The sequence below is a fragment of the Panicum virgatum genome, chromosome 3K (genome assembly GCF_016808335.1).
Source record: "Panicum virgatum strain AP13 chromosome 3K, P.virgatum_v5, whole genome shotgun sequence".
Taxonomy (NCBI): Eukaryota; Viridiplantae; Streptophyta; class Magnoliopsida; order Poales; family Poaceae; genus Panicum; species Panicum virgatum.
In genome coordinates, this window is record NC_053138.1 from 27599866 (window position 1) to 27721761 (window position 121896).

The following is a 121896-nucleotide window of genomic DNA, read 5'->3' on the forward strand; positions in this document are numbered from 1 at the left end:
CCTCACCAGAACGTGGCCGCCGCAGGGCGCCACCACCGCCGGCCACCGCCCACCGCGGCGAGCCCGCCTCCGGCCGCCCCGACCCCAATCCCGACCACCCACAGGTGCGCCTCGAGACCATCTCCCTTTTCCCCAACCTATCCGCCGCCGCCAGAGATGGACCTCGCCAGATTCCGGCCAAAACTGCCGCCCCTGCTCTGCATTCCGGCCAAGGGCATGGATGAAATGAAATAAAAGATTTCAGGGGTTAGATTGTAAAATGTACATGAACTCAAAAGAGTGAACTTTTAAAATGTATAACAAATCGTAAAAAAATCATAAAAATGCAAACTCAAATATTTTGGAATCCTTGCAGCAAAATCTACAAGTTTCATTACATGCACATATTCAGTTTCTGTCTACATTTTACTCTAGTACAAAGATTAGAATAAATAGGTTGAAATTGTTCTAGGAGTTCTACTCAGTAACTAAGGGCGATTTTGTCTGAGAGTTACTTGGTACCATGTGTAGCCTATAGTAAAAATTTGAGCACCAGAACACCAATTTAACTAGATGAAACATGGACTCTTGTTGGAATATAAGGTTAAGCTTTCCATTTTAGTTATGGATGTTATACTCAGGGACATTGAATGAAACTTTTTCTGTGTACTTAAGATACTAAAATAACAATATGGTAAAAGTTTGAAAGTCATCACAACTCTCTAGCTATGGTTTTGATTTAACCCATGTTTAATAGTGCTATTTTATGATAAATAGTTCTATAGCTTGGAAATTATGAAACTTTTACCAGTAACTGTATTTGAGTAGATAAACCTGCTGGTAAAATTTGATCACCAAATCCTTTGTAGAACAAAAGATACATAAATGCTTTTGTGATCCTAGATCTAAAATATGAATTTTATTCATACTGTTCTACATGGTTTCTTGAGATGAAATTTTCTCCGATTAATAATAACACTTCATAATTGCTACACAAAAAGTTTTACTTAATAAGAAATATCTCAAATAATTATGCATATGCTAAGTTAAGAAAATGCAATACTAAATATTCTTTAGGAGAAAAATGCTAATATTTTTACTGAAGCATGATAATACTTGGAATAGGTTCTAGTAAAAATTTGAGATGCAGAAACACCCTAGAACTCTCTATATAACTAAATCTTTATAAATGTAGATTTACATTGGATAAATTGTTGCTTCTGGAACTTGCATGGTAAAAATATGAAAAATTCACAGTATGTTTGTTATGCTTTCTGGAACATTCAGTAAATTGTTTAGCACCACCACTTGTACATTTTGTTCTATATAAATAGATCTTTATCCTAGCTGAAGCTGTTTAGTTTAATTTTTATGTTTAATCTGCTTAATGAAAATGGCTGAAAATTTTACAGTAAGCTTGTTGTTCAGTTTTGTTCTCTGCATAAAAATTTCAAATTTCAGCACCAGAAACCCTTCCTAGTAATGATAGTAAATAAACTAAGTTTTTATGTGAAAAAAGACAAATGAAAAATATCACAAACCCAATTTTCTTAATGAGTTTAAATCGAGTTAATTATTACTCTTTAAATGATTGCCCAATAAAATTAATTAAGAAACTTCATAATAAAACTTGTGCTTGTTGGATTACAATTCTATAATGAAGGAAAGAAATGTAATTTGTATCATACAGTGACATGAACATTTTGCATTCATATAGACGCTGTGACTCTCATTGACGGAACGAACGAGTTGGTGCCGAAGTTCGGGAACGAACTACATGAAGCTCAAGCTAATCTAACTATAAGTTGCCGAAGACACGGACCAATGTTCGGAAGAGCCCAAGGCTAATTTTTGCCTAGGAAGGCAAGCCCCGGTGCATCTAATTACTATTATTATCAATCTATACATGATTTTATTGTGCATTTAAGTTTCAGGTGTTGTTTGTAACCTTAGATGCATGATTCTAGGTTCCTATATAATGTTTATCCTTAGATAAGCTCGACTAGATGCTCTACTAACTAGGATAGGTAAAAGTCAAGTAGTTTCCTGCTACTCGCGAGATTATAGGTTCTGATTGTTTTATCACATACTACAATCATAAGGATTACGGACGGGATCATGGGACCCCGTCGGTTTAGTAAAAAGGTACTAAGGCTGCAGTGTGTGGTAGCTTTGTTAAGCGTTTGAACATACTAATCATATGCCGAGAAATATGGTAATTGGTAAGCTTAAGTAACTGATTGGACCGGGGCGTGGGACATACCACCCCACCGTCAGCGGGTGCAGAGTCGTCGTACTTGTAGTCGAGGGCGGTGGGCCTGCCCCGCGAAACGAGAAGAAAGGGAAAATGTTATGTGGGTGACTTCGCTCCCCATTCGTGTGTGTTAGATTTGCCTTGCAAGGTTAATAAACTCTATTTGAATCGTTCCGCCGCTCATGGACAATGAGACTGCTTAACACTTTTGCCACATAGAGTAACAAGTGGAACATGATGACGATGAATACTGATGGATGATTAATGTTTTTCCACCATGATTGTTTAGAGATAGTTGCTCATCTAGAATGGTTAATTAAACTAGAATTATGAAAGCTAAAATCCAAAAATAAGGATATACTATTAGTTGCTTTTTCGGCAAAACAAACCCCTCTAGTCAAAAAGCCTTGCATGTCTAGTTAAGTGGACTAAATTATATCCATTGACGGGCAAGGCTTGCTGAGTTACTTGTGGCTTTTGTTTTCATGTGTTATCTTGAGGATATGGTTGATGTCATGTCCGGGCTTCATCATGACATCTTGTTGCGACGATAGACCATTGTTTTATTTCCGCTGCAATAAAAGAACTCTAATGATCTCTTTTATGATCCAAAAGCATTTTCTGAATTTAAACTCTATTTGTAATAAATTTATGATATACTTTGTGATGTAATAAATTTTGGAATGTTGTAATCTCTGGACTCACCTTCGTGTGAATGTTTTGTGAGCTTTGGGTTTGATCGAAGCATAAGTGGATTTTTGAGAATTTTACTTGACGACGCTATCGGATTACTCCGTTTGAAGTGCGTGTTAACCTGTACTGTCTTTATGGTGATGATTAGCGCACTTGAGCCGGATTAATTTGGGAGGTTCTGCACCATCGGGGGCTCGGGGCACACCCCGGACCCCCGGGGTGCCACATGTCCCATCCCAGGGTGCCTCATGACACATCCCAGGCATGTCGTGGTGGGCCCGACAAGGCTGTTTACTCGACTGACAGCGGATAGGATAAACTGGAGGACGGCGCCCACGATCCGAAGGGAGCGTTCACACAGTTAGAAGAAGGCAAAGAGGAGATTTTTAGTCTATAAATAGAAAGATTCCAGGACACGTAAAGGGATCGGATCTCCAAGCACTGATAAGCTAACCAATCGCAAAAATACAGGACGTAGGGTGTTACGCCTCAGGGTGGCCTGAACCTGTCTAAAAATCACTGTTTCATTCTTTTCTCGGGGAAGCTCTTGTTGTGTGTTACACCTCTGGTCGAATCTCAAAACGGAAAAGTTCCCACAAATCCCATCCCAGCTAGCTGTACTCACCCACCGTCAATCCATCAGGGTCGGAGCCGGAGACACATTCTCCCCCGTTGAGCATATCAGGGTCGGGGTAGGGATCGAGATTCGGAGATCAGGGCGGGAACGGGAGCTGTGTCCCCGACTAGCCCCACCCCGTTGCCACCATAAGGGACGATCTTTTCACAACACCACACACTCGCACATCCAGAGTGCTCGAGCCTAAGGCAAAGGGAACCGGGAACAGAGAGCGAGAAAACACACGAACACTTCACACCAGAGACTTGGCACTCCTGTCCGTCTCTTGACCGTTTGTACTCCTACTGCAAATAAGTGCAAGATATACGAGCAGCCGCAAACTGGATGTAGAGACATTCCGCCCGAACTAGTATAATCCCTTGTGTATTCTTTGCATATCATCCGGGCCGAACGCCCAAAGCATGAGAATTACTTGCCGGTGCTAAAAAACACAGACAACATTATTTAAGGACTGTCAACACCTAGTGCGCCAACTATCGGATTGTTATTCTGGCAAGTCCATAAGGGGCATGCCCGACGATGGATTTTAGGTGATGGGAGATCTATGAACCAAGAACTTAATGGTAACACAAGACAACAATTTAGACAGGATCAGACCACGATGCGTGTAATACCCTGCATCTTGTTGAGGGTGGATTACCTTATGTGCGGGGTACGAGAGTATCGCTTATTAATGCAGGCATAGGACATGAGTTAATCTTGTGTTGCTGGATTAGCATGCTTTTTTGTTCAAAGTAACTAGGATGTCTTACATTTAGATACAACTTTTTGAACCCTCCAATATCTTACATTTCAAGACAGAGGAAGTATGTGTATTGTTGTATACTTGTATTTGCGAGGAAGCAGCTAGTGTTCTTTCATTTTTTTGCTTTATTTGTGTATCTTCCGAATATAGGAGTTACAGCTCGGTGTCATTTTTTGCTGTTTGCTCTGAAGATAGACTTGTTGCAGTTGTCTGTGGATGGAATATGGATGGCAACGAACACATTACGCACAGGTATGGAGTGTAGAGACCCGCACAAGCAAGACAATTTTCACACCCGTACCTGCACCCGCCCACGTGACCCGCGACAGGTGAAAAACTATGCCCACACCCTCATCCGTTGGTACACCCGCATACCCGCCATGATCGTGCAAACAACACTAGGGGAGCTGTTTGGTTCGTGGCGACAGTCCGCCACGCCTCACCTTTGGCGCCGCCACAAAACAAAAGCTGTTGTTTGGTTCCTGACACAGATGTGGCGTGGCACAGTTTTTTCTCAAGAAATTAGTTCATTTTTTCGCCACAGGTGTGGCGCCACAGCCATGGTGTGGCAATCTATGGCCACGAACCAAACAGCCTCTAATATTAGCAATTAAAATGGAGCAAAAAGATATATCACCCTAGAAGTGCTTATATACTTTGTATACGGAGTCTACATGTTAGTTGTTGCGGGTTTACAGGTAGAGCAGGCACGCCGCACCCGCACCCATACCCGTGAGCACAAATACATATCTAGATCCTCGCCCTAGTTGGTTTTTACCCGCAGACACGCAGTTAATTTGTACTAGTTGTCATCCATAGGATGGAAACAGAGATAACAATGTTCAGCTAGATCATGATGGACTCCATATTTCCTTAATCAACCAAACAATATTTGGAACTTAACAACAACAACAATATAGCTTTTTTTCCCAAGCAAGTTGGGGTAGGCTAGAAATGAAATCTGAAAGAAAAATATTTGGAACTCAATTCTAATAAAAAAACTTTCTACATATATCCGAACAAGAGAATTCAATAGAATCAAACTCTAGGAATTTTATTTCCTATGGAACTTAATTGCTGTAATACAGTGGTTGAAAATATCAGCTGATTCAGCTCGAGGTTGAAAAACCAAGACCGTGTTTGGTTGCCACCCTAAATTTTTTTTTCACAAAAAGACGAATGCATGCATGAAATACTAAACGAAATTTATTTGCGAAACATTTTCACATATAGGTGCAACTTTGCAAGCTGAATCTAATGAGCCTAATTAATTCATGATTTGCAACAGTAATACTACAGTAATCTTCCTCTAATCATTCTCTAATCGTACGGTAAAAGGCTTCATTAGATACAGCAACTGCTACAGTAGCATAATTGTGGAGGTGATTTTGTAATTAAACTTTATTTAATACCTCTAATTAGTGGTCAAAGGGGTAAAAAAAATCGCAAATTTTTTTTTCACTGGCAACCAACACTGCCCAAACCAAATGACGGCAAGCGGCACGTGCGATTCACTATGTCCTGCCCCCGTCCGTTTGTTCATGTCATCCTGGGCGCAGCAGGCTGTCTTTCCATGCCAAACCACATGGCTGGTGCGCTCATGTCGGGACCAGGTGTTGCTTTTTTGCTTGGGTGAAATGCAAAAAAGAAAATGCAAAACAAAAGAGGCTCCAAACTAATTTCTCAATCATATTTCATAGAGTGGGATGTTTAGTGTTGTCCGGAACAAGTACCAACAGGAATTCCTGTTGGTTTCGTAGTAACCAGATGTAGTGATATGGTATCATGGTCTCTCTCCTCATAGGCAAGTAAACTTATCTGATGTGATGTGCAGTTATCTTTTTGTATTTAGGAGCAACTAGTTGGTCAACACAGTTTGATAATGTCACCAACTATGCATGTGGCTAGTGGTTACATGGTTATTATTCCAAATCTATTGATCAATTCTGCAGACGCCAGACTAGTCTCATGGCCTACCAACATGCTATTGCTATGGGAACAAGTCCCAACCCAAATACATACTTGGTTCAAATTCAAAAGTGTGAATTTCAATAGGTGAATATTATTTGTAATTGAGAACCATCAAGAGTGAGTCGAGCCATGTTTCAAATCAACAAATCAATATTAAATAAATTGAACAGTCCCGGGGGGGGGGGGTCTAAAACTAGCACTCCCCTGGCTCCATTTCCTTCTAAATCCTGAAATTTGAATGAAAACCAGATAACAAACTTGTGGGTGTCGATTGTGAGTTGTGACTGCACAGAGCATAAATATTTCCCAGTATCATCTGTGCTTAATATTTGCCAGCATCAGCTGTGCTTACTCGTAGTTACAACAGACCAATACTGATAAGAAACGGTTTAGCAACAATATCTTAATCATGAATCAACCCCTATTGTTGATAACTTGTGAAGGTTATCAACAAATGAAATTTTAATGCCGAGACAAGAACAAATCATATTCCTCAGCTTTCAATTACATCACTGACCCACTGAATTATTTCCAATAGAATGTTCAGAAAGTTTTGCTTCTGTCGAAGGTTGACCTATATGAGCTGATAGTATTGATCAAGCCATACCTCATGTTTCTTCACAGTTGGCCAACCATATACTTTGCTTCTTGTGCCAAAGGACAACATCTTTGTAGGGCAAATCTCCTCCAAATATATCTAGAGCACTCCCAACAGTAACATCCACTCGACTTCTGCCTGCTTTCTTTATTCTCTCTAGGTCATGCATTGTTGACACACCTCCAGCGTAAGTTACTGGGATCTACAGAATAAAAGATACAAATGTGATCTCAGTATCTCCCAAATAAACAGTAAAAGAAACTCTAAAAACATGATGATACCTGCATCGTAACAACAACAACAACAACAACAACAACATAGCCTTTTTTCCCAAGCAAGTTGGGGTAGGCTAGAGATGAAACCCGAAAGAAATAAGTTCAAGGTTCAGGCACATTGATAGCTAGTCTCCAAGCGCTCCTATCCAAAGCTATCTCTTTAGATATGTTCCAATCCTTAAGGTCTCTCTTAACCGACTCATCCCACGTCAGTTTAGGTCTACCTCTACCCCTCTTTACATTATCGACTAGCTCAAGGATCCCATTACGCACCGGCGCCTCAGGAGGCCTTCGTTGGACATGTCCAAACCATCTCAGCCGATGCTGAGTAAGTTTCTCCTCAATTGGTGCCACTCCGACCCTATCCCGAATAACTTCGTTCCGGACTCTATCCCTCCTTGTGTGCCCGCAAAACCACCGCAACATCCGCATCTCTGCTACACTCAGTTGCTGCACATGTCGTCTTTTTATAGGCCAACATTCAGCACCGTATAATATCGTCGGACGAATTGCTGTCCTATAGAATTTGCCTTTTAGCTTTTGTGGCACCCTCTTGTCACAAAGGATGCCAGAAGCTTGCCGCCATTTCAACCAGCCAGCTGAAATTCTATGCCTAACATCTTCATCAATGTCGCCATCCTTTTGTAACACCGATCCTAAATACCGAAACGTATCCTTCTGGACCACCACTTGCCCATCTAGACTAACATCTCCCCCCTCATGCCTAGTCGCGCTGAAATCGCACATCATGTACTCGGTCTTGGTCCTACTAAGTCTGAACCCTTTCGACTCTAACGTGCGTCTCCACAGCTCTAACTTCCTATTAACCCCTGCACTACTCTCGTCAACTAGCACCACATCATCAGCAAAGAGCATACACCAAGGGATCTAACCCCTTGTGATCTCATCCATCACTAAAGCAAATAAATAAGGGCTCAATGCTGACCCCTGGTGTAGGCCTATGTTAATAGGAAAGTCAGTGGTGTTGCCATCACATGTCCGGACAAACGTCGTCGCATCTTTGTACATATCCTTAATGAGGGTAATGTACTTGGTTGGGACTTTGTGCTTTTCCAAAGCCCACCACATGACATCTCTCGGTACTTTGTCATATGCCTTCTCAAGGTCAATGAAGACCATGTGCAAGTCCTTCTTCTGCTCCCTATATCTCTCCATCAATTGTCGTATTAAGAAAATCGCCTCCATGGTTGACCTTCCAGGCATGAACCCAAATTGGTTTTGGGTCACACTTGTCCCTCTTCTTAGGCGATGCTCGATGACCCTCTCCCAAAGCTTCATCGTATGGCTCATCAGCTTAATCCCACGGTAGTTAGTACAACTTTGAACACCGCCCTTGTTTTTGAAGATAGGTACTAATATACTTCTCCTCCATTCTTCCGGCATCTTGTTTGACCGAAAAATAAGATTAAAAAGCTTAGTTAACCAAACTATTGCTCTATCTCCTAGGCATCTCCACACCTCAATGGGAATACCATCAGGACCCAACGCTTTACCTCTCTTCATCCTCTTCAAAGCCTCCCCGATCTCTACCTCCTGAATTCTCCTCACAAAACGTCTGTTGGTATCGTCAAAAGAGTCATCTAACTCAAGGGTAGGGCTCTCACTCTCCCCATTAAACAACTTGTCGAAGTACTCTCTCCATCTATCCATGATCTCATCATCCTTCACTAGCAGTCGATCTGTCACATCCTTAATGCATTTGATTTGGTTGATGTCCCTTGTCTTCCGCTCGCGGATCCTAGCCATCCTATAAATGTCCTTTTCCCCTTCTTTCGTGCCTAGCCGCTGATACAGGTCATCATACGCCTTATCTTTTGCTACACTCACAGCTCGCTTTGCAACCCTCTTCGCTAATTTATAGCCCTCGATGTTGGCTGCAGTCTTGTCAAGATGGAGATGCTTGAAACACTCCTTCTCCTTAATAGCCCTTTGCACCTCGTCGTTCCACCACCAGGTGTCTTTCCCCTCCTGTTTGCCTCCCTTACTCACGCCAAACACCTCTGAGGCCACCTTCCGAACACATGTTGCCATCTTTAGCCACATGTCATCTGCGTCTTCTCCTTCTTCCCAAGGCCCCTCACCTAGCATCCTTTCCTTAAACGCTTGTGCCGCTTCCCCTCTAAGCTTCCACCACTTTGTTCTCGCAATCTTGGTACATTTGTCCCGGTGGACACGTACCCGAAGACGAAAGTCCGCCACCACAAGCTTGTGTTGAGGGACAACACACTCCCCAGGTATCACCTTACAATCTAAGCAATCACGTCTATCCTCCCTCCTAGTAAGGATAAAGTCAATCTGGGAGTGTTGTCCACTACGAAACGTCACAAGATGGGATTCCCTCTTCTTAAACACGGTATTCGCTATCAACAAGTCGTAGGCTAACGCGAAGTTCAACACATCCTCCCCCTCTTGATACCTGCATCGTAAGTACGTTAAAATTTCATTTGTTGATAGTCTTCACGAGTTATCACTTATGATAACTTGAGGTCAAGATAAATAAGCATGGAAAGATTGCTAATCAGCTAATTCTTGATTTGACTTGAATGACACCTCTAAAATAATTCAAGAGAGTTTTAAATTATGACCATACGCAACTACCAAGTTAGTGCATTGCTCTTGAAATAACAATCACCATCAGAAAATATTTGTTACAAAAGACAAAGGGGTATGCTTTGTTTTATCCTATTTTGGTATTTAATTTGCTGGCAGCATATTACAAACAGTAAAATGAGATGAAAATTATAATATGCAGTACAAGAGAAAAGCATATAAAGAATGAAAAGAAGATCAAGAAAGAAACTGGAAGTCCAAAGTTAATGTCTGTACATACTGGTGAATGGCGCCCTAATAGGTCCACAAGGTCCTCATCAATTCCCAACCTGTAATTTACATCCTAGCTTAACTTAAATAAGAAAAGGGTAACTGTGTGATAGCAAATTTTACACTGCTAGAGCAGGATTATCAACAAGATTTCAGAAGATAAAAACTATATAATGCAAAGTGATAATATACCCAAGCGGAGAATTAGATCAAACTTTTGCCAATTTGCCTACATTAGACCTAAAACAAAGAGCTACTCCCTCCATTCCAAATTATAGGTCACTTTGGCATTTCTAGGTAGTTTTTGCTATACACCTAGATATACACTACGGCTAGATACATAGCAAAATTATGTATCTAGAAAAGCCAAAATGATCTATAATTTGGAATGGATGGAATAGATTTTAGATCACTAGTAATAATTACTTAAGGCCTTTATATAGTTAATGCAGACTTTTCCTTTTTGTTGGTGGTTCACGTTGGGTTTCATCTAGCCTACACCCTCTTGCCTGGTACTAAAAGGTTTATGATGTTGTTATTAACACACAAAAAAAGAGACAATGTAGTAGGACTTTCTCTTGGGAGCAGCAGATTAATTTCAAATTTTCAATGGTAGAACAAAATTAGACCTTTATCAAAAATCTCACAGAAGAAAAGATCTCTAAAGATTAAATCAGCATATGAAGACTAGTCCATCATATAAATGATAGACAAATAGGATGCGACAACTTAAAAAACAATTATATCCCATAAGCACTGTTTCAAAATGCAGTCCTATGAAATGCCTAGGCACTGGGCAGAGCAGCAGCACCATAGCAATACTAATTTATACAAAAGTGGACTAGATAACAAGGAAAATAGTTGCACCTTTTGCCCTCCACGTCAACACCATGAACCAAAAACTCATCTGCATAAGCAGCAAGATATTCTAATGTCGGTTCATCCACAAAGACATCACTGAACTTCTGCCACCTGTCAGTTACAATGGTATATCTGCCATCCTAACCAAGAACACTATGGTCAGAAGATTAACAAAGAATGGAATAGTAAATGAGATGACAAAGTGTCCATACAAGGAATATGCTTGTTTTCTTTCTCAGGATTACAGTTCATGGAATGAAGAGTAGCATTTCGTTCAAAACTACATAAACATTTGTCAGCACTCTAAGATAGGCCTTGTATGCAGCCCTCTTGCTTATGTATGTTCCCACCAAAGAGTGCACCATAAAAATGCATCCAGCCTCAGTTCAAAGGAAATAGTTAGGTAATTTCTTGGTTAGTTGCATTTGGTCGCTCTAATGTTCATGTGGTGCGTATGGAGCAAGTAAAAGATGTAAGGGTGTGTGTTGTACTTCAAATTTCTCTTCCTAATGCATAATACATAACTCTCCTATGTATTCGAGGGGAAAAATAGCATAATTCAGCAAATAACAGCCCCACATTGCTCACTTGTTTAATGATAATTCCAGTATCACAGATAAAAAGAACCAAAAGATGAACATAACATCCACAAAATGAGTTTTAATATAGTTGCCCTATGTAATTGGTACCTTTTTTCGACAACTAAGGTCCAACACAAGCCTCTGTTTCCCAACCAGCTCAACAAGTTTCCTTAGCCTTTCAATGTTCATCTTGCCATCACTAAACACATACTACACAAAAAGACTTAGATTCATGAGTTAAAGATATCCAAATAATAGAGAAGCACGCTGCAGTAAAAAAAACTACAGGTATTTTCTTGTGCAGAGTAACGTTTACAACAAGGATGACCACCTAAGAGTATTGACCAAGCCATGACAAGACTATTGACAAGCACAATCAGGAAGAGGCATAACAAGAAGCATATCACAGGGTTGTCCAAGAATGGTGGTAAAGTATTCCTTGACGGCAGCAATGTGACTACAAATTAGCATATGTTCATCCAGATGAAATTTACTAATCGAGAGAGCAAAGACGCAAAACACATTGGCAATGAAGGAATTGCCAAAATGTGGTGACAGAAACTTGGCCAAGAGAAGTAATGAGGATGATTGGTGAAAGTACAACTAACAAACACATCTATACAAGATGTCACGAAACGAAGCAAAAGGAGAATAATATAGTTAATACAAATTTAGAGCATGAGCACGTACAGAGGTTACTATCACGTGACTTGCCCCTTCATTAAGGTACGATATTGCATTCTCCAAATTTATTCCACCTCCAACTTGCAAACCACCTAGTATTATGATAACCCATGTTTATTATAGTTTGTCATGATGATATATCATGGCTTACAGCAGAAGAAAACCATACTAACAGAACAACCACCAGATGTACAAAATTCTCCAGACACAAAGGTTGATGACCCCCTAAAGAAATTAACAAGCACAACAGATTGTAGCACTGAGATCATGCTTTATCCTGGGCTCTCACATATATTAGGGATTCAGCAAACATAAGTGTTGATGAAGTACATGGGTATCAGCAACAGACAACCTCCAAACAGCCTTGAATAAAGCTTTCTATGGGGTGTCAGGCTCGTATATTTATGTGTTGTGTTAATCCTCACCAGGCTGACTTTATATCTTTTTTTTCTATATAGTGGAATCCTATCAGAATGGCACTTTAAGACAATGAAATTAAGTGTTGTACAAGAAGTACCGCCTTTCTGTTTAGTAAATTTCATTATACATTACAAAGGTGGTATTGTGATGCGCACATATTTGACAAAACAAGATACCTAGTAAGCTCTGTCTTAAATGGGATACCATACATTGGTATGCATAAGCAGAATCATTAGTCTGAAAATTAGAAGCTAAAGTCATCATAAACATTTATGATATCCGTGATCCACGATTTACCAGACTTCACAATTTATTTTCAAAGACCATAGATTGGGATGATAAAAATGAGACAAACATAATTTTTCCAGCTAGCATCAGCAGCATTTGATTATGTATTATATTATCCTTATCCATGCTACAAACAATTATGAATAAATAAAAGGGACAGTTTGTGCAGCTCATGGTGCTTTACCAAAAAACAAATTTACTTCATTTTTTTCTGAAACAATATTTACTTCCAAATTTCAACAGCATATACTTCCCCAAAATTGTACCTGATATTTTGATCAGCTATTTTTTAAAGAGTAAAATACACTGGCGGTCCTTGAACTTGTCATGTTGTGCCATATAGGTCTATTAACTCTCAAAATGCATTTTTAGCCCCTTGAACTTGTTAGATGGTGCGCCGGAGGTCCATAACGCTCCACGTGGACTCCTAAAGCTGATGTGGCATGCAGACTGGGCTCAACTCAACACATCCTTGTTGGCACATTCCATCGAGCTAGTGGTGGGGGATGTGGTCCAGACAGAAGTAGCGTGATAGCATCCCTCTTGCTCGCCGTTCTGGCTCACGCTGTAGTCGAGACGGATGCCGCAGACTCCTTGCTGTCAGTATTAAGCCAGCACTTGTATCTTACTTTATGCACTTTTTGCTTTATTAGTAGGAGTGTCTTGGCTCTCAAGTTGATCATGAGATGCCTTGGTTCTCAAGTAGTCTAAGCATCTTGCTTAGAGGCCCTGCTCTATATAAGCAGTTGCCAACCTTTTGTAAGCTAACTCAATGTATTTTCTCATTTCAATCCAAGCAGCATAATGCCAAGCTGCCCTCTGTGGGTTCAGCTGTCTAATTGAGATGAGTCCTGGGTATCAATTGGCATCTAGAGCCTAGGTTTAGACACTCTTTTCCCCCACCGCCGCCGCCGCCATGTCCACCTCCAGCAAACGCGCCGCCGCTGCAGCCAAGGGCAAGGACGTCCCCATGAAAGCCCAGGCCTGGGAGGCCCGTCTTGCCGCCGCAGAAGGAGCAGCTACGCAGGCAGCCCAGGCGGCAGCCCAGGCAGCAGAAGCGGCTCAAGCCGCCGTAGGCGCGGCCGCCGCTTTGCGCCAGGAGATCGAGGATGGGAAGCCGGCGGGCGAAGGGTCGGAGCGCTTCCACACTCCAGAGCACCGTCGCCACATCTCTCCGACTCCAGATCGGCGCCACAGGCGACGTGGTCGGTCGCCGATGGTGCAGGTCTACCGCGACATTGGCGGCGGGTGGCCGATGCTCACCCGCGCCAACTACCACGAGTGGAGCCCTCTCATGAACGTGAAGCTCCAGGCGCGCGGCCTCTGGGAGGCCGTCGCCTATGGCGAAATCATCTACGAGGATGATCGCCGGGCCTTGGAGGCCCTTTGCGCTGCGGTGCCGGCAGATCTCGGCGCCGCCCTCGCCAACACCGTACGAGGCGTGGCACGGGAAGGCACCGAAAGTCGGGTACCTGCGCACATTCGAATGTGTGGCCTTCACCAAGGACCTGTTGCAGCTTAAGAAGCTCGACGACCACAGCATCCCCGATATCTTCATCGGCTACGCGGACGGCGCCAAGGCGTATCGCGTCTTCGACCCGGCGACTCAGCGTGTGCGCGTCTCACGCGACGTCGTCTTCGACGAGAGCCGCGGGTGGGATTGGATCAAGGAAGGAGGCGGACAGGCTCCAGCGGATGAGGAGTCGCCGTCGAGCATGTCTAGGAGGAAGGAGCAGAGGGAGCGAGTACTGCAACACCTGCATCCCCTGCTTCGAGCCCCTCCTCTGCTCCATCTGCGCCACACTCGCCGTCTCCAGCTCCGGGGAAGCAGGGGAGCCCTGAAACAAAGAATGCGACTCCTCTGTCTCAGGCAGAGTCCACGCCGGCGGTGCCAATTCCGCCCTCTGCACCAGAGGTTGAGCACGCCACGCCTCTGGAGGACGACGAGGACAGGCTCGACGTGTTCTACGACGATGAGCCCCTCCACTACCGCACGATGGCGAACATCCTCGGCGACGACTCTCCTCCAGGCCAGGCGCCGCGACTCTTCGCCCAGCTCCACCTCACTCATGCTGGCGAGCTGACCAGATACGTGGAAGCCAAGGGCGATCTAGCGTGGGAGGCCGCCATGAAGCAAGAGCTCCAAGCCGTGGAGAAGAACAAGACGTGGGAGCTGGTGCACCTGCCCGCTGACTACCGCCCGATCTCCCTCAAGTGGGTGTACAAGCTCAAGAAGGATGAGAAAGGGATGGTGACCAGGCACAAGGCCATGCTGGTGGTGCGCGGTTTCGTGTAGCAGGAAGGCACTGACTTCGAGGATGCCTTCGCGCCGGTGGCGAGGATGGAATCCGTGCGGGTTCTCCTCGCACTAGCGGCGCAGGAAGAATGGAAGGTGCACCATATGGATGTGAAGTCCGCCTTCCTCAACGGCGACCTCAAGGAGGAGGTGTACGTACGGCAGCCGCCCGGCTTCGTCGTCGCCGGAGAAGAAGGAAAGGTGTACCGGCTGCGCAAGGCCCTCTACGAGCTGAGGCAAGCACCGCGCGCCTAGAACGCGAAGCTGGACACCACACTGAAGCAGATGGGGTTCACGCAGAGCGCGCACGAGGCGGCGGTGTACAGGCGGGGCAGTGGGCGCATTGTCCTGCTTGTCGGCGTCTACATCAACGACCTCATCATCACCGGCACCGATCAGGGGTAGGTGGAGAAATTCAAGGCCGCGATGATGGAGCACTTCGACATGAGTGACCTCGGCCTCCTCTGCTTCTACCTCGGCGTCAAGGTGCGCCAAGATGCCGAGGGCATCGTCCTTCGTCAGGCTCACTACGCCGAGCGCATCCTCGAGTTGGGAGGAATGGCGGGGTGTAATCCAGCCGCCACACCAATGGAGAAGCTGCGGCTCAACCGGGAGAGCAAGGCGGAGGAAGTGGATCCTACGCACTACCGGCGGCTTGTCGGCAGCCTGCGGTACCTCATCCACACTCGACCGGACCTCGCGTTCGCTGTCGGGTACCTCAGCCGGTTCATGCATCGGCCTACGGCGGAGCACCTGCAGGCGGTCAAGCGTGTGCTGCGCTACGTGGCCGAGACCCTGGACTTCGGTCTGCACTGCAAGAGGGCTCCGAACACCGCGCGCTTCGTCGTCTACTGCGACAGCGATCTTGCCGGCGACGTGGACACGAGCAAGAGCACCAGCGAGACGATGTTCTTCCTGGGTGATTGCTTGGTCAGCTGGCAGTCAGTGAAGCAAAGGGTGGTGGCTCTGTCCAGCTGCGAGGCAGAGTACATTGCAACCACCGCCGCCGCAACTCAAGCGTTGTGGTTGTCAAGTAATCTAAGCATCTTACTTTATGCAAGGAATATGCTGAGTAGAGGCCCTGCTCTATATAAGCAGTTGCCAACCTTTTGTAAGCTAACTCAATGTATTTTCTCATTTCAATCCAAGCGGCATAATGCCAAGCTGCCCTCTGTGGGGGTTCAGCTGTCTAATTGAGATGAGTCCTGCGTATCAATTGGCATCTAGAGCCTAGGTTTAGACACTCTTTTCCCCCACCGCCGCCGCCGCCGCCATGTCCACCTCCAGCAAACGCGCCGCCGCTGCAGCCAAGGGCAAGGACGTCCCCATGAAAGCCCAGGCCCGGGAGGCCCGTCTTGCCGCCGCAGAAGGAGCAGCACAGGCGGCAGAAGCGGCTCCAGCCGCCGTAGGCGCGGCCGCCACTTTGCACCAGGAGATCGAGGATGGGAAGCCGACGGGGGAAGGGTCAGAACGCTTCCACACTCCAGAGCACCGTCGCCACATCTCTCCGACTCTAGATCGGCGCCACAGGCGACGTGGTTGGTCGCCGATGGTGCAGGTCTACCGCGACATCGGCGGCGGGTGGCCGTTGCTCACCCGCGCCAACTACCACGAGTGGAGCCCTCTCATGAAGGTGAAGCTGCAGGCGCGCGGCCTCTGGGAGGCCGTCGCCTATGGCGACGTCATCTATGAGGATGATCGCCGGGCCTTGGAGGCCCTTTGCGCTGCGGTGCCGGCAGATCTCGGCGCCGCCCTCGCCAACAAGCCGGCGACCAAGCTCGCCTGGGAGGCGATCGCCACCAGGCGTCTCGGCGGTGAGCGCGTTCATCGCGCCACGCTGCAGTGGCTCCGTGGTGAGTGGGAAGGCCTCGCCTTTCAGCCCGGTGAGCAAATTGAGGACTTTGCTCTGCGCTTGACCAATCTGATGGAGCAGATGGCCCTCAACGGCGACACCGACCTCGACGAAGAGCGCTCCGTGGAAGTTTCTCCGGTGTGGGCCCAAGAAGTACGAGCAGTTGGTCCTCTCCATCGAGACGCTGCTCGACTTCAGGCAGCTCACAATCGAAGACGTGACCGGGCGGCTCAAGGCGGCTCAGGACCGCGAGCGCGCGCCAGAGTCGGAGGCCGCCGCCGGCAAACTCCTCTACACCGCCGAGCAGTGGCGGGCCTTCGAGAATAAGGAGGAGGGAGCCGGATCGTCCAAGGAGCGCCGTCGACGTGATGAACGAGCTCCAATAGAATCATGGGAATGCAAATGGCTAAATGGAGAAATTGATTTTTCGAAAGGACTGAATACGGACGCGTATATGTGATCGAAGAGATTGAGCAATGATTTTTTAGGAACAGGATGAATCAAGAAGTGAAAAAGGAACTTTTTGCCTTACATCGATTTCGCACCCTTCTGCCGTTTTCTCCTGGTACCTCATGGCTGGCCTTGCCCACAATCTAACGCCCAAGATCAATGCCATGGTCGATGCAGGCCTGCAGCGCGAGCGAGGATGGAGAACAAGAGAGGTCCCGCGAGCGAGACCTGCCCTGACCTGCTCGATGAAATGCGCCAATAGGGAAATGCTGAGTTGAGCCCAATAAGCATGCCACATCAGCATTTGGATCCTACATGGACGGTTATGGACCTCCGGTGCATCACTTAACAAGTTTAATGTCAAAAATGCATTTTGAAAGTTTGTGGACCTGAATGACACATCGTAACAAGTTTAAAGACCGGTAGTATATTTTACTCTTTTTAAAAATAGACACTGCCTTTCATGCATGTAATCATATACATCCAGATTACACAATAGGAGCAAAGAGCAAACGACATGTGCTACAAGAAAAAAATACTAATAAGGGCAAACAAACAAAAAGTACCAACAGTTGTATGCAAGAGATTAATTCAATGAACAACCGTAGTTCTCGCAGCAACTAGACAACACATTCTCACCAGGATATGCATGCAACGCCTCCAGTGATGAAGCTTGGCTTGCAGGATCTGCGCCTAGCATTATAACATGTCCACCAACAAGTTCATATTCTTTATAGAGTTTTACGAATTCTGCAGCAGATTTGTCTGATTCAAAGTTTGTCACAAGTGCTGTGCCATCATTTGATGAATCCCGAAGAGTAGAACCAACAATCTGTTTAACTTTCCCCTGAAAATTCAATAAAGACATCTCATAAGATAAACTACTATTGAGTGCTAGCTGAGCTGAGGGAATACATGGATAATGACAACAGTTCAGTAATTTTAGCACCATTAGTCCACAGCCTTATCACACAGGAAGCATACAAATCGCACAAACTGGTTGTTGCATGACACAACCAGGGCACTGATTTGCAACCACGTATAACTTCAGATGACACACTGACCGCAGCACCTTTTGATTTCGCACACATAGGCATCAAGATAACAAACTAAAGGCACCGTTCTTACACACCTTGTGTATGTCAATGCACGGCCTGAAGCTAACAGCGGCGCAAATGACGGAACGTCCTCCTGCCACAACGCACGGCCAATCAATCAATCTCAAGCCATGAACAAAAGGCAATCGAAAGGGAACACACAGTCACATACCCGACGCGCCGCATTTCGAGAGGCGGGCCGAAACCCACGAGCCCGCCCAGCCGTGCCGCGGCGCGCACCGCGGAGAAGGTACCCTCGCCGGGCATCTCGACGCCATCCTCCGGCACTGCGGTACGCAGCGAACAGACAAACACAGCAGGAAAGCAGATGAGGAGCGCGAGCAAGCAAGTACGATCGATCCTCCAGGCCACGGATATGCAGGCAGGGAGGGGGTAGAAGGATGAGAGCCGGCGCCTACCAGTACCGGTGCCGCGGCAGCCGGCGGCAAACGGGCCCGGCGGGATGGGGCAAGAGCGGCGGCGGCGGCGCTTCCGGGATGGCGCTGCTTGCTTCGAGTGGTGTGATGGACAGGACCAGGGGCGACTCGTAATTGCGGGATGGGGCGTTAATTGAACGGTCCAGATGCACTGGGGTGTGGATCCGACGGCGGAGACGGCGCCGCACGGGTTTATTAGTCTTGCGTCGCGGGGGAAGGGGCAGAGAGAAGGAAGCATTACCACTAGGCAATCAGAGAAGACTCGCCTCGCCGCCACTCGCCTCGCCGCCGGCCGCCGCCGCAGAGGGGAGCGGAGCAGAGATGTTCTTCCACATCGTGCTGGAGCGGAACATGCAGCTGCACCCGCGGCACTTCGGGCCGCACCTCCGGGACAAGCTCGTGTCCAAGCTCATCAAGGACGTCGAGGGCACCTGCAGGTAGGGTTTTCCCCTCCCGATGCCTAAACCTAGCTATCTAGGGCTGCGAGGAGGGATTGGGCGGCGCTGAGACGGCACGCGGTCTTGTCTTGCAGCGGGCGGCACGGGTTCGTGGTGGCGATCACGGGGGTGGAGGACATCGGCAAGGGGCTCATCCGGGAGGGCACCGGCTACGTCACCTTCCCCGTCAAGTACCAGTGCGTCGTCTTCAGGCCCTTCAAGGGGGAAATCCTCGAGGCCGTCGTCACCATGGTCAATAAGGTGGGTTTGTGTACTCGCATCCTTCCCTTCACCGCGCGGGGCTGTGCTTGCTTCGCTCGAATTTGTTGTGAAATTTTGCGCTGAGGCGCTGGGTGGTGATGATATTGGTGTTGGAGGAGGTGATTGCAGGGCTGATTTGGTGGCTAAGCTGTTTGTGTTGTTGGTTCTGCAGATGGGCTTCTTCGCAGAGGCTGGGCCGGTGCAGATTTTTGTGTCGAATCATGTGAGTGATCTGCTTTTCTTGGTTATGCTTTCTAGTTAAAATTACCCAAATATAAACTTCAGAACTTCTCTTCCTGATAGATTACCTCACCAGTAATGAATTTCGTAGGAAGTTAATGATACTTCCTTAAAACAACGACTATGACTACTATATCTGTTCGATAAAAATGGCTGCTTTTTACAGCCACAGGATATTAGCATAGGCATCTTGTTTAATTTTACTGTCAGTCAATATTGTGTTGCTGAGTAATGCTCTGTTCCTGCTATTTAATCACAATGCAGTTGATTCCTGATGATATGGAGTTCCAATCTGGTGATGTGCCAAACTACACAACTTCCGATGGATCGGTATGCTTCCATCCTATAAGTAGTAGTTACAAGTCTTCTCAATCATATGTAACTACTGCTAGCTAGTTATAATTTTTAAGTTCAGCAAGATCACAGTAAACGTAGACAGTTGTTCTGATGGATATTCGTTGGATTATTGTTCTCTTGTATGGTTTGGCACTTGTTTACTCTCAAGTATCAATTGTTCTTAGTCATACTCTTGAAATAAAATTTCAGACGTGTGCATTGGATATCATGTTGTAAGAGGACTTTTCAGTTCAAAGCTGGTTTTTAGTCATTTTCCTGTGCTCGTTTTCAGTTGCTTGTTTGTCTTCTTAGGTAAAAATTCAGAAGGAGAGTGAGGTGCGGTTGAAGATTATTGGTACTCGTGTTGATGCAACAGAAATTGTAAGTTTATTACCATCTTATAAATTGTTTTACCGTGAAAGTTCGAACTTCCATGTGCTTTTTCATTGTTTAGAATTTCAAGTATAGATCTGTAGATGACAACCACAAGTTATGCAATACCACTGGATGTTTCAGTATTATTTGTTTTGTTTTTGTGCATAGTAAATGATAACCAATAACCATGCTGTTCTTTAGTCACATAAAAACAATGTTATGCCCTGTAGCTATAGTTTGTACTCGATGCATCCCAAATTATAGGCCATTTTGACTTCTGTAGGTATGTACCTTTTGTATGCACTTAGATATAAGCTATGTATCTAAAAAAGTCAAAACAACATATTTGAAACGGAGGGAGTAACGAACTAGGCTTTTGATACTCTAGGTCAGTTTAGCACTGCCCTAGAAGATGGGCTGTGCACAAGTATCTTTCTGTGACAAGATGCTTTGCTTGTATATCCCTTTCTAAAAGCATAGTAGACATCAATTGCTGCCGCTATAGTGCCATTTAATCATTCAATGTTATTCATTTACTATGATCTCACAGTTCAATCCATCAATTGCAGTTTTGCATTGGCACAATAAAAGACGACTTTCTGGGTGTTATCAGCGATCCTGGTGCAGCAGTGTAAATGGTTTAAGAAACAGAGATAGCGCTCAGTGTTCTGTGTGCAATGGATGGAGACTCAAATGAAGTGTAGTGTTAGAACTGCATGGATTGTACGGATAATTCAACCTGTATCGAGATTGAGATGTTAGGGTTTCTCTTAACTGTAGTAAACTATCCTCACCACAGAATTTTTTTTCCATCTGGCTTTGATTAACTGTAATTCACGAGTTGTTTGTCACAACACGTAACTTCACCATTGTATCTTCAAGTATCTTACCATAACTCTGGTCACTGGTCAGGTACAGATAAGAAAAAATTGAAGCAAAGCTATAATTTTGCGTTACAGGTTTCAGGATGGATATTTGACATGTCTCTACAACATAATGGAGAGATCCCATTCAACAACAATCACTCGCATTTCCCGAAGTTAGACTCAAATCAGTTGTCGACGACACTGCCTTTCAAAGGACGCATGTAAACGTTGTGCCTACAAATGACTGACAGCAGATGACAAAATTGTTCAGAAAATGAACATGTTCATCTCATCATATTATAATATATATAGCGCATTTAACTCACCTGCTTGGAACATCGTGTTAGTAGTCCTACCAGTTTCCAAAGGAGGGGATCATATTTACATCTTGAAACCCTTGTTTTTGTTCTCAACAAATCTTGTTCTTTGTTTCCAAACCATTGAATGTGCTGCATGAATGTGCTGCTTCAGGAAGTCCTGCCATTCAAGTCGTTTAACCATGTCTTGCGATACCAAGAAATGAAGTTCTCATGATAATCCCAATGTGTCCCTGAAACAATGAAGAAGTTGCTAATAGATTTATATGTGTACATGACAATATCAAAACGATGGATACTTCATGCATAATTGAAATTCCTTTTTGGTACCATCAAACCAACTGATCAGAATAGGAAGCCAGGCCCATTAGAGCAAACAGGCAAAGCAATGAAAATAGATCCGCAAAGCCAAATGAAGATTCTGTAAGGAAGTAGATCTTGTGATTGCTTGGATCACCACGGAACCCTCGAGATATCATTGCCTAAACAAATAAGATAGGAAGTTAAGAGTCAAAGCAATCAAATGCATCAGGATTATCATCCTATTATCACAAAACCTTACTTCTAAAGCATGTGACCCAGGCCATGGAAATTTGGAATTAAGGAAATTTCTAATAGATAGTAGCTCAACATGATATAATTAACTCACAGATCATGTTACATTCATAGTAACTCAAGTCAAAGAAACCAAAAAAGACAGAAAAAGGCTAACCTTGGATATTTGCTCTGCATGATCAAATATATTTTTGAATATCCGTCGGATATAGTTGAAGAAAACTGCATGTTGCATGTAAAGGAATTTCAGTAAATATTTCCAGTTCAGATACCAAATAAAGCCATAATGGTAGCCACATATATCCTACAGAAACAGAAGAAATTGCCATACTGCTGAAATTAGTTAGGGTACTCAACTACAGTATTTTGCAAATGCATCTTTATAAGAACCGTCATCTTACAATCTCCGAGGAGCTATTTTTAAAGTTGCAAAAGTATGATGCACTACGCCTTCTGTCTTCAAACTAATTAGGGATTCTGAGATGGCCCAAGTTGCCTGTAATTCTTGCAATGCAAGATATCTCATCTCACTCTTCCTTCAATCTTGTCACCAGAACAAATTAGTGGCCAGACATTAATCATTCCATGAATGACTGAAGCCAATTGGGTGATTCGGACTAAATGCCCATTTTGGATAATTTAGGACAATGTCAGGTACATCCATATAATGAACAAAATATTTAATCAATCAGAAATTAGTTTTTTTTTCCTCCTGGCAAGCAGACAGCATGCACTAATTGGTTATGTATTGGATTCTGGCTGTGATTGTTAACAAGTTCTCTTGAAGTCAACGATTACAATTGTAGAAAATACCTTTCTCCAGTAGATGTATAGAGTACTTACTATCTATAGTTTCCATAGCTGACAGCTTCTTCCAATTTATCCTGCGTGCTACAATCGCCAGTGCTGAGTTGCGGACCTAGTTAAATGTTTCAACATATTATAATCAAAAGTTAGATCTCAAGTAGTAGAGCATCTTTCTAGATTTAGTTTGACATTTACAATATACTTGCCTCATCAAATACTAAATTAATGAACCTCAATGACAGTAGTAGTGTAAGTATTATCTCAGGTACTGGTACACCGATGTGCTTCAGTGGAATCATAAACCACCACAAAGCAGAAGCAAGCTGCTCAGGCGTGGTTGTTGTCAAGCAGAGACTTGCGCTTTGGAATATCTGCACACAGACAAAATGTTTGAGAGTACATATTAAAAAGAATGATAAACATTGCGGTCTCCACTCAGGTGGTGACTGGCAGCCATAGAGAATAAGCATAAGAAAGTTTTTGCCAAAATATAGTTGTATGTCAGATGAAGGGCATACCGCAAAGGAGAGGCTTGCCGAAGTGCTTGAAACTGATAGGCCTTTCCTTGTAAATTGTAGTGGCCCCAGTTTCATGATTGTGTAAGAATACCCACTTGCGGAACAAGGAATGTTCGGTATGCCTAGAACAGAAGGGGGAGGAGTTCTCGTCTGAACCAATGAAGGCGCACCATCGGCCCCAAATCCCAGCATTATGAATATGAATCCTGAAAGGAGAGCAACCCTTCCAAGTTGATCCTACAGAGTAAATACGATTTGGTTTACAGGTATAAGCAAGCAAATCTCCACAAGGCTATTTTCAATATACAAAGCATCACATGCTATGAAGCAGAATGGTAAATAACAAACCTTAATCCTAGAAGGAAAAGCAACAACTACATAAGGAAAATATCTAACATTGCGATGTTTCAATGTCATGGAACCAATTTCTCCTACGATAAAAGGTGGACAGCTGAAACTGGTTAAGTTAAAAACAGATGTATCACAAATCGTAAGCTGCAACTATTTACAGAAAACCATTGATGCACCATTGTATCATCATAAAGAAACTCCTAAAAAATCAAAACCACAGTATACTAGTAAGCCCTAATAAAACTCTACAAATGCATTTCAAGCATGTCAGAGCATCAAATCATACCTTCCAAACATGATTTGGCAAAACCCACACTGAAAGAAGAGCCAGGAATACTACCAAACCGAACCGCATATAAATGTTTGACCTGGCTGGTAAGACAACAAGGGCCAAGAGCCACACCTGCGAAAACAATTATTTGAATTGTTTAATTGTAGGAGGCAACAACCACAACACTGTTTAGTGTATCTCCAAACTTGGTTAAACTTATATTAATACAGAAAGGCGGCTAAAACACTGAAAACTGGTTCGGTAACATGATGTGATGATATCAGACATCACCAGGCAAGAAAAATGATGTTTTAACCCACCAGGATATGCAGGAATACCCGAACAAATTCTTCAGATTACTTGCAGAATGTTTAAAATAAGCAGGCAGTCAGGCTACGCCTAGTACCTAGCGATTGTACATTTTGCCTGCAGCTAGAACAGTGCCATGTTGTTAAGTAGAATAAATTCATATCAAAACAAAAAAATTCAATCTTACCATGCATCCATGATCTCCGTGACCACAGATCATCTTTATCCCTCTCAATTTCGTCCCACATTCATATAAATACCAACTCCTAAACCACTCGAGGAGAAAAAACACCTACGTGCTAGGCAAGCTGCCAAGGCGGTGCTACTCGGCCCAGGCTTTGCCCTTTGAAACAGAGTATGAGGTATAATTTATAGAGGTGCCATATGGCGTATACTAGTGGTCTAAGACACTGATTTTACTTATGAAACATAGAGGGCAACAACACCTTGGAGCATTCACACGAGAATTCTCACTATAAAGTAATGAACTTAAAAGTCATAATCAGGAAAAAAATCTGCTATGTTTGAGAGCACTTTATTCTACAGGTGAGACACGAAACACAGTTTGATCAAGCATATATGAGCACTCCTAACTTTAGAAGCATAACAGATGGCTCTATTGATTAGAAAAGAGTCAAGATAACTCTGGTATGCAGTAAAGAAAGCAAGAAAAAGGAAAACGAAAATTTATGAAAGAAGGTAGTACTTGCAATAGCCCTCCATATAGCTTCTCAACTGGATAATTTTAGATATATAGGTTGAGGTTGCTGTAAAATGTGCTGACATAACAAAGTAACTCTCTCGAAACATAGTGACAGAAACTCAAGCAAAGCCATTGTGATTTTCAGTGACGAACTACTGCTGGCTGAGATGTACTATAGATGAATGTCCAAATACTAAAGCATTATCAGTACACAGCCTTTTCAGAGGATATCGTGCCTCTCCTAGTTTTTTTTTATAGGATCTCTTTTGTTAGTCTACTAGTTGCTAAAATCACAGCAGCTACGTACCAGCTTGACGCGCGGGTCGACGGAGTGGAGGAAGGTGCGCGGTTTGTCGACGAACTGGCAAACGGGCGCGGCCGCAGCGCCGGAGATAAGCCTGAGCACCTGCTCCGGGCCCGCCCCCGCACGGCCCGCCGCCACCCGCGGGATCCACTCTGCCCACCTGGCCGCCGCGGCGTTGTCCCTTCCCGAGGACGAGGGAGCCGCGGGCGCGGGTGGCGACGCGGAGCATACGAGCAGGGCGAGGCGGCTGTCCCTCCTCCGTGCCCTGGGTTTCGCCGGGAAGGGAAGACAGCTGGGCGCGGCCTTCGCCGCGGGGGGGCGGGGGGCGAGAGAGTGGAGAGGGCGGAGGTGGACGGCGGCGGCCATCGGAGGGAGCGTGCGCGGCGCGGGCGGTCTGGACCTAGGCGACGAGCCAACGAGGCAATTTACCCTTATGGGCTTTTGGCCTACCCATAATGGTTTTCTGGGAAAGAAGTGCTCCCTCCGTCCCAAAATAAATATAATTCTAAAATCAAGCACGCAAATCAATGTTATATTTAAAATTATCAAAATACCACTTATCTTTTGTGAGAAGTGGATGAGATGTTAGTTGTCTTTTGTGAAAAATTTTCGAAAATTATCTTGTCTTATGTGGTAGGTGAGTCAAAGTTTGCATTTTTCATGGAATAAAATTTAAACTCTAGAATTACATTTATTTTGGGACGGAGGGAGTAAAGAACAGCGGTTTATTTCTCGCGGTAATTCGAATTACTAGTTAGCTGCAGAAGATTCCCAGTGTTGCAGGTTTTCTCGGTCCACGGTGGAATTGCCGGAATTCGTAGATCCAGTGTTTCCAGTTCAAAATTCGGTTCGAAATGACTTGAGAAAAGTTATTTGTATATTTTAGAACATATAAATTTCTTTTGTATTCTATATGCTTTGAGGAGAGAAATTCCTATCTTTTGTGTTTTAGTTTTGGTTTGAATTTTGTGAAGTTGTTTTCCACCATGTAAAATTCAATTCAGTGAAGAGCAAATCTTTAACTGCAAAATACATTTCCATCCGTTACTGGAAAACTTGAAAAATTCCAAGAAAAAAAAACCAATCAAATGCTATTGGTCATTTGATTGTGACCTTATGAGGAAAAAGAGTTCGATCGTTGGCATCGATATCTATGTACAGTGCTCATCAAAACTCGGATCCATTTCGTCTTAATACAATGATGCGCAGCTCTCCTGCTTATTGGAGAAAAAAAACTTGAAACTATTGGCATTGGTAAAAAAATCCGGAATAAATACAAAAGCAATAATTTTGCTCATTATCAACCGTTTCGCCGTATCTACTTTGAGGCAGAAATTATTGCCACCAATAGTTTGTCAAGAAACCGCGCGCCCGAGGTGCTCAACCTGGCACGACGAATGAAAATAGAGTTCCTCTCGTGAAATCTTCATTTTGTGGCTGGGACATCTTGACCATCTCCGCGCTCTCTACGTGCCCGTAAATGCAGTCGGATGAGTGTTATTAGCCCATGCCTAAAAATCCATCGCTGATGAATACATATTTGTTTGGACAGATCCACCGTATTTAAAATTTCCGATGAGCGCAAAGTGCAATTTGAAGAACCGCCATATATTGTTCAGTAATTCACCACGAGACCAATACCAACACCAACACCTTAAAAGCGAAGAACACACACACGAATTTCAAGCACCCACCGGCCACACACATCGATCACTCGCGCTCGCGTAGACCGCCGACCACTGCCCAAGATGACACGTTCGCTCGTATACATGTCCGTCGCCGCCGCCGCCGTCGCCGCCTCAGTCGATCACGCCATCAGACCCTGCCGCCGACGGGGGTCGCGAGGATGGCCGCGTGCGCGCCGGCGTGGAGCGACCCGGCGCAGAGCAGCTGCGTCCCGGCCAGGATGATGGTGAACGCCTCCAAGGTGCGCTGCACACGAGCACATGCCAAAGTCAGAGGAAAAGGACGGGGGGATAGAAGAACTGAAGGGTCTCGCGTGTGTACCAGGCTCGCGGGCCTCCAGCTGACGGTGATCTCCTTGCAGGCCAGCCCCATGGCGAGGAGGGTGAGGGTCCAGGTGACTAGCGCGGCGGCGGCGGCGGACATCATGTTGGCCGGGAGCCCCTGGCCGACGTCGTGCAGCCCGGTGATGGAGGTGGAGATGCCGACGACGCCCGCGAGGAGCGCGAAGACGACGAAGAACCCCGTCGCCAGGTTGCCGATCGGGAAGTAGATCGGGAACAGGCGCACCGGCGGGGACACGCCCTGCACTGCACCGCAAACCCAAAAGGAACAGTTTGATGAGGGAGCTCGCCGGAGCCGGAGGGCCGGCCGAGACGGAGAGGGCTACGCGCTAGCTTACGTGAGTTCCTGCTCTCGTCGATGCTGTAGTTGATGGCCCAGCCGGCGATGGCCGCGACGACGACGTACATGATGAGGTTCAGGAACAGGAGGGCCGACGCCATGGACCGCTGCCCGCCTGACGCCATGGACCGCTGCTTTACCTTTCTCCCTGGCGGATCGGCTGGGTTTGGGGATCGGAGATGGGTTTGGGGCTAGCTTTGGGCTGAGGTCCTTTGTGGTGCGTCAAGGCGTGAGCGCGGCCGGCATATATGCGCGCGCGCCGGGAAGGATGATGCTGAGCTGCGCTCCGGCCGTTTCTTTGGCTGAAAGGTAAGATCGATCGCCGCCAAAGCAAGGCAGAAAATCATTGTCTGAGATGTTCTTGCGTTTTGCTTTGCAAGGAAGCCAGGCGCCATTCCTTGCTCCCGACTGGAGAGTTGGAGGCTGCTGGAGCCCAATGCTTTTGCTGCGGGCAAGGAAGGGATCCCCGCTGCAAACGAGCGACGCAGATTCGTCGGCCGGGCAGCCGAAACCCAATCCGCCGAAAAGGACTATCCACGGACAGCCGGTAAAGAAAAAGTGAGATTCTTCGGAGTAACAGGTTGCCATAAGATTTATAGGTTACTGTATTTTGTTAGAGAACAATCCATTGTAGTCTAGCTGGTTAGGATACTGGTCTCTCACCTGAGAGACCCGGGTTCGAGTCCTGGCAACGGAATATTTTTTAATCTTTTTCCTTCCAAAGCCATGGTTCTGGTCTATTTCCTCTGATGTAGACGTGGAGGAATTTTGTTAAAAAACTTTTTTTTGAGTAAAATTTTGTTAATAAACTTGACAACACAGATGAAAACTAGTCCGTATGGCGTAGAAGAACTCGCCCGGAGGATAATAATGAGCAGAGTGCAATAGTTCTTGTGCAAGCTTTAAGAAGGATATATGTGTGCCAAAATTGTAAAACACTCAAACTCTAAAAAGTTATCTAAAGAATAAGACAAGGGTTTTCACTACCTTGCATTTACTTATGGGTCTAATGGAACCAAAAACACAAAAACATGTTATTTGCAAATGAAAACATGTTGTTCCTGGCAAATGAAAATACCAAAAGATGTGGATAATGACATTGATGCCAAGAAAATGTTGAAGAGAACCATGGCTAGTTATATAAAATAATTTTTTTATGAAATTTAGTAGACTGTATAACTTGAAAATTTAGAGCGTAACTGAATTAAGTAAAAATTGTATAGCCAAAGTAAAGAACATAGGAGCAATAAGTGTGTATTTGTGTAAGAACAGGTACAACAATTGGGTTATAGCCATGGAGGAGAGAAGAGAGGAGAGAGACAAGAGTTTGGCTCTCATACTAGCACAAGTTGGGCACGTAGGCATATGCAAATGGTGGTCCCTACATTAAAGGGAAAAATCTGAATTACACCATCGACTATAACAGAAGTTCGATTTTCAACCTTCAAAAATAAAATCGGATAACATAGACCATCCAACTGTCAAAACCGGGTAAATTCGGTCGCTGGGTTGGTTTCCAAGGTCATTTTGTATTTTTAAAAAATTAAAGAAATTCTAATTGGATCTAAAAAAATAAAACTAATTCAATTTAAATCAGAAAAAATTGAAACTAGTATCAAAATTTTTCTAAAAATGTAACATATCGGTCATTGCTCTATTTGAATCTTGGATATTAAAAATAATAGACATAACTACAAGCAACCAAATATTATGAAAATAAAAAAATGGGATGTGAATCACTGAAAAGTATCATACCAATAAATAGGTTACACTTCTAGAAAACTTTTGATACTCATTTCACATTTTTTTCTAATTTAACATGAATTACTTATGAATCTTTTTAGTTTAAAATTAAATATTTTTTTGTCGGTACCCTACAATTGGGGTACCCACTCCTACTGTGCCAAGACTCGCGTAGTTATCCGTAACTACGCCCTAAGGAGCTGAGCAGCCGGGCCCCTGGGTTCCGTCTCCATCTCACCGGACCAACGTTCCCGGACCCGCTTCTCGTTCGGGGACGGGTCCGGTGTCACCACGTGTCCCAGAGGTGGAAATGCTCAGCACCTGTGGCCGCGGACCCGGACCCCCGTAGGTGGGTCCGGGACCTCCACGTGCCATCCGGACTCCCGCAGGTGGGTCCGGGACCTCCACGTGCCTATCCGGACCCCCCGTGAGCTCTCGGCTCAGCTAGCTCCTCGGGAGGGGTCCGGAGCTGCCACGTGTCACGCAGACGCGGGCGCGGGCGCAAGCCTTCCGCTGGAAGCTCCCTCACCCACCCGCATTAAGTGCGAGTGGTTGAGGCAGGCTCTGCTGCCGCTGGGCACGGGGCAGTTTTTGTCAGTCCACACTGTGGATCGCCAGTTACTGAGGCGGCTCGTCAGTTACAGTGCACTGAGTCAGTAGTTCGGCGCTTCATCATGACCTCGACGCGCGGCTCCAGAGGCTAGACTCTACTCCGACAAGACAGCTCAAGACCATCCCTGGTCAGAAGCTACGCACGGAAGCCAACGACGAAGATCTTCGGATCTGTAGCATTTAAGGCTCCGCTGTGTACAATATCAAATATATCGCCGGGCCCACATGTCGAGGCCCCACTCAGTGTACGTGCTCCCCTTGACATATAAAAGGAAGAGCACGCCCGCTAGAACAGGGGGGCGGAGGGGGAGACGGACACAAGCTCTCACAACTCTCACATTCTCGTGGGAAGGCAATACAACACACAGTGGGCGTAGGGTATTACGCTCCGGCGGCCCGAACCACTCTAAATCCTGCCGTGTTCATCGTGTTCTTGAGTGAGATCTATCTAAGACCAGCTAACCCCCGAGTACACACCCTCAGGGCTAGGGCGGGTGCCATCCGCCACCCGGCTGTGGTTTGCAGCACCACGACATTTGACGCGCCAGGTAGGGGACTTCTAGCTGGTCGCAGTTCGTCTCTTGCCCATCTCCATGGCTCGGGTGGTTGAGCACTCCCACCACCACGACGACGTGGAGATGACGGAGGGTGTGGCGTCATCCGCGTCACACGCCTCTCGCCTTCCTGCGCCAGGGGCAGCCGTGCCCGTGGAGCAGCCACCGTCGGCAGCGGCGCGCGCTGCACGTCGGCAAGAGTCAGGGCGCCCGTCAAGGGCCCCCTCACAAGCTGCGAGCGGCGGAGCGACAAATCCCAACTCGCAGTATACCTCACTCATGAGAGGAAGCCCGCTCCGGCGGAAAGCCGACTCCGGTCGCACCAAGCCCGCTCCGGCGGAAAGCCGACTCCGGTCGCACCAAGCCCGCTCCAGCGAAAAGCCCACTCCGGTCGCACTAAGCCGACTCTGGTGGCTTTCTCCGGCGGAAAGCCGACTCCGGTCGCACCCCCGACTCTACATCTCTGTAAGTCCTACCCTTAGAGGCCCAGCAAGGAATAAAACATTTTCCTTTGTAACTAGGTAGTACTTCCGTGTGGTCCAGTCCGGTGAGCCTCCCCCGTGGAGGGGTCCGGACCTCTGCGAACCAGGTTCAGGGAAGCGTACTCACCCTCCGGGGAGGTCCGGAGCCGTGTAGCCGCTTAGCCTGGTTCCGTACCCTAAGCCTGCATGCTCTACATCCCTAGGGCGAGTACCGTAGTACCTAAGACTGGGGCCCCGGGGGTCCGGACAGCTCCGACCTCATAAACCCGTGTTCTGGCTTACATCGCACATCTCATGTACATCTAGTTATAAAGGAAAAGTTTATTCTCAGTTCGCCTCTAAGGATGTTACATTCCAATTTCAATTTACGCATTCTGTTTGCGCTAACCCCCACGTGGCTTCTTACTCTTGTGCGGTGATTGTGGTCCGAATTGAGTTGGCTAGTTAGTGACTTAGCTCGAGACCCCTCATGGAAGAGAGGGGTTCGGACCCCTGGGAACCTGCAGGTTCAGGGAAGCGCACTCATTCTCCGGGGAGGTCCGGAGCCGTGTAGCCGCTTAGCCTGGTTCCGTACCCTAAGCCTGCACGCACCACCTCCTGTGAATGAGTGCCGTAGTACCTAGGACTGGGAACCTGGAGGTCCGGACTTTCTCTTAACCTAAAGGCCGGCCCCTTGAGCTCCGTTCACTGAACCTAGCTGTCTATCTCAAAGGATTACAGCCAACAGGATTTGGGACCCGTGGGCACGCTACTAAGCATCTACCTTGAGTCATGTGCAGGTCCAAACGTGATGATGCAGCAGGTGACCCAAAGGATGGACGATGCAGGACAAGACCCTTGCGGCGCGCTCCGCTGGGCGCCAGAAGCAGCCAAAGTTGCTCACAGTAGTGGCCCCACCTGCGGGTTCGTTGCCTCTCCCGAGGCGGGCCCGGGGGCCACTGTCGGTACCCTACAACTGGGGTACCCACTCCTACTATGCCAAGACTCGCGTAGTTATCCGTAACTACGCCCTAAGGAGCTGAGCAGCCGGGCCCCTGGGTTCCGTCTCCATCTCACCGGACCAACGGTCCCGGACCCGCTTCCCGTTCGGGGACGGGTCCGGTGTCACCACGTGTCCCAGAGGTGGAAATGCTCAGCACCTGTGGCCGCGGACCCGGACCCCCGCAGGTGGGTCCGGGACCTCCACGTGCCATCCGGACTCCCGCAGGTGGGTCCGGGACCTCCACATGCCTATCCGGACCCCCCGTGAGCTCTCGGCTCAGCTAGCTCCTCGGGAGGGGTCCGGAGCCGCCACGTGTCACGCAGACGCGGGCGCGGGCGCAAGCCTTCCGCTGGAAGCTCCCTCACCCACCCGCATTAAGTGCGAGTGGTTGAGGCAGGCTCTGCTGCCGCTGGGCACGGGGCAGTTTTTGTCAGTCCACACTGTGGATCGCCAGTTACCGAGGCGGCTCGTCAGTTACAGTGGACTGAGTCAGTAGTTCGGCGCTTCATCATGACCTCGACGCGCGGCTCCAGAGTCTAGACTCTACTCCGACAAGACAGCTCAAGACCATCCCTGGTCAGAAGCTACGCACGGAAGCCGACGACGAAGATCTCCGGATCTGTAGCATTTAAGGCTCTGCTGTGTACAATATCAAATATATCGCCGGGCCCACCTGTCGAGGCCCCGCTCAGTGTACGTGCTCCCCTTGACATATAAAAGGGAGAGCACGCCCGCTAGAACAGGGGGGCGGAGGGGGAGACGGACACAAGCTCTCACAACTCTCACATTCTCGTGGGAAGGCAATACAACACACAGTGGACGTAGGGTATTACGCTCCGGCGGCCCGAACCACTCTAAATCCTGCCGTGTTCATCGTGTTCTTGAGTGAGATCAATCTAAGACCAGCTAACCCCCGAGTACACACCCTCAGGGCTAGGGCGGGTGCCATCCGCCACCCGGCTGTGGTTTGCAGCACCACGACATTTTTAATTCTCACAAAATGGAAAACCACATTCAAAACCACCCAAGGGGCTAAATTTGCCCGGTTTCAATAGTTGGATGGTCTTTGTTATCTGGTTTTGTAGTTAAAGGGTGAAAATCTTCGAGGGTATAAACCGGACTTTTTTCTACATTAAATGATGTGAGGAGGAATCACTACTACAAAAAATATTAACCGAGGCGGGTAAAAAGCATTAACCGAGGCGGGTAAAAAGCATTAACCGAGGTGGTTTTTGCAACCGCCTCAGATCATCCGTCACGGTTAATGTGACATTAACCGAGGCGGTTTTCGATAAATGAAATAAAAAATTAAAAAAAGAAAAAGAAAAAGCCCATCTGGCCGCTGCCATCCGGTGCCGCCGCTGCTGCTCGGGGCCCCTGCCGTCCGGTGCCGCTGCTCGGTGCCCCCACCGCGCCGCCGCCGCTGTTGCTCGGGGCCCCCGCCTCGATCGGGGCCGCCGCCGCTCGGGGCCCCCGCTGCGCCGCCGTGCTCGCCCCCCCCCCTCGCTCGAGGCCGCTGCCGCTCGGGGCCCCTGCCAAGCCCCCGTCGCCACCGCGGGCTCCGCCCCGCCGCAGCTGCACGTCGCCGCTGCCGTGGATCCGCCCGCGCCGCCGCGTGATGGAGAAGGGAGGCGGGCTGGGCGTGTGGCCGGCGCCGCAACGAGGGAGCGCCGCCGCCGTGAGGGGAGCCGCCACGAGGGGCCCCGCCGCGAGGAGCGTGGCCCCCGTGAGGGGTGCGTGGAAGATAGGAGAGAGTGAGAGGAGTGGAGAGAAGAGAGAGTTTGTGTGGAGAGAAAAAAAATGAGTGGAGAGAAACCCTAACTCATCAATATATACGCTTAAGATGTCTAGTGGGCTGGTATGGACTTGGGTCTAGGCCTGATTTACCGAAGCGGTCGTATTATAATGTCCGCCTCGGTTAATAGATTTTGCGAGGAGGTTTTTTTGTAACCGCCTCGGTTAATAAAAAAATAACCGCCTCGGTTAATGCTGACCATTAACCGAGGCGGTTTTCTTTTCTGCCCGCCTCCGAGACGATTTTTAAGTGCCTCGCAAAATAGAATTTTGTAGTAGTGAATAGAAAAGAGAAGATGGAATAAAAAAAATTCTTATTGACAAATAAGTGATCATTTTTGTATAACTTGTCTCTTACAACTTGGCTAATAGCCAAGCACTTGGCTCTATTATTGAACTTGCTCTAAGATGAATAAAGAGGAGTGTGCTTGTTTGCATGAAATCCTTAGAGTTTTTAGAAAATTGGTGAATCAACAAAACCAGGTGCGTAAGATGTTTGCTGATCTTGAAAACATGGGATGGATGAGAAGACTCAACAAACCTTGATATTTGCTCGCAAAAAGAAAGTTTGTGAGAGTTCCCAATGTAAGAGTTTCTCCAACAGATTAGGTAAATATTCTAACTAAATGAAGAGTTAACAGGATAGCTAAAAGAATATTTAGCTATTCAAAAGGTGTGGTAACCAACAACCTCTCCAAATCACCTTAAACTCTCCCTCTCATGGTTCCCGTGAAGCTCTCCAATCACCGACGGGAGCTCTCCGGCCGCCGCGTCCTCCACCATTGGGGGAGCTCGATCACGACTCCGCTGCCGGCCGCTGGCGACGTCGAGGAGGCCGCCACGCCCCTGATCCCCGGCGGAGGCCCAGTTCCGCCCGCGCCCCGCTCCCCCCATGTTGTGTGCCGGCGCATGGCGGAGACCGAGCTCCGCGCCGCGCCGCCCGCAAACGGGGGAAGCCGAGCTCTGCCCGCGCCGCCCTTGAACGGCGGAGGCCGAGCTCCAGGCACAGGGCGAGACGGGACGGCGGGGTGGCGGGAAGGCATGGCGGCAGCGGTGGGGCGAGGCGCGGCTCCAAGCAAGGCACGACGGTGGGGGTGAGGTGAGGCGTCGGGCGAGGCTCCAGGCACAGGGCGAGGCAGACGCGGGGGTTGGAAGAGAGATGGAGAACGAGACTCGTTCTATTTTTTTGCCTACCAAGGGGGAGGAAATAGCTACCAAGATAGCTACCCGAGCAATATAGCTAGTCTGTTGGATCCGGATTTTGGTGAGATTTCTCTACTTTTAGCTAACTCATTAGGAATACAGAACTTGTTGAAGTTGCTCTAAAGGTGTGTACTTTACATGTAATTAGTGTATGGACCAAGATGCTAAGGTGGTGGCAATACTCATGATAATGCTGAATCATGGCAGACTTGATGAAAGGGGCTGAAAGTCTCTTCATAGGTGACGTCATGTTGTTGGGATCAGCCACAAACCACCTCTGCATGTACGAACAGAAGAACATGGCAAACAGATCGGCGCGTCCAGCCTTAACTTTAACGTTCACACAAATACATGAAAATTACATGGATACTTTTTTTGCAAAGAGAAACACGCAATGTCGCCGTCGTCGGAGGTGTATGTACCCCGTCTGCAGCCGGTCATCTAATACTGTGCCAAGGACCTGTTTTTTTTGACGCGGAGACATCCTCCGTTTCCCTTACCAAACGGAAATATCACAGTACACAAAGGAGCAGACAGAGAAAAGACGCAGGAACAGAAACAGTTTAAGGCTGACCTTCAGTCCCTACCAAACCTGCTAACAGAACAGATAGGGCCCTAGGGTTCCCAGGGAGAATTCACGTAGCCGAGAGAATAAGTACTAAGCAGAAATAGACATAGATCCACAAAGCCAACATCTGTAGAGCAACCATCAATCCACAGAGCCAACATCGTAGGCCAAGCATCAGGCTTCATCATCCGACAATTCTTCAACAACATCACTGTCTCATGGAAGCTTAGGGGGTAGTAGAAGTGGTGGAGATAAGCGCTGCTGGTTGGTCATCATCCTGCTGGCACATGACAGAAGAAGCTTCACACCATCCAGGATCTTGCCTTGCATTACTGCACCATACAAACCTGCCCATAATGTCATTAAAGCACAAGTATAAGATACGATATCAGCTGGGTTTCTCAGCTGTTTATTATCCAAGCAAGCTTCATTTCTTTTCTTCCATATGGCCCAACAAATGGCTGCCATACAGAAGGTGTAGATCTGCTCCCCTCCCGGTAGCCAATGTACAAACCATTGCGAAAGATTATTTGGAATGTTGGTAGCTCCGATGCAGAGACCAACCATGCCCCAGATGACCTTTGCCACAGGACACATGAAAAAGAGATGGTCAATGGATTCATTGTTTTGACAGAAATAACAGGAAGGGGATCCCACCCAATTTCTCCTCAGCAGATTATCCTTAGTTAGGACTGCATTATTTTCCAATAACCACATAAAGATCTTAATCCTATAAGGAATTTTGGCCTTCCAAATGTGAACAAATGTCTGTCCACACTCATTAGAAGAAAGAGCATCATAGGTGGATTTGGTGGAGAAGTACCCAAGCTTGTTGCATTTCCAGACAACTTTATCTCGTGTATTATTGAAAGAATAACTATAGACCTCATTGACTATGTTCAACCATGAGTCAAAGAGAATAGGAGAGAGCCATCTCAAGAATTGTAGCTGTGCATTTTTGGAGAGAACTAGGTGAACTGAAACAAATTTATCAAGGCAGAAATCATACAAAGCAGGGTGAAGAGTGCAGAGAGGTTTATCCTTAAGCCATGAGTCTTCCCAAAATAAAGTTGATAGACCATTATTTACTGTAATTTTTCTATTAGCTAAGTAGACATGCCTAATTTTCAATAAATCTGACCACACTGGACAGTCATCAAGCCTGTTTTTTGATTGTTTCTATGACTTTTCCTCCACCCATGTATTTTGATCTAACTATTGTTAATCCTTTTCTTTATTTTATATTGAACAGTGTGCATATTCCTTTAGATAATCGTCGCAAAAAATACTCCTTTAGATAAATAAATTCCTCTAGATAACACTATTTCTTATTATTATTAGAGCATGAGCAATGTGTATTTTCCATCTTGATCTTAAGATGGAATAGTGTGTCAGATAACTATAAATGTTGCCCTACCACAATGCTATTAATTAAAAAGTTATCCACATGCTATGGTTGTGAGAAGGAGAGGGTCCAAATTAAGGGATGTGAGAGGGGAGAGAAATAATTTTTTACTCCTTAAGATCATACTTTAATTTAAGCTTAGCTCACCTTAAAGTTTTTTACTCATGGTGTACCCAGGATGGCTACTACTGTAGCATTTATTGTTTAAGGATATCTTTTTGCTACACTATGGTTGTCCTTGCAACATGAAGGTGGCACGTTGTATAACAAATATAATGAACTAAAAATATAAAAATGACATATCCAAACACGTATTATAAGGGTCAGTTTGTAAGGGTTTATTCCGGCTTCGCCTTCACCTGTTTTGAACAAATCAAGAGCGTGAAACCATTTTGTAAACACGAGCTAAAATAAATTAGAAGCCACATGAAGGCAGTATATTTTTGTTTCACTGGCTTTGGCTTCACTAGTTAAGCTGTTTTGGGAGAAACCCTCGATAAGTATGAATCTACTCACAATTTTTATCACAAGGATAGAAGAAGAATATAAGTTGATTGAAATTTAGCAAAACTGTTAATTTTTATCACTAGGATAGGAGAAGAATATAAGGGGTTGTTTGGTTCGAGGGGCTAAATTTTAGACCATATCACATCAAAAAGAATCTTAGTATTTAAAAATATTAAATTAAGTTTAATTACAAAACTAATTACAGAATCCTAGGGCTAAACCGCGAGACAAATCTAATGAGGTATACTCCCTCAATACCCAAAAAACCTGACGTTTAGAGCAGCAACACGGTCTCCAAAACACAACTTTGTCTTCTTATTTCTCTAAAAATATTTATCAAAAAGTGATATATGTATACTTTCATAAAAGTATTTTTTAAGACAAATCTATTTATATAATTTTTACATTTTCAAACTCAACAACTTGAGAGTTATTCATGATTTATATTCTCAAGGTTTGACACAAACCTTGTCCAAAACATCAATTATTTTGAGTATGGAGGGAGTATTAATCTGTAATTAGCGGATGGTTACGGTAGCATTAATGTAGCAAATAATAAATTAATTAGACTTATTAGATTCATCTCACGAATTAGCACTCATCTATCAAAAAAATATTTATAAATAAATTTTATTTGATACACCTAAATAGTAAGATTTATTTTGATGTGATTGGGGCATAGAGCTAAAAAAACGTTTGGAAACAAACGGCACCTAAGGCTTGCTCCAACGGAGCCCTGCAAACCGCCCCCACCCTATGTAGGGGGAGCTTTGGGGGGAAATTCCCTCCAATGGTTCTGTCGAGGGCTTCTGAGTGTACCCACAGCCGGGTGGCGGAACGCACCCGCCTATTCCCCGAGGGGGAGTACTCGGGGAAGTGCCAAGCTATTAGGCTGATCTAGCTCAGGGGCAAGAACGCAAGAGGTTCGGGCCGCCGGAGCGTAATACCCTACATCCACTGTGTGGTGTACTTAGTATGAATGAGTCTATCCTCTGCCCAGCCGGGCCTGAGCCATTCTCTAGCGGGCGTCCCCCTTTTATAGCGCAAGGAGGACGCGTACACAGGTGTTGGACCCCGACAGATGGGCCCAACAAGGATGCATATTTTACTATAAAAAAGACACTAATGGTGCTACAGTGGTTGAGAATCTCTTCCCGGATACGCTTCATTGCACTGTAGACTCTCTGACCAAAGGGAGTCTTCACTTGTCCCATCGGCGAGGCGCCCGTTGAGCCAGTGTAGGTTGCGGCGTAGACTGTTGGGTATACCGCGTAGGCGTTATGATACTCCATCGCCGAGTCGTCGTGTCTATCTGGCGTAGCAGACTGACGCGCGTGGTGTGAGTGGCGCCAGCGGCTGTACTGTGCATCTTGGTAACGCGCGACCAACAGTACAGCCTGGCAAAATTCTCCTCGGGCTCTGTTGTGGTAGAGCACACTAAACACCTCCCGCATTGAATGCGGTAGATGGGCAAGTCTTTCCGAGGAAGCTTGGCAGCCGCGTGCGTACCTGCGCCTGCGGACACGTGGCGTTTCCGGACCCTCCCAGGCGGGGTGTCTGTTCCCTCTCCGCTGAGGGGTCCGTATAGTATTTGGGGGTCCGGGACCCGGCGGGAGTCCGGAACTCCCTGGGAGGTCCGGGGCCCCCAGCTGTTTTGGCTGAGGGCTACCTCCGCCGGGACATGTGGCGTCACGGGACCCTCCCCAAGCGGGGAATGGGTCCGGGACCGTTTGCTGGGAGAGTAGGACTCCGGACCACAGGGGTCCGGCTGCTCGGCCGTTAGGGCGTAGTTAAGGATAACTACAAGACTCTTGCCTAGACACAGCAAGAGGGGGTACCCCAGTCCTGGGGTACCGACAGTGGCCCCCGGGCCCACCTCGGGGGAGGTACGAACCCGTAGGTGGGGCCATTATTCTAACACAATGCTGATTGCCTTGGCGTGCCCATGTCAAGAGCGGGTGCTCCGGACCCCTTCTAGGCCGTAGCACTTGTTGCCAGGTTCAGGTACTAGAGCGCTTTTCATAGGGCGGCGAAGGTGTAGGCTTGGGGTACGACACCAAGCCAAGCGGCTACACGGACCTCGGACCGCTCAGGGAGCGAGAATCACTTCCCCGGACCTGGCGGTGGCGACCGTGGCGGCGGTCTCCGCCGGAGCGGGCCACCGGAGTGGACTTGGGCGACTGTGGCGAGCGGTCTCCGCCGGAGCGGGCCACCGGAGTGGACTTGGGCGACTGTGGCGAGCGGTCTCCGCCGGAGCGGGCCACCGGAGTGGACTTGAGCGACCGTGGCGAGCGGTCTCCGCCGGAGCGGGCCACCGGAGTGGACTTGGGCGACCGTGGCGAGCGGTCTCCGCCGGAGCGGGCCACCGGAGTGGACTTGGGCCACCGTGGCGAGCAGTCTCCGCCGAAGCGGGCCACCGGAGTGGACTTGAGTCGACCGTGGCGAGCGGTCACCGCTGGAGCGGGCCACCGGAGTGGACTTGATGTCGTTGCTGACGATCCCATGAATTATGCCACCGGTCCTTGCAGTAAGGTGTAGGGAACCAGGCCTTATACCAGAAAGGAGCCCGGCACCTCTAGGGACAGCAGTCTCGGATACCAGGGGACTCGTAACAGGGCAGTGAAGTACGTAGGCTTAGGGTACATTATCTGGCTAAGCTACGCAGAGCTTCTCTACCCCAGGATACGGGCACCACTTCTCCTGAGCAGGTCCTTAGGGGTCCGAACTGCCTTCCAGCTAGAAGGGGTGTCTTCACCTGACCACAAGCCAGCAACTCAACTTGGATCGTTAGTAACTAAAGAAAAGACTCCATTTGGGAGAAAGACACAGTTAAACCAAAATGGATAAGTGTAACCAAGGTAAAGTTCAGATAAGACTTGAGAAAGCAATTCTCCTTTATTGTGGTTATCGTGATGTACATCAGAGGTCGGGATTACGAGGCTGGACCTCTACCGCTCTGGACCACTTGCTGGCGTTGCCTGTTTGTGCGATGAAGCCAAAGATCGGGTTTATAAGGGCAGACCTTTACCGCTCTGGACCACACGTAGGCGCAATGTTATTACAAGGATGTACTCTCCTAGTCCTATCTAGGGGTAACCTACAACCGCCTTTTGTAAGGCATGCATATTCCCAACCAGAGCGGAATCTCCACCTTTGAGTTCTCCACAGCCGTCGGAGGCGAAGGCATCCTGGACGTGCCTGAACTGCATCATCCAGCATCACCTCGGGAGCTCGGGGGCCCTTCCCTGCCTAAGAACTGTCATATGCCTAGGTAGCATGGAGACGAATTCTTTGGCTTTGAATGGGAGTGGCCCAGCTGCCGCCGTCTGCCGCCGGAAGCCAGCCCGATGATTGCTCATCACGAGCTGGGTGCTCATTTGGATGATGCACGGAGCGTGGAGAAGGGCGGTCGTTCACCGGCTCGACCTTGGTGCTGGCGTTAGGCCCCCGCGCCTGGTGGCGGAATCCTGTCTGCATCAGCATCAAGAGAGTCTTGGTCCTGGCGAAGGAGGAGACGACGGTAGACTTCCCCCGGGCCACAGCGGTCGGCTCCAGGCTTCTCATTGAGAGAAATCCTTGAGGGATGCCATGCCGCCGCAGGGGAGTCCCTGTGGTTGCTTGAGAGAAAACCTTGAGCCGACGCGGAGGTGTTTGTAGGGTGACGCACAGTGGGCGTCTCCGCTGCGCGCCGCTGCGCCGGCTCTGAGGTGTCGCAGTGGCGACGCACAGCAGGCGCCGCTGCCGTGCGCCGCCGCACCGAGGGCACCGCTGCCTCGGTGCTATGGCATGCGGCGTAGGTGCCGCCATGCCTCTTTTCATCTTCTCGTCGCTGTTGCAGAGGATGAGCTCAGCCTCAGAAGCCTGGAGATCTAGCCAACGCTTGCATCTCCCCACGGACGGCGCCAAATGTCGAGGGCTTTTGAGGGTACCCACAGCCGGGTGGCGGAACGCACCCGCCTATTCCCAGAGGGGGAGTACTCGGGGAAGTGCCAAGCTATTAGGCTGATCTAGCTCAGGGGCAAGAACGCAAGAACACACAGATTTAGAGTGGTTCGGGCCGCCGGAGCGTAATACCCTACATCCACTGTGTGGTGTACTTAGTATGAATGAGTCTATCCTCTGCCCAGCCGGGCCTGAGCCATTCTTTAGCGGGCGTCCCCCTTTTATAGCGCAAGGAGGACGCGTACATAGGTGTTGGACCCCGACAGATGGGCCCAACAAGGATGTATATTTTAGTATCAAAAAGACACTAATGGTGCTACAGTGGTTGAGAATCTCTTCCCGGATACACTTCATTGCACTGTAGACTCTCTGACCGAAGGGAGTCTTCACTTGTCCCATCGGCGAGGCGCCCGTTGAGCCAGTGTAGGTTGCGGCGTAGACTGTTGGGTCTACTGCGTAGGCGTTATGATACTCCGTCGCCGAGTCGTCGTGTCTATCTGGCGTAGCAGACTGACGCGCGTGGTGTGAGTGGCGCCAGCGGCTGTACTGTGCATCTTGGTAACGCGCGACTAACAATACAGCCTGGCAAAAGTCTCCTCGGGCTCTGCTGTGGTAGAGCGCACTAAACACCTGCCGCATTGAATGCGGTAGATGGGCAAGTCTTTCCGAGGAAGTTTGGCAGCCGCGTGCGTACCTGCGCCTGCGGACACGTGGCGTTTCCGGACCCCCCAGGCGGGGTGTCTGTTCCCTCTCCGATGAGGGGTTCGGATAGTATTTGGGGGTCCGAGACCCGACGGGGGTCCAGAACTCCCTGAGAGGTCCGGGCCCCCAGCCGTTTTGGCTGAGGGCTACCTCCTCCGGGACATGTGGCGTCACCGGACCCTCCTCAAGCGGGGAATGGGTCCGGGACCGTTTGCCGGGAGAGTAGGACTCCGGACCACAGAGGTCCCGCTGCTCGGCCGTCAGGGCGTAGTTAAGGATACCTACAAGACTCTTGCCTAGACACAGCAAGAGTGGGTACCCCAATCCTGGGGTACCGACAAGTTCCCACCAAAGCTCACCCTATATATGGGGGGGAGTTGAAACTCAACTTATATATAGGGTGAGTTTCAACTCTCTCTATATTCTAATCACATCGTTTCTTCATGATATTAATCTCGTTTGAGTCCCGTAACGTGATGATAATGCGTATTATGACAGTACAAATAATGTATGATTTTTTTTAAATTCAAAAATAATAAATAAATAGTTAGTTAATGAGTGATAGTATATAGAGGGAATAGATATGGAGGGAATGATTGGAGAGAAGGAGTTATAGGGGGGAATCTTTTGGAGGGAGATAATAAAATATAGTAAATAGTACGTTTGAGGAGAGTTGGATGGGGGAATGATTGGAGAGAAGGAGTTATATAATAAAATAAGTCGAGACGGACGCCAGGCGATCTCGTAGACTCGTACGTCCAGGGCTTTGAGCCTTTGACGACACGGAGCTAACGGACTCCAAGTCATCGAGAACCATCTTGTTTTCGGAGTCGGAAACTCGGAATTGGCAGTCCCCTGGCCTTCCTCTCCGCCCTATAAAGTCAGTAATGCCGGGCAGGTGGCGCCTCCATCGATTCATCGGTTCATCCGGCCAACGTCCTTCGCGGCGTCACAGCCAGCAACCCTCCCATCGATCTCAATCCAACAGCGATCTTGAATCTTGATCGATGCTCTCCGTGAAGGCCAACGTTGCTCCAGCCATGTTCCCGCTCGCGCCTCCGCCGCGTGTACTTCAGCCGCTGCCGCAGCCGGCCGCCCCGTACAACAAGTACAACCACGCCGTGGCGGCACCACCCGTGCTCGGCGTCCAGGTCAGCCCCGTCACGGCGGTGAACTACGAAGCGGAGCTGGACGCCATCGGCTCGCTGCTCGCGAGCTACCCCTTCGTCGCAATCGACACGGAGTACCCGGGCACCGTCCACCGCCCGCCCCCCCGGGAGGAGCGCGGCCCAGCTCGCCCCGCCCGAGCAGTACGCGCTGGTCAAGGCGAACGTCGACGAGCTCACCGTCGTGCAGCTCGGGCTCACGCTCTGCGACGAGTACGGGAACATCCCCATCGCCCTCGACGGCGGCGGCCGCCCGCTCGAGGTCGCGTGGGAGGTGACCTTCTCGGACTTCGACGCCCGCCGCGACCGCCACGCCCTGGAGTCCGTCGAGTTCCTGCGGTCGAGCGGCATCGACTTCGACCGGTCCCGCGCGCGCGGCGTGGCCTCCGCGGCGTTCGCGGCCAAGCTCGCCGCCGTCCTGTCGTCGGCTCGGGAGCAGCGGCGGGGTGGCGAGCTGACGTGGGCGGCGTTCGGCGGCGCGTACGACTTCGCGTACCTGGTGAAGATGCTCGCCGGTGGGCGGCCGCTGCCGGGGACCTGGCACGCGTTCGCAGCGCAGGCGAGGGCCCTCCTCGGCGGGCGACTGTTCGACGCCAAGTACATGGCGGAGCACTGCGAGCGCGCGGACCTGTGCGGGGGCCTCAGGCGCGTGGCCGCCAGCCTCTCCGTGCAGCGGACGAACTCCCCGGAGCCGCCGGCGGCGTGCCTTGCTGGCCAGAAGAGCCACAGCGCCTGCCGCATCTACACGGCGATGAGGAGGCGCATCCTGTACCGTGACGGCGGCGCCAGCCATCAAGGTCTCATGGATGGCCTGCACCATTGATGATACATTAGGGATTGTTTTTTTTTTTTAAAAAAAGAACTCTGCACGAGTAGAGCTTAGTATTTTTGTTGGGTATTTCGAGATTGATGTAATAACGCAGATGAGTCTTTGTAGACGCATTCGGAAATTGGAACAACATTACGTGCTCTTATTATGCTCCTCAACGCTTAAAAAAGTTCACTCTGTTCTGCTTCAAAATGCACAAGGTTCAGCGAAAATCCTGAAATAAACAAAAGCGCTGCTACCATTTTGAAATAAGTTCCCAGAGTCCAAAGGTCAGCAACACAAGTAATGAGTTTTCGGTTGAAAGCATATTAAAATAATGGATTTCCTAAAGCCAATCTCAATGCATGTTTCATAGAAGCATACCACATAAACAAAACAGATGATGACATATAGAATTTATGAAGATAGAGAGAAGTTATATTTTACAGGGATAAAAATATGATGTAGACAGTTACCAAGAGTATAAATCTAGAATGAAATTCTATTGAGAGCAATTAGTTTCATTATCACAACTTTTCTCAACTCAATCTCATGTGGCCGTACCTCATGTGCTAGTAATTAAGTGGAATATTTGATATCAACACCATACAACAATTATCTTTGAGTCTAACATACTTTAAGTCTAACATACGCATTATGAGGGATTATTTCATGCATCAACCTAAATCCCTAAAGATGATGTGACACTAAATAATCGCGCAATGAAACACTCCATGGATAATGGTCTAGTAAGCACGTAACTTTATGTACTTCAACAGCATCCACTGGATTCCAAGGCAATAAATGGTATCCATTTACATCAGCCATTATCAGAAGCAAAGAAAGCAGCAAAACAGAAAAAGCCAAAAAGGCCTATGTATTCATTTGACAGTCAAATCTGAACTTGCCCGACCAGACCTCACCTCACCTCGCCCTCAGGTGCCAATCTACCAAAAAGTACACCCCACACATCCTACACCGTCTTTGTGGAACAAATGCCTCCGGCACTTCAAGAAGTCCCCAGCAACCCCCATGTAAACCTAACACCGTAACATGCATCTCATTTGCTGTCTGTAAAATCAGCATCAATGACATCGCCTTCATCGCCTGGCTTCGAACCAGCTGAACCGGCAGTGGCGTCAGCCCCCGGGGCAGGACCAGCTCCTGGGGCACCCTGCTGGCTATAGAGCGACTGCCCAAGCTGCATGACTTCCTGGTTCAATGCACTCAAAGCATCCTTCATCGTCTGTGTGGAGCCACCAGCAACAGCATCCTTGAGCTCCTGCAGCTTCGACTCCACCTTCCCCTTAACCTCTCCTGGGACCTTGTCACCAAGCTCCTTCAGTTGCTTCTCAGTCTGATAGATGACTGACTCAGCTTGGTTCTTGGTGTCGATGGCATCTCTCTTCTCCTTGTCCTCCTTGGCGAATTTCTCAGCTTCATCAACCATCCTCTCCACCTGAAGATACAGGTTGAATAAATCAGCAATGTTTTAATACCAGTGGAATGTTTTGGCACACAGCATTTGCTGAGAAATTGATAGCATAATTCTGTCTGAAAGCATTTACATACCTCATCCTTTGGCAGTGTGCTGGCCCCAGTGATTGTGATGTCCTGCTTCTTCCCTGTACCCTTGTCCACCGCAGTGACAGAGAGGATACCGTTGGCATCAATGTCAAACTTGACTTCAATCTGTGGAACACCACGTGGGGCAGGAGGAATCCCATCAAGTCGGAAACTACCAAGAGACTTGTTGTCCCGAACAAACTCTCTTTCTCCTTGGAGAACATTGATCTCCACACTGGTCTGCCCGTCAGCAGCAGTTGAGAAGACTTCCGACTTTGAGGTAGGCAGTGTTGTGTTCCTTGGGATAATCTTGGTCATAACACCACCCAGTGTCTCCAAACCAAGTGACAGAGGGGTGACATCAAGAAGGACAATGTCGCTTACATCACCTGACAAAACTCCTGCCTGCAGTCAAAAACTTGCACTCAGAAACAGTTCCAACAATAAAATGATGCTCCAAGATCTCCAAAAGCTGCAAACACCATAGTCATTTGCCGAAAGGTAAAAAGGACAACATACATGTTATCATTTCTATGGTTACGATAGAAGCACAGTGCAACCTTAATTTAGTTAACAAGGATTCCTCATGCACTGACCTGCACAGCTGCTCCAAGTGCAACAACCTCATCCGGGTTGACAGTCACATTGGGGTCCTTTCCTGTCATTTTCTTGACAAGCTCTTGAACAGCTGGTATTCTAGTTGAACCACCAACAAGAATGACCTCATCTATGTCTTTAAATTGCAACTTCGCATCTCGCAGAGCATTGTCCACAGGAGTCTTCAGCCTGAAAGATAATTGACAGCAGATGTTAGCCACACTTTGTTCTTTGGTTCAATAGGGTCGTATCCAGCATATAATAAAAGCATCAGAAGCATGCGATCTTGATTTTAACCAAAGACAGGGTAGAACTATACACATCTGAGTTTTGATCCAAGCCATAGCAAGAACTATGCACATATTGTATGAGTTTTGATCCAAGCCTCAACAAGAACTATGCACATCTAAGTTTTGATCCAAGCCATAGCAAGAGCCACTGTACAAACCTGTCAAGGAGATCTGAGCACAGCTCCTCAAATTTAGCCCTGGTAAGAGTTGTCTCAATATGCTTGGGACCATCCGCAGTGGCTGTAATAAAAGGCAAACTGAAAGAAGCACAAAATTATAAGTTACAGAATCTACTGGAAGGAAGCAACGTTGAAAGATGGTTGAGGGAACTAACCTAATATTTGTTTGGGTCAGGGATGACAGCTCCATCTTTGCCTTTTCAGCTGCTTCTGTCAGTCGCTGCAGAGCTTGCTTATCTTTCAGCAAGTCAATACCCTCATCATTCTTGAAGTTTCCAGCCAGCCAGTCGACAATTCTCTGGAAGTGCAAATTGCATTGTAAGGACATGCATTTTACAAAAGTTTTGAATTATAGACCATTGACCAACAATTACTCATAAACAATTTTTGTGAGTACTTAGTAGCGAGAACTTATGGTTATAATTCTTAACAAGCATGGCTATTGTTTGGTGCATGTTCACAGTTATGGGATGCCAAGCCTATCATCTCTTAATTCCTTGCCAGAACTTGCCATAAGAGTGGTAGATGATTTGTTAGCCACAAATTATGGCTTCCCAAACCATTGGCGAATGAACTGTTGTAAATTGTGGTAAGCAACCAAATATCCCCTAAGTCCCTCAACCTAATAATTAAAGTTTCTATACTACCATAGTCACAGTAAGTGTTATTTTTTTAGTTGTGCGGATGGAATATTTGTCATGTAAAAATGGTATTTTGCAGAATTAGTCTAAATGATTTTTTTGCCACTGAGCCAGCCACATCATTTGCATAACTTTAGCGTCAATACGGTTCATGTCATACATCCTGATAATAGTATAATATAAGATAAGATGACGATGTTCTTAGTTAAAGTCCACTGCAAAACCATTTTATGTGCCAACGTATAGCCAAAAAGAAAAGAGAATGAAGAGGGCTATTGAAGCCTCAGGAAAGAAGGGGAAAAAATGCACTTTCTAACGGATGACTAACCTTGTCGAAGTCATCACCACCAAGGTGAGTGTCACCCGATGTCGACAGCACCTCAAAAACACCATCACCAACTTCGAGTACTGAAATCATCACCAGAAATTTAATTAGCTTCATATATGATCCAAGGGACTGGAAACAAACAATGTGATTAATAACATCTATAGAAATCTAGAAGCACAAGAATAAAAAATGTGGATCAAAATGATACTAGTGTTCAAATTTTCATGGTATTAGGGATTCTTTTTACTAGCATTTTCAAGGGAACTAAGAGGATTGCAATCCATGTAATTTTTTCCCCATAGAGATTATTCAAATGAAGGCAAGGCCTTGCCAGATCATATGGGATTGTTTTTCATGCTCACAATTTAATGACAAACAGAAATGTTCTCAAAGCTCATTTAACACTTCACACTTCCTTCGCAATGTCCATTATCTTTCTTGAAGCAATTTTTCCCTTTGTTCTTACATAATTTCCCATGAACTATTCAGTGACACCTATCATATTATTATTCTGTCTGCATGATTCTGTAGTACTACATGGGGCACTCTAGTCCCACATCTTTCCTATTCTAGCATTTTTTTATTTCCTTCTTTATAAAGAATGGGCTTAGCATTCGGAGAAAAATATCAAATGGGCTTACATGGCTAAATATGAACTTGACACATAGTACCCAATTCCTGCAACCACATAATACCGACGATTTCCTTTTTTTCTATGGGCTTTCACAGCATACAGGAAAATGCTTATTCTTAGATGCTTACAGAGTTCTAAAATATCAGTTCCCAGCCATTAAATACTAACTAATTATGTACTATATTAATTAATACTAAAGACTCTCTCTCCTGAGTCGTCTCAACATAGCCGGTCCCAAGCCCGGGTAAAGGAGGAGGGTTGCGTTAGGTTTTGGCAAACCAGCATAAAAAATGCCACTCTAATGGATTTGAAACCCACAAGAAACTCGTTGGGGGCGTAACCCTCTTAGCGACGCGCTACATCGGAACCCGGGTGTGGTGATAAATGGGCAAAGGCCGGGTCGCCATCCCCCCAAGGGCGCGTCGTATCATGACCTGGGTACGATGATAAGTGAGCAAGGGTCGGGTCGTCACCTGAATGGCGCACTACATCTACGCCCGGGTGTAGTGAAAAATGAGCAAGGGTCTTCGCACTTCCCTCGACGGGTGCGAAGGGTAAGGAAGCTAGCCGAGCCAACTAGAATTCTTATAGGTAGCTGGAACGTAGGGTCCCTAACGGGTAAGTTGCGAGAGCTAGTTGATGTAGCAATTAGGAGGCGTGTAAATATTCTATGCGTTCAAGATACTAAATGGAAGGGCCAGAAGGCGAAGGAGGTTGAGGATACTGGCTTCAAGCTTTGGTACACGGGAGCAACTTCGGGTAGGAATGGTGTAGGCATCTTGATTGATAGGAGCCTTAAGGATGGAGTCGTAGAGGTTAGAAGGCAAGGCGACCGGATTATCCTAATCCGGTTGGTAGTTAGAGATTCGGTTTTGAATGTGATCAGTGCCTATGCCCCTCAGGTAGGCCTTAGTGAGAGCACCAAGATGCAGTTCTGGGAAGATCTAGATAGCATGGTTAGTATCGTGCCTACCAGCGAGAAACTCTTCATAGGAGATCTCAACGGCCATGTGGGTGCGACTAATGTAGGGTTCGAGCGAGTGCACGGGGGTTTTGGGTATGGTAGCAGGAGTCAAGAGGGGGAGGATGTGTTGAACTTCGCGTTAGCCTACGACTTGTTGTTAGCGAATACCGTGTTTAAGAAGAGGGAATCCCATCTTGTGACGTTTCGTAGTGGACAACACTCGAGCCAGATCGGCTTTATCCTTACTAGGAGGGAGGATAGACGTGATTGCTTAAGATTGTAAGGTGATACCTGGGGAGTGTGTTGTCCCTCAACACAAGTTTGTGGTGGCGGACTTTCGTCTTCGGGTACGTGTCCACCGGGACAAATGTGCCAAGATTGCGAGAACAAAGTGGTGGAAGCTTAGAGGGGAAGCGGCACAAGCGTTTAAGGAAAGGATGCTAGGTGAGGGGCCTTGGGAAGAAGGAGAAGACGCAGATGACATGTGGCTAAAGATGGCAACATGTGTTCGGAAGATGGCCTCAGAGGTGTTTGACGTGAGTAGGGGAGGCAAACAGGAGGGGAAAGACACCTGGTGGTGGAACGACGAGGTGCAAAGGGCTATTAAGGAGAAGGAGTGTTTCAAGCGCCTCCACCTTGACAAGAGTGCAGCCAACATCGAGGGCTATAAATTAGCGAAGAGGGTTGCAAAGCGAGCTGTGAGTGTAGCAAAGGGTAAGGCGTATGATGACCTGTATCAGCGGCTAGGCACGAAAGAAGGGGAGAAGGACATTTATAGGATGGCTAGGATCAGCGAGCGGAAGACAAGGGACATCAACCAAATCAAATGCATTAAGGATGAGACAGATCGACTGCTAGTGAAGGATGAGGAGATCATGGATAGATGGAGAGAGTACTTCGACAAGTTGTTTAATGGGGAAAGTGAGAGCCCTACCCTTGAGTTAGATGACTCTTTTGACGATACCAACAGACGTTTTGTGAGGAGAATTCAAGAGGTAGAGATCGGGGAGGCTTTGAAGAGAATGAAGAGAGGTAAAGCGATGGGCCCTGAAGGTATTCCCATTGAGGTGTGGAGATGCCTAGGAGATAGAGCAATAGTATGGTTAACTAAGCTTTTTAATCTCATTTTTCGGTCAAACAAGATGCCGGAAGAATGGAGGAGAAGTATATTAGTACCTATCTTCAAAAACAAGGGCGATGTTCAAAGTTGTACTAACTACCGTGGGATTAAACTGATGAGCCATACGATGAAGCTTTGGGAGAGGGTTATCGAGCATCGCCTAAGAAGAGTGACAAGTGTGACCCAAAATCAATTTGGGTTCATGCCTGGAAGGTCAACCATGGAGGCGATTTTCTTAATACGACAATTGATGGAGAGATATAGGGAGCAGAAGAAGGACTTGCACATGGTCTTCATTAACCTTGAGAAGGCATATGACAAAGTACCGAGAAATGTCATGTGGTGGGCTTTGGAGAAGCACAAAGTTCCAACTAAGTACATTACCCTCATTAAGGATATGTACAAGGATGCAACGACGTTTGTCCGGACATGTGATGGCAACACCACTGACTTTCCTATTAACATAGGCCTACACCAGGGGTCAGCATTGAGCCCTTATTTATTTGCTTTAGTGATGGATGAGGTCACAAAGGATATACAAGGTGAGATCCCTTGGTGTATGCTCTTTGCTGATGATGTGGTGCTAGTTGACGAGAATAGGGCAGGGGTTAATAGAAAGTTGAGCTGTGGAGACGCACGTTAGAGTCGAAAGGGTTTAGACTTAGCAGGACCAAGACTGAGTACATAATGTGCGATTTCAGCGCGACTAGACATGAGGGGGGAGACGTTAGTCTAGATGGGCAAGTGGTGGTCCAGAAGGATACTTTTCGGTATTTAGGATCGGTGCTACAAAAGGATGGCGACATTGATGAAGATGTTAGGCATAGAATTTCAGCTGGCTGGTTGAAATGGCGGCAAGCTTCTGGCATCCTTTGTGACAAGAGAGTGCCACAAAAGCTAAAAGGCAAATTCTATAGGACAGCAATTCGTCCGGCGATGTTATACGATGTTGAATGTTGGCCTACAAAAAGGCGACATGTGCAGCAACTGAGTGTAGCAGAGATGCGGATGTTGCGGTGGTTTTGCGGGCACACAAGAAGGGATAGAGTCCGGAACGAATTTATTCAGGATAGGGTCGGGGTGGCACCAATTGAGGAGAAACTTACTCAGCATCGGCTGAGATGGTTTGGACATGTCCAACGAAGGCCTCCTGAGGCACCGGTGCGTAATGGGGTTCTTGAGCGGGTCGATAATGTAAAGAGGGGTAGAGGTAGACCTAAACTGACGTGGGATGAGTTGGTTAAGAGAGATCTTAAGGATTGGAATATCTCTAAAGAGATAGCTTTGGATAGGAGCGCTTGGAGACTAGCTATCAATGTGCCTGAACCTTGAACTTATTTCTTTCGGGTTTCATCTCTAGCCTACCCCAACTTGCTTGGGAAAAAAGACTATGTTGTTGTTGTTGTTGTTGTTGTTGATTAATTAATACTAAAAAAACAGAATATTTGAAACTAACATCAATTTCAAGATATTGTCATATACTGATATTGTTCCAACCACGATTTGAAATACAGTAATGCCGCAAGAACTACTAACAAAAGTAGCAGCCCAAATCTTTCAGTTTTCAAATACAAGGTTTAGTATCTGTTAAATCTTCTATGGTGATTTCTGCTCTAGTGATTTGCGCTACAACTACCTGAAACTAAAAATACTGACAGAGATCTATGGATAGTTAACCATGCAGGGACACCTCAAGTTTAGTTATCTGTAGATACTAAGGGAGTGCAGAGAAATGCCAAACAGGTCCACAGATACCTGAAACATCGAAGGTGCCACCTCCAAGGTCAAAAACCAGAATCGTTTCATTGTTCTTTTTCTCAAAACCATAAGCTAGCGATGCCGCCGTAGGCTCATTTATAATACGCAGAACCTCCAGCCCGGCAATTCGGCCAGCATCTTTTGTTGCTGTCCTCTGCGAGTCATTGAAGTAAGCAGGAACCGTGATCACTGCCTTTGTGACCTTGTCATTCAAAAACTTTGATGCGTCATCCACCAGCTTTCTCAGCACCTGAGAAACATAAAATGTATAAAAGCCTGGATCAGAAATAGTATGTCCAATCAAAATTATATCACACAGCTAGTTTTGTTGATTACTCCTCTATTTCAATTCCATCAACAGAGTTACCATAGAAGTTATTGGGAAGAATATAGAATGATGACAGGCAGAGATATAGATATTACTATGCCAAAGTAAACAACTATGCACAATAATTGTGGACAGTTCATTAGATTCAACAAACTTAAGTAGCGATACAATCAATCAATCTTGCTTTTACTTAAGGCACATTACTGGGCTCCCGACATATCACCCTTAAGGCATACAAGCAAGGAAAATGTAAGGCCTTGTAGTTAACAGATAGTCAGGAACTAAAGCAACTTATTTTCATATGTAATTGCTGCAGAACTATTACAATATCAGAATAAGCTAGCTCAGTCAAACTATCCACCAATATTAAGAACTTAACACAAGTCTCGAGTTCAACAATGAGCGTCCTAATTTCCTTGAGAACCGTACAATTCCAGACATCAGCAAAAAAAAATCATTAACCATGATAACAATTTAACTTTCAGGATAATTATGGCTAAAAGACGGTCGTGAACTAGAAGCAACCATTTTTTTCCAAGGAAATTCTGCAAATTAATTCTAATATCACGATAGCCTTCTACACTACTCCCTCCGTCCGGGAAAACAAGCAATTGTAGGATTTGAAATTTGTCCATGAAAACATGCAACTATAGGTACAACAACTAGTGTGGGATCAACCATTCAGTAAAAAAAATCATGTACGGTCAGAATACTCGAGAACCAGAGGCCTGCTGCCTACGGAAGTGCGGAGAGAGAAAAACATCGAGGCTGTGTTCACTTCCCCCAAACTCCTCCAAACTTTCCATCACATCGAAATCACATCGAAACATTAAATATAGCAAATGACACATGCATAGAGTACTAAATGTAGGTAAATAAAAAAACTAATTGCATAGTTTTGATATACGTTGCGAGACGAATCTTTTGAGCCTAGTTAGCATATAATAGGACAATATTTACCACAAACAAACGAAAAGTGCTACAGTGTGCTACAGTGTCCGATGTGACCCTTTCTACCAGATTTTCACGGATCTAAACACACCCCGACAAAAAAATTCGCAGCGACAAACGACCGAAGCGGCTAGGGACCACGGCATCCGCCCATCCGTCCAAATAAATCCCCTCTGTGCCTACCTGTCTTCTTATATTTTTGCCCATCTAATTTTCCATCTCTTCCCAATCCGATAGCTAGCTTCCCGATTTGATCTAATCCTGCGTCCCCATGGCTGGACACGGCCGGGGCAGGATCTCCGGAGGCGGGGTTGCGGGCGGCCTTGGGAGCCGCCAGTTCCACCAGCACATCCATGGAGGCAACGAGCTAGGACACGGCGGCGATAGGAAGCTGGCCGTGCACGGAGGCCAGATTGATGGGCACAGAGGTCGATTAGAAGGGGAAGGAGGCTGGATTGTTGTGCGCGGATGGCGAATCGGACGTGCTGGCTTCCACATCAACAGCCAGGGTGAGGTTTTCGCCCCCGACTCGGAGGACGAAGATGCCATGGAGGACGTGGCCTTGGAGGGGGGGCTACAGGCATGAAGGTGGATGCGGAGGGAGTTGCGGGCATGGAGGTGACCGCGAACAAGGCTCCAGGGATGGAGGGGGCTCCGGGCGTGGAGCTCCCCCCGGAGGTGCAGGCACGCTTGGACAAGGTGCTTGCTGGCATCGATCCAGTGTACCATAACGTCTTCATCAGCTTTTACAAGGTTATGGTGCCCGCCTTCTTCAAATGCAACTAGGAGTAGTACTTTTGCTATGTGTTCATGTGGGATGATGGTCTGTTGTCTTTGAGTGGCACTAAGATCTTTTGACCGAGTTCTAGCACTTCCATTTGCATGTTCATCTTCTTCGTTGGGTGAATTTGAGTTTGAGTCATGACTTACCTGGACTGATGAGTTGTTGCCTGCCAGCAAACTCAGCTCCATCAAGATCATGATCCTGTGGCAAAAGCTCTTCATCATCAACTGGATTGTTGAGGTCTGGTAAAAGCTCTTCATCATCTGGTGGTGATTTGTTGAGATCTAAAGCCATGGATGCTGAATGGATGAAAATGACGTTGAACCTATAGCTAGCAGCCTTTTATAGGCCAAAGAAGAGAAGGAAATGGCGGGATTTCAAATTGCATTCTGTAGGCTGTGAAGTTAGCTGTAGAGCTTTCCAGTAACTTCTTTTAGTCATCTGGCGCTTGAGCCCTCCCTTCTCCATTTGAATATTGATGTATACAGTGTCCTGTTATTTGGAGAAACCCTCTCGTCTCCATTAAAATATTGATGTATACAGTAATCTGTTGTGTGGAGGAGAACAATATTTAATTGGTTAGGAAAGATGTTATCATTTGCTTCGAGTACCTGTTTGTACTAGTACTAGGGGTATATTGGTCTTTTTACTTGTTTCTTGGTCTGCGTGAGAGAAGCTAGACTTGCATTCTTTCCCGGACGGAGGGAGTACAAGGCAAATTATTCATTAATAGAAATGCTAGACTAGCTCAAGGCAGTGAATGCACCGATTTTAACTGCACGCTTTCTGAAACCAGGAAAAATAACAGCAATTAACCATAGGAAGTAGTGAAAAAACATCTGAAATTAGCGATATACCTGCGCAGAGATCTCCTCGGCAGCGAACTGCTTGCCAATCGCCGGGCAGTCGAGCTTGACGTTGCCATTGTCATCCCTCAAGACGCGGTAGGAGACCTGCTTGGACTCCTCGTCGACCTCGTTCATCTTGCGGCCGATGAAGCGCTTGACGGAGAAGAACGTGTTCTCCGGGTTCACGACGGCCTGGCGCTTGGCGATCTGTCCCACGAGTCGGTCCCCGGACTTGGTGTACGCCACGACGGAGGGCGTGGTCCGCGCCCCCTCCGCGTTGGTGACGATCGTAGGCTTGCCGCCCTCCATGGCGGCCACCGCGGAGTTGGTGGTGCCCAGGTCGATTCCCACCACCTTCTCGCACGACACCCGCAGCGGGCGCCACCGGCGGCTCCGGCTGTAGACCGCGGCGGATACTGAGGGGCGGCTCCGGCGGGGCCCGTGGTGGCCCGCGAAGAAGGGGGTCGACGTGGGGAAGGTAGTGGTCGCCATGGCCGACGGCGGTGAAACCGAGGAAGGAGGAGGAGGTTGCCTGACCAAAGGGGAAGGTTTGCGAAACCCTAGGGAGGAGGGGGAGGAGGAGGAAGGAAGAGGGTCGATCGGAGTGTGTGGGGGGATGGGGTTTTTGAGGGATTGGGAGAAATGGCGAGAGGTCGGGGAAGGGATAAGGGAGGGGAGAAGGGTTTTCTAGAATTCGCGTGCGGCGAGCCGACTCTGGGGCCAGCCTGTGGCCGATCGAGCTGCTTGGATTTTCCTCTGGTTGTGGTCTTGTGGACGCCACAGGGTGGCCCGTGAAGTTGTGGTCGGAGCATGGCATCCCGGTGATGGGGAGAAGGTTCTCGAAGCGCCGGGACTCTCGCAGGAAGGCTCGCGCACCCACCGAAAAATCAAATTACGCTCTCGGCACTTCCAGGCATCTGGAAGGAGGAGGTTGTTTCGAATACACGTGCTGACGTGCATATCCTAAGAGCAGCTCCAATGTGGAGTTTTTGAAAGTGCAAAGAAGAGAGAGAAAGAGATAGTACCATGACTAAATATTGGAGTGAAACAAGTACTTTATGCGTGCCTTGGCGCGCCTAGCAATCATTAGATTAAGGTAGGACGATATTAATATATATAAATGTAGCATTAGCGTGATATGTCTATATATTAGTAGGCATATGTAATAGTACAGTTATTTTTTACGTGCAATACACAACTAGCTATATCTTAGTACTGCCTATTATATCTTCCGGCACAGGCAGTGCTGAATGTAAAGTCTTTGGAATGGTTGTCCTACTCCTGATCTGCAATCATTGCAATTTAATTCGAATTAGTGATAACTTGATGTCAATTGCAAGGTATCAAAGGTAGGAGCAGATGATGGCAATCTTTTTCCAATTTAGCTTAGTGCTCTAAGCATTGGCATGGTTTTGCTTTGGTCTTGTTTTCCTAGGCTTCCTTTTTCTAATGTAGGCTAATCTTAACATGTATAAACTTAACATAAATATCACAGTTGGAAATGCTAATAGCTATATGGTGCAGCACAACTATAGCCCATGTAGAATGCATGGTTATATGTCAGTACAGAGGTGCTATCGCTTAGCATGTTTTTTGGCGCAGATTATTCTGACTGTGAAGCCCCTGGGATGCTTGCGTTGTTCCTGATCTGCAGTTCATCGAAATTTAACTCCAATCAGTGATCAATCGGTTTCACTTTCTAGGGTGCGCAGACAGGTGTAGATGATGTTTACATGTTTTCATCTCTATCTTAGTGCTCTAAGAAGTTGCATGATTTTAGAATACAAATGACAAAAATGAAAGTCTGTCGGTCATGCTGATTTGTCATTCGAAGATTGTAATATTCGAGTAGACAATTATCTAACTTCTTAACATTCGTGCTTCTCAAATTTAAATAAGACAAAACTAGTCATTATATGTTATTAGATGGCATACTAAACTGGACTTATACACAATAGCACATACTAATATGAAAATTTCTCAGAATAAAAAGTAATCAAGAGCGGCTAACATTGTTAGCAGATATCATGGATAAATAAAAGCAAGAAGGAAGAGAAGCTTACCAAAATGCAGAGCTTTTAGCTGGAACCATTTTTTCCCTGAAACATCAGTGCCAAGGTGATTAGTCTATGAGCTCGAGTAAATATGCACACTAATTTTACTCTGTAGACAACAAACTATAATGTTTATCAAGGATTTAAGTAAATTGAACACACAAACAGGAACACATGGAAATTTCTCAAATAAAAAGTAATTAAATAACAGTTTGAATTCTATTTGGCACAGTGACAGTTGCGATGATGTCATTGTCTCAGATCAGCGCGCGTACAATTCCTTCCAATTTTATTTGGCATTATCAATTAGTTTGCATTGGTCAATTTAGGTTGAATAAAGGTTGCTGCTGATTCATATGCAGTATCGGTAGGAGAAAAAAAAAAAGCTGCCATTGTACATGGAAGCTTTTTTTGCAAAATCTTTAGCTGGGTATTATCCACATATAAGTCACTTGAATTCTTTGGATGAAATGTAGTTACTATTTTTAAATTTAAGTGCATATCAGTATATGAGGCATTTGGAGCATCCATATGTTCGGTTTCTGGATTTGGAGCAAGCAGTTAGTTGTAAGAGATTCAAGCATACTGCTGCACCCATATTGGCAAAAAAAAAAGGTGTTCTGATTCTAGCAAGAAAAAACGGAAGGCATGGGTTGGAGCAGAACCATAGTAACTGGATAGCAGCTATAATTGGGGACATCAATAGAATGTGAACCACAGTAACTATAATCGAACATAACAGTATTTGTTTTGGGGGGCTATGTATTTGGCTGGTGGAAAGGTTGATGCTGGAATTTAGATGGCAAATTAACATGTGCAAAACTACTTTGCAAAATATTCTGGACAACACTTAAATCATTAGTCCATTTATGGAACCAAATTAGTCAATAATTACACATCAATCATTATATAGATGAGGCAAAAAATGATCCATCTAAGAATGCAGTAGAGGTTCACTTACATGGCTTTTTTTGGTTGCTGTGAAGTTAATTCTGATCAAAGGATATAGCATAAAACCACATGGATAAACAGTTTGCTCCAAACTTAGAACCTAAGAATATGTATCAATGCTTGCTCCCTGCTTGTCCTTGCTGGCCTATAGAAGCAGAAATGATAGCCAAGGGTGATACTGCAATACTGCAACTTGTAGCTTAGTCACAAGAGATACGTTGAAGGACCATGTTCTAAATTGATTACTCTCTAAGCACATGAATACTTTTGTTTCTAAATCACATATTTTACTGAAAATGCAACACCAAAGAAAGGTCTATTGAAACATATGGAAGTGCTTATTTGAACCATAATATTTCCTTTTCACCATTCCAGTAAACAATTAATGTAAAAAAGTATTAGTTCAGAGCATTAGTAAACTTTGTTTTGTATTTGATGCAACAGTTTCAATTTTTCCCTCCCAGGAGGAAAAAAATGTCCTCAAAATCATTGTTGTTTAGATAGAATAAATAAAAATATAACCAAATCAGCAGAACATCGTATCTACAAAAGAATTCTTCCGATTGAACATGTAGGTGCGATGCTAATACTTTTGTTTCTAATAAATCATATATTTTACTGAAAATGCAACAGCACAGAATGGCCTATCAAAACCTATGGAAGTGCTTATTTGAACCATAATATTTCCTTTTCACCATACCACTAAACAATAAATGTAAAAAAATATTAGTTCAGAGTATTAGTCAACTTTGTTTTTTATTTGATGCAACAGTTTTAGTTTTTACCTCCAAGTGGAAGAAATGTCCTCGAAATCATTGTTGTTTAAATACCCAATGTACTCTGTTTCAACCCTTTTCATTTTCATTTGGAAAGTAACCCTAAATCCAAATGCCTTAAACAAAACTGGGAGTTCAATTAATCCAAAACGAAATACCATTTGTATTCCCTTTGAATGTCTCCTGTTCTGTGCACTTATGGGGAAAAAATAATGTACGAATTTATGTTATTACCTGATCAATTGATAGATTAGTATGGTGCAAAGCTCAATAATCTTAGAGGTAAACGCTTCTATGTATGATCATAGCGAAGAGAAATTAGCCAATCTAGATTTCTGCTTGAAATTAGCAGATCTAAGATTTGTAATTGACCTGTAGAGGAGAAAGAGATGCAACGCATCTGATAGGATTCAACAAAATTAGAAGTGAAGAGGGAAAAGGATTGGCACTACAGATGCGTACCTAGAGGAGGTCGTCATGAATGGGGTTGAGGTAGCAGGGGGTCTCTTTGATCCAGAGGTTTGCGTTGTTCACTGGAGGGAGAAAGGGAAGAACAGAATCTGTAGATGATGAACATGGCCTCTGTGGTTGCATTGGACGTATCATCATCCGGGGGAGGAGGTCCGAGTTAGAGCGCGACTTGCACCGCCTCCCAGGCGGTGACGGGGATGGCGAACTCCTCGGGCCCCGAGAGCCACAAGCTACGACAGAGATCGACGACCTCCCCTTCCGTCCTCCCGCTGATGCGGAGGTCCGCGCCGGGGGCAAGGTCCAGCGAGCGCGAGGGGCGGAGGCCCGACTACTGCTGCTCCATCGAGGACGACGGCAACCACAACGCGCGGCCACGGCTCAGCTGCGTCGGGCCGGCGGCAGCGAGGGAGGCAAGCGGGGGCAGGGCCAGCGTGCGCGAGGAAGGCGGTGGTGCGGCGAGCCTGACCCATGGCTCGGACGGTGGGGAACAGCAGGTCGACGACAACCACGACGTGCGTCCACGGCTCGGTCGCGTCGAGCCGGCGGCGGCGAGGGAGGCAAGTGGCAGGCAGGGCGGGAGAGTGTGTGAGGAAGGTGGTGGGGCGGCGAGGCTCACCTACGGCTCGGACGTCGGGGAACGACAGTGGATCTGACTGCATCGGGTCGTCTGCGCCGCCGCATCGACCTGGGTGCAGGCTCCGCAAACTGCCAACCTGCTGCCGCCTTCACAGCATCCGTATGGCGGCCTTGATGGCAGCGTCAGCGATGTCGCCGCCTGCGCAGGCGCTCCCCCGCCATGAAGCCCGCCACCGCGAGCCCCAGGAACCCGCGCCTGCCTTCGCCAGCAACGCCACGGCGGCCGCCGCCTTCACCTTCACCATACACTAGGAAGTGGAAGAGTAGAGGTGGGGGAGGTGTGCTGCAGCTCCGAGCAGATCATCCGCGTCGGTGCCGGAAACCGCAGCCCTCGAAGACAGCTACAGCGCTGTCGTCGGCTCGGCCTGCTACGGCGGCGGCGGCAGCGAGCCCTCGGGGGCGGCAGCGTGGAGCCGGATGGCGAGGAGAGGACGTGGAGGACGCGGTGACGGAGGGGAGGGAGGTGAGCGCCGCTGCGGGCACTGGCCTCCCACGGCACGCTGCAACCGGCGTGGTCGTCGCCGTCGCCGTCGCCACCGCCGCGGGCGCCGAGATGGCGTTTGAGCGGGATAAGCGGAATAATCCCGTCGAACGTTCTGCGACGGACGCGGGACTGGAGTCGCCCGCGTTGTGCAGTTGGAAGAAGGGCCTGTTTTGAATCGTGTTTCTCGCGTTCGCGATGGCGTTTGAGCGGGACAAGTGGAATAATCCCGCCGAACATTATGTGATGGACGCGCGACTAGGAGTCGCCCGCATTGTCCAGTTGGAAAAAATGAACTGGGACCCGCGATTCCAAAAAGCGAGTTTGGAGCCGCGTTCGTGATGTGTTTTCGCGCGACTGTGAGCCGCAGAAACAAACAGGGCCGAAATGAACTGGGAACCCGCAATTCCAAAAAGCGAGCTTGGAGCCGCGTTCGCGATGTGTTTTCGTGCGACTGTGAGCCGCAGAAACAAACAGGGCCTTAGAGGGAGACTGGAGATGCGTCGGGGAGGAGGAAGAAAACTCGGGAAACGAGATATTTACCGTGCAGGTGGGGTAAACGTGAGTAATAGATTCACCATCGAACGGTGTAAAAACTTTTTGCTATCGTGGCCATCTGGCTGCGTCCGGAGCGGTGCACGAATGACATATAGAAATTTGGATGAGGTGCTTGGTTGGAACCGAAAGCTAACACTACTAAAAAATAATTTGTAGCAATACCTCCATTTTTTTAGAGATGGACCAAAAAATCACCCGTTCCTACAAATGGTCGCGCGCACTGTAGCAACTGAGCCGCCCCTAAAAATGATATTTTCAGGGGCGCCTGGGGGTGACCCGCCCCTAAAAGTATAATTTGTAGGGGCGGCTCATCCGTCCACCCGCCCTTAAAAAGATATATAAAAATATGGGTCCTTCTTCCTCCTCCCGATCCTCCATTATTGTCTCGGGAGAGGTACTCCCCAAAATCGAAAAAAAGGAAAAAAAAGGGGGAGAGGTTTTGAACTCGATTTTCTTGAAGATTGGGGCCGTAGGAGGTAAGTTGACGCTAATTTCTTGTCATTCATAAGCTCTTTTGTTAGATTTGTGGCTTAAATGGTGCTCTCTTTCCCTCTAGCTAGCTCTAGATCTCCATGGTGTGGATTAGCCATTTTAAACACCATTTGCCTCAAACTTTTGGATGAAGTTGTGCTATTTTAGATGGAGAACAAGATTATCTAATCATTAGTATTGGATCTACATATTTTAGCCTCATTTCTAAGTAAAGTACTCACTAGATCTATGGAGGAGAGAGAAGAAGATTTTTTTTCCCTATTTTCACTCACATGCATAATAGTTTTTTGTTGTTGCAAGAAATTGTGTTACAATAATATGTTTGGTTTTATTTACATATTTAGTACTATCTAAATTACATTTTATTAATATCTACGCTTATAGATTACTATGTATATTTGCAATGTCATTTATGGTTATTATACTTTGGAGAAATGAATTTATATTTTTTCCTAATTATTTACGTAAGTAGTTGTTTTTTAATTCATTTGAATTATTTGTTACTGTTAGCTGATGCTCGGTAGTGGAAGGAATTCGATGACAAGTACTATCTGGAATTTGGGAACGAACCAAGAAATGTTCGGTTCACGTTGAGTACGGATGGAATGAATCCGTTTGGTGAGAGAAGTAGCACCCACAGCACATGGCCAGTGATACTGACAATGTACAATCTGCCTACATGGCTGTGTCAGAAGAGAAAGTATCTTTTGCTATCCGTGCTTATACAGGGCCCCAAGCATCCTGGCATCGATATAGACATTTTTTTTAGCCTCTGATGCAAGAGATGGAAACTTTATGGAAGGAGGGTATCGATATATATGATGGTTTTGCACGGGAACCCTTTAATCTTAGAGCTATTATATTCGTCACTATCGATGATTATCAGGCATTGTTTGTCCTGTCAGGACAGATCAAAGGTAGGACGGGATGCACGGTGTGCGTGGATGACACCGTATCGTCTTTCCTTGAGGGTTCCCGGAAGGTAGTTTACCTTGGATACAAACATTTCTTGGTTGAAGGGCATAAGTACCGAAGTAAGAAGTTCTATAATCATTTTGATGGCAACCCTGAATTCTGTTTTACTCCAGAACGACAAGACGGGCATTATGTTTTCAATATGGTCCGAAACGTCAAGGTCATTTATGGGAAGAAGAAGGAAGATGGGAAGAAGCAAAAGAGAGATAAGGCACCTATCGAAAGTGTACCATTCAAGAAACAGTCCATCTTCTACAAGTACTTGCCGTATTGGGCAGATCTTGAGGTCAGTCATGCAATCAATGGTATGCACCTCAAGAAAAATGTGTTTGGTAACACAATTGGGCTCCTCCTGGAGACATCTGCCAAAACAAAGGATACATACAAGTCACGACAGGACTTGGTAGTCATGAAGATAAGAAAAGATCTTCACCCTGTTGAGGAAGGGAATGGTAGATACGAACTTCCCCCAGCTAGCTACAACTTGACACATGATGAGAAGAAGGCAATGTGCGAGAGCTTAAGAGGGATCAGAGTCCCTAGTCGTTTCATGTCCAACATAAGAAAACTAGTGTCGATGAAAGATTTGTCACTATGCGGCTATAACTGTCATGGTTGTCCTGTGTTGCTGACGTTGTTCCTCCTGATTGCAATCAGAGCAATCAAGCCAGTATATGTAAGGATGGTAATCACTCGGTTGTGTTACTTTTTCAATAGGATTTCACAAAAGATGATAGATGAAGACGAGTTGCAGGATCTCAAAGAATTCTTTGCGGAAACTATGGCGCAGCTCAAGATGTGCTTCCCTCCGGGGTTTTTTGACATAACCGAACACCTAATGATTTACATGGTCGACCAGATACGGGCACTTGGTCCACTTTACCTTCATGAAATGTGGACGTATGAGCATTTTATGTCCGTCCTCAACCGATACGTACTGAATCGTGCTAATCCTGAGGGGTCCATGATAGAGGGATACAGTACCGAGGAAGTCATCGAGTCTTGCCTAGGTTACCTAAAGGATAACGTGTCCTTTGGTTTGCCAATTCCACGTTTTTTGGGGAGGTTGGAAGGTGTGGGCACGATTGGGAGAAAAATCTTCATCGACAAAGATTTCAAAGGTGTGCAACAAGCATATTATAGCATCTTGTAGCACCTCACGTTAATGACATCTTTAGTCAATCAACACTTGAGAATGATTCGTGCAGAAAGTAATGGTCGCTCGGCTGATTGGATCATGAGAGAACACAAGCGTCGACTGGCTGCATGGTTGAAGGACTTGCATCTACCAGATGGGGAGTCCGTGGAGGAACAAAAAATCAAAAGATTGACAGCGGGTCCATCTAGCCAGGTCACATCATGGCAAGGGTACGATATTAATGGATATCTATTCTATACTGCCACCAAGGACAAGAAGACTATGTCCCAAAATAGTAGTGTTCGTATTGCTGCCTTAGACGAGAGAACAGGACAAAATATTACATATTTTGGTATCGTACAAGATATATGGGAAGTGCACTATAGTTCCAATATACAAATCCCGGTCTTTCGGTGTCGTTGAGTCAAACATCCGAAAGGTGTTGAGGTGGATGGATATGGACTCACGGTTGTAGACCTCAACAATATTGGATACAAAGACGACCAATGGGTACTTGCTTCACAAGTCGCGCAGGTACTCTACGTAGCTGATCACGCAAAGAAGACAAAACACGTTGTTGTCTCTGAAAAACAAGATATCATAGGAGTTGAGGGAATCGATGATGTGGAAGAATAAATCAGTATGATCAAATGAACCTCTTCACAGACCTTCCACAGAAGATTAAAATTATAGAAGCAGGCATCAGAAAAGATGAGAAGCCTTGGGTGCGCAAAGATGGTGAATCGAGAATTGTTACCACTTAAATATATCGTGCATTTCTGTATTAATGTGCGAAAGTGATTGTAATATATTTATGGTAATACAATTGTTCAAAACATTAGCCTCATTTTGTATCAGATTTTGATATTGTTGATGAGATTCTGAATCAAAGATAGCCTTAAAGTTCACAATTTTATCAAAATTATTCTTTTTCAAAAAATCTTTTTCAAAATTATTCTGAAAAAGATTCTGATATTTTTCAAAATACACTCCAATGTGATTATGATATTTTTCTTGTACCACACATGTCACAATTTTATCATGTGTTTTACTCCCCTACATATTTGTAGGGGCGGGTGGGGGCCTGGCCTGCCCCAACAAATCATTTTCAAAATAATTCAGGAAATTCATTTAATTGAAGATGTTTAGTGATAAAGAGTTTAGTGATAAAGAGTGTTCAAAACACAAAGTTAGCCTTAAGTGATATGTGATGATAGCCCCAACAAAACAGTTTAAAAAATGACAAATTTTTATCACAAGCATTTGATGAGGTGAACAACACGTCAAAAATATGAACAATACAATTCAAGATGTTTAGTGATAAAGAGTGTTCAAAACACAAAGTTAGCCTTAAGTGATATGTGATGATAGTGTGACTTAGTTACACGTTAGGAAATGGACAATTTATTTTATTACACAACTGGAGTTATTTATTTTTATTGTACAGATGACAATACCTTTATGTTCGAAATTTCAGAATTTTTTGATGCTTTGTACTATTTTTTGGATTTAAATGATTTAACTACGTATTTTGAAAATTGATTTGTAGGGGCGGGCCGGGACCTCACCCGCCCTTACAAATCGGTTCCTATATATACCGTCGGGCGCGGGACTTAGAAAATATTTCGGAGCTGAAGAGCGGGACGCCGTCGCGCCACCTCTTGCGCCGCCGCCGCAACCCCCTTCGCCGCCAGCCTGCCCGCTGCCCCGGCCCCGCCGGTCCGCTCCCCTAGGCCCCATCTCCCCGACCCGCCGCCGAGCCCGCTCCGGCCGCGCCTCCTCCGGTGCCGCATCCTCCACTCCGACCCGCCGCCGCGCCGGCTCCCCCGACCCGCCGCCCCTCCTCCGCACCCGCCTCCGACCGTGTCCTCCCCAGCGGTCCCTCCCCATCGCCGCGCCACCTCCTTCGCCGCCGGCCTCCGCGCCCGACCTCGTCCACGGCTCCCGTCTCCTCCGCCTCGGCCGCCTCGTCCCCGCCGCACCCCAGATCCGGCCCAGATCCGACCACCTTCTCCCGGCCGCCTTCTCCCAGCGCGGTCGTCCCTCCCCGCCGCCGCCTGCACCCGTACGTCTCCTCCCCACCGGCTCCTACCTCCCCGCCGCCACCGGCGCCGCCCGCCTCCCCGTGAGCCGCTCCTTCCTCATGAGCTCCATCCGCCGGCCAATGACATGTGGGGCCCGGGTACCCACTGACATGTGGGGCCCGGCTGTAAGCCCCTTGTTAGGGTTAGGGTTCGAAATATAGTCTGATTTTTATTTAAATTATATCTTAATTATTTAGTTGCAAGTAATTATTCAAAAGAATTTACAATTTAGAATAATTAGATTAATTTGTATTATTTTAGGGTTAATGGTTTAGAATAATTTGAATAATTTAGGGTTTAGAATAAATTGAATAATAGCATGTGATGTGATGTGTCTCCATATTTCCCATGTCATATTCTATTCAAATTAGCAATTTGCAATTTTTATAATTTTGTTAATTCAAAGTGTATGATTTTCCCATTATCAATTTCCCCATGTGATATTTTTGATACAATGTGTTAATTCAAAGTCTTCGTATTGTAAATCTAAATTGAATGTCTTATTTCTGATTTATTTTGTAGTATTGTAGTATTTTGAATCATATTGTACTTATAAAGTCTGCATTTGTAGCATTTCTATTCGAAATAATTGTAACTTATCGGTGCAATTTGTATAAGTGGACATTGTGGATTCTTTCTGTACTTTATAACAAAATACGAGGTCTATATTGTGGCTTAAATTTGAAATCGTTTAATGTGCATTTGCAGCATTTGTATTCCAAGTAATTGTATATTAAATGTGAAATGTTCGTGATCCATGTAGAAGTCGTAAATGGATCATCCGTCGTCATCCTCCCCACGAAGGGATGACGCCGAACTGTAAGACAAGCTTCGAGAAATTGCATCCAAGATGGAGTTGGAGACCCAAGCCGATGTTGATGTCCAATCCGCGACGGACGAGTCTGAAAGTGGGGACGAGGATGGCCCTAGGATTGGAAAAGGGGCTTGGAAAGACGGCAGGTGGCAGGATCCGCTCGATCCACACCCGTTTCCGCAAAGAGACTGCCATTCAATGGAGGCGCTTGATCCGGATTACGAACTGGAACAACGTCAGGTAATGAAAACACGACAAATTACAATGAAGCAATTCCATACATTTTCATAGACTACGCATTAGGACTTGACGAATCATGGTCCATGCAGGCGCCGACAGGAAGGGGTAAGCGCCGATGCCAAGCCCCTAGCCCCATAGAGGAAGACAATGAAAGCTCGGACCCCGAACCTGCAAGTACATCCTCTGACGTACATAACAAAAGGAAACGGGTCAGCAAGGCAGAAACCAGTACCCCGAAGCGCAATTTACTGTTAATGCAATTAGCGCGGCAGGAGAGCCTGTAGAACCTCCGCAGATTGTTGTAAAGTTTCGAAATGCTATCAGTGCTATAATAAGGACAAAGATGGTTTTGGATCCAACGATCCCAAGTTGGCCCCTTGTTCCTGAGGGGAGAAAAGAAGCGATGTGGCAATTGTTGAGCAGAACTTTAATTCTGCCCAGAGGAACTAGAGAACAAGTTAGGCATTATGCTCTGAAGATGTTGGGTGAAACATTCCGCCGGTGGAAGAGCGAACTGAATACACGGTATGTCCAGAAGGGTCGAACGTCATTCGCAGATTACGGGGACATCACACCAGCACAATGGGAAGAGTTTGTTTGGTAGAACACCACTAAAGAAGCTAGAGCCCTAAGCCAGAAGCAGACTGAATTGGCAAAGAGCAACATACATAAAGTCCGCCTTGGGCCAGGTGGATACCAAAGGAAGATCAACCAGTGGAGGCGTGAAAGAGAGGCGGCAATAGCTGCCGGCCAACCCAACCCTTATGAAGGAATTGACGACCGTGGATGGCAGTGGCTTGAAGCAAGAAAGCCAAAAATAGTTGAAGGCAAACCAAAATTTGATCAACCCGAGATGGAAGCGGTGGCAGAAAGGATGTTACAACTTGCCCAACTACAGAAAAAAGGTGAGTTCAAACCCAATAGGGAGAAGGATGTGCTTAGTACGGCCATTGGGTCTAAAGAGCATGGAGGCCGTGTTAGAGGTATGTCCTCTAAATTGAGCATCAGAGATGGGTTCGAGAAGGACCGGGCTAGGTACAGGAGCCATGACCGCTATAAATAAGAAATCGTGGCAGCAGCAGAGAGTGCAATGGAAGCAAGGTTCAAGGATTTATTTTTTGCAACTCTCGCGGAGCAGCAGCAGTCGGGCCGACTTATGATTCCTGTCTCCCAAGAGGTGGTCATGTCCCCACCAGTACTTGGCCAAGCGAGTTCGGCATGTGCATAGAGTAGTGTCGACTCGACCATAGCTCAGCAGTACTCGGTGGATACCATAATGACTATTACTCCCTGCTTGTTGCTATATCCGGTCGGCAAAGCTGGAAAGACAAAGGAAGTAGCCAAGGCCTAGGTGCATCCAGCTAGGGGTTTATTTGAGGGAAAACCGATCCCCATCGGATATGCATGCGTACAAGTCGAGCAACTCTTAAAATCAAGCTATGAGGATAACGAGATAGATTTCTCCACTGCAGATGGAAAGAGTTGCCTTGGAGAATGTGTTGGTACCACCATTCTATGGCATAAATGAGATATCTTACTAGTTGATCACATACCTTTGGCTACTCAGGCCCTGCCATCAATAGAACCACGAGAGGCATCACCAGCTGCTCCATTTTCACGAGAGCCAACACCTCAGGCTCACCCATCACCAGCGGCTCCAATTTCCCAACACCCATCACTACGAGAGCTACCTCCGCCATCACCGCCATTACGACAGCCATCCCCACAAGCCCCCGTATCACCACCACAACGAAAGCCATCCCCTCAGGCCGACGTATCACCACCACCACAACAGCCATCCCCACAAGGCCCCGTATCACCAGAACCACGAGAGCCATCCCCACAGGCCAGTGTATCACCAACACGAGAGCCATCACTACATGCACCACGGACTCGATCACCGGACCGACTTCGATTGCTCGATCATTGCTGCCTCGAATACTACGGCCATACCAAAAGAACAAAGAAGGGTCAGAAATTGTTAATAGATGGCATGCCGCAAATATAAAGTCTGATGCAAAGTCTAAGAAGGCTAAGTCCAAGGATAATCTACCAAGTTCTAGTGGCAGCAAATGGCCCGGCTTTTCTACGCCCCGCACTGACACGGAATTCAAATTGTCAATTGGGGTTGATGAAATTCAAGACTTGGAGGATGCTCCTTTAAAGTTTGTGTATGGAAAGGACTTGCTACCGGACTGGGCATTAAGGGATCGTCCTCCTTATATGCGGAGGCTTCATCATTAGTACAAGAGGGCATGTATACTTGGCCTTAAAACCATATATGCTCCGCACCATCCGGATGTTTTTGGACCTAAGGGGCCCGGAATCTTTGATATCATGTTCGATTTTGCAGACATACAACACATGTTCTGTCTCCAACAACTTGGTATTGAAATGGTTCGACTCTGGTGCATATAAGTGCTCATGATACTAATTCATTTTATATTACTGTATAAAGAACTATGTTATGTCCATAAATATGTAATTGTCATACATTATTATCTACAGGATGCAAACATATGATGCCATTATTATAAAGAAAAAGGTCTGATACCTTGACCCTGCTGCGATTGGCAAGGTTGCACACGCCTGGCCAAAATGGATGCCAGACACTGATGACTTCCTAAAGCCATTTCCAACCAAGAAGGAAAAACAAAAGGCACGAAAAAAATTTCATGACGAGACCATCACAAACGTTGCGGCCTACATATCGCTTATGATGACACGATGGGAAGACATGGATGTCATATATGCTCCATACCATATCCAGTAAGTCTAATATCGAACATTTCATAATAAACCATTGCTCGGATCCATGCCTACAAAATGTACATAATATTTTTTTCCTCAGAAATCACTGGATTGCTTTCCTTATACAACGAAAGCTCGGAAAAATTCTCGTTTTTGACTCCTTAGATTGGTCAACCAAGCGTTACGAAGAATTCTTAAAAATTATACAATTGTGAGTGAATTTCTTTTTATCTTTCACATGCACATCTTGTTTATTTCTCTAGAGAAATATACATATATATATTAACTTTCATTTATTTTTTTCATTCATTTTAAAACAGGGCTTACAAATTCTACATTCGTAAAGGAGGAGCTCATCTCACCGACAAACCTAGTGAAATGACTCTGCCCACAAGATTCCCCTGCCACAAGTAACCCGCAGGTTCGGTATACTGTGGGTACTACATGTGCGAGAATATGAGGTAGCAAGAGAGATATACTACAGATCCAGAACGTGTAAGGGGCTACTCTTTATTAGGGTTATATGCATATGTCTACACAATTTTTTTTACTGTCACTAGCACTTGCATAATTTTACCATGATTTCCATAATTGCAGATTCATCCTGAAGAACACGGTAGCCAGCTCCATGAGAAACAACTTCTAAATGTAGTCGACGATTTGTGTCGTTTCATTATGCATGAAGTGGTCAACGCGAGGGGCAAATTTTTTCCTTAAAGTATAAGATTTGGCAACCGAAGATAAATACATTGGGCTTCGTGAATGGGAGAACCAACAGCACCGTGCCGCCACTAGTAGCGGTCCTAGGGAGGATTAGGAGAAAAACATGTATTCAATATACACTTTAACAATTTGTACTGTAATGATGTTTAGTTTTCATATAATTTAATTTTGTATACGTAAGAATTTTTATTTACTGAATATATTCTATGTTTCGATCGCCTACTACATTGAATGAATTGAATTAGCTTGAATGCAAATTGGCGGCAAATTGCAAAAAATAGCGGAAAACATAATTGAAACTTTCAAATTTGAAAAATTATTGGCGGGAAAATCTTTTGTAGGGGCGGGTCACCCCCCACCCGCCCCTGCAAATTCATTTTCAGGGGCGGGTCACCACCCTGCCCGCCCCTGAAAATCCATTTGTAGGGGCGGGTGGGGGGTGACCTGCCCCTGGAAATGGATTTTTACGGGCGGGTTCGTTTTCCGTCCCTGAAAAAGGGGTATTTTTAGCAGCGAGAACTAGCCATGGATTTTCTACCCGTCCCTAAAAATACGTTTTTACCCGCCCCTACAAACCTTTATTGTAGTAGTGTAAGGGCGTGTTTGGAAAGGTGGCCCTGGCCAGCCTGGTCCAGCGTCTAGGCCGTGGCCAGCCAGAGGCAGGTTAAAACGGGCCACCTCTCCTTGTTTGGTTGCCTGGCCACGACGAGCTGGTGTTTGGACACCACCAGGGAGCCGGGCTGGCAGCCCAACTGCCATCAACCGCTCATACGGGCTGGTGTTTGGCGCCAGGCCAAACCACTCAACCGCCAGCTCTCACAGAAGAGCACATACACATGATCAAAACAACTTCTTTCACATACACATTTTCATATATGAATTCATCATCACAATTACAATTTCACAAGTTCATATGAACATAATAATATCACACATTTGACTCTAACACAGATTTGATAATAAAATGAGGCCTCGGCTTTTTGTGATTGGGTGGACTTAGTGCATGGTTCCTTTCATTGGTGGCTGCTAACAAAGATCCAAGAAGAAGCAAATCAGAACTCATGGCTGTCATGGAACTCCTGTGGACATCATTCAGTGCCATCATCTCAAGCAACAGCTTCGTGTTGCAACTGAGTGATGTATCACAATAGCTTGATGACAGTCATAAAAGAAACAGCTAACAGATGAAAAAAGCAGCAACCTTATGTATCACAATAACTGTGACTGTGAACTTTGAACTGTGACCGTGAATTGTGACTGTGACTTGATATTGTGACCGTGAATTGTGATTGTGAACACTTAGCATGAGACTGTGAATTGTGAATTGTGACTGTGAGGGGATTGTGACTGTGATTGTGAATTGCGACATTGTGACTGTGAAAACTTGGTATTGGTATTTTGACCGTGAATAAGTGACTGTGAATTGTGACTGTGAACCTCTCTGTGAATTGTGAATTGTGACTGTGAACCTGTGAATTGTGACTGTGAATCTTATAGTATAGATGTTTGCATCATAGGCCAGTTCCAATTTCTCATGATCCACCAAGATATTAACAGCGATGAAACAAAACCAAAGTGACAACAAAAGAAACATTGCAATAAGTTGTTCATGTAGCCAACAGAGGCTTCAAATAGTCTTACAATACCAAATTCTGCCCAATCTCTTCAGAGTAGAGACAACAACAGACACCATGGACACTATCATGCCAGTAGCTTGCCTCACCATCATATCACGGGTATCAGAAACGTCCATCTACATGCATAGTAATTCAAAGAATATCTAAGTAAAGGTAGCCCTGACTAGCATCAACAAGGAACCGCATGCTTCAAAACATTTATGCATGGCTGCTTGATTGACAAGCCTCCCAGTGCATAGGACAACATCATCGACCACAGTTAAATGAGTAAAAGCACCATCTCGAAACAAAAGTAAAAGCACCGCATCGAAACAAGAGTAAAAGCACCGCATCGAAACAAGAGTAAAAGCACCGCATTGAAACAAAATCATCCAATGCACATCAGAAATACATAAGAAGGATGGGGATTTGGGGATCGATTTCACCTTGGGGAGCTCGGAAGAGGCACAACAAGCACAAAAGACCAGCGGAAAGAGGAAGCAGATCGGGTCGGAAGCAAACCCTAGGTCAACGCCAGCACCGAGGAAGAAGAACCGCACCAACCGGAGTCCCAGCGAGGAAGTGAGGCGTGTCGGCGAGATGGAGCAGATCCGCAGCGGGGGAACAGAGAGGAAGCCCGCCGGTGGCGGACCCGAGCTCGCCGCACACCACCACAGAACCCTAGCTGGTGTCTCACGGGTGTGCACAAATGGAGAGCGAGCGGCGAAGAAGAGAGGGGGCGACGACAGTCGGCTTTATAGGCCACGGATTTCACGCGCGGAGAATGGTGGGAGGAAGTTTCCGCTGTCCCGTGCGAGCCCACCAAAGCCACCCGCCGCCGGCGGGAATCGCCCCAAAATTGCCCGCTCAGCGCCGCGCGGAGCCGAGCCCCCGAGCTACGAAGGAAAATGGCGTACGAGTGGAGCCAGGCGGAGGAGGTGGATCTGGCTCTCGGAGGCCAGGCCGAGGGAGGGGATAATGGACACAAACACCGAAATGGGCTCCCGGGGGCACAGCCGAACCCACGGGCCACCTTTCCAAACACGCCCTAACTTGGGCACCCGGTGCAAAGAAAAAAACTGCATGCAAGATTCCATTGTCAGAGAGAGAAGAGGGAATCAAAGAATAGTATATGTCATTGTTCAGAAGAGAGAATAAAGAATCTTTGTATTAACTAATATGAATGTGGGACCTACTTTAGACAGAAAATAATACTATACGTCGAAGTATTTTTTGCTAAGCTATCACTCCATATGTGGGTCCCCTATTTAGCACAAGGTAGAGTGCAATACACTAGAGTTGCCCTAACTGGCAGTATTTAATGCACTTGTATTTGAGCCCTCAAAAAAGAAAGTATTTAGCGTGCTGTTCTTTTCCTGTGACATGTGTTTGTTTATGAGTAGTAAATTGCAACTGGTATAGTTGTATCATTTTATTTTAATAAAGAGCAAAATGTGTAAATGGATATACTTCCTTCGTCCGAGAAAGAATGCAACTCTCATCCCTATTTGGTTGCCTTTTTTGGCAGCATTGCTGCCGCTGCAGCGCCGTCCGACGGCAGCCACAAAATTTCCCCACCCCTCCTGCAGCTGCAACGCAGCCAAAAAGAAAAAAGGCAGCCAAACAGGGTGCTCGCTTTCTGAGGTGTCAAACAATATCAATTTTAATCAAATCTATACAAAATAGTATTAACATTTATATTACACAATGTATATCATTATATTAATTATGTAATATATTTGTACACTAAATTTATTTTGAGATAAATATTAGTAATTTTTTATATAAATTTGGTCAAAATTGAACTTGTTTGACTTCTCAAAAAGTTAGAGTTGCATTTTTTTTGGGACGGAGGGAGTATGAGCTTGTTAAATATGCGCATATTCATATATACTCCACGACTCCACATAGGTGTATTTTTCCACCTATAATACATCTATTTCATATTTTCATTCACTTGTTTGAGTCTTCTTCATCCATTTTTGATGTCGAGCTAAGGCCTAGCAGAAGTCTGGTATGGCTATGTCACATATAGATAGATTGGACATGGTAGCAACGCTAATACTCCCTCTGTTGTTGCCAAATAGGAGATTTTGATGATCGAACAAGATGCGATGAAGTTGGAACAGAAGATTACAAACCACAAAAAGAGATGGAAAAACTATTTGAAAGGACCAGATATGTTCTTTTGTGTCTTGTGATGTTTGTTATGCTTTACTTGGTGTTTAACTCTATCACTTCACTTCACATTGTGAGTGCAATGCAATAGAGCTAATAGGTTCCAAAAACCAACCTACATAAACTGCTTTCTATCTTGCTTAATTTGTAGAAAGAAACATTTCTACGATGCTACTGTTCTATCTTTTACAAAAAGAATTTTTGATGAGATAACGACCTTCAAAATAGATTGTTTCTAAAAAAATTCTTTGTGCAAATAAGAATTACATCCAGTTGGTTAGATGATATCATTTTATCTAGATACAATTGAGTCTTATTGGTATCATGCATCAATCGACACTACTACTATTCTTAGTTTGCATTTCCAGATATAGTAAGTCTATTGCCATTCTACATCTACTGATTGGTTTGCTTCCAAAATGTTGGCATGCCAAAATATGGGCAAGCTAAATTTTGGCACTCATTTGGTTAAAGGTCAAAAAGGCAACTCCCCTAGCCAAATGCTATTCTAAACTTGCTAAGATTTTGGTAAAAAAATTGACATGCCCATATTTTAGCATGCCCATATTTCGCATGCCAATAATTTGGCATCCAACCAAGTAGACCCATAGTAAATTGTCCCCAAAGTGGAGTACGCAATGCTATAATAATTGGGAACATATCAGGTGCCAACCAACCTCTCCGTGCAAACTATGCAAACTTCAATCTGTATATATATATATATATCTGTGTGTGTGTGTGTGTGTGTGTGTGTGTGTGTGTGTGTGTGTGTGTGTGTGTGTATTCTCTACCTTGATTTTCATTGCCCCTTCTTCTGTTCACTCATTTGAAATTCAATTGTCCAATTATTTTTCTATTTTATATCATGATTGGTGACACACTTTTTTCAAGTTTTGAAATGTTTTGTACAATAAAAGTATTCTATACTCTGTCACATACAAAATAATTTATATCATGTCCACTCATTTTTTTATGTTGTAAATCTTAACGATTTTTACTATCCATAATCAGAATTTTGAAAAAATGATTTAATATAATCCTAAATGTAGCTATAGTTATAAAAAAATTGGACTCTTGCGTTGAGTCTAGCATTAGCGGTAAAAGGTTTTGAAGAACATGTTAGCACTTGGTGGATCAAAGGCATTCGAAGCCCATTGGTAGGGGCCTCTAGAATTTTGGGTGCACTATGTGCGAGTCCACTATACCAGTTTTGAAAATATCATATTAAATTAGGATATCATAAAGAATTATCAAAATATCATCGAAAAACTTGGGATATGTTTCTCATCACAGTTCCCATTTGACACCCTGCTTTGCAAGAAGTCTTGATCGAGAGAACTCACATGAATATGAACGAATCATTTATGGATCCTTCATGTAAACCTTTAAAAACTGCACAAGAATGTTTAAAAATGAATCTCATTTTTTACATTGCAGGTTCATTATATGCACACGACTCAAAAAATGAATCATTCAAGTCTATATGAAGATCATACAAATTGTTCACATGAAATTCAAGTCCGCACATCCCATGTGTGTTCAAACTCATAAAGTAGAGGAATAATAAAAAAAATATAGGCTCATGTGTATCTCCTCAAGATCCTGACACTTCATCAATAATCAAGAATCGGTAGCATCTCTTGTAGTCTTGTGATTTTTTTTTTTTGTGGTTTTGCAGTGAAAAGTTTTTACTATATTTGTCTTCATAAGAGCGTCGACTGTGTGTTTTCTTGATTTCAATACTTCAAATGATAAATTGCTGACTATGCTTCATCTTTTGAGTTTGTGTTGCAGTGAGATATCAAGAATGAAAATCAAGTGCCTTCTTTATCTTTCTTTCTTCAGAAGGAATCATTATCTTCCTGGTCTCTAGTTCTCTCATGACCGGCCATTCTCTCGTTTGTTTAAGTATCATTTGGATCAGATTGTGTTTGAACTCTTGATTCCAATAGCAAATTTTATGGATATTTGGTGTATACATTCTTTTTATGCTCCTACTAATATTTTGTGTTGCATATGGGATGACCATAGGTAAAATAGTAATTTAGCTATGGACATCCCATATGGGACGGAGGGAGTACTCTTTAAAATATTTACCAGAATCTGACGTATGTGACTCCTATGTACGTGTTCCAACTTCCATGCATGTTGGAAGAACGTGCCCAGTCTTTTGTTCAAAGTCCTCACGGCTCATTTTCAGGCGGACAGTGGCAACGACTTTGCTCCATCGACCCCAGCATTCATGTATGTACTACTACTATATAGAAAGCCGGCAGGCGGCAGTTCGCGGCACACCCGGCAGCAAAAAGATCAAAAGCATGTCAACAACGGGTGCCCCGAGCCCGTCCACGACAGCGACGGCTCTCCTGTGCGTCGTCCTGGCCGCCGCCGCGGCGTCGTCGGCCGCGCGCGCCCAGCAGTGCGGGTCGCAGGCCGGCGGCGCGCTCTGCGGCGACTGCCTCTGCTGCAGCCGCTTCGGCTTCTGCGGCTCCACCGACCCGTACTGCGGCGCCGGCTGCCAGAGCCAGTGCGCCGGCTGCGGCGCCAGCGTGGCGTCCGTGCTGCCGAGGGACCTCTTCGAGCGGCTCCTCCTCCACCGCAACGACGCCGCGTGCCCCGCGCGCGGCTTCTACACCTACGACGCCTTCCTCGCCGCCGCGGCCGCCTTCCCGGCCTTCGGCACGACGGGCGGCGACGAGCAGCGGAAGCGCGAGGTCGCCGCGTTCCTGGGCCAGACCTCCCACGAGACCACCGGCGGGTGGCCGGCCGCCCCCGACGGGCCCTTCTCGTGGGGCTACTGCTTCAAGCAGGAGCGCTCCCCGCCGTCCGACTACTGCGACCCGCGGCCGGAGTGGCCGTGCGCCCCCGGCAAGAAGTACTTCGGCCGCGGCCCCATCCAGCTCTCCTAGTAAGCATCCATGCATTGCATCCTGTTCTCTCTCTTCTCCCCCGATCTCATGCATGAGAAATTATTCGATCTCTGACGAGCTCGATCGATCTCGGTGTCGAACTGAACTGATGATCCGTGGTCAGCAACTACAACTACGGGCCGGCGGGGAGGGCCATCGGGGTGGACCTCCTGAGCAACCCGGACCTGGTGGCGACGGACCCCGTGGTGTCCTTCAAGACGGCGCTGTGGTTCTGGATGACGGCGCGGGGCAACAAGCCGTCGTGCCACGCCGTGATCACGGGGCAGTGGGCGCCCACGGCCGCGGACAGGGCGGCCGGCCGGGGCGCGCCGGGCTACGGCGTGGTCACCAACGTCATCAACGGCGGGCTCGAGTGCGGGCACGGCGCGGACCCGCGGGTCGCCGACCGCATCGGGTTCTACAAGCGCTACTGCGACGTCTTCCGCATCGGCTACGGGAGCGGCGACCTCGACTGCGGCGGCCAGAGGCCGTTCAACGCCGCGGTTGCGGTCGGCGACGGCCTGGCGGCGCAGTGAGTGCGTTGCCCCGCGCCTGGATCGGCGAGGGGACTACTACTCGTGCTAGATCGTCAGTGTGATCACCTGATAAAATCGAGGACTTGCTGTGTGGGCATGTTCTTTGCATTTTTGTACATTTTACACCGATCTGCAAAGGCACGGATGCCTCGGTTTGAATAAAGTTCATGTAAAAGTTTGTGCTGAATTCCGAAAATAAAGAACTTGTTCTCTCTGGCGCGGCCGTTGCCGCGCCTAGCTGAGATGACCAGTGTATTTTGGTCGTTTTGCGCCCTTGCTTCATCATAGTTGATGTAGTGACGATATGTTTAAGCAATGGAAATGTTATTTAGCAAGTAAAAGACAAAGATAAGCATTAAGAATACTTTTTTAGGAGCAGCAGTGAATCAGGTAGGTTTCCCAAATAATATTAAATATATTGGTTGAGTGAACCAGCGTATTACGCAGCTTGCCGCTATTCAGAACAATAAAACCGCAAGACCTCTGCTATTCGGAACAATAAAACCGCAAGACCTCGTTTGCTCAGCCATTTCCTAGCAACGGTGTCTTTAGAATAACATCTGCTTGTTGAAGGGGGTCAACCATAAATTTGAGCAAATTAGTCAACAGAAAATAAATAGCGTATACAGAAGTTTGAAAGCTTGCATAGTAGGTTGTAAAATTATGCTTTACCAAGGTAGTAATTATTTACCAAAGCAAATGAAAAAAGCAGTTATATATATCAGGGGTTAGATCACAAATGCCAGTAAAATGAACTATGCATTATATGCTCAATGTAAAATGAAAAATTAGTCACGCGTATATGCTCAACATAGCTGGTTCATGATCATCAAACAATATGCTATATACAACATAAGGCAAAGGAAATAACAGGAATCTGAAATACTGATGATGCTCTGTAATTGGAGAGTAATAATTTTAATAGAGGGTCATTTTTTCGTAGAAGTTTTACCTTGCTTTCTCATGTTCATACATCATTGTAGCAGCAGTAGATTTTTTTTCCTTATAATGGCTATCTGCAGTAATAATTGGTGAGGCTCAAATTAATTTGGCACACAATTAGCAATTCATCTTGTCAAATGAACTCCAACATTAGAAAGTTTTAAAGTGCAATCATTTGTTGTTTTGGAGTCAGAAATATTTGAACATTGTAAATTACAGAGCATTTGTTGTAGCAGTATATATAATTTGCAAGAAAGCATAGTCAAAGATTGATGGAAAAATGGAATCCAATCGAAGTGAGGTAAAAAATGCGAGTTGGATACCTTTAGCTATTTCATCGAACAGCTGATATGCATGAACATTAACACATAGAAGAAAAAAATAAAAATCGATTGAGTATGTAGAATACACGGAGCAGCTAGCATCAGACATGAAGTTCATGAGATGGCCTAGAGCCACTCCAAGTTGCCGCCGCCGCATCCGCTGTTGACGCCGTGGAGGTAAGGCTTGAAGCACCGCAACTTGGTGCGTTCGGCCGTCGATGGGCACCCCCGATAACCTCTCGCTACGCATGCCGCGTCGTCGCTGCAGCTGCTGCCCTGCAAGAATCAGAGAGATCATAAGTCTGGGAGCTCGGGGATAGAGAAAACATGGCACCTCTGGCTTTTGCTGCAAGAGCAAGCTCAAGCACTTGCTCACCGACGAGCTTCGGCTGTGCCCACCTCTGCATTTGCTGGTGCTCCTCCTCTTCAAGCCGTACCATCGACTTTTGCTCTTGCACAGACGGGACAGGACACCAAGCCTTGAACACCCAGAGCATCCGCCCGAACTGATTCCAGGTCGCCAGAGGAGAGCCACGCGAGGAGCACGGGAGGAGAACGGCGTCGGCTACAGCCTACGGAGGGGAGCCGCGGGGAGGTCCGATGTCTCGCGAAGCTGTAGTCGTGGCCCTTGGTCTTCCGCGATCCAAGCCATCCATGGATGATCCGACCACTGAAATTTGCAGGCTACGTGGCCCAATGAGAGGCCTAATCCAGGGTCAGGTTTCGTCTTTTAGATAAGATGAGAGGTCTCAACAACTCTTCTGTGGAAACGTTTTCAGTCTTTCCTGAGGTAGGCAAGTAGCAGTCCCATCATTCGTTGATTCCATTGACTAATATTTTTTATAGTTCAACCACAGATTATATTTTCGTTGAATACTCATGTGAACCTATTCCACGTGTAGAGATAAGAACTGCTAAGAGAATGCTTATCATAGAGAAAAACTATACTGCAACTGCAAGGGCTGCTAAGGATTCAAACAGATGCATGTGGCTTTATTACTTTATAGCGAGTAATCAACTATGCTCGCACGGAACCGGAAAAAGGTTCAGTAAATAATGCTGCCTTTCAGGATTGACGATTTGCTTCTGTAGTAGGTTCAGTCTCCATATTATACAGTCTACACACCAGTTGAAGATGCATGGTCCCGTTTGGTTACTCCCTACAAGTCTCCAGAATAAATTTTTAATCACTAATTAAGGTGTCAAACAAATCCAGTTTACAAAACCAACTCCAAAACCCATGCGCTAGGAACTCTGACGAATCCAATGAAGACTTTGACCGCGTGATTAGAGAATAGTTACTATAGCATCACTGTAATTAATCATCAATTAATTACGTTATTAGATTCATCGCGAAAAGTTACACCCATCACTAAAGAGGTTTCACAAATAGACTTCATTTAGCCTGTCATGCTTTTTGCCTTGTTTGGTTATGGGGTGAAAAAGTTTTCATGCCCCTTTAACTACTAATTAGAGGTATTAAATAAAATTTAATGACAAAACAACCTCCACAATTATGGTACTGTAGCATGTGCTGTAGCTAATAAGGCATTTGACCGCATGATTATGGGCGGTTACTGTAGCATTATTGTAGCCACTCATGGTGGAATTTGGCTCATTAGATTCGTCTTTAAAAGTTACACCCATCCGTGAAAAGGTTTCACAAATAAACTTTATTTAGTACTCCATTCATACATTCGTCTTTTTTTGAAAAAAAAATTAGGGGCTAACCAAACATGGCCTAGTAGTAGTAATAGCCAGCACATATATGAAAACAAGCCCAAGCACCGACGAAGTCACACTGACACCTAACTTTTGAGGACACACACTGACACCTAACTGAAGTATGAAGATATAGCACGTCCTGTCAGGAGCTTATTGTGTGGAAAGCTACTAGCCAGTTCATGTTTCACATCATTTCAGGTGTTTATCAAACCAGCCCGTCATGTCAGCAAAGGCTTCCTCAGCGCTCTTAACAGCGGCCTCATCATCGTCACTGTATCTCACCGCCCACCCATGCGTGACGCCAGGAAAAATCTTGACAAAGTGAGCAACCTGTGAACCACAAGGGCATGCAAAAGTATGCCTGGATTTAAACCTCCATGGAGACGAGGATCAGATCAAGTTGCTGAAAATGACACTTACCTCAGAGTTTGCAGAAAGAACCTGCTCGAACTGCTTGACTAATTCTTGAGGGGAGAATTGGTCAATCTCAGCCCCAAGTACACAAATCGGGCATCTGACTTCTGATATTATGTATAGAAATACTACACAGTAAGGAACACTTGCGATAGAAAAATGATAACATTGCGTGTCCGAAACTCTGAAGAACAACGGAACTTAAACCTTTGATATCATCGACAGTAACAAACGAAGGGTGCGACATCACAGCAGCCTGGATCTCACGAGCTTTAGCCAACTCGGCGACTACCTTCGCTGAATGTGATGGAAGGCACACAACGCTCAGCAGGGCAAACCTCCAGAATATGAGGACTGAGGTCATACACTACAGGAACCCAGTAAAAGGAACAAATGGTACTCACCACCCCAGCAATAACCTGCAGCTCCAATAGTAGACATCCCCCTCTCTTTCAGAGCAGCAATAACTGGTTTTGCCTCCTCAAATGCTTTTACCTAGAAAATATTTTTTTAATGTTTATGAATCTGTTAAAAAAACATTGAAAGAATAGCAGGTAAAGAAACCAATGCGTGATGATAGCTCCTAATTGATCAATGCTTTTTCAAGAAATTGTGGAACACAAAAGGACACACCAAGCTACAGTCTACAGATATGTGTGTACTTAGCCTTCTTAGCAGTTGTAAAAATGTAAATCAACTTCGGTTTTCCCCTATAGCCACTCCTATATGAACAGAAAAAAAATCTTTTTAATCTTTGTTATTAGATGCCCACAAATTACTCGATGTCCTAAACCTCAACATTCAGGTCATTCGAACTTGAGCTGTGGTAGCGAAGGAAAGTCATCTTATGGTGGCATATAGATGTCACCGGAGTTGAAACAAGTTGTCTTAATTGACACCGCAAATCAGAAGGTATCAGCAAAGTTTCAGGACACAACGAACCGGGTCATGTGATTGTAACCACTGCAAAGGATTGGGGTTGTTGGGTTGGTATGGATCCCCATGCAGGAAATCTGGCACCACAACGAAGTAACCGTCCGAAGCAACTTTATCTGCTATCTCCCTTCAAGAGACAAATGTGTTTAGGTTCAGTACCAATTCATAATCATATATGAAGGTTAGCACTAGCGACAAACTCTAATGGGCTTCACACTTCAAAGAGCGCATACAAGTACCTCAGCTTTGGCGCTTCAAATCCTGCAAATAGGGAAATGGTCACTGGCAGTCATCATCAGGGAAAGGCAAGAAGCAGGAAATTTGGTCCGTTACTGCCGGTCAATTACCGAAGGCGTCGGAGACGAGAACGACGGCGACCTTGGCCTCAGCGGACCCGGCGACGTAGGCCTTCTGTCCGCCGAAGTCGTCGACGACCTCGCCCGCTCCACATGCCGGGTCCAGCGCCGGCGGGTTGGCAAAGCAGTGCGGGCTCGCCATTTCTTTCTTTCTGTCTCTGCTTTAACTCGAGCTTCTTCGGTTCTTCCTCGTTGTCCCCTCTTCGGCTTTTCCTATGCATATATACTTGGATCGGGAGCACTAGTTCCGATCCAGTGAAGCTGGCGAGATTGAAGTTGAACACATGTTTTTCGTCAAAAGATTGGAGTGGTTAGGTGCATGACCTCAGTCCTGATGGACACACCTTTGGACCTATTCCTTCATTGGAAGCCAAAGGATGCAAACAGGTGCACCTTTGTCTCTGTTAACGATTCTACTTGCACGGCACGAAGAAGACTTAGTTCAGAACACTGAACAATCAGCTTCCAGATTGACGATTTGACTAAAACGGGAAAGGCAAAGCATAGGACAGCAGAATATATTCAATAATGTCATTCTTGTTTCGGTACCGGATTCAACTTGTCAACCGCGTAAAGTTTTTGAAAAAAATCTTTGCACATTTGAGGTATTGAACATAGACTAATCACAAAACTAATTACAGAACTCGTCTGTAAACTACAAGACGAATTTATTAAGACTAATTAATTTGTCATTAGAACATGTTGTAGCAATATGTTGTCTAATCGTGACTTAATTAGTCTCATTAAATTCATCTCGTAATTTACAAGCAAACTATATAGTTAGCTTTTTATTTCGTCTAGATTTAATACTCCATGCATATGCATGTGCCACAAAATAATTTTAAATTTTTAAATTTTGCATCTAAACAAGGCGAGGCTTCTGCTCGTACCGTCACTCACGGGATCAAATCAAAGTTCAGTAGGGATTGAGAATATTCAATAGTACGTCACTCACGGGATCAAATCAAAGTTCAGTAGGGATTGAGAATATTCAATAGTACGAGCTCTGTTCTTAAATATATTATGTTTATGACAAGGTAATGAGCACCAACCGCCGTCCACGTCTCTCTCCCAGGGTTAACCAAACCGCTGGAAACCGGTCCGGTTTGACCGGTTACCGGTTACCGGTCAAACCGGTCCGGCCCGGTTTCGGTTTGAGCCGGTACTAAACCGGTCCAAACTCAAAATTCAAATTTAAATTCAAAAAATAAAAAATTCCTAAAAGTACTTCAAGGTGCGACGAATCTAATGGTGTCAAATTTTCTAAAAAAATCGTCCATTTAGTATAGTTTGCAGGCATATGAAGTTAAATCAAAAAAGAAAAATAAAAATTGAGCCGGCCCATTAAGACCCACCGCATATGGCGGCCGGTAAACCGGTCAAACCGGCCGGTAAACCGGTCAAACCGACCGGTCAAATCGGGAAACCACTTTTAAACAGTCGGATTTTTTGGTTAAAACACCGGTAACCGGTCGGAACTGGTTACACATATGCTTTTAAATTTGGATTTGAATTCAACTGGTTTCTACTGGTTTTCGATCAAACCGGTCTGATAAACCGCTACTGAGGACGGCGGTTTGACCGAACCGGTCGGTTTTATAAACCCTGCTCTCTCCTAGTCTCCTTGGGGCTGCTCGGCGGACCTGCTCCGAGCGCCGCCGCGCCCCACCCACACCTAGCGCCCCTGCCCATCTCGCCGCCGCCTGAGCCCGTAGGAAGCCTATGCGGCCGCAATGCGCAATGAAGGTGGCGGCGGGGCTCCACCTCCCTCTCGTACCAAAATAAAAGCTGCTGGTATTTTGCTACAAGCGAGGCAACAAGCATCTACACATGCACTTTTTTTCTTCCTGCACACAATCGACGTCATTCATTTACACATGCACTTCAAAACAGCCAGAAAATCACCCCCAAGGCCGTCGACTGCAGTGATGAAATTGGCTTGGACCCAAACACAAGCATGGGTTGAATGAGATGGAAAAGAGCGAAGAGCTCGCGGCCATGGCCGCAATGAAATCGATGGGGGTTGGGGAAAGGAAGAGGATGATGAGGGAACTCACAGGGTTAGCCAGAATCCGGCCGATAGCGGCGGCGGCGTTCCGGCAGACAGCAGGCTAGCTACGTGTGAGAACCGCCTAATTTAATACTATTTTAAATGAACCGCCAGTCATTATCTTCCAGATGAGAGTTAACACGTGTCTGCCAGAGAGCATGCCACGTGTTACCTCACATCTAGAGACATGAATAACCGACACGTCATTCGTCTAAAATAATATTAAATCCGGTAGTCCCGATATGTGCTCCATTATACGCCCAGAATCAACATATACACATACCATTTACAATCGAATACATCGCCAATGAACCACAAAGAGCAATTTTACCTTACCTGAGTTCAAAACTTAACTTTACAAGTTTAACATAGGAAGGTTCAAACTAATCTCCATTACAAGCCTTGGGCTCACGGAAGTCATATTAAACAGAAACTTAAAGATTATTATATTTTCATGCTCTCACGGAGTTCGATTACGATAAAAACTACAACGATGATGATGTCTTGCTCAATGACACCATCCCAGCCTCAACGACCTACTCCTCCCCGAACCTGGAACGGCGGGGTAGAAGTGACCGAACACCACTTCCGGTTCACCTGCAACTAGGGTTAGAAGCACCCTGAGTACAAAGGTACTCGCAAGACTTACGTGATTAAATAATCAAGGATCATGCAAAGGCGCAAGTAAGAGCTTTAAGGTTAAGTAATTATTGCATAAGCATGAGCTCTCTAAATTAATACCTAGCACAATTAATTAATGTTGCCCGAACTCCCATTAAATTTTAGTAGAACATATTAAGAATAACATAGTTATTCCCGAGTTACTGAAACCCACTCCAACATGCCCGCACTTCTACGAGGAGGTCATGGGATAAAGAGTGTGCTCATAACCAAGAGCACGGCATTTCGAATTGATTCAAACCTTGCAAGGGTGTACTACTTTACCCACACGACGCGAGGACCATGCGACTCACCCAACCGATCACGTCGGGCAAGGGGGTATTCACGTCAACTGTTTCCAACAAGACTCAACCATTGAGGGTACGCCCAGCTTGCGCGTGGAGACTTAGTTCCACCGGGGACATCTCTAAACTTTCCTACACATAGTTCCACCCGGGGACACACTAAGCCTCCCTGCATAGCCCTTGGCCACGTATCTGGGACCGGGCCCCAATGATCAAGTCAAAGAAGGTAATTGGCTCATCCGTACCATTATATTGGATATGTGGTAGCACGGAAAGGTACTCAAAACCAATGTCATCCACTCGGTCCTTAATCAATCTAAGCGGACTATGCCCATGTGACTTCATTCTCTAGACCCTACTATTCCGCTCGAATCTCGATACTACCAAACTCTTACCACCAAGCCGAACTAGTGCAACAACGATAATCGGTAAGTGTGATCCTCCAAATTATTTCTGTCTAGCGAGCAATATAAATATTCTAAGCAGGGCTAAGCATCTAGTCAGGTTAAGTGATTAACTGACTAACTAGTGCCAAGAACAAGGATAACAAATCAAGGAAGGATAATGCACGCAGATAGGTACAAGAATGCAATACATACATAATATACATATAACCCCAACATTATCCGGTGAGATAACTATCTAACTCAGATTAAATAGGAGCAAGAAATCATGCTTAGCTGCTTGCCTGGATTAGCTTCAGGCTCAACCACGAACTGAACTTCGGGTTCAGGCTCAACGGACTCGGTGGGCTCCACGGGTTCGACCTCCGATGGTTCGGTCACTATAATGTATGAATGAGATGCATGCATTAGTGCGATGCTATGCTTATGCATAAAATGATATGCGCGAAAAGATATACACGAGATAACACTTTGGATATGCAACCCTGACAAAACCGGAGGTTCCGGCCTGACAAAACCGGAAGTTCCGGAAGTTCCGGTTTCTAATACCGGCGGTTCCGGTTTCAGCCGGTCACTGGCGGACTGTCCGCTCCAAAGAGCCGATCCGTCCGCGACTCGACTTCGACGCGGCGACCATGGCGCAGCGGCGGCACAGCCGTGTTCCGGCGGCAGATCAGGGCCGGAGCGGGCCGAAGGAGGCGCGCACGGGGTGTTCCACAGCAAGGCGAAGCTCACCCCGGCGGCAGACGGCGAGGAACGGCGACGAGGCGGCGGCGCGACGGAGAGGAGCAGCGGCGGGCGGAGTAGCTCGCCGGGGCTCTGCGCGGCGATGGAAGAGGCCGGATGAGGAGGGGAACGGGTCGAGGAGAGGGAGGAGATGCTCCCCAAGCGAGGAATCGAGCCACGACTCACCGGAGACGACGAATTGACGGCGAGGGCGGAGCTCGGACGGCGACAACAATGGGGAACGGGGAAGGAGCTAGGGTTTGGGCAAAGGGGCGGGTCTAGAAGGACGAGGAGAGGGCGAGCGGATGGATAAGGACGCACGCGCGGAACGAGGATCGCCGATGCGTGGAACGAGGATCGCCGGCGGCGAGGGCGACGTGCGGCGCGCCGCGATTCATGCTCTGCCCACCGGAGCTGGGCAGAGGAAAACCAGAAGTTCCGGTTTTTGAACCCGGAGCTTCCGGAATTTAAATTTTTCAACTCGAGATGTTACACTACGGGTAGGCGCAAAACCGAGTCGCGCCGTCGAGGGGATCATCGTGGCGGCGCTGGATTGATCAGGCGGCCAACGGCGGCGCTACGAGGACGGCGGCATCGGCCCGAGGCACCGTCGACCTCGCGGCGGGCGTGGCGAGGTGCCGAGTGCGCGCTGGATGCGGCCAACGGCGCCCCAGCGAGGATGGCAGCGTCGGCCCGAGGCGGCGGCGGCGGCGCGAGGTGAGCGTGGCGAGGGCTGGATGCGGCAAACGGCGGCGTAGCTAGGACGGCGGCGCGGCGAGGACGGCGGAGTCGGCCCGAGGCGGCGGCGGCGCGAGGTGGGCGTGGCGAGGGCTCGATGCGGAAATCCCGGGTACCGATCGAGGAAGGGATGCGACGATCGTAGCGCGCGGGACCGATCGAGGAAGGGGTCGACGCACCGAGCGGGACGACGGGAAGGAGCGACGTACTGTCGCCTCCTTGAAATTATTAGTTGTATTTATAAGAGATTGTAGACCTGCCAATTAGAGTTTCTTATCGCATCGCATAGGAACACCAACAAGAACAGATCCGGCCGCCTTATCTCTCACCGCCGCCATGGCGACGAAGGCGTCGGCCGTCCTGCGGGCTGCCCGTAAAGCATCACTCGCATCTCGCGCCGCTGCTGCAGCCGCATCTCGCGCCGCTGCGGTGGCATCCCGCTCAGCGCGTGTGGCCCGCGTAGCCGCAGACATCGCTTGCGCCGCCCGCTTAAGCTCGGACCTCATACGCCACCCCAAGAGCTGCTCAGATCCCCGCTTCCCTACCAGCGCTGATTACGAGGACTTACCAGGTATAAACCAACCTCACCTCACCCTCTTCTCTTTTTTTTTGTTGAATCAACCCCACCCTCTTCTCTTTTTTTTTTGGTTGAATAAACCCCACCCTCTTCCTGTTAAAGGAGGTCCTAGTTTTCCTAGATAGCTAGGGAGGAGGTCCTAGCTCGCGTGGAAAACTCAATTGCATGAAATTCATTGTGTGTACTTGACACTACTAATTCTTATGAAACTACAGAGGATGCTACGATTCCAACGGACAAGGACCTTGAATCGGATGATGCTGTTTGGGCCTTATATGAGCGCTGGTGCGAGGCTGTGGGCAAGAACCGTAACTATGGCGAGATGATTCGCCGGTTCAAAATATTCAGATATAACGCGGAGGTCGCGCAAAAATGGAACACTGGTGTTCCTTCAGATCCAAAGAAAGCAGCCATTTGCCGGCGTAAAAGGAGGTCAAATTACTTCTTTCAAAAGGCAAAGATGTCTCACACTATGAAGACTGGCATCGGCCAGCGATGTTAGGTCCACTTGCAGATGGGGGAGATCCTTTCTTTCGTGAATGTGATTATAACTTGTTGAAGTATCTCGAGAAGAGGGATGTGTGCCTTGCCGCATTTTTTGCTTTTTAATCCTTTTTACAAAAGAATTTTCTATTTAGACCCCTGACAAAACGAATAGCGTCTTTGGACCCAAAAGGTCGGCGCCATGATCTATGGCGCCGAAATAACACGTCTCGGCGCCATAAATTATGACGCCGAGTTATGTGTACCTATTACACGTGGCAGCTGAGGTGGCACAGACGTGGCAGGACACTCGGCGCCACAAATCTCGGCGCCGAGCTCGGCGCCAAGATCTGTGGCGCCGAGCTCCCTGCCATAACGCCGCCCCTCCTGTCTCTCTGGCCTCTCTTTCGCCTGCTGCAGATGGACACCAGCCGCTCGCGCCTGACGTGCTTGCTGTCAGGAGTCAGGACCTGCTCCGTCTGCAGCAGGATCTATGGCGTGCTTGGTTTCACATCTTGCCAAAGTTGTTTTTGTAGCAAAAGCTCGGCCATCTGCTCTGCGCCATGCTTGGTTTCAGGATCTGCTGGATTGATCATTGATTCGCTAAAACAACTCTGGCCGCATGCAGGTCTAGCGGAACCTCGCTACAAAAACTAGGATACCAACTTTTCTTCTATACTATTGCAATATCAACTTATTAAACACAATTGAAATGTCAGTATATTTGCATGCCAGTTTACAAGAACTTGGTCAATGGATTTAAATCATCAACCAACAGATACATATAAACACAAATAATCACAGAACAAGGCCTTTTTGTTTTAATAGGAAAAAGAAAGCTACAATCTTTTATCAAATGGAAAACACAAGATGTGTGATATCCAATGAGCTCCACAACTCCTCTCCACAGATTCGCTCCTGCAGATTCATTAAGATAGTTAGACAAAGCTACACAGAAAACTATTTCAACTAATATACAAGAGTGAAAGCACTCACAATCATGTGGGCAGCAAAATTACCTATACAGATAGATTATGTTAGTGTCATGCATCTCTACAAATTATCATGCCAATTGATGTCGTTTACAGCCTTGATTCAGTCAGGGCCTGCATGGATAGGATGACAGGGATGGATGAAAATTAACTGAAACTGCTGCACTCTGGATGCATACATCACTAGGAACATGTAGTGTTTCAGATGTTTCTGCTGCACAATGTAGTGTGAGTTTCTGACGAACCTTTGCGCACAATTGCCAGCACGCCTCATGCCCACCAAGAGAGCCCCTGCATCTTAATCTTCAGAAACAATGTCACCGCCAAAGACCAACAATTTGTCACCTTAATTTGCCATGGTGTCTCAAGGTGGAACGGAACACTGAATGATGGCACTCCTAAACTTGCTGCATACAGAGAAAACATTCAATTTGTCTTTTAACAAATGGTGTTTCGTCATCATTCAGAACTGCTCACTGAACTTGCCGCATACAGAGAAAACATTCAATTGCAAACTGAACTAAGTTCACAGCCTACAATTGAAACCAGATCACAATGTAACCAGGCTCAAAAGCGATACCTGGAGATGTAGTACTTGGCCCCTCTCTCCACCGCAGGCTCACCGTCGGCGTCAACAACCCCCCCTCTCCCGCGACCTGGTCCATGCGGCCGCGCTGGTGGCAGCCGAAGCAAGTAGAGGCGGAAGGCGACGCCCTCAAACGGGTGGAGGTGGGGGCGACGAGCGCCGGCATGGTGCGCGCCGGCGATTGGGGGCAGCGAGCGCCGGCCTGGTGCGCGGTCGGCGAGCGGCGGCCAGGCTGCGCGCGCGGAGGATGGGAGGGCGGCGACTGCCGGCCGGCTGCGCGCGCGGAGGAGGCGAGGTCGGCGAGTGCCGACCGGCTGCGCAAGCGGAGGAGGAGGCAAGAGCAGGCGGGCGACGAAAGAGAGGCCAGAGAGACAGGAGTGGCGGCGTTATGGCCAGGGTTTTATTTCCCAACCGGAAACCGGTTACCGCCGCCCTCTGGTACCGGTTTACCGGACCGGTTAGGCCGGTAACCGGTGGAAACCGGTTGAATTCAAATAAATTCAAATAAATTCAAATTTTCCCGTGCAACCGGTTCCGACCGGTTTACCGGCCGGTTTTACCGGTTTACCGGTCGGTTTGACCGGTTTGAAATTCAAACGCTCCCGTGCAATCGGTTTACCGACCGGTTTTACCGGTTTACCGACCGGTTTGACCGGTTTACCGGCCGGTTTGACCGGTTTGATCGGTGGGCCTTCATGGGCCGGCCCATTTTTTTTCTTTTTCTTTTTTGATTTAACTTTAAATTCTCACAAACTATACTAAATGAATGAATTTTTGAGAAAATTTGACACCATTAGATTCATCACACCTTGAAGTATTTTTAAGAATTTTTTAGGAATTTTTTATTTTTTGAATTTAAATTTAAAATTTGAATTTTGGCCGGTTGGGTACCGGCCGGAACCGGAACCGGACCGGACCGGTTTGACCGGTAACCGGTCAAACCGGACCGGTTCCCACCGGTTAGGTTAACCTTGGTTATGGCAGGGAGCTCGGCGCCACATATCTTTGCGCCGAGCTCGGCGCCGGGATTTGCGGCGCGGAGTGTCCTGCCACGTCTGTGCCACCTCAGCTGCCACGCGTAATAGGTATACACAACTCGGCACCATTATTTATGATGCCAAGATGTGTTATCTGGGCGCCATAGATTATGGCGCCGACCATTGGGTCCAAAGACGCTATTCGTTTCGCCAGGAGTCTAAATAGAAAATTCTTTTGTAGAAAAGATTAAAAAGCAAAAAATGCGGGTGTGCCCAGGGTTTTATTTCCCAACCGGAAACCGGTTACCGCCGCCCTCCGGTACCGGTTTACCGGACCGGTTAGGCCGGTAACCGGTGGAAACCGGTTGAATTCAAATCCAAATTCAAATAAATTCAAATTTTCCCGTGAAACCAGTTCCGACCGGTTTACCGGCCGGTTTTACCGGTTTACCGGCCGGTTTTACCGGTTTACCGGTCGGTTTGACAGGTTTGAAATTCAAACGCTCCCGTGCAATCGGTTTACCGACCGGTTTTACCGGTTTACCGGCCGGTTTGACCGGTTTACCGGCCGGTTTGACCGGTTTGATCGGTGGGCCTTCATGGGCCGGCCCATTTTTTTTCTTTTTCTTTTTTGATTTAACTTTAAATTCTCACAAACTATACTAAATGAATGAATTTTTGAGAAAATTTGACACCATTAGATTCATCACACCTTGAAGTATTTTTAAGAATTTTTTAGGAATTTTTCATTTTTTGAATTTAAATTTAAAATTTGAATTTTGGCCGGTTGGGTACCGGCCGGAACCGGAACCGGACCGGACCGGTTTGACCGGTAACCGGTCAAACCGGACCGGTTCCCACCGGTTAGGTTAACCTTGGGTGTGCCTCGCTCCTAAAGATGTTACAGTGTAGTGTGCTTGGGGAAATCCCAGACCTTGAATGCGCCAAATCACTTGAATGCAGAAAGTTTAGGCTTTTTTGTTCCATGTACTAATGTACTAAGATACTAGGCCTGGCCGCACACTTTCGCCACACGCGGGGTGATGTGTCTGTTTGTTTTCGTTTATTGTTGTGATTCTTCTCCTATTGAGGCTACATCACTTTGTTCATCATGAGTGACAGTAATCGTACATTGTGGACTAGCATGGTTTGCCTGTGGATTTCCCTTTTACATTGTTGTGCTATATGTATTCTTTTGATCATTCATTTGGATCTTTCTTTATTAACTTATATAATGGTTAGATATGAAGTCAGAATAGAATACAGAGGGGATGCAAGGCAACTTAGAACAGTATACATATGCAAATAGTGACTGGATTCATTTTTTTTAGATTAAGGGACAATCCGGTCTTGAACATTCACAGGTGAATGTCTACGATCATAAAGGAATACATCTGACCACAAGCCCAGAAGTTTACATGAGTACTTAGACTCCAAACCTCAATCGAGAACACAAAAGACAAAAAAGGAAGACATAAAAAAGAAAACAAAAGACTAAGCTTTGAACTTCTTCTAGATCCTTCCTTCAACCTTGCTTTGGTCCTCGTGTCTACAAGAATCCCGCATCAATTGTCTTCTTAGAAATTCTTGATGTAAGAATCGTCGACATTCCCGTGTCTTCCGATCACCTTGTGATCTAGAAACCGCACTGAGTCGATCTCTACCATGCTAATAGATCAGACACTGCTATTGCTCGAAGTCGACTATGGTGTCGCAAACAAGGACTCCAAGACGACGCCTCAAGAGGATAGCAACATTACGATGCTGCCGTCGCCCGAACCAGTGAGTCGGTTCTTCGGTTTTCACCTGGATCTGTCCCTGCAGGTTGAGGTCCATGCTGGGATGGGCTCCGGATGACGCCCCCAATGGCGAGGGCGTCGTCGCCATCACCGTCAGCAGGAATGCCGGCAAAGCTTTCGTCTGGAGAATCTCATCGACTGCACCCATCCTGACACCTCCCAGGCGCAGCGCCGCCCCATCTAGAGCCGCGTCACAGCTTCACGCCAGCCACCCATGGGCCGCGACGTAGCCACACCACCGCCTCCGGACACCGCTGCAGACCGTGCCGTCTCCCGCCTTTGCGCACTAGACGCCGCCGCGGGGACACCTCGGCCGCGAAGAGCCGCTGCACAGACCGCGTCCACCACTACTTCCGTGCCTCTCGGGGCCTGGTTGCCCACGCCCACGCGCATGCAAACCACCGTGCCCGCGCTCAGGACCCGCTAATCACTGGCCGGCGCGGGGGAGCAGCCTGCTGGCACGCACGCCGACGGATCCGGGCGCGGGGACACCGGATCCGCGCTCGCCGGCGCCGGATCCGGCCACCCATGCCGCGCCGCCACGAGCAGCTCGACCTGACAGGCGAGACTGGATTCATACATGGAGCATATAATTAATGGGCTTTGCTTAAATATCCAAATCTTCCTAAGTGTGTCCGAATTTCCTCTTATCAAAGAAGCGGGAGACAGCAGCAGCTAAGCATGTCCATGATATAAAAGTGGGGAATTCCGGGTATTAATTAACTACTTGGCTCTCTGAAAGGCAACGACCAGCTGCACAGACCACAAGTAACAGAACTTAGCCTAGGAGAAACCACACAGATGAAGGTAAACACACAATTACAGACTCCAGACAAGCAATTGCGACGATGGCCCTGTTTAGTTCCCAAAAAATTTTCTATAGTATCCGTCACATCAAATATTCAGACATATATATGGATCATTAAATGTAGTTGAAAAAAATAACTAATGACACAGTCTAACTGATTAGCACGAGATGAATCTTTTAAATCTAATTAGTTCATAATTAAATATTAATCATCAAATAATAACGAAAATGCTACATTGTCAAAATCCAAAAAAAATCGCGAACTAAACAGGGCCGATGAAGACTAGCTGGGGTAGTTCTGTGAGGGTGACATTAAGTTGATGCGCGATGCTTCAGAGAGAGAGGAAGAATAGGTTGATTAAAACCTGCTCATGTTTGCTCGCATGACAAAAAGTGGACGCGTGGCGCTCAGCCGTAGCTTTGGGTATTTTTCAAAAAAAACCTCCAACTTTATAGGAATCACAATATAATCCAACACACCTGACCCACACAGTAAGCACGTATATATATTTTACAAATAAAACCTCGTACCAAAATTTATTCAACACAAAGGAGAAAAAATCGACAATACAGAAACCACCCCGAGGCGGTTTCCAAACACCCCCTCCCACCACCCAGCCGGCCAACTCCCCACCCACCAACCCGAGGGGAATCCTAACCCTCCGCCCTCTCTCTCCCTCCCCGCGCCGCCACCTCCACTCCCTTTCTCCTCTCTGACTCCCTGCCACAGCTTCCTCCCCTCCCCTTCTTCGCCGCTCCTCCTACTCTCCGCCGCCGCCGTCGGAGGGGGAGTAGCCGGCCGCGCCGCCGTCGGCGGCGAGGGCGGCAGGCGGCTGCGCATCGCCAGCACGAGCGAGGGCGTAGTGTTTGTGGCCGCATCGGTCGACCGCTTCCTGGCGGACGCCTCGCTTGCCGGCCGCCACCGCGCCAAAACCGGCTGCCCGCTTGCTCTCGCGGTGGACGCCGTCCTCCCCCATGCGCCATCCGGCCATCCCTCCCTGCTCGCATGCCGGCCACCGCCGCGCCCCCACGGCCTCCGTTGCCGAGCGTCGTGCCGTGCCATGCTGGGCCGCGCGCCGAGGCCCCTGAGCATTGGGGGCAGCATGGACGAGGAGGAAAGGGACAGGGATGGGCACTCCCTCGGTGCAGTGTCGCCCGTTGCTCTGCACTCGTGACTGATGCCGATCTCTACTACCTGTCTACCCTCAACCCCCCTTCCTCCCGACCCTCTCTCTTGTTCCTTCGGCACCTCGCCACTTCAGCAGCGCATCCCTCTCCGGATCCGCGTTGAGGTGTCGCCGACGACGGCAATGAGGTACGTACATGCCGTCTCAATCTTAGCATGAATAATGAAAGGAGCCAGATATATGGTCTGTTGTTCCTGTGAAGTAGTCCCCAATCTTTAGATGACACCCTTCAGTTTTGAGGGTTCAGGCAAATGGTGCGAACTCAATGTTGATTAAAATGAAACTTGCTGCTATAATGCTTGTCTCTCTCTATTTTTTCTTGCAGCAGGAAAGGGGATTTCTCTTGAGTGGTTTCGTTCTCTCTCTCAAGCAGGCTGATGAGCATAGGAATTCAAAGAGGTTCTTGGAGCAGGTAAGAATTGATATTTCAATTCTCCTTTTATCGGCATTGTTGTCCAGATATGTATTGCTAATTAGCTGTCACAAAAAATGATAATATTAATTTATTTGTTGACTGCTTGAGAAATTTCTCTGATGGGAACACAATAAGTTTATCTAGCTTTCTGACTTGTAACTGATTAATGAGGATTCATTGTTGTGTCCCACTTTTAATTCACTTGGAGAAGCACTATTTAAAATGATTCACATTATCTTCTACTGTCACTTCTGACTGGTATAACGTAGTTCTCAAGTGATTAGTTACATCAACTTCGTAAGTTTTGACTAAATTTGATTTCTATTCTTTGTTTCAAAATAGTGCAAGATTAATTATGCCAGTCAAAACTCTTATTCCATGGGTAGAAATAGAATTCGACTGTTCCATGATTCAGTGCTCAAAGATTGATTATAGTTTTTCTTCTCCTTAAGAAGCAGATAGCATTTAAAGACTCTGATTTCAAACATGCTCTTATTTTACAGGAAAGAAGCATTCTTAACCTTTTCTGATCAGAGAGCATTACTCTGATAAATACATGTAAGCTTCTACCCTCATATATACACTGCTTAGACAAATACTATTTCTATCATTGATAATTGCTAACCTCAAAGTTCAGCTAGGCGCTAGGCGGAATCTAGGCGCTGACCCATTGCCTAGCGCCTAGTCGGGAGTACTCGTTCCTAGGCGCTCCTAGGCGCTTTCCTAGGCGTTTCACAAATACACGTATATACACGTATTACCTCACAAAAAAAGAAAACAAATAGAAGACTACAGCAATAGAGATGCATAGAAAGGCCCATAAAAACAGCCCAGCCCACCTTATCCACCTTAAAGTTGGCCCAGCCCCACCTTATCCACCTTATCCCTCGTCTCCTCCCACCCCGACACCGCCGTTCGCCCGCGCCTGCGCCTGCTGCCGCCCGCGCACCCGACGGCCGCCGCATGCGCACGCGCTCGCGCGCCATCCACCGCCCGCGCCCGCACACGCCCGCGCGAGCGCCCGCCGCCGCCCGCAACTCCTCCCCCACCAGCAACCTCCGCCAGGCGCCGACTACCCCCATAGTCGACGCGACGGGCTTCGCCCAGCTGTAGGAGGAGAATAATCCACTGTATTCCTCCAAACCCTAGATGGGTGGGTATATATAGACCTATACATGGGCCTCTTAATGGGCCTCTATACATGGGCTCAATATACTCCAACACCCCCCCCGCAGTCTGAACTACCGGCGCAGCGGTGTTCAAGACTGGACAACAAAGAAAGCTAACATCCCCCCCCCCCCCCCGCAGTCTGAACTACCGACGCAGCGGTGTTCAAGACTGGACAAGAAGAGAGTACAAATAGAGTACAAAGGGCAAATCCCCCCCCCCACAGCCACAACTAGCCACCGGCTACGTTGAGGCAGGATCGAAACTCCGAGAAGGTCGAGGAGGGTAGCCCCTTGGTGAAGATGTCAGCAAACTGGGAGGTAGTCGGGACATGGAGTACCCGAACATCGCCGATTGCGACTCTGTCGCGCACGAAGTGTAGGTCGATCTCCACGTGCTTCGTCCGCTGATGCTGGACGGGGTTGGTGGAGAGATACACGGCGCTGACGTTGTCGCAGTAGACGAGCGTACTCTTGGCGAGCGGGCTGTGGAGCTCCGCCAAGAGCTGTCGTAGCCAGAACGCCTCCGCCACGCCGTTAGCGACAGCCCGGTGCTGAGAGCAGTAAACAGTCTCTGACAAGGTGCCGTGAAGAAACGCATTCTTCACGTCCAGCTGGTGCACAGGCCAAGTGCGCGAGAGCGCAAGCGAGAGGACCGTGCGCACCGTAGCGGGCTTCACAACAGGGCTGAAGGTCTCATCATAGTCCACACCAGGCCGCTGAGTGAACCCCCGGAGAACCTAGCGAGCCTTGTAGCGCTCCAATATGCCGTCAGCCCGACGCTTGTGCGTCCAGATCCACCTGCCAGTCACCACATTGCAACCAGACGGGCGCGGCACGAGGTTCCACGTCTGGTTGGCAAGAAGAGCCGCGTACTCCTCTTCCATCGCGCGACGCCAGTGAGGATCCGCCAAGGCGTCGCGGACAGAGGAGGGTACCGGAGAGACCTGCGGCTCTCCCTCGGTGGCAGAGAGAGTCACGGTCTGGGACACCATCCGCCGAGTCACCATGGGATGGATATGTTGAGGATCCCGATGGATGACCGGCGGGTGGTTCACCTCTGGCTCGGCTCGAGAGGGAGCCGGAGGAGGCGTCGACGGTTCCAGTGTCGGCGTCGCAGGAGCCTCCGGAGCAGGAGGCGTCGACGGCGCCGGTGTCGATGCCGAACGACGCCAGTACACCTGCACCGGCTCAGCGTACCGCTGCAGTGCCGGGTTCGGCGCTGATTGACGCCGGTACACCTGCACTGGCTGAGCGTACCGCTCTGGTGCAGGGGAAGAAACCGGGTCCATGCGCGGCATGACCGGAGGTCCGGGGGCCGTGCGTGGCGCGACCGCGAGCACTGGGGCCGCGCGTGGTGCAGCAGGAGACACCGGGGCCGCGCGTGGCGCGACTGCGGGCACCGGGGCCGCGCTGGGCACAGCAGGGATCACCGGGAACGGTGCCGGTGTACCAGGAAAACCTGTAGGGAAAGGACAGACAGGAAAAGGTGGCTGAACCACCGGGTCAGTCGGAAACGTAGACTCCAGCTCAGGGTCCGGAGAATGTGTGGAGGAGGTGGAGTAGGGGAAATCCGACTCGTCAAAGACGACGTGTCGGGAGATCAGGATGCGGCGAGAGGTGAGGTCAAAACATCGGTACCCCTTGTGGTCAGGGGAGTAACCAAGGAACACATAACGAGTCGAGCGGGGCGCCAGCTTGTGAGGAGCAGTAGCGGAGGTGTTAGGGTAACACGCACACCCAAAAACCCAAAGGTGGTCGTAGCGAGGAGGGGTACCGAAAAGAGCGTGGTGTGGAGTGGGAGCAGGAGAAGCAGTGGACGGAAGACGGTTGAGCAAATAGGTGGCGGTGTGGAGGCTCTCAGCCCAGAAGCGTGGGGGCAGAGAGGCCTGGATCAGAAGGGTGCGCACGACGTTGTTCGTCGTGCGAATCATCCGCTCAGCCTTGCCGTTCTGAAGAGAGGTATACGGACAAGACATACGCAGCTGAACACCCCGAGAGAGGACGAAAGAACGGGAGGTGGAGTTGTCGAACTCCCGCCCGTTGTCGCACTGGACGGCCTTAACGGTGAGGCCGAACTGAGTGGACACCCAGGCAAAGAAGTGGAGGAGGGTGGGGAAGGTCTCAGACTTGGCGCGCAAAGGAAACGTCCAAGAGTAGTGCGAGAAGTCATCGACCACCACCAAATAGTACTTATAACCAGAAAGGCTAAGTACAGGAGAGGTCCACAGGTCACAGTGAACAATGTCAAATGCATGTGTCGCATGCGAAGAAGAAGAAGAAGAAGAAGAAAAAGGGAGCCGAACATGACGACCGAGCTGGCACGCATGGCAGAGGGGCTCAGCAGGAGCCCTAGTACCAGGAACAGCGGCACTACGACTGAGCTGAGCCAGAACGTCGCGGCCAGGGTGACCAAGATGGCGGTGCCAGGTGGTGGAAGACGGCATCGCGGCAAAAGCAGCAGACCAAGACGGCCAAGGCGAAGAAGAAGGCGAGAGTGGTGAAGCGGAAGAAGGAAGGCGAAGGGTGTAAAGGGGCCCCGTGTTGTCACACCGGAGTAGCGGACGCCGGGAGGCCGAATCCTTTACAGTGAGGCCAGAAGAATCAAACTCGATGGAACAAAAATTGTCAGCTGTAAACTGACGAATGGAAAGAAGGTTATGATCCATCTGAGGAGCAACAAGGACATTAGGAATACGAAAAGAGCCAGGAGCAGAACCCACGGCGGTGACAGGAAGGCAAGACCCGTCACCAACCATGATGGAAGAAGGACAAGAGGGGTGTGGGGGTCGGATAGAAGAGAAGATACCGGCATGTGGGGTGGTGTGGAAGGAGGCACCCGAGTCGGCGATCCACTCGGTGCTGACCGGCGCCGTTCGCCCATGGCGCTGAAGGACTGCGCCAGTGCGCACCCCCGAGGCCAGGTCGGCTGCTGGCTGGGTGGAGCGGGCGGGGTCCAGAACGGCGCGAACAGGGGAGCAGCAGCGGCGAGCATGGCCGCCGGCTGGGGCTGGGGACGAGGGGCACCCCCCTGCGCGGCAGGCGCGACGACCTGGGCCTGTGCGGCGGGCGCGGCGGGCGCGACAGCCTGCGCAGCGGCGAGGGAGGAGGAGGGGGAGGGCCCGGCGCCGGGCGGCGGCTGGCGCGCCATGGCGAGGGAGGCAGTAGCTCGCACGAGGTCCCTGGGCGCGACGGCCGGCGCGGCCACAAAGTCTGCGGCGGCGGCCAGAACAGGGGATGGCGTGGCGGCAGTGCCCAGAACAGAGGAGGGTGCGGCAGTGGCGGTAGCCGGGGTCCCAGCGCCCGCGGCGGCGGCGGCCTCCAGGTGCGGCGGCGGCGGCTGCACCCAGGGCCCACACACTATGGGGGCCTGCTGCGCCGCGCCGGGCGGCGCACCCAGGGCCGTCCAGGTGGCGGCGTCCAGGTGGCGGCCTCCCTGGGCAGCAGCAACGACGCCCACGGAGCCGGAGGAGGCGGTGGCGGCGCTGGGCTGCCCTTCACGAGCAGGGAGGGCGGGCATCGGCGGCGGCAGAAGGGCCCCTGCAGGCTCAGGCGGTGGCGGAGCCCAGTGGTCACCCACCATGGAGGGCGCGGCGCGCGTGACGGCCGCGGCGTCCGCGGCGCCCGCGGCACCTGAAGAGCCCGCGTCCGCGGCGGCGAAGTAGGCAGTGTCCGCAACGGCGCTGGCAGGGGCGTGCAGGGGAGGTAAAATAGAGAAAGAGAGGAAGGAGGAGGGGGAGGGCCCGGTGCCGGGCGGCGGTGGCCAGGGGGCGCCGGCCATGCGAGGCTGCGGCTGCGGCGGCGCAGCAGAGGAGAGATCCCAGGAGGAGGTGAAGGTAGGCGGCGGCGGCTGCGGCCCAGCAGAGGAAGGAGCCATGGAGGTGGCGCGGCGGCGTCCTGCAGGGGAAGGAGCAGAGGAGAGGGGAGGGAAGGAGGAGGAAGAGGGCCGGGCGGCGGCCGGCGCGCCATGGCGGCGGCAGTGCCCAGAGAGATGGCTCTGATACCAAGTTAGAACGCTCCACCTAGCCAACCCGACCATAAAACCCAGGTGTTATAGTGGGAGGGACGGAGACTTTTATCCTTGGTCCAACATTCCTCCTACGGTGTGCGAGCCCGGCGTAGCCCGCAGCAGGTTCTAGTGCCCGGCGTAGCCCGCAGCAGGTCTCAGCACACGAGAGACGCAGGGGAAATCGCGCAGCGGAAATGCGTAGCCGGGAGGGATCGAACCCAGGACCTCGGCTCTGGTACCAAGTTAGAACGCGGCTATGGATAAAAGCCCCCACCCCTCCCACTATAACACATGGGTTTTATGGTCGAGTTGGCTAGGTGGGGCGCGCTAACTTGGTATCAGAGCCGAGGTCCTGGGTTCGATCACTCCCGGCCACGCAATTTTCGCTGCGCGATTTCCCCTGCGCCTCTCGTGTGCTGAGACCTGCTGCGGGCTACGCCGGGCTCGCATGCCGTAGGGGGAATGATGGATTATGGATAAAAACCTCCACCCCTCCCACTATAACACCTGGGTTTTATGGTCGGGTTGGCTAGGTGGGGCGCGCTAACTCTAGCGACTAATCGCGCCTAGTCGCCGCCTAGGCGACGCCTAGCCGAACTATGGCTAACCTGCATTTATGATTCAGATCACTCATGTTTTAGGATGTTAATGAAGTCCTTGCCTGCAACTGTTTCAATGAAATAGGCAGCATGTCAAATTTAGTTTTGTGTGATCTCAGATTCATCTACGCTGAGATCTACTAAACCTTCAACTAGACACAACATCAAACAATAATTATTTGCAGTATACTTGGTTTATGATAAGTATTTTCTTATTACATAGAAGCAAACTAACCTTCTGAATGTCTATAACTAAGTGGCACTTGAATTACTCTTATGTTACTCTTATTCTTTGTAGCAAATGTTGATGCATTATGCGCATTGACAATCATGCATGTTCCGAAGCCAGCAAATTACACTCATGAAGTTCTTTTAAAAAAAAAACAACACTCATGAAGGATTGTGTTTGGCTGCACAAGTTGAGTCAATCTCGACCTGTATCTATGTATGCTGAATGTACCCGGCTCATGGGAATTGATATGTACCCAACCTGAACAATGTTGAATTAAGTATAGAAATATCTCATGTTGCAGTACCACAATTTCTATTGCTACTATCATGATAGGTTTTAGTGTTGTTGCTGCTGTCTCATAGTATTTGAGAAGGCTGTGACAAGTGTTTCAACTATTCTGAAATGAGCTACATCTATGTTGGTTAGCAATCTGTATCTCCAACTTCACATCGGCACACAGTAACATGTTAAAGGAGGATTTTTAATTTTTTTTGAAAGAAGAAAGTTAAGAAGTAGGTTTTCAGGATTCTAAGATGTTCTCAACTGCATTTTGTACACTATTATTTTATTCCTCATATTATGGTTTCTGGCAATTATTACAATTCATTATAATGCTAGAATTGGCTTGGCAAGTGAAGATTTGAAGAACAGAATAGAGAAGACGTTGGGTGGTGCTGGAGTGGCCCTTTTATCCCCAAGGTATGTGATTCCTGTTGTGATTTTTGTACTATCGGCTTTCTCAGTTCACTTCTAAAGCAATATTTTTAGTTTTCAGTGAACACCACTATGCTATTGTACTAGATCTTATTTTACTGGCAAATTATGTTACAGTTATCTTTAACCCATAAATAGACATGTATTTCAGTGCTCTCTTCTCCTGTTGACTATTTTAATACTAAAGTAAGAGTTGTCATCTTGAATCCCTAATTATAATTGGCTTACTTTAATTTATGCAGCTTCTTCCAGGGATGATGGTTTACCTTGCATACAAGGGCCGTGTTTGGTTACTTTGTGAAAAAGTTTTGAGGAAAACTTTTTGATGCTTTGACCACTAATTAAGGGTATTAAATAAAGTCTAATTACAAAATAACCTCCACAACTATGATACTGTAGCAGTTGCTCTAGCTAATGAGGCCTTTGACCGCACGATTAGGGGATGATTGAGCGCGGTCACTGTAGCATCACTGTAGCCAATCATGATGAAACTTAGCTCATTAGATTCGTCTCGAAAAGTTACACCCATCCCTGAAAAGGTTTTGCAAATCGACTTCATTTAGTACTCCATGCGGACATTTGTCTTTTTGTGAAATTTTGATGGGACATGTAACCAAACATGGCCAAGGCTGCAGCTTCGGTACAAGCTAAAGTCTACAGAGACAAAAAGGATCTCCAATTGATACTCAAGAAAGGATATTTTATTTCAAAAAAAACTCAGGAAAGGATTATGACATCGGAAGTATATGTAAATAAATGTATATTCTATGGGTGATAATTTGAATTTTTTTGAACCAGTTATTGCTGACTTCTTCATGTGAGGACAATGGACCACCTACTACAGTAACCAGCATATGTGTGTTCATTTTAAAGCACTGACTGTGACCGGAGTGCCTATGCCTTTAAAAGTTATATCTATTCGATTTCTTATGCATCAATCTATGCCATTTGGCACATTCATTACCTTCGGTTTACTTATATTTAAATGTACATTTTATTACCTTTGATTTACTTCTATTTTATTTTATAAATAGTAGGGCGTGCATCGCTCGCCTAATGTTCTAGTGCACATGAAAAAGGCCGCCCAAGCATGGATGCATCATCAACCAGGCCTTTACTGTTATTAGCCTATATACTCGCTTCCAATCGTTGTAGCTAATAAGTCAGTTGGCTGTCAATATTTCTCTGCAGATACTCTTTGCATTGGCAACAGCTGCGGTAAAGATGCAAATTTCTAAGCGATCACAGTTGGCCGCAGATGCTACCTACAGAAGTAGCAACAGCAGCAATAGTTTTGATGCTTCTCAAGGATATGGTTGGGCAACTTCTCAAGGAGATGTTTCTTGATCTTGGACCTACTTTTATTAAAGGTCGGGGAGTCATTCTTGATAGCTTTAAGACAAGGTGGTCACTGCGTGGCTTGGATTGCTCTTGATGATGTCTTGTCTTTGTATGCAGTTGGACAATCGCTTTCGACAAGACCTGATATCGTAGGTTCGGAGATTTGTGAGGTTAGGTAAATTTCTCCTTGTTTTGCATTTTTGTTGCTTTATCATCTTTTGCTTGGTAGTTTATTGGTCCTCGTATTCTTTAACGTGCACGGCACGAAGAAGACTTATTAGTTCAGAACACTGAACAATCAGCTTCCAGATTGACGATTTTGACTAAAACGGGAAAGGCAAAGCATAGGACAGCAGAATATAATCAATAATGTCATCCTTGTTTCGGTACCGGATTCAACTTGCCAACTGAGGCTTCTGCTCTGCTCGTAACGTCGCTCACGGGATCAAATCAAAGTTCAGCAGTGATTGAGAATATTCAGTAGTACGAGCTCTGTTCTTAAATATATCATGTTTATGACAAGGTAATTAGTTCAAAAATAAAATAATTAGCTTGTCATAGACGTCATATGTTTAGGAATGGAGAAAGCGCTAGCTGCTCCACCATCGAGACTCCAGAGTGTTTGAGATGAGTGTAAATGGACTTCTATTCCAGTCTAGTGTAGTATGACAGTATGACACACTATGATGGGCAACTAATTTTGCCATAGTTTTCCTTTGACATTTTAATATTAAAAAAATCAGATATTTAACTGATCATACTCAAGTCTGAAGCTCCCTTGGATCAGTTTACAAACCTACAATTCGTGGCTTATGAAATTTTGTCGAACATAAGTTTATTTGTTGGGAGATACAACTTTGTACTGAAGACCGCAAGACAGGTTCACAGTTCAGTAGTCATAGAAGTACAACCACAGGCAGGTAAACTCAACTGAAGTAATGACACAAACTCAACTGAAGCGCAGTTCTTAATTCATTGGCAGAAAATAATTGTACGACAAAAAGGTGTGCTGCTAATTACGTAGCATGCATACACAAGCAGAAGCTTAAGTATAGAAACAGTACCACCTACCCAACCAAGACGCAGGTCCTAGTGAACCATATCAGCACAAACACGGTATGGCTGGATAATGATCACTGTCAGGATTATTACACGGAGAGCTGCAACTTCAGATTTCACTTTAGGTACTTGTTAAACCAGTGGCTCATGTCTTGCAGAGCTTCATCAGCACTACTGACAGCTGCTGCGTCTTCATCGCTGTATCTCACAGCCCACCCATGCGCTACTCCGGGAAAAATCTTGACAACGTGGTCGACCTGCATTGCAAAAGAGAAATATTAGAGAACTGATGGCTGTGTGAAAGATTTTAGTCAACTGAATTGCTCATATGGTGATCCAATATGCCAAACTTTATAAATTGCGTGATTAAGGGCTTAATCAGGAATCAAAATTGACAAAAATATATGATCATTTCTATTTTCTTTTTTTTTGGGTGTGTGTGTGTGTTTTTGGGTGGGTGTGTGGGGGGTGGGGGGCTCACTATTAGAGTATGTGTAGCCGAGATGGCTTGGAGTATAAGTACAAGACACATACAAATTCTGTATATGACTTGTATACGCATACAAGGCTATACATACTCTAATACTCACAAAATCAGAAGTCTATTGTATACCAAATCTTATTACACGGTTCTGCAGGCTAAATAGTTCTAATGAAGAAACAGAAAATGTATATTTAAGAACACATCCCTCCTATAATGTTGGTAAATGATAAAAACTATATCATCAAAGCAAGTAATGGCACTCATGCTGTTTTGCATATGACAATTTAGTTCTGTGTTGAACGATCATTGGAGTTGTACATTCCCATATTGCCCATATGCAAGTAAAATGTTCTAGCTTAATTGCTCAAAAATCAGGTTCCAAACATTCTGAACTTACCCCCGAGTTAGCTGAAAGAACCTGCTCAAACTGCTTTAACAATTCAGGCGGGGATAACTTGTCGATTTCAGCTCCAAGTATAGAAATGGGACATTTGACATCTGAGTATTAGATAGCACATCAATGAGTAAGCATTTCAAGCTCATTCAGTAGAACAAGTTCAGCGTGTAAGGGAAGAAAATCTTCCGAAATAATTGACCTTTGATGTCATCAACAGTTATTAAAGAAGGATGTAACAATACAGCAGCCTGGATCTCATGAACTTTTGCCAGCTCGACAACCACCTTTGCTGGAAATAGGTAAAATTTCAAATAGATATGGTTTAAGAACGGAGAGATAAAAGGAAGAAATCAATGCACATCATGGCTATTTCAGGATCCTTCAATAATAAAATGCTGCGAAGAATCAAACTTACCACCCCAACAATAGCCAGCAGCCCCTATGTTCGGCACTCCCTTCTCCTTTATAGCAGCAATTACTGGTTTTGCCTCTTCAAATGCTTTTTGCTATTAAAAGATATAAGGTCGGGGCTCTAGTTAAATTATTTAGGATATATAAAATCATAGACAAAAGGAAACAACTGCACATCATGGCTTATTTCTAAAATCATTATTTTGCGAAGGCAATGTAAAAATGCAGAAATAGTTGTTGATGTTAGGCCTCAACAAAATACCACCATTTATCAGTACTCACATATAAACTATAAAATCAAGCACATCTCCGCAGAGAGGTGTTCAAGCCATGCCAGATGCTGCGGAACAAAAAAAAAGAGAGAGAGAATATGCTACTAGCCAAAATGAAACAAAATAGTTGTTCCCTCCTACAATTAGAAGAGTACTAAATACAACAATAGATTTCCTGTCAAGATAAATATTTGAATGGAAATGCCAAAGAACTTATAGCTTAATACGTCCTCAACTTATCTATAAAATGCTGAGTCAAATTGAAACATTATTAATCAGGCTCAGACCTTGGGAGTTTTCCCGTGATATATACATGGTTCATAAATAATATTGTCTGAATTCCAAGACCAAGTACTAATGAGGCCAAGAAACACATGGATATTGCACATTTCCAAACATTTCTTCCCTCGAAATGGACCTTTGCACACGAATAGTTTACTAAAAATTAAATGAAATAAGGTGTCCAAATCCTGTAATTGGAAAAGTAACAGGAAAGGTTCAAGAGAAAACATACCGGATTATGTGATTGCATCCACATTCCAGGATTGTTGGGGTTGCTGTGGTCATATGGATCCCCATGCAGGAAATCTGGCACCACAACAAAGTAACCAGACGAAGCAACTTTGTCGGCTATCTTCCTTGACGAGATAAACATGTAAAATCAGTCTCAGCACATAACTAAAGGTTAGCAGTGTCATTTAGTAAAGTTTTGTTGCTAAAAAGTCTCACCTTAGAAGAGAGAGAGAGAGAGAGAGAGAGAGAGAGAGAGAGAGAGAGAGAGAGGGAGAGGGAGAGGGAGAGGGAGAGGGGGAGGGGGAGGGGGAGGGGGAGGGAGAGGGAGGGAGGGAGAGAGAGAGAGAGAGTCATCCTAAAGCTAGGGAGACTTATATTCCGCCCCACATCAGTATGGAGCTACTGCTGCTAAAGCATGCGCTAAATCAGCTATATGCCTATAGATTAGCATCTGACATGGAACGGGAGGGCCCACTCCCTCCTGGAAAATCAGAGCTTACTAGAAAAGCAAAGGCAGAAAGGGTCATCAGAGATGCAGAGCCTACCTCAGGTTTGGCGCTTCGAACCCTGCAAACAAGGGGAATGGATTGTTTCAGTCTTTCAGACTCTGTAATTCAGAGCTTGCAAAGGCACAAGATCGACATGCTTGGATCCATGAAGCTTTACACGGGGAGATCAGATTACCGAAGGCGTCGGAGACGAGGACGACAGCGGCTTTGGACCCCGCGGAGCCGGCGACGTAGGCCTTCATCCCGCCGAAGTCATCGACGACCTCGCCGACTCCGCCGGCCGGGTTCAGCGCCGGCGGGTTCTCAAAGCAGTGCGAGCTGGCCATGCTCAGTTTCTTTCTTTCTTTAGTGTTTCCTCTTCTGTTCCGGGATTCTAGGAAAACAAAACACGGATTTTGTCTGTGGATGCTGTCCGACTGTCCCGGGATGATGTGTGGATTTGAACTGGGAACAGCTTTCGTCCATGGAAAACAAGCTACCGGGCGGCGCGTACGGACAAGATTGGCAAAATATTCTTTTCGTAGAAAACAAGATAGGGTGCTCTGACCTCACTGCTGATGCAAGTCCATGCCCATTGTCCTAGATAGTGGCCCTGTTTGTTTTGTCTACTAGGGAGTACTAGAAAATTTTGACCGCTAATTACGGTGTTAAATAAAGTTAGTTACAAAACCAATTCCAGAACTCTTGCGCTAGGAACTCTGAAAAATTTAATGAGGCTTTTGACCGCGTAATTAAAAGATGGTTACTGTAGTAACACTGTGGCCAATTATTAATTAATTATCATCATCATTAGATTCGTCGCGAAAAATTATACTCATCTCTAAAAAGATTTTACAAATAGATTTTATTTAGCACTCTATGCATAAGAGATTTTTTTTCTTGACTTGCGTGCACACTAAAAACTCTAGTGGAAACCAAACAGGACCACTGACGGGGCTGGTCGTTCATGCTTGTGAGCTTGTCTAATTGATGCTTTCTGCCGTGAGAACTGAGTGTATAGCACTGTCCGATTGTGATGGTGTTGATGTACTAGTGCGTAGTGGTATACCGGTTACTGACTTATTCGAATATTTGGAAACGGTAACGCTGCTGCTCGAGTGTCCGACACGCGCTCCCCGCCTAAGTGGCGCAACTTTGGTCCTATTGTTTATTTAGGCCCTGTTTAGTTCGTTTTATATGGAAACGCAAAAATTTTTTGCGTGAGAGAGAGGGAGAGACAGGAAGAGAGAGAGGGGAGGGCGGCTCCTCTGTTTTGCCCGGCCTGCCCCAGCCACGCACGGCGGCGCACCTGCGCGAGCGCGGCGGCCATGGGCCGGCCGGCCGGCGGGGTAGCGCGAGCGGCCCACGCGCAGGGGCCAACGCACCTGCGGCCACGCAGGGGTGCGTGTGGGGCAGGGCGGCGGCGCGCGCGGGGCAGGGCGGCGGCGCGCGTCGGCGGCGGTGTTCCGACCGTGGCGGGGCAAGGCGGCCGCGAGAGGGAGCGGCACCTCGTCCAGCGCAGCTGAGCGGGGCCAGGGCTTGCGGCAGCGCTGCAGGGGCCCACGCAGAGGCGTCCCGCGGCGTGCGCGCGGCGACAGCGGGCGGGCACGGCGGCGCGGCGGCTCACCAGCGGCGGTGGTGCAAGATTCGGCCGGGGAAGGGGTCGGGAAGGGAGAGGAGAGCGCGGCCGAGCTCACCAGGGGCTTGATTTGGGCGAAGATGGACCCGAGATGGGGGTTCGACGGAGGGGCGGACCTCCGGCGGGTTCGGTGACGGCGGCCAGTGGTCGGGAGGCCAATTCGGCCGGGGAGCGGCTCAATCGAGCTCGCGGAGTGGCGATGAAGAGGGATGGCAAGGTGGATCGGGTTCTGGGAGGGTCGGGGCGCGAGGTACGGCGGCGGGACGGCGAGGCGTGGCCAGAGCAGCGGACGGCGGTACGGCTCGGCTACTTTGTTGCGTGCGAGGAAGGAGAAAGGGAGAGAGAAAACGGACACGGCTCCTGGGGAGATAAGGACGACGCGCGAGCACGGCAGGCGAGGTTCGCCGACGTCCGACGCGTGGCGTCGCCGGTGCTGTTGCCGTCGGCGCGCGCGTACGGCGTCGAGAGCACAATAAACGAGTTGAATTCATTTGAAATGATTTTGAGCAAATTTTGACCACCCAAAACTCCAAACTTCATATGGGAACATGAAATTTGGCCAAAATAAAAGTTGTAGAGGGATAGAAGGTCTACAAATTTGCTTTTGGGCGAAAATTGATTCGAAGCTCGGATTAAGGAGAAAAACGAGATCGAACGCGGCTAAACAATGTTTTACCACGCGAACCCGATTAATGCTAACGATGAGCTTAAGTCCATCATTAGCGGGCTAAGCACATGATTAGCATCGCAAATAACACTGGGTGTTACAGCCTTCCCCCCTTAAAAGAATCTCGTCCCGAGATTCACGCACGAGAAAACGTATAAGATGAGATGGGGCATTTGAGAAGTACCTTGATGAGCATTTAAAAAGTCCGGATACTTGGATCTTAGAAACTCCTCTTGCTCCCAAGTAGCTTCATCTTCGGAGTGATTACTCCATTGAACTTTGTAGAATCGGTTGGTGGTGCGACGAGTAACTCGATCCTTGCGATCAAGTATCTTGATAGGACGCTCAGAATAAGTAAGATCAGATTCTAACTGAATGGTGTCAATGTCAATAGCTTCAATTGGAACTCTAAGACACTTCTTGAGTTGCGATACATGGAAGATGTTATGAATTGCCGAAAACTTTGCTGGAAGATTCAACCGATAAGCTACAGGACCACACCTCTCCACAATTGGGTATGGACCAATATAGCGAGGAGCTAACTTCCCTTTTACTCCAAATCTTTGCACACCTTTCCACGGTGAGACTTTTAGATAGACGTGGTCACCGATTTCAAAAACAAGTGGATCACGCTGTTTATCCGCATAACTCTTGTAACGGGACTGTGCAATCTTCAAATTCTCTTGAATAAGATGAACTTGTTCTTCGGCTTCCTTAACCATGTCAGGTCCAAAAATAGTCCTCTCTCCAACTTCGGACTAATTCAGTGGTGTACGGCATCGACGACCGTATAAAGCTTCGAATGGTGCCATTTTAATGCTTTCTTGATAGCTATTGTTATAAGAAAATTCAGCTAATCGCAAGCATTCATCCCATTTCTGCGGGTAGGCTAAAACACATGCGCGGAGCATATCTTCTAAAATCTGATTAATTCTCTCCGTTTGACCATCTGTTTGAGGGTGATAAGCTGAGCTGCGGATCAATCGAGTTCCTAAACAAGTATGCAATTGTTCCCAGAAGCGAGCAACAATCTGGGTCCCTCGATCTGATATGATAGTCTTTGGCACTCCATGCAAACATAGGATGCGATCCATATACAACTCGGCATACTTCTTTGCTCGATAGATTGTTTTAACTGGAAGAAAATGTGCGGATTTGGTCAGGCGGTCTACAATGACCCAGATCGAATCATAACCCTTTTGAGTTCGAGGTAAACCGACAATGAAATTCATGCTGATGTCTTCCCATTTCCATTCAGGAATACTCAAGGGTTGCAACATTCCAGCTGGCCTAAGATGACTAGCTTTGACCCTACGACAGATGTCACATTCTGACACATACTTGGCAATCTCTCTTTTCATCCGAGTCCACCAAAACTGTTGTTTCAGGTCTTGATACATTTTATTACTACCAGGATGAATTGATAGTCGAGAGGTATGAGCTTCATCAAGAATTTGCTTTCTGAGCTCAAAATCTTTATGCACCACTAATCGGTTCTTAAACCATAACACATTCTCACTATCTTGGTGGAAACAACTTACTTTCGAATCTCCTTCTGATAATCTCCTCTGAATTTCCTTTATTCCTTTATCTTTCTTTTGTGCTGTGATGATTAGATCACGAAGAGTAGGAGTGAGTTCTAGATGGGCCAGTGTGCCATGTGGTACAATGCTCAAGTTCAGCTTTTCCATTTCAAAGCAAAGAGACTCGCTTAATGGTATAGCTGAGATGCAATGACAGCGAGCTTTGCGACTTAGCGCATCTGCAACTACATTTGCTTTACCAGGATGATAATGCACTTCAAGTTCATAATCCTTGATTAGTTCCAACCATCGCCTTTGGCGCATGTTCAAATCAGGTTGAGTAAAAAGATACTTAAGGCTCTTGTGGTCAGTATAGATGCGACAAGGACTACCCAAGAGATAATGCCGCCATAACTTCAGAGCATGAACTACAGCAGCTAATTCCAAATCATGAGTTGGGTAGTTTTCCTCGTGGCGTTTGAGTGACCTAGACGCATATGCAATCACTCGGTTCTCCTGCATCAAGACACAACCAATACCAGTACCAGATGCATCACAGTATATGTCAAATGGTTTTGATGTATCGGGTTGAGCCAGGATAGGTGCAGAAGTTAAAAACTTTTTCAGAGTATGGAAAGCCTCTTCACATTTGTCATTCCAATGAAACTTCACACCTTTCTTGAGTAGCTTGGTCATAGGCTTAGCAATTTTTGAAAACTCTGGGATGAATCGACGATAATACCCAGCTAATCCTAGAAAGCTGCGGATTTCCTTAACTGATATTGGAGCCTCCCAATCCAACACATCTTGAACTTTTCCTGGATCAACTGAAATACCCTCTGCAGATATGACATGGCCTAAGAAAGAAACTTCTTTAAGCCAAAACTCACATTTGCTGAATTTTGCATACAGCTTGTGCTCTCGTAATCGTTGAAGAACAATATGAAGGTGCTTGGCGTGCTCTTCTTCATTCTTGGAGTAGATCAGGATGTCATCAATGAATACCACAATAAACTTGTCCAACTCAGGCATGAAAACCGAATTCATAAGATACATGAAGTAAGCTGGAGCATTAGTCAATCCAAAAGACATGACTAGGTACTCAAATAAACCATAGCGAGTGGAGAAAGCAGTCTTTGGAATGTCCTGAGGTCTGATCTTTATTTGGTGATAACCGGATCGAAGATCTATCTTAGAAAATACCTTAGCTCCGGCTAACTAATCAAAGAGAATGTCAATGCGAGGCAATGGATATTTATTCTTGATGGTAACCGCATTTAGAGGCCGGTAATCAACACATAACCTCAAACTTTGATCTTTCTTTTTCACAAATAAAGCTGGGCATCCCCATGGTGATGAGCTCGGACGAATGAAACCCTTATTCAGTAGGTCTTGCAATTGTACCTTCAGTTCTGCCAATTCATTCGGCGGCATCCGATATGGCCTTCTGGAGATAGGTGTTGTACCCGGTTGGAGTTCAATAACAAACTCAACGTCCCGATCAGGTGGCAGTCTAGGTAAATCCTCTGGAAAGACATCTGAATAATCGCACACTACAGGTATCTCCTCTAAGCTTTTACCCTCCAATTTATTTATGGTTGTATTGTGTGCCTTGTACTTGGTCAAAAGTAACACCGTAGAACCATGTGCACTTGAATTGATATGAACAGCATGCGCCTGAGTATCCAACACAACTCCATGTGCCTTCATCCAATTCATACCCAATATGATATCAATCCCTTGATGTGGGAGAATGATAAAATTGGTCGGAAAGATTCTCCCAGCCAAGTTGATTGGTACCATTCTTGCCATTTGGTTTGTGATTATTTGACCACCTGGGGATTGAATTTTATATGAAGTGTTCATGCAATCAATTTTCAATCCGTGCCTATCTGCACAAACCTTACTAAGAAATGTATGCGAAGCACCAGAGTCGAATAGAACCCTAATTGGATGATCATTGAGGGAAAATATATCCGCCATCACGTTTTCCCCTGGCACGTCCTCACAAGTGGTGTAACTCACATAACCATCCTTAATATACGGCACCTTCTTTTTCTTATTTGTATTACCAGAGCCTTTTCTCGGCTTGGATGGAGTATAACAGATATTCTCCAAGTGATGGCAGCCCTCGGCTCGGTGATGCTTGCACGGGTCAGGGTGGGAGCGAAAAACATGCTGCAATATGGGTTTCTTTTCCTCCCACTGTGGAGGAGCCACAAGTTCAGACATCCCCTGTTGTAGTTGATATTGAGTTTGGGAAAAGCTAGTGGACCCCAGGCGTAGGCGTTGCACAACATTCCCAGAGGACCCAATAGGTGATTTCTTCCTCTTTTTCGCCTTTTCATGCTTCAGCATCGCACCTTCTTGGAGGATAGCTTTACTGACCAAGTCACTATAGCTGGTAAATGTTCTCACTGCTAAACACATGAGTAACTCGGTATTTAACCCTTTCTGGAAACAATCTTGCTTCTTTTCATCAGTATCTACGTGATGTGCAGCATATTGTGCAAGATGATTGAAAATGTTGGCATATTCCATCACTGATTTGTTCCCCTGTTTCAGATTTAGAAACTCCTCCACTTTAACTTTTATGAGACCTTTTGGAATATAATGTGCCCTGAAAATCTCTCTAAATTCTGACCAGGGAATCTGTCTCTCTGTTGGTTGCATAGCTAAGTGATTTGCCCACCATATCTTTGCCGGGCCTCTCAGTTGTTGCGCGGCAAAGGCAGCCTTGTCCACTTCAGTGCAATTAAGAATGCCAAACTTGTCCTCCATGGTGCGAATCCAAGCATCTGCCTCAAGGGGATCATCGGCCTTGTGGAATAGAGGTGGTTGGGTGGCAAGAAAACCGACGTAGTTAGTTTCTGCTGGTGGTGCTTGTCGGCCTCTGCCAGCATTGCTTTGCACCAGTTGCCTCAATAATTCGGTCTGCTCATTGCGGTCGGAGATAAGAGCCGCAATAGCTTGAGTCAAGGAGGGAGACGGTGGTGGCTGTGCTCCTTGACCCTCATTTCCATGGTTAGCAGCGTTGTTATTGCCCATCTGCAAAAGCACCATCCCTTGGTTAGCCATTCCGCTATCGGGACTAATCCATGCAAATAAAGAATGTGCATAACTAATATGAACACACGGCATGAATCGTTCCCTTCGCAATATGGTTCACCAAGAGAACAAAATGGTTTGCTTCAGTTGAAACCGCATCTAATCGGTTGAACATTAGGTTGGTAACTCGGCTAGCTATAACGTTGCAGTCTTAAGGTTGCACAAATTATTAACTACGAAGCAACCAACCAACTAGAATATGCAAGATGCATGCTCGTTTTATCGTTCTCACCCAAACAATTACCAATTATGGTATACGAAGATGACTAGTGGCACAATTACGTACTCTCCCTATATATACTAGTCGTTCCTACGATCAAGGATTCATAACGTGCTTACGTAGTTAGTGTTCCTGCAAACAACCAAGACAACAAGAGATAGATATAAATATCCATTTCTGGACCCTTCGTGCCAGCACACACGAACGTCCCCCATGTGTCCTACGCCACACGGGTAACGCATATGCAGTTTCCCACATATTCACACATACATTACCATCCACTATAGAGATGGCACCCAAACGTTCGACGCTGAATGGGCAGCGCTGCATACATTACCGAAGCAACATATTCACTTCCCGTACAAATCGCCTTACGGGACACCCAAGGGTACACATGTCCCAAGGTACACGGTTATGACCAACTGCATAACGAGTCTTCACCTCGTAACATTGCCTTACGAGATGGTCGTGATCACAATCACACGGTCAGAAATCCGCACTCTATATCAGGCGGCAGATAGCGACAGGCTCGTTTGAATTGAGCCTTATCACCTCCTCGTATGCACAACATACGGGACCCGCGCACGTATGAAACACGTGGGCTATTCTAAGGACTATCAGAATACTCACCTTGCTTACCTCAGCGTAGGTGCGTCGTTACAGAATAGTAGTTGTGCATAAAAGTAAGGTTTAACGAGAAGTAAATGCTGGAAGTGCTGGAATAAAATAGATACTTAGATGCCACCTAACTTATAGAACATAATTAGGGCATACGAACTATCTACTCTATTCCTTAGCGCATCTAACGTCAACTTTTCGAAAACCCGAAATTTTTGCAAAACAAAGTTTACTTAACGTAGTTAAGTATACCAGTAATCACCCCCAGTGCAATTAGTTCTGATGCATATTGTCACAGGACAATCCAAATAATACCAATCAAGTGCAATAATTAACATTTAAACTCAAACCAGAATTACTGCACTCAACCAGTACACTCAGACCGCCTGCTGTAACCAGGATCGATTGCACAGGAACTCTCGCCAAAAGACGAGCACAGATGATTACCAGCGATAAAAGCATTCAAGCCAAATACAATTCAAACCTCAGAGTTCAAACGCAGCGGAAAGCAATTTAGAGTTTAAAACAAGCTTCAAATTACAAAACGATAGATAACGTCGCAGACAAAGACGAACTTCACATCTTGCCCACTGATGTGAGGCTCACCTGCCCGAACTTCACGGAGAAGACGGGACCCACTCGACCGACCAACCCGGAGGAAGTGGTTGACCGATCCACGAGACGCAGATCTACTTGGAGTCCTCCGGAACGCATCCTGCTAAAATATATGGCAACAACAAGCCTGAGTATTCTAATACTCAGCAAGACTTACCCGTCCATGGGTATACTTAGCCCAATAACTAGACATGAAAAGCTTTTTGGCTCTGGAGTTTGTTTTGCTGAAAAGCTACCAATACTGGATCCTTACTTGCAATATTTTAGCTCAATTTAAGTTTATCAGGTACCAACTAGATTTGCCTAAACATCTAGAGCACGCATGGTTGATCACATTATCTTTTCAGATTAACACAGCCAAACATTCTCAGTACAAACTCATTCCACTTCTTTACTATGATGTGACAGAGAGATCAAGGTTCTCATATCCGCGAGTCACGGCGAATCGATTCGATTTAACCTAGCAAGGTGGACCTAACACACACGTCACATATAGGCCTCGTCGGACCCTACGTGGCAACCCTTCACATATGCACACCGAATAACCGAACTGCCCTGCGACCCGGGACTGCTAGCCCCACCGATACCATCGAAGGGTCAGCCATGAGTTTGTATACTAGCTCCACTGGTGAAGACAGTATCAAGTCCGGCTACTGGTGCACATATGGTACTGAGCTTACCGGTTTCGACTACCTCCTACTTCCGGCATGTGGTTAGTACTGTTCAATCCTCGATCAGTAGTGCCAACAACGGTACGGTCCTTAATCGACACATGCGGAGGCTCACTTTCCATAACTTCCATATCCATAACAAATCCATCTCCGCCCGGTCTCCATTTTTCCTTTATTTTTCTCAAAGATTCATTCTCCAGTAACTTTTTCATAAGTAACAAGACCTATATCTCGCGAGTGACAGGAATCACTCGTCTTCTACCGAATTCTAATTAAGCATTGCAGTACTAACGACCTGTATACTAGTAGAGTGACTGATGAAACCTAGGGATCATGCATCTAAGGTTCCAATCAACTCCTAGAAACCTAAATGCACAATAAATATATAACAAAGATTGAATATTGAAATTAAGGGTTATGCACTGGGGCTTGCCTTGACAGTCAGCGGGGTTAGCGACTTCTGGACCTGGCTCGACGGCTGCTTCGGCTCGTGGTTCCACTGCTCGCGGCTCCTGGATCGGCTCAGCGATCAACTCGTAGACGGCTTCACTCGCGAAGTCTACACGTAAGGAAAGATGACATGCACTAATTAAAATGGTGCAATGAAATGATACAAGATATCATGATGCAATGATAACACCGAAAGAAAGATTTTATGGCAGCACAAAAAGGAAAAACTGCGGCTAGAAGCGAAACACGTGCAAGAACTCAACTTGCCGACAAGAATAAATCACAAAACTTTACTAGCATGAAAATACATTGAAAACACATGCAAGAAAAATTTATTAACTTTTTATTGCAAAAAAGAAAACATTTATTTTTGTTCTAGCAGAAAAAACTGAGCAACAATAGATCCACACAAATGCACATATACCATGCACCTGAAAATTTTACAGTGGACTATACATGTAAGGAGTAAGCCACTGTGAATTTTTCATAAATTTTAGAGCAACAGAACAACTGGCATTAAATAAACTAGGTTAAACATAAACTGAATTTTTAGCAGGGGCAAAAGTGACATTTACCAAGCACAAGTATTTTTCTTCTGAAGATCTCGATTTTAGAAACCTAACAAAATTTATTTTGCATTTTTCTCATTTTTCTGCATTTTTCTACAAATTATCAAACTTTCAGCCAAAATAAACCAAAAAGAATAAAACCACCTGACCTGCGGGCCCCACTTGACAGGGAGAGAGAGAGGGGAGGGCGGCTCCTCTGTTTTGCCCGGCCTGCCCCGGCCACGCACGGCAGCGCGCCTGCGCGAGCGCGGCGGCCATGGGCCGGCCGGCCGGCGGGGTAGCGCGAACGGCCCACGCGCAGGGGCCAGCGCACCCGCGGCCGCGCAGGGGTGCGTGTGGGGCAGGGCGGCAGCGCACGCGGGGCAGGGCAGCGGCGTGCGCGGGGCAGGGTGGCAGCGCGCGTCGGCGGCGGTGTTCCGGCCGTGGCGGGGCAAGGCGGCCGCGGGAGGGAGCGGCACCGCGTCCAGCGCAGCTGAGCGGGGCCAGGGCGCGCGGTAGCGCTGCGGGGGCCCGCGCAGAGGCATCCCGCGGCGTGCGCGCGGCGACAGCGGGCGGGCACGACGGCGCGACGGCTCACCGGCGGCGGTGACGCAAGATTCGGCCGGGGAAGGGGTCGGGAAGGGAGAGGAGAGCGCGGCCGAGCTCACCAGGGGCTTGATTTGGGCGAAGATGGACCCGAGATGGGGGTTCGACGGAGGGGCGGAGCTCCGGCGGGTTCGGTGACGGCGGCCGGCGGTCGGGAGGCCGATTCGGTCGGGGAGCGGCTCAATCGAGCTCGCGGAGTGGCGATGAAGAGGGATGGCAAGGTGGATCGGGTTCTGGGAGGGTCGAGGCGCGAAGTACGGCGGCGGGACGGCGAGGCGTGGCCAGAGCAGCGGACGGCGGCGCGGCTCGGCTACCCTGCTGCGTGCGAGGAAGGAGAAAGGGAGAGAGAAAACGGACACGGCTCTTGGGGAGATAAGGACGACGCGCGAGCACGGCAGGCGAGGGTTGCCGACGTCCAACGCGTGGCGTCGCCGGTGCTGTTGTCGTCGGCGCGCGCGTACGGCGTCGAGAGCACAGTAAACGAGTTGAATTCGTTTGAAATGATTTTGAGCAAAGTTTGACCACCCAAAACTCCAAACTTCATATGGGAACATGAAATTTGGCCAAAATAAAAGTTGTAGAGGGATAGAAGGTCTACAACTTTGCTTTTGGGCGAAAATTGATTCGAAGCTCGGATTAAGGAGAAAAATGAGATCGAACGCGGCTAAACAATGTTTTACCACACGAACCCGATTAACGCTAACGGTGAGCTTAAGTCCATCATTAGCGGGCTAAGCACATGATTAGCATCGCAAATAACACTGGGGTGTTACACATATCTCTCTTGTGTCATCACAAGACCGTCCCTTGACCGACTCACTTCAATCCCAAGAAAATAATGAAGATCCCCAAGATCCTTGAGAGCAAACTCCCTCTCCAGATCACAGACTAGAGCACTAACAGCTTCTTGGGATGCACTTGCAACTATGATATCATCAACATATACAAGGACAAAGATCTTGTGCTTCCCTTGATCAAAGAAAAACAAAGAAGTGTCGGCTTTTGAGGAAATAAACCCAAGAGCTTGCAACTTACTGCTAAGCCGAGAGTACCAGGCATGGGGTGCTTGTTTTAAACCATATAAAGCTTTATCTAGCTTGCATACATAGTGTGGTCTGGCTTTATCTTCATATCCTGGAGGCTGCCTCATATACACATCTTCTTCCAATACACCATGAAGAAAAGCATTTTGGACATCCAACTAACGAAGACACCATCCTTGTGACACTGCAATAGACAGCACAAGATGAATAGTGGCTGATTTGACTACTGGACTAAATCTGTCTTCATAATCAATACCATATCTTTGTTTGAAACCCTTTGCAACTAACCGTGCCTTGTACCTATCTATAGACCCATCTGCCCTTTTTTCACCTTATACACCCACTTGCAGTCAACAATATTTTTACTCTGCGAGGAGGGCACCAAGTGCCATGTGTGATTTCTCATGAGGGCAGAATATTCAGAATCCATAGCTTGCTTCCAATGATCATTCTTTAGAGCTTCACTTAAATTAGCAGGTTCAGCTGTCACAGCAAGATTCCCATACCGAACAGTCCCATCAGTGTAGACTTTATGCCGACGAATGCCTTGCTGAAGACGAGTAACACGCCGTGATGAGGCCTGCGAAGCTCCAGTACCAGCAGACTCTTCGACCGGGGTTGATGCATCAAGATCAGTAGTGGCAAGGGCATTGCCAGCCACAAAGTCGCCTGCAGCAGCGTCAGCCACACTAGATCCCGCCACAGGACTGGATCCCGCCATAGGCACAGAAGATCTCTCAACTACTGCCACTCCGCGATCCGAGGAAGATCACCCATCCGCAGCAGCGCCGGTCGAGTGCTGTTGAGATCCGGTGGAGCCCACCATTGTCGGCGCAGAGGGGAGCACCAGACACGCGTCCGGCAGCGACGCGGAGGATGGTGCCGCCACTGCTGAAGGAGGGCCACGTGGACGCTGCAGACTGGAGGGCGTACCGCCGGTGTGCACAGACGGGAGCGGACCGGTCGGCGCGGAAGAAGAGGCTGCCGCCGAATCTGCTTCGGGATCCGTGCCAGGGCCAGCGGATGACGCAGGCATTATCACATGTGGCTGAAGACTGCTATGTTGAGCGGGAAAATGCCTGAAACCCAACAGGAGCTGCACTATCTTTGGCAGGATTAGTGTTAGGAAAATCGTTCAAAACCGGATCACATATGTGTGCATCCCCGGACGAATTTCTAAGATGGGAAGGAAGCAATAAAATTTCAGAGCGAAGACGGGAACCGGCATTAGGATGTAAAGAAGAAAAAGGAAACACTGTTTCATCAAAAACTACATCACGAGAAATGTAAACTCGCCCTTCCTTAACATCCAAGCATTTGAACCCATTATGAAGGAAACTGTAGCCTAAGAACACACATTGTTTAGAACGGAATTGAAGTTTCTGTGAATTATAGGGGCGCAAGTTTGGCCAGCAAGCACAGCCAAAAGTGCGCATGGACTTGTAATCCGGTGTTTGCTTGAAAAGAAGTTCTAGGGGTGTAAGGCCATCAGTAACCTTGGAAGGGAGACGATTGATGAGATATGTGGCGGTTAGGAAGGCCTCATCCCAGAACTTGAGTGGCATAGAAGCATGCGCAAGCAAGGACAAGCCAACTTCAACAATGTGCCGGTGTTTGCGTTCGGCTGAGCCGTTTTGTTGATGGGCATGGGGGCAAGAAACGTGATGTGTAATCCCAACACGCAGGAAAAAAGAATTAAGCTTCTGATATTCCCCCCCCCCCCCAATCCGTTTGCATAGTAAGAATTTTACAATTAAAGAGTCGCTCAACAAGAGCCTGGAAATCATGGAAGCGCTGAAAAACTTCAGATTTGTGTCGCAACAAATAGATCCAAGTAAATTTGCTGAAATCATCAATAAAGCTCACATAATAAGTATTTCTTCCAACAGATGGGAGAGCAGGTCCCCATACATCGGAGAAGACAAGTTCAAGAGGCTTGCGTGACACGCTAGTAGAGGTAGGATAGGGGAGCTGGTGACTCTTGCCTAGCTGACAAGCATCGCACACTGACTCTTTATTGGACTCTTGAATAAACGGAAGACAATTCTTGCTAAGAATCTGATGAACTACTGACGAAGAGGGATGCCCAAAACGGCTATGCCACCGAGAGGATGACACCTTGGTGGCGCCAAAGGCAGCTTTATTTTGAGATGAACGTAGGGGATAGAGACCACCCTCACATCTGCCTTGGAAGAGTGTTTTCTTCGTTGCCTGATCCTTGACAAAAAAAAATGAGATGGATGAAATTCAAGGAAGGCATGATTATCTTTGGCAAGTCTATGAACAGAAACAAGATTCTTATTTGCCTTTGGAACATATAGAACATTGTTTAGGAATAGATCTTGACCGGGGGTATGAACAACACTATGACCAGTTTGATCGATTTTCATACCTGCACCACTGGCAGTGTGAACCTGATCGGCGTCGTTGTACTTGTCCCAGACGGTGAGCTTCTCTAGTTCACCGGTGATGTGGTCGGTGGAGCCTGAATCGACGTACCAGTTGGTGTCCATGCCATAGGACGTCATAGCAGCAGCAGCAGACTTCTCTGCAGGACCGGTGAAGGAGATGTCGAAACGCTTGTAGCATTTGACGATGGTGTGGCCATCCTTGCCACAGAGTTGGCAGGAGAAGCGATCACCGCCGCCACCACCGCCCTGGCGTCCACCACTGGTGCGACCACGCCCATAGCCGCGCCCACAGGAGCTGTTTCCGCAGCCACGACCGAAGCCACTGCGAGTGTTGCCGCGGTCACCGCCACCACGTGAAGCCATGTTGGCGGAGGACTGAGACCCACTGCCCTGCAGCAGATCCAAACGCTGTTCGAAGCTAATGAGTTGGGTGTAGAGCTCACCGAGGGTGATGGGTTCCACCCGAGCAGCAATGGCCGACACCAGGGAGTTGTACTCGATGTCGAGGCCGGCGAGGATGTAGGACACGAGCTCTTCGTCGTCCAGCTTCTTTCCCACAGATGCAATTTCATCCGCGAGGCTCTTCATCTTGGTGAAGAACTCAGCAGCAGTGCTAGCGCCCTTGGTCGCGTTCGCTAGGGCCATGCGCGTGTTGATGACACGCGCACGGGACTGCGAGGCAAACATGGCCCCGATGGCAGCCCACACATCAGCAGCAGTGTCCAGGGCTGAAACCTGGGAGAGAATGTCGCGGGAGAGCGACGAAAAAAGATAACTCAGGATCTATTGATCCTGAGCCACCTACTGAGCGTGTGCCGGATTGGCCACAAGCTCGGCCGGTTCACCTTCCTTGGTGCCGGCCTTGGCGACGGTC

General features: G+C 47.2%; 10 protein-coding genes, 3 long non-coding RNA genes and 1 other non-coding gene across 17 annotated transcripts; 5 read left to right on the forward strand and 9 right to left on the reverse strand.

Annotated features, from left to right (window-relative positions):
- Positions 1–6550: 6550 nt before the first annotated feature.
- On the reverse strand, positions 6551–19072 carry LOC120698779 (1-(5-phosphoribosyl)-5-[(5-phosphoribosylamino)methylideneamino] imidazole-4-carboxamide isomerase, chloroplastic-like). Its single transcript, XM_039982511.1, has 9 exons — positions 18942–19072; positions 18695–18809; positions 18558–18616; positions 18065–18272; positions 12126–12211; positions 11544–11645; positions 10861–10994; positions 10004–10052; positions 6551–7079 (listed from the first exon to the last, which is right to left on the reverse strand). The coding sequence occupies exons 2-9, from the start codon at positions 18798–18800 to the stop codon at positions 6888–6890; spliced, it is 936 nt and encodes a 311-aa protein (XP_039838445.1). The 5' UTR covers positions 18801–18809; positions 18942–19072; the 3' UTR covers positions 6551–6887.
- A 117-nt stretch (positions 19073–19189) lies between these two features.
- On the forward strand, positions 19190–21551 carry LOC120698780 (DNA-directed RNA polymerase II subunit RPB7). The gene is made up of 6 exons (XM_039982512.1): positions 19190–19396; positions 19492–19657; positions 19830–19880; positions 20162–20227; positions 20546–20614; positions 21178–21551. Exons 1-6 carry the CDS (start codon positions 19281–19283, stop codon positions 21241–21243), a joined length of 534 nt encoding a protein of 177 aa, XP_039838446.1. The 5' UTR covers positions 19190–19280; the 3' UTR covers positions 21244–21551.
- LOC120698777 (protein ABCI12, chloroplastic-like) lies at positions 21410–26036 on the reverse strand. Of its 3 annotated transcripts, none has more exons than XM_039982510.1 (9): positions 25613–26036; positions 24309–24425; positions 23672–23908; positions 23360–23524; positions 23190–23265; positions 22504–22568; positions 22122–22273; positions 21801–22024; positions 21410–21708 (listed from the first exon to the last, which is right to left on the reverse strand). In XM_039982510.1, the coding sequence occupies exons 1-7, from the start codon at positions 25973–25975 to the stop codon at positions 22124–22126; spliced, it is 1173 nt and encodes a 390-aa protein (XP_039838444.1). In that variant the 5' UTR covers positions 25976–26036; the 3' UTR covers positions 21410–21708; positions 21801–22024; positions 22122–22123. The 3 variants fall into 3 exon arrangements, with proteins under 3 accessions (XP_039838444.1, XP_039838442.1, XP_039838443.1); XM_039982508.1 differs by having other exon boundaries at positions 21410–21718; positions 25613–26026; XM_039982509.1 differs by having other exon boundaries at positions 21450–21718; positions 21801–22044; positions 25613–25975.
- Positions 26037–27171: 1135 nt separating this feature from the next.
- Positions 27172–28381, reverse strand: LOC120698781 (membrane protein PM19L-like). The gene is made up of 3 exons (XM_039982513.1): positions 27975–28381; positions 27617–27882; positions 27172–27541 (listed from the first exon to the last, which is right to left on the reverse strand). The coding sequence occupies exons 1-3, from the start codon at positions 28099–28101 to the stop codon at positions 27425–27427; spliced, it is 510 nt and encodes a 169-aa protein (XP_039838447.1). The 5' UTR covers positions 28102–28381; the 3' UTR covers positions 27172–27424.
- Positions 28382–43477: 15096 nt separating this feature from the next.
- Positions 43478–44484, forward strand: LOC120700792 (probable CCR4-associated factor 1 homolog 11). Its single transcript, XM_039985016.1, has 2 exons — positions 43478–43621; positions 43653–44484. Exons 1-2 carry the CDS (start codon positions 43478–43480, stop codon positions 44457–44459), a joined length of 951 nt encoding a protein of 316 aa, XP_039840950.1. The 3' UTR covers positions 44460–44484.
- A 699-nt stretch (positions 44485–45183) lies between these two features.
- LOC120698782 (stromal 70 kDa heat shock-related protein, chloroplastic-like) lies at positions 45184–60945 on the reverse strand. The gene is made up of 10 exons (XM_039982515.1): positions 58448–60945; positions 57496–57531; positions 55442–57080; positions 52519–52771; positions 48046–48125; positions 47232–47374; positions 47056–47154; positions 46607–46796; positions 46017–46415; positions 45184–45903 (listed from the first exon to the last, which is right to left on the reverse strand). Exons 3-10 carry the CDS (start codon positions 55922–55924, stop codon positions 45505–45507), a joined length of 2046 nt encoding a protein of 681 aa, XP_039838449.1. The 5' UTR covers positions 55925–57080; positions 57496–57531; positions 58448–60945; the 3' UTR covers positions 45184–45504.
- Positions 60946–76653: 15708 nt separating this feature from the next.
- On the forward strand, positions 76654–78057 carry LOC120698783 (chitinase 2-like). Its single transcript, XM_039982516.1, has 2 exons — positions 76654–77278; positions 77404–78057. Exons 1-2 carry the CDS (start codon positions 76689–76691, stop codon positions 77813–77815), a joined length of 1002 nt encoding a protein of 333 aa, XP_039838450.1. The 5' UTR covers positions 76654–76688; the 3' UTR covers positions 77816–78057.
- Positions 78058–78097: 40 nt separating this feature from the next.
- LOC120698784 lies at positions 78098–79745 on the reverse strand. Of its 2 annotated transcripts, none has more exons than XR_005685012.1 (4): positions 79457–79745; positions 78768–79356; positions 78329–78375; positions 78098–78296 (listed from the first exon to the last, which is right to left on the reverse strand). It is a non-coding gene; the product is annotated as an uncharacterized LOC120698784 (long non-coding RNA). The 2 variants fall into 2 exon arrangements; XR_005685011.1 differs by having other exon boundaries at positions 79480–79731.
- A 993-nt stretch (positions 79746–80738) lies between these two features.
- On the reverse strand, positions 80739–83129 carry LOC120701370 (endo-1,3;1,4-beta-D-glucanase-like). Its single transcript, XM_039985450.1, has 7 exons — positions 82503–83129; positions 82395–82416; positions 82162–82282; positions 81624–81714; positions 81427–81516; positions 81226–81326; positions 80739–81135 (listed from the first exon to the last, which is right to left on the reverse strand). Exons 1-7 carry the CDS (start codon positions 82651–82653, stop codon positions 80995–80997), a joined length of 717 nt encoding a protein of 238 aa, XP_039841384.1. The 5' UTR covers positions 82654–83129; the 3' UTR covers positions 80739–80994.
- A 4529-nt stretch (positions 83130–87658) lies between these two features.
- LOC120701371 lies at positions 87659–88588 on the forward strand. The gene is made up of 2 exons (XM_039985452.1): positions 87659–87965; positions 88187–88588. The coding sequence occupies exons 1-2, from the start codon at positions 87731–87733 to the stop codon at positions 88471–88473; spliced, it is 522 nt and encodes a 173-aa protein (XP_039841386.1). The 5' UTR covers positions 87659–87730; the 3' UTR covers positions 88474–88588.
- A 555-nt stretch (positions 88589–89143) lies between these two features.
- On the reverse strand, positions 89144–90404 carry LOC120701372. The gene is made up of 4 exons (XR_005686065.1): positions 90027–90404; positions 89692–89853; positions 89451–89560; positions 89144–89372 (listed from the first exon to the last, which is right to left on the reverse strand). It is a non-coding gene; the product is annotated as an uncharacterized LOC120701372 (long non-coding RNA).
- Positions 90405–102566: 12162 nt separating this feature from the next.
- On the forward strand, positions 102567–104037 carry LOC120698786. The gene is made up of 2 exons (XR_005685013.1): positions 102567–103308; positions 103397–104037. It is a non-coding gene; the product is annotated as an uncharacterized LOC120698786 (long non-coding RNA).
- Positions 104038–104218: 181 nt separating this feature from the next.
- Positions 104219–107376, reverse strand: LOC120698785 (endo-1,3;1,4-beta-D-glucanase-like). The gene is made up of 7 exons (XM_039982517.1): positions 107100–107376; positions 106961–106982; positions 106417–106540; positions 105635–105725; positions 105419–105508; positions 105220–105320; positions 104219–104595 (listed from the first exon to the last, which is right to left on the reverse strand). Exons 1-7 carry the CDS (start codon positions 107248–107250, stop codon positions 104455–104457), a joined length of 720 nt encoding a protein of 239 aa, XP_039838451.1. The 5' UTR covers positions 107251–107376; the 3' UTR covers positions 104219–104454.
- A 14056-nt stretch (positions 107377–121432) lies between these two features.
- Positions 121433–121571, reverse strand: LOC120701662. The gene has a single exon (XR_005686225.1). It is a non-coding gene; the product is annotated as a small nucleolar RNA Z247 (small nucleolar RNA).
- Between the last annotated feature and the right edge of the window lie 325 nt (positions 121572–121896).

What these genes read in the sequence shown, in the direction of transcription:
- LOC120698779 (XM_039982511.1), bottom strand. Translation starts at nt 18,800, where the DNA reads ATGGCGTCGAGATGCCCGGCGAGGGTACCTTCTCCGCGGTGCGCGCCG. An exon ending in GTCACGTGATAGTAACCTCT is followed by an intron (nt 11,646 to 12,125) that starts GTACGTGCTCAT and finishes CTTTTTGTGTAG; the next exon opens with TATGTGTTTAGTGATGGCAA. An exon ending in GTTGACGTGGAGGGCAAAAG is followed by an intron (nt 10,053 to 10,860) that starts GTGCAACTATTT and finishes TGTAAATTACAG; the next exon opens with GTTGGGAATTGATGAGGACC.
- LOC120698780 (XM_039982512.1), top strand. Translation starts at nt 19,281, where the DNA reads ATGTTCTTCCACATCGTGCTGGAGCGGAACATGCAGCTGCACCCGCGG. An exon ending in GACGTCGAGGGCACCTGCAG is followed by an intron (nt 19,397 to 19,491) that starts GTAGGGTTTTCC and finishes CTTGTCTTGCAG; the next exon opens with CGGGCGGCACGGGTTCGTGG. An exon ending in ACACAACTTCCGATGGATCG is followed by an intron (nt 20,228 to 20,545) that starts GTATGCTTCCAT and finishes TTGTCTTCTTAG; the next exon opens with GTAAAAATTCAGAAGGAGAG.
- LOC120698777 (XM_039982510.1), bottom strand. Translation starts at nt 25,975, where the DNA reads ATGGCCGCCGCCGTCCACCTCCGCCCTCTCCACTCTCTCGCCCCCCGC. An exon ending in TGCCAAATCATGTTTGGAAG is followed by an intron (nt 23,909 to 24,308) that starts GTATGATTTGAT and finishes TTTACTCTGTAG; the next exon opens with GATCAACTTGGAAGGGTTGC. An exon ending in ATGCAGAGCAAATATCCAAG is followed by an intron (nt 22,274 to 22,503) that starts GTTAGCCTTTTT and finishes TTATTTGTTTAG; the next exon opens with GCAATGATATCTCGAGGGTT.
- LOC120698781 (XM_039982513.1), bottom strand. Translation starts at nt 28,101, where the DNA reads ATGGCGTCAGGCGGGCAGCGGTCCATGGCGTCGGCCCTCCTGTTCCTG. An exon ending in CGACGAGAGCAGGAACTCAC is followed by an intron (nt 27,883 to 27,974) that starts GTAAGCTAGCGC and finishes TTTGCGGTGCAG; the next exon opens with TGCAGGGCGTGTCCCCGCCG. An exon ending in GCTGGAGGCCCGCGAGCCTG is followed by an intron (nt 27,542 to 27,616) that starts GTACACACGCGA and finishes GCTCGTGTGCAG; the next exon opens with CGCACCTTGGAGGCGTTCAC.
- LOC120700792 (XM_039985016.1), top strand. Translation starts at nt 43,478, where the DNA reads ATGCTCTCCGTGAAGGCCAACGTTGCTCCAGCCATGTTCCCGCTCGCG. An exon ending in CACCCGTGCTCGGCGTCCAG is followed by an intron (nt 43,622 to 43,652) that starts GTCAGCCCCGTC and finishes TGAACTACGAAG; the next exon opens with CGGAGCTGGACGCCATCGGC.
- LOC120698782 (XM_039982515.1), bottom strand. Translation starts at nt 55,924, where the DNA reads ATGGCGACCACTACCTTCCCCACGTCGACCCCCTTCTTCGCGGGCCAC. An exon ending in TGCTCAGATCTCCTTGACAG is followed by an intron (nt 46,797 to 47,055) that starts GTTTGTACAGTG and finishes ATTATCTTTCAG; the next exon opens with GCTGAAGACTCCTGTGGACA. An exon ending in CACTTGGAGCAGCTGTGCAG is followed by an intron (nt 46,416 to 46,606) that starts GTCAGTGCATGA and finishes TTTTGACTGCAG; the next exon opens with GCAGGAGTTTTGTCAGGTGA.
- LOC120698783 (XM_039982516.1), top strand. Translation starts at nt 76,689, where the DNA reads ATGTCAACAACGGGTGCCCCGAGCCCGTCCACGACAGCGACGGCTCTC. An exon ending in GGCCCCATCCAGCTCTCCTA is followed by an intron (nt 77,279 to 77,403) that starts GTAAGCATCCAT and finishes ATCCGTGGTCAG; the next exon opens with CAACTACAACTACGGGCCGG.
- LOC120701370 (XM_039985450.1), bottom strand. Translation starts at nt 82,653, where the DNA reads ATGGCGAGCCCGCACTGCTTTGCCAACCCGCCGGCGCTGGACCCGGCA. An exon ending in TTTGAAGCGCCAAAGCTGAG is followed by an intron (nt 82,283 to 82,394) that starts GTACTTGTATGC and finishes TGTCTCTTGAAG; the next exon opens with GGAGATAGCAGATAAAGTTG. An exon ending in TTCTTTCTGCAAACTCTGAG is followed by an intron (nt 81,136 to 81,225) that starts GTAAGTGTCATT and finishes TGTGGTTCACAG; the next exon opens with GTTGCTCACTTTGTCAAGAT.
- LOC120701371 (XM_039985452.1), top strand. Translation starts at nt 87,731, where the DNA reads ATGGCGACGAAGGCGTCGGCCGTCCTGCGGGCTGCCCGTAAAGCATCA. An exon ending in TGATTACGAGGACTTACCAG is followed by an intron (nt 87,966 to 88,186) that starts GTATAAACCAAC and finishes ATGAAACTACAG; the next exon opens with AGGATGCTACGATTCCAACG.
- LOC120698785 (XM_039982517.1), bottom strand. Translation starts at nt 107,250, where the DNA reads ATGGCCAGCTCGCACTGCTTTGAGAACCCGCCGGCGCTGAACCCGGCC. An exon ending in TTCGAAGCGCCAAACCTGAG is followed by an intron (nt 106,541 to 106,960) that starts GTAGGCTCTGCA and finishes TATCTCGTCAAG; the next exon opens with GAAGATAGCCGACAAAGTTG. An exon ending in AACTGTTGATGACATCAAAG is followed by an intron (nt 105,321 to 105,418) that starts GTCAATTATTTC and finishes TCTAATACTCAG; the next exon opens with ATGTCAAATGTCCCATTTCT.